The following is a 105,172-nucleotide window of genomic DNA, read 5'->3' on the forward strand; positions in this document are numbered from 1 at the left end:
TCCGACTCGCATCGATTTGAAATAGGGTTCCTTGCACTATTTTTGGCGATTTCATGTGCGACTTGCATTGACATCTGTGCATGAAACAGATGTTGGCAAGCTGCACATGAAGTCGCACTGACCAGCATTTTTGAAATCGCAATGAAGTAGTGTGATTTCAAAACTGCATTCGAACTGGGACTACATGTTTAAACTGAGAAAATTTAACATTTTAACCACTTCCTGACTGCTCTATAGCTGAATGACAGCTACAGTGCGGCCATCCAGTTTTGAGAGGGTGTCATATGATGTCCTTCCAGAACCGCACACACTGTGATTGGGGGGAGAAGGGCCAATCACAGTGGCCCTTTACTAGTGTTGAGCGGAATACGCCATATTCGATTTCGCGATATATCATGAATATATAGCCGAATTTTCGTGAAATATTCGCTAAAATCGAATATTCGTGATATTTAAAAAAAAAATAATTTGCGAAATTTCGCTAATGCGAATTTATTGCGAACATTTCGCGAAAAAAATTTTTTTTCTGATTGGCTCTGATGCAAAAGAAGGGCGGAGAAAGTATTCTCGAATATTTGGAAATCGAATATTCGGAATATTTTATCAAAAAAAAAAATGTTGTGAAATATTTTGACAACTGTGGTAGGAGAACTCTGGCTCTGATGCAAAAGAAGGGTGGAGAAAGTATTTGCGAATATTCGCGAATACTTTCTCCGCCCTTCTTTTGCATCAGAGCCAATCAGAGTTCTCCTACCACAGTTGTCAAAATATTTCACAACATTTTTTTTTTTGATAAAATATTCCGAATATTCGATTTCCGAATATTCGAGAATACTTTCTCCGCCCTTCTTTTGCATCAGAGCCAATCAAAAAAAAAAAATCGCAAACTGTTCGCAATAAATTCGCATTAGCGAAATTTCCCAATTTTTTTTTTATATTCGGAATAGCGAATATTGGCCGCGAAATTCGAGATATTCGCGAATACTCGAATATGCCATATTCGAGCCGAATATTCGCAATACGAATATTCGTGAGCAACACTACCCTTTACCACATGATCAGCTGTGTCCAATCACAGCTGATCACAATGTAAATACAAGCTGGTTATCGGCATTCCTTTCCTCACGCTTACAGTGTGGTAGGAGGAGAGCCAATAACTGGCTTGTGTGAAAGGGACATCTACACTGGTAATCAGTGTCGTGATTATCGGTGCAGCCCCAATAGTGTCCATCAGTGCTGCCAATCAGTGCCCATCGATGTCACCTCATCAGTGCACATCAGTGACGGAGAAAAAAATTAGCTCTTTTCTCATTTAGCAAAAAATAAAAAACCCAGCATTGATTAAATACCACTAAAAGAAAGCTCTTTGTGTGAAAAAAAATTATAACAAATTCCATATAGGTACAGTGTAGCATGACAGCTGAACATTGGCCTGGGCATGAAGGGGGTAAAATTGCCCAGTAGGCAAGTGGTTAAGAAAACAATACGTTAGTTTTGAAACTGATGGCAGCAACACGTTTTAAAGTTGGGACAGGGCAACAAAAAGGAGTGGTACTAAGAAGGAAGACCTGGAAGAACATTTTTCAACTAATTAGGTTAATTGGTTACATGATTGGGTTTAAAGGGGTTGTAAAGGAAAAAAATGTTTTCCCTAAATAGCTTCCTTTACCTTAGTGCAGTCCTCCTTCACTTACCTCATCCTTCAGTTTTGCTTTTAAATGTCCTTATTTCTTCTGAGAAATCCTCACTTCCTGTTCTTCTGTCTGTAACTTACCACCGTAATGCAAGGCTTTCTCCCTGGTGTGGAGAAAGCCTATTGAGGGGGGAGGGGGCGAGCAGGAGGGTCAGGACACTCTCTACTTTGCAGATAGAGAAAGGATCTGTTTGTTAGTGGGTGTCCTGACACTCCTGCTTGCCCCCTCCCCCCTCAAGAGGCTTTCTCCACACCAGGGAGAAAGCCTTGCATTACAGTGTGTAGTTACAGACAGAAGAACAGGAAGTGAGGATTTCTTAGAAGAAATAAGGACATTTAAATGAAAAATGGAAGGATGAGGTAAGTGAAGGAGGACACTTCAGTTCGCATGTGCAGCGCTATATAAGTTTTTCACTCACTCACTCAGGACTGCACCAAGGTAAAGGAAGCTATTTAGGGAAAAAAATGTTTTACCTTTACAACCCCTTTAAAAGAGCATCTTAGAGAGTCAAGATGTCTCAGAAATAAAGATGGGCAGAGGTTCACCAATCTGTAAAAAGCTGTGTCTAAAAGTTGTCAAACTATTTCAGAAAAATGTCTGTCAATGTAAAATTGCAAAGACTTTAAATATATAATTTACAGTAAATATTTTTAAAAGATTCTGAGAATCTAGAGAAATCTCTGTGAGCAAGTGACAAAGACGAAATACAATGTTAAATGCCTCTGATCTTCTGGTCATCAAACAGCACTGCATTAAAAACAGGCATGACTCTGTGATGACCATCAATGCACGGCTCATGAATACGTCCAAAAATCACTGTCTGTGAATACAGTTCACTGTACCATCCAAAAATGCAAGGTCTGTCATGCAAAGAATCCAAATCTGAACATGATCCAGAAATGCCGCCATCTTCTCCAAAGCTCATTTAAAATGGTCTGTTGCAAAGTGGAAAACTGTTAAGTGGTTAGACAAATAGAAATTTGACACTATTTTAGGCAACCTTAGATACTGCATCCTCCTGACTAAAGAGTAGAGGAATTTTTCAGCTTGTTATCAGTGCTTAGATCAAAAGCCTGCATCTCTGATAGTATGGGGGTGCATTAATAAGTATGGAATGGGCAGCTTGCACATTTGGAAAGGAATGATCAACACTAAAAGATATATCCAGGTTTTGGAGCAGCATATGCTCCCATCCAGAGGAGTCTTCTGCAAGCAGGATTAGGCATTTTCTAAGTCACCTCTTCCCCAAGTATTTGACTGATCCCCTGCTGAGCAAAACAGGATCCAGTCGATGTGAAAGGTTCGATTGGACCGCTAAGCGGCCCGGGCCTTAGTGAACTCTGTGAACAAAAATTACCAATTTTTGACCCTGTGTTACATGTCAAGGAAGGGGTCAGCTTGGACGTTAAAGTCTACAGAAAACCTACCTACATGGACGAGTATCTGCTTTTTAACTTGCACCACCAACTGGAAGACAAACTAGGTTATTAAAAGTTTGCAACACAGGGCTGAGATGGTAACAAGAAACACAGAAAGTAAATTCAAAGAATGTAGACACTGCACACGAAAGAGAAGCAGACCACACTGAGTTAATATAGTGATTGCATATGTAGCTGGAGTGTCAAAAGAATTTAAAAAGATTTTTAACAAAAATCACATCACTGCGTTTTTCAAGCCCAGCAATACGCTGAGACAAAAATGTTTACATCCAAATGACCCAACACCCAAATACAAGCAGGGTAACCTGGTATATGCAGTGAAGTCTAGTGAGGATTTCAAAGACCTGTACATGTGTGGAGACAAGACAAACAAACAGGTGGCCCAGTATAGGAGGACAAATTCAACAGGTCAAGACCCAGCGGTTTTCCTCCATTTTAAAAAAAAAGGACATTCTTTTGCGGACAGCGAGATTTACAATTTGACAAAAGGTGTTAAAGAGGTCATTTACGCCATTACTGATATCCCCAGGGTATGATTTAAAAAAAAAATCTGATTTTTTTTTATTTAAATCTGATTTTTATTTTTATCAGCAGCATCATCAGCAGCTGTCCCATTAAAGTGAATGGGACTGTCAGTGAGTCAACAGTGGGTCAGAGGAGGAGCCACTGCAAGACAGATGACAGTTTCTCTTTAAACATTATGATTTAAATCAAGTCTTTGTACAAGTGATTTAAATCGTGATTTAAATCGACCTGATTTAAATCAAATACACCCTGGATATCCCCAAGCCTGCCACACAAATTTCCACCAAAGTGATCACCCATATCCTGCCCAAGAGCCATTATGCCCCAAATGTTAGATGCCCATTCCCAGCATCACAATAACTAGTTCCAAACAGTCAATTGTACAATGCACTCTTCTCTACGTTTGGTACATGCGGGTCTGGTACATTGAACAAGATCACAAGCAGGGGCGGACTGTTCATTAGGTCACTCGGGCATTGCCTAAAGAGCACGGGACCAGTAGGGGGCCTCATGAGAGTACCTTCGTCCCAAGGAATCTGTGCTTATCCCGGAGCCCAGTGCCAGAACAAGTTCCAGCACTGAGCTCCGGTAACTGGCCTGACAGGAGCTCGCTAGTATCGGACACTCAGGACACTCACGCAGCGATCGCCCCTTAGCAGCAGCCAACACTGGTATATCTCCCTCCTGAGCATGTACACAACAGATAGAGCTCACTGATGATCCTCCTCCTTGTGTCACATACCACAGCTAATGATTCTCTGGAGGTACTGGTGGATCTTGACAGAGGGACAAGCAGAGACAATGTCAGAAGGCCTGGGGTTAAACATAGGAAGGCAGTCAGAAGCAGAGGCAGGTAGCGTAGTTGAGATCAAGCCAGGGTCAAACACAGGAAGTCAATCTGGAACAGGCAAGAGCAGGTCCGTGAAATAAGCCGGGTTCAGAGCCAGGAGAGGAGCCAAAGCAGGTCAGGGTAAGTCGGTAACGGGTAATCAAACAGGAGCAAGGAACACAGGATACAGAGCTGACGATAATCCAGCGATTTGTGAGGGCCACTGGAGTCCTTATATAGGCCAGCAAACACTGGAAATTAGGATGTTTTTCTTACGTACGTTCGCCACTGCGTGCTGGTCGCTAATGCACATGCACAGACTGGCACGGCTATATTGTATACTGGCATATCTGCCAAGTTCTTCTCTGAATTCTTCTCTGACAGTGCCCCCTGCACCCAGGGGCAGCCTACGGATGCCCAGGCCTGCTCGTTTTCCTGGGAATCTAGTGAAGAACTCCTGAAGAAGTTTAGGAGTGTGCACGTTATTTGCTGGTTCCCATGAGTTTTCTGGATAAACTTTCCATTTAATGAGATATTGCACTTGTCTCCCCCTCTTTCGACCATCCACAATGGCCTCTACCTCAAACTCTGTGTCTTCCCCTACAGTAATTAGTGGTGGAGGTTGCTCTTCTCTTTCAGGAAATGAAGCGGGTCCGAAATGCTGTCTTCCATTCATCACCTTCGTGGATGCAAACTAAGGCCCCTTTCTCACTGGTGCAGTGGGTGCGTCGGCGGTAACACAGATATTTTTAGCGGCGCTTTACCGTCAATTTTGCAGCACTATTCGGCCGCTAGCGGGGCGCTTTTACCCCCGATAATGGCCGAGAAAGAGTTAAAACCACCCGCAAAACACCGCTGCAGCAGCTTTTTCCCGGCGGTATAGCCACAGTGCCCATTCATTTCAAAGGGCAGGAGCAGTGGAGGAACGGTATACACACTGCTCCAAAGATGCTGCTAGCAGGACTTTTTTTTACCGTCCTGCTAGTGCACCGCTCCAGTGTGAAAGCCTTTAGGGCTTTCCCTTTGGAGATACAGAAGTGTCTCTTTCAGGACGCTTTGCAGATGTTATTTTTACAAAGAAAATACCAGCACCCGCGGGAAGAAGAGGATAGCTGAATGAATTTCTGCTAAAGGGGCTCTCATCAATGTAGAGTCGTAAGGCTTTAAGTTTATTTTTGAATAGCAGAAAAATCTGCCCAAAGGGACCTCTGCACCTGGAAGTAATTTGTTAGGACAGTCATATGGCCGATGAGATCGTAGCACATCAGCATTTTTCTTGTCAAATACGTCCAAGTACTCATGGCAGGCTGATAGCACTATTTGACCAGTACTGGTTACAGGCTTGACTTTCCAGGACAACTTGAAGGGGTTACTGGATTCTGGGGCAAAACTGTGCTGCAGGCAATATTCAGATTGGAAGGATATCCTCCCCAAGAGCCAATCAATCTGAGGGTTATGTGCCCGAAGCCACGGAATCCCAAGAATAATGGGGAACATGGGAGAACATAGTATGTCAAAACAGAGGAATTCTTGGTGACCAGAGTTGGTTAGAGTAATAATGGGGATAGTCTCTTGTGTCACAGGTCCAGATCTGGGAATGGTCCCATCAGCCAGATGGACTTCAAGTCTCTGTTTCTTATCTTTAAGCAGAATTTGTAGTTTTTTTGCCAAGGTAATGTCCAGGAAGCAACTGCATTCCCCCGGAGTCAACAATTGCTTGGAACTGGACTATTCCTTCCACCTACTGCAATGAGATGGGTAAAACATGGGGAGCTGGAGAAGATCCGGAAACTTGGAAGTAGACAGGACATGGAGGGAGGAACTTACTGGGTCTCACTGGACAGTTACGTGGAAGTGTCCAGTGCCTCCACAGTAGAGGCAGAGGTTAGCCTGACGCCTTTGCATCTTTTCATCTGGAGATAAAGTGTTGCGTACCAGTCCAATCTGCATTGGGTAGTCTCTGCCATGGCCACGCGTTGGGGATCATGGTAGAGCTGTGCCATGGCCTCGAGGAATGTGGCAACAGTATTGGTCACAGGATTTGCTCCAGTAGGTGGTTTGCCCATGACTGGGGTTTTTCTGAGAGGAGGGAGATGATAAACCCGACTTTTACGGATTCCAGAGAAAAAGTCCTTGGCTGAAGTGAAAAATATAGAAGGCACACATTCTGGAATGCCCTGAACTTTCATTGGGCCCCCGAAAAGCATTCAGAGACTGGTACCCTGGGTTCTGGAGGTGGCATCACCACAGCGGGATCAGAAGCAGAATGTTCTTGGGAAGGAGCAGAGGGATTCTGGCTAACAGGTGCAGATTTGCAGAAGACACCGTAAGGTTCTGGCAACCTTCCAGCTGAAAGTAACCATCTTGCAGGTTCTTCACTGCTTGGGTAAGGGCGGTAACTTGCTGACATTGAGTCTCTGATGGGGAAGCACCTCTTTCAGCCTCAGACATTCTGGCTGGATTATAGTGTCACGTAACAGTTTGGAGGCTAAGGTGACGAGAGGGCTCCCCTTTGCAGCTGAGTGCAGAGTACCTCTGGAGTTGAAGGCAGAGTTTACTATGCCCAGAGATGCATGGGTGGCCTGCTGGTGAGGCTGTCTGATGGTTCCAGAAACGGGACACCCAGGAGCAGAGAAGGTGGTCACAGCTAATGATTCTCTGCAGGTACTGGTGGATCTTGACAGATGAATAAGCAGTGACAATGTCAGAAGCCAGGCCGGGGGTCAAACACAGGAAGACAGTCAGAAGCAGAGGCAGGAAGCGTAGTTGAGATCAAGCCGGGGTCAAATACAAGAAGTCAATCTGAAACAGGCAAGAGCGGGTCTGTGAAACAAGCCGGGTTCAGAGCCAGGAGAGGATCCAGAGCAGGTCAGGGTAAGGTGGGTCGGTAACGGTTAATCAAACTGGAGCAAGGAACACAGAGCTGACAATAATCCAGTGATTTGTGAGGGCCACTGGAGTCCTTATATAGGCCAATTAGCAAATTTTGCATACGTTCATCGCTGCGTATCGCTCCGGATTCTTCCCAGGCACCTCGGCTCCGATGTATACAGACAGGAGGAGGAGGACCCAGGGAGGAGGGACATGCAGTGCAAGAGCCACACTGATTATCTGAGGTCTGTGCATACTTTATGGATAGAGGAGGAGGACACAGTAACCAGGAAGGAGGGGGTGGCAGGTAACAAGGATGTATACATGGGTAGCGCCATCTACCATAGGTAAGTGTTAGAGGTGAGGTTTTTTTGTGTGATAGCTGCCAGGCAGGTAAATTTAGGCAGACCTATGCTTCATGCTAGGCCTGCTAGTTTTGATCTGGGGGCAGGGAGTGGCTAGTGTAGCAGTTGGTGTTCTGGAAGAGGGGGCAGGGCTGGGAATTGGAGTGACAGGGATCTCATGTGAGAAGCCCTGACCAATCCCCAATTGGAATTGACAGGGGGCAGGCCTCCTACATAAACTCAGGTCCAGCCCACTGGAGAGGAGTTCTCGGCTGGGTGAAGTGAAGAATGGAGTGTTAGGCCCCATACACACGATAGAATCCATCCGCTGAAAAATCCCAGCGAATGGGTTTCAGCGGATAGATCCTATGGTGTGTACACTCCAGCGGATCTGTTTCCGCGGATATTTATCCCCTGGGATGGATTCCAGCAGATCGAATATTTGCTGACATGCTAAACAAATCTATCTGCTGGAATCCATCCCAACGGATGGATCCGCTGGTCTGTATAGACTCACCAGATCCATCCGTCCGAAGGGATCCCCCGCATGCGTCGTAATGATTCGACGCATGCGTGGAATTCCTTATATGACAGCGTCGCGCACGTCGCCGCGTCATAATCGCGGCGACGGCGCGACACGTCATCGCCAGAGGATTTCGGCGCGGATTTCAATGCGATGGTGTGTACACTCCATCGCATAGAAATCCGCTGAAATCCTCGAGAGGATTTATCCGCGGAAACGGTCCGCTGGACCGTATTCGCGGATAAATCCTCTCGTGTGTATGGGGCCTTAGACTGCAGTAGGAGGCCCATCCCCATCTGGGGAGGTGCAGGCCTCGGCGGAGGAGCTTGGGAGCTGGGAGGAATCCTACACGGTCATGGAGGAGGTGTTCTGGAACAGAGAAGCAGTCAGTACACATTTCCAGTGAGTGATGAACAGTGGATATCTGGAGGAGGCATGCCAGGGGAGCTGGGTGCAAGGCCAGAAGGGTTTTGTATCAAATCGATGTGGCCTGCGGGCAGAGGATTTGCAAGTCGGGCTAGCTGAGATCAGTAGTCCACCAAAGCTGGTAAGCAGCATTGATATAAAAGGTGGAGGATCTTTTATCTATCTCATCGCTTCACTTTTTCTTTGGTGTTTTTGGTTTGAAGTCACCGTGGATCATTCCATTGAAGAATTGTCTCTTTGAACTGTGTTCCGTAATCACCCTGTGGGGAACCCACATTTCACCTTGTACTGTTCTCAGCATTGACAGTGACATGAACACTGGGAAGGAAATCCATTCTGGTTATTGGTGATTTTTATCTACCCCAGGACCTATTTGTCATATTCCTCTTTTGATTTAGGAGAAAGCTTTTATAGCCTTTTTTTGGATCACCCTTGTTATATGAATCACATATCACTTTATTCATGATTCATATGTAATTTTTGTATTTAATTTGCAGCGCAGCTCAGTTTGTTTAAATATGTTCCAGTGTGTGTATCTCACATTAGAGTTGCAGCAGCACATCTATCAGTCACATCACTTAATACACCCATAGGGTGTCACTTTAGACAGCGCAGTAATTCACCTTGATTTAAGTAGCATGAACCTAATGACGTTTTTGCTCACTATACTACTGTATATAGAGTTTCACAGAAACATCCGTATGCATGGTGCCAACCAATAGGGTTTGTTGAGGTATATAATTGTGTGAAGCCATTGTTCTGGTGCTTTCTCTGTGATTTATAAATGGTTACAGTCACTAGCTTTAATCCACACACCAGCCCAACGATGATCTCTGCAATATTCCTGCTCTGTTTCTTATATGCTGGAGGTGAAGCAGGTAAAAATAGAGAATATTGGTTTGCCATTAATGAAATAACATGGAATTATGCTCCCAGTGGCTTCAATGTCATTTCTGGAAAACCTGTTAATGTGGATGAGTAAGTATTAAGCAATTATATTCTTAAATTCATTTTTAAATATAGGAAACTTTAATGAATTGGGTTGTCACAGTATAATAAAATGTAACGCATGACGATCCAAATATTTTAAAACATTTTCCCTATGGCATTTTCAGGTCTGTTCCTCAGTGTTAACAAGTTAATAACTAATAATTATTTTCTTTTATGTTTATTGATTATTAAGTTTTAAAACATCAACCTAACCAAAACCTAATTTTCAGGCTGACACACCAAGCATCATCTCATATGAGGCCCCCAGTGATGACATTTCTGGCCCTCTCTGGTGTATATATCATATTTTTTATTCAATTTTAACTCTCGTTACAATTTCATATTTAATATTAAATCCTTATCATCCAATTATACAATATTTGCAAATTAATTTCATTGTTACCCTCAAGTTTTCTTAAAATCGCTCTATAGATAAGGCCTCTCTGGTCTGTCCGCATTCTAACATCTTACCAAAGGGGTTCAGCAAGCATTTTGATTTATTTTACATATAAAGGGAAATATGAGGCTCTTTTTTTTTAAAGCAGAAGGAGTAGACTCCACTTTGAAATGTGAACATATCCATTTTCTTGTTGCAATAGCTGCTTCTATGATAACAACATAAAGTGATGCTATTGTAGTTTTGGGTCAATTGTATCCTCAGAGCAGAGCAAAGGGTGGGAGATTTAGTAGGTCTTGATGAAGGGTGTCAATCGCTAGATCAACTTCTGTTCAACCACAGTGAACATGCACAGATTGAAATATGTGTAAAGTGAAATTCCGCGCCTGACTAGTATATATAAAGAAAAATTAAAATTATATATAAATATTTGTAAAAATATACAAATATTGAAAATGTATATAAATAAATAATAAGCTGCTCCTCAATAACACAAGTAATATGTGGACATGATAAAATATAAATAGAGGGCGCTAGGCCCATATACAATAAGTATAGTGCCGTGTTCCAGTGTCTAGTTACCAATAAAATTGCAACATAAAAACACAAGAAATTTATATAAATGAGTCCCAACAATTGCAGCCAAAGACTGCACCTGAAACCACGCGAGTGAATTCAAATATGATCAAAAAAAATATATAAATCAAATAAAACAGTGAACAAAGTCCAAATGTAATGATGATTCTGTGAAAGAAGAAATGCCACCACCGCTTCAATATAATTAACAATTCCACCCAAGGTGCTTTGGATAAGGTTTGCTCTTACCAGAGCTCGTTGACCCCTTTAACGAAAAAGATGGTCAACTGAGCTTATGCAGGATTGTGCCTGCAACACATGGAGATATGGACAGACCACTTTGCAAATCCAGGAACCTCACACGGGATTGTATGTAAAAGAAGAGAGGCCAGATAGCCAAATAGCGTGATACCGTTTTAATTAAAATATTAAAATATACATAAAAATCAGCCAAATGGCTCCTTACATTGGGGGGTGCCCACCCGGCACTGAGGCTGCGGACCTGTCACCGCTCAAAGCGGCTTTTAAGTGGGATTCGCTGGAGAATGGAAGCCGCCGCTCACATGTATATCCAAACGATCTCTCCAACAGTCCAAAGCACGGGGGGTACGTCACGTGACCAGGCAGCCTGGTCACGTGACGTACCCCCCGTGCTTTGGACTGTTGGAGAGATCGTTTGGATATACATGTGAGCGGCGGCTTCCATTCTCCAGCGAATCCCACTTAAAAGCCGCTTTGAGCGGTGACAGGTCCGCAGCCTCAGTGCCGGGTGGGCACCCCCCAATGTAAGGAGCCATTTGGCTGATTTTTATGTATATTTTAATATTTTAATTAAAACGGTATCACGCTATTTGGCTATCTGGCCTCTCTTCTTTTACATACAATCCCGTGTGAGGTTCCTGGATTTGCAAAGTGGTCTGTCCATATCTCCATGTGTTGCAGGCACAATCCTGCATAAGCTCAGTTGACCATCTTTTTCGTTAAAGGGGTCAACGAGCTCTGGTAAGAGCAAACCTTATCCAAAGCACCTTGGGTGGAATTGTTAATTATATTGAAGCGGTGGTGGCATTTCTTCTTTCACAGAATCATCATTACATTTGGACTTTGTTCACTGTTTTATTTGATTTATATATTTTTTTTGATCATATTTGAATTCACTCGCGTGGTTTCAGGTGCAGTCTTTGGCTGCAATTGTTGGGACTCATTTATATAAATTTCTTGTGTTTTTATGTTGCAATTTTATTGGTAACTAGACACTGGAACACGGCACTATACTTATTGTATATGGGCCTAGCGCCCTCTATTTATATTTTAACAGATTGAAATATGGCCAGTCCCTACTGAACCGGCCAAATTATGTTCCGTGTCTGGCCAGCTTGAGTTAGGACTCTGTGAACAATGGGTAAAAAATGCGCAACCAAAACAAAAAAAAAAACAATAAAATATCCTAATGTAAAAAGGAAGAAATGTTTACAAATGAATGCAACATTAGAACATTTGATACATCCCACAGGTGAGCAGTGCAAGTGATTTATACAAAAAAGCAAGTGTCCACTCCAAGTGTTGTTGATTGGATGTAATCACACAATAGACGATTGACCCGACAATGATATTCAAAGGAATTTTCAACCGTTGATATACATTCAGACAGATTAGCCGCTTACCAGATCAGGTGGACCTCTATTACGGAGGTCTTACGGGCTCATAGAAACCACGGGTCACTCAAGGGGATCCTAGTAGTTTGAGCAATGGTCTGCTGGCGTGTCCGTCTTCCTTCGAATTCCCCAGAGCTATGATGGATCCTGTTCTGAACAATCTCAGGCAATCTCAGCTTACAGAGGGGTGGCGTGGTGTGCAGGTATATTTAGAGGAAGAGCAAAAAAAAGCTTCATAGTGCAGTATGATTCGGGTAATAAAAAAAAAAAACTTTATTGCAACATTCACTGACATCAAAATGTGAAAGCTTAATTCAGGCAGAACAGTTTTTTAAAAACGGAGTAAAAACCTTCCAGCAGCGGCTTCAGCCGATCAGCTGGGGCGTGATGACGTCTGGTAGTAGTTGCTCCGCCCGACGCTGCGTTTCTCCTCAACAGGCATCGACAGGGATAGGACTCTGAAGGAAGGGTACAGTGATGTGAGTAAATTGCAACACTGGGCAGAACTGACAACTTTGAAAGGGGTCCTCTGCCCGCTGAGCAGGTGGTTAGTAGGTTTGATGTGGAGGGGTCAGGATTATCAGGCAGGAAGAAAAGAAAAGAAAGGTCAGCCTGGGTGTGAGCACCCTAACAAATTTGTCAAGTTGGGGGAGGATGTGGAGGTGGCAAGCCCAGGGGTGGCAGCCCTAGATGTCACTACTACCCTTGGTTTTCTGTCTCTCTGGTGCCAGTGTTTGGCATGTGGTGATAAATTACTGGGAGGGGCTGGGCATGACCCAGCTGTCTTGGCCCATGTTGGAAAGGTGGAGGCTCCTTAAGAATCAATTTAAAGAGGAAGTAAACCAGGGGTCAAGTCCTGGGGAAAAAAGTGTGGGAACTCCCACCCAAGATCCACTCCCCCACCAAAAAAAAAAAAAATGATATGCTCATATGCATAATTATTAAACCGCATGTTTTTTTTTTTTTTTTTTTAAATAAGCAAGTTCTTTCTAAATCCCGCGATAACTCACGGAAGACCTCCGCAATGTCTCCTGGGAACAATGACAAAAGCTCCCAGGAGACATTGCGGCATCGAGGAAGTGACGGAATACCCGCACACTACCCGATGAATCCATATACAGGAAGCAGCCAGTAACATAAAGGATTACTAAGGTTCGCCTGCCCCTAACAGTGACTTGAGCTGGGCATCGCCGCTTAGTAAAGGATTGGCTCGGGCGGCTCGGCTGCTCTCGGCTGCTCTAGTCCTGCAAAGGGAACTGAGTTCCTGCTGTGAAAAAAAGTGCAGGAACTCCGTTCCCACGCGTTCCCGCAGGACTTGAGCCCTGAAGTAAACCCATGATGGGTTTTACTTCCTCTTTTGCTCACTGCAAACCCTGCAAATTAAAAGCATAATGGGCTAGTATGCATTGCATACTGGCCCATTATGTGACACTTACCTGCAAACGAATCCAGCGCTGTCCCCTGTGCAGGCTGCGCCCAACTTCTCACCCCTCTTCCTTCCGGGGCCGCGGACTCCGGCTCTGTGATTGGCCGGAGCCGCATGACATTATGCACGCAGCAGCTGTCGGTAATGGCACAGTCAAACTGAAGCAACGACACAACGTGCCATGGCTTCAGTGTGCATGTGCCGATGACTTTGGCACATGCAGATACAGGGGGATATCTCCTAAACCGTGCAGGTTTAGGAGATATCCAGGGTAGCTACAGGTATGCTTTTATTATAGGCTTACCTGTAGCAAAAAGTGGTTTATAAGGGTTTACAACCACTTTAAGAACTAGGCTTCAAGTTAAAGGGAAGGACCTCCAAGGTGATACTCTCTGAAATATTGCCCGTGCCATGCGTAACACAGGATAAGTAGGGAGCGCTGGATGCATGGCTAAAGACCTGGTGTAAGAAGGAGGAATTTGGTTTTCTAGAACACCGGGCTGACTTTATATTGGGGTACAACCTATATGTCAAAGATGGTTTGCACCTAAATGGAAGGGGGTCTGCTGTGCTAATGGAGATGTACTCACATGCAATGTAAAAGTTACGGACAGTTTTTTAAAAACAGGTGCCGAGATGATATAACATCCACGACCCTGACCGGAAGTGACGCAAATACGTTTCAGTAACTCCGCCTTGGGCAACTGTCTGTAACTTTTACATTGCATGTGAGTACATCTCCACCGTTTTATGGCTAAATACATTTTTTAAAACGGGATTATGCTATGGGCATCATTATCTCCTATGTATGTTTATAAACGGAGGACTGTAGAGAGTCAAGCAGACCTTGAGATCGCAGAGTGCACGGTGGCATATACAGTGGAGGCGCAGCACCCTTGTATGGGGTAAGGAAATCTGGGGAGTGCATTGGATATAGGAGCACGGGTTAAGATCACCAGCACTAAGATCACCACTAAGAAGAGGGCAGGAAAAGCTATTCCCTTTGAAGAGCACAAGTCACCTCTGAAAAGCACTAGTCACTTTGTTTATTTTTGTGCACAAGTGTTACAAGGACTGTTTCTTACATTTATGATTTTCTTAGCTTTGCGAATATTTATACATGTGTATTTAGTTTTATATATTATTTCACATGTTTGAAGTGTATCATGGTATATCGGTTCAATTACTAAATTGCATCATCAATTTAATTTCACCATTAAATCATTAATAGGAAACACCACATTAATAGCACTTATCACGCTATTAAGTTAAATTTAGCAGCACTTTTTTTCAGACCCATGCACCAGGGGGTCTAACCCACATATAGCAATAGCATGTGGCAGCACGCACTTTTAAAGTTTTGTGTACTGGGGGGTTCAACCCTCATTTACTAGCAGGACACCATAGTACGTGCTTGCACACTGGGGGGTCTAACTCACATACCTTAACAGCATTTTATAATTTCATATTATTTTACTTTGGAACACACCACAAAGGGTGCAACACACACACAATTAATTCATTGGTTTACACACCACTACCTCATATTACAGGGGCACTCTCATACCCCTAGAGCAACAGCGCCATACCCACATTTCGTTTTATTCAAAGTTGATCCAGGGAATATCTGATTGCCTCTTTAGGGATCAGGAAATATTTTTTTCCCCCTGCTGGAGCAAATTGGATCACGCTTTGCTGGTGTTTTTCTGCCTTCCCCTGGATCAACTGTGCATATGGGATTGTGTAAATAGGATTGCAAAAAAATAATTGTTTGTTTTTCCCTTTTATTGGTTGAACTAGATGGACTTGTGTCTTGAAAAAGTATTCATACCCTTTGAAATTTTCCAAATTTTGTCATCTTACAACCAAAAACGTAAATGTATTTTATTGGGATTTTATGTGATAGACCAACACAAAGTGGCACATAATTGTGAAGTGGAAGGAAAATTATAAATGGTTTCCAACATTTTTTTACAAATAAATATGTAAAAAATGTGGTGTGCATTTGTATTCAGCCCCCTTTACTTTGTAGAACCACCTTTTGCTGCAATAACAGCTGTAAGTCTTTTTGGGTATGTCTCCGCCATCTAGAGAGTGACATTTTTGCACATTCTTCTTTGCAAAATAGCTCAAGCTCTGTTAGATTTGATGGGGAGAGTCTGTGAACAGCAATTTTCAAATCTTGCCACAGATTCTCAATTGGATTTAGGTCTGAACTTTGACTGGGCCATTCTAACACATGGATATGCTTTGATCTAAACCATCCAAATGTATCTCTGGCTGTATGTTTAGGGTCGTTGTCCTGCTGGAAGGTGAACCTCCGTCCCAGTCTCAAGTCTTTTGTCGACTCTAACAGGTTTTCTTTATGGTTGCCCTGTATTTGGCTCCATCCATCTTCCTATCAACGCTGACCAGCTTCCCTGTCCCTGCTAAAGAAAAGCAACCCCCACAGCATGACGCTGCCACCTCTATGTTTCACGGTGGGGTGGCGTGTTCAGGATTATATGCAGTGTTAATTTTCTGCCACACATAGCGTTTTGCTTTTAGGCCAAAAAGTTCAATTTTGGTCTTATCTGACCAAAGCACCTTCTTCCACATATTTGCTGTGTCCTCCACATGGCTTCTCATAAACTACAAACTGGACTTTTTATGGTTTTGTTTCTTTCAACAATTGCTTTCTTCTTGCCACTCTTCCACAAAGGCCAGTTTTGTGGAGTGCATGACAAATAGTTGTCCTGTGGACAGATTCTCCACCTGAGCTGTGGATCTCTGCAGCTCCTCCAGGGTTACCATGGGTTTCTTGGCTGCTTCTCTGATTAATGCTCTCCTTGCCCGGCCTGTCAGTTTAGGTGGACGGCCATGTCTTGGTAGGTTTGCAGTTGTCCTGCACTCTTTCCATTTTCAAGTGATGGATTGAACAGTGCTCTGTGAGATGTTCAAAGCTTGGGATATGTTTTTTTAAATCTAACCCTGCTTTAAACTTTTCCACAACTTTTTAACCCTGACCCGTCTGTTGTGTTACTTTACCTTCATGATGCTGTTTGTTTACTATGGTTCTCTAACAAACATCTGAGGGCTTCACAGAATAGCTGTATTATACTGCGATTAACTTACACACAGGTGGACTCTATTTACTAATTAGGTGACTTCTGAAGGCAATTGGTTCCACTAGATTTTAGTTAGGGGTATCAGAGTAAAGGAGGCTGAATACAAATGCACACCACACTTTTCAGATATGTATTTGTAAACAATTTTGAAAACCATTTATAATTTTCCTTTCACTTCACACTTATGTGCTACTTTGTGTTGGTCTAGCTCTAGCACATAAAATCCCAATAAAATACATTTACTGGTAAGTTTTATTGTTGTAACGAATATTTTTTCAAGGCATTGAAGTAAAGGGTGAACTGTGATGAAAAGATATGGATGATGTGATGTGATGGGGGGTATTGTTATGTGAAAGGGTGCTGTGATGTAAAGGGGGACTGTTAGGTGAAGGGGACTGTGATGTAAAGGGGGTTTTGTGATGTGCAGGGGACCTGTTATGTGAGTGATTGTAAAAGGGGAAGGCTGTGATGTAAAAGGGGCTGTGATTTAAAAGGGGACTGTTATGTGAAGGGAGACTATGATGTAAGGAGAGAGGGGGTTACATATGAAATCATTTTAAAGCGGTATTAAAGCCAAAAACAGAAATTTATTAAACTGCAGCTGCATTGTTGTTATTGTAGCGCCTGTGTACTTTCAGTACAGGTGCTATTCTAAATTAGAGTTAGTTAGCTCTCATCCAAGTGATTTGTGCAAATTGGGCCTCTATTCTAGCTGGGCTGTGCTTTTCCACCCCGGGGCGGCAGGTGGCGGCAGTGGAGTTCAGGCTGGAGTGCCTCTTGCCAGCAGCCAATCGGGAGGGGTTTTCCCTCGCGGAGCATGCTGGGGGAGGGTACTTCTGGAGCAGACGCCATTAGGCGGGGTTCTTGTTCCGGGTGTGGCGCCCACCTTCAGGGTGACCACACATCGCGGCTCCCTGGCGATATGGCCTACCAGGCCAGGGCGCACGTGCTACGCAGTGTTTTTGGTTCCGGGACCATGTTGGCCCGGAGCAACTGAAGCTATGGCTGGCCCCCAGTGATTTACTGGGTCCCCAAGTTCTGAGGAGATCCCAAGCGAGATAGCTGTTCGGTGAGGAGTCAGCCTGAGGAGAGCCAAGAGAGGCAGGCAATCCAACAGGGCCTCGACAATTCATCGGGGTGACCGGACACTGGGAGGTTGGATGTCAGCAACCTGTCAGTCGGTGACCCAAAACAAGAAAACTACCTGAGGTTGATTTGGGCATTAATATTACTGAGCAAGATTTACTTCACTATCTACATTCCAGAGAAGGGGGCCTGTGGCAGAGGTTCCACTCTGATTCTCATTTCTACCAAGTCTGTGGCAGAGGCTTGTTTCTTTCAAGGTTCCGAGTGATACCATGGCTGCCAGGTCGGTGTGAGAGGCCTGTCCAGGTAAACTATACCCACTCCAGCTGGAGTGGAGACAAAATTAAAGTATCGTTGGAAGCAGAATTGTTTCCGTTGCTGTTAGGCCTAAGGCTGCATTCACACCTAGGCGTAGGCAATAGCGGCGTTTTCCGGAGTTTTTTTCCGGCGGTTTGTCGCGCGTATTCATGCTAATATGCGCGTTTGCATACAGCGTTGTCCGACGTTTTTGTACTTTGACGTTTTTTTTTTAGCCAATAGGAAAAACTATCATCTTTTCATCACTTGTTGCTATGTTGGTAGATTTTTTTAATCTTCTGCATGGGCGACAAGTTCTATTGACGAAACGCCCGTAGCAAACGCCCGTTGTCGCGCAAGTCGCTTGAATCGAGCGTTTCCATTACTTTCTATGGGAAATGGAAACACTCAAATACGCGCATATCGCGCGATATGCGCGACAAAAAAGGGTCCGGAACTTTTATTGACTACATGCGATGCGCGTCAGGCGCATCGGCGTTCAGATGTGAACCATGCCCATAGCCTTACATGTATTTTGGTCCCTCTGGCGTTTCTGTGCGTCGCACTACAGGCGACAAAACGCCAAGGTGTGAATGGGCTCTGAATCTGCAATTCTCCTCCTCACCCATCTTTCATCTATATACCTCAAGTTTACTGTTTGCCGTGTTGGGCAAGAATAAAAGCACAAGAATAACACCTGCTGTTTGGACATTCCATCATTGCTTCTCTCATCTATCTACCCCTAGACGCTCACACAGGTAACATGCCATCCCAATCTATAACCAGCGGCTCCTTCGGGGGTGAGCGCTACACGATTTTAGGATTTTTTTTCTATTTTTTTTCACCTTGTGATATATGATTCCTTTAACATACTAAACTGTCCAGCAAAGTGACAGTAAGAAACCATTTAACAATGGTAGGGGTGCTAACAGCAGGTAAGGCAGCAGTGCCGGGGGGGGGGGGGTGTGGCAGCACAGTGACAGGGGGAACACACAGAGGGGGGGATCAGAATCAGGAAGGTAATTCTGTAATTGCTCCCTCCATCCGACCGAAAATGATTCCCTCTGCTGTCCGGGCCCCCCTGTTTGCCCGGGCCCCCTACAGGAGGGCTGGTGGTCCCCCCCCCTATCAGTGGCCCTGCACCCAGTACTGAGTAGTGTGAATCAATCCACAGTGAATTCTCTACAATGAATAGCTGGATCAAGTACTCACTCAGTTCCAGAAAATGGAGCTTCTTCACTCCTGATCTCCTGGTTTTGTCCACATGCTGACCCTACTCTGTACTACCACTTTTACCTACAGGTAAGCCTATAATAAGGCTTACCTGTAGGTATAAAGAATATCTCCTAAACCTGAACGGTTTAGGAGATATTCCCCTTGCAATGCGCCGCTGACTGCAGCGGCGCATGCGCAGCGGGGATCCTCGGCTAAAGGCCGGCAAGAAGTCTCCCGCGCGTGATGACATCAACGCTCCAGCCACTCACAGCGCTGGAGCGGCGATACCCGGAAGACACGCCGAGGCAAGATGACATCTCCCTCGGCGTGGACCAGGTAAGTTCCCTACGACTCGTTCCAAGGTAAGTATTTCATAATGAGCTAGTATGCGGTGCATACTAGCTCGTTATGGCTTTTGCCTTTCAGGTAGGTTAAAAAAAAAAACAAGAACAGGGTTTACTACCACTTTAAATAAAAAAAAATTGAGAATCGTGAGAGATTCGTGATCTTCACTATATGCAAAAGAATCACGATTCTCATTTTTCCCAGAATCGTGCAGCTCTAATAGCAGGGTACAAAAAGGGCTTTTTTTTACAGCTCACTGCACACACAGTGATGTGTGATGTCACACGCAACCAGCCACGTACTGAAGAACAGCTGGCAGGCAAGGTCAGAGCCTGGAGGAGGAGCTCCGAGTCTGCTTGGCTCAGTTCGCCTGCCCCTGACAGTGACTTGAATCGACTTCACTATGCGGCGATGCTGGGCCAATATTAAGGCTTACCTGTAGCTACACAGGATATCTCCTAAACCTGCACATTTTAGGAGATATCTCCTGTCCCCTGCATGTCCGGATATCATCGGCATATGCGCACTGGGGGCAAACTGAAGCAATGGCACGTATGTGCCTTTGCTTTAGTCCGTGTGCCGTTACCGGTGCAGTGCCTTCGATCTAAGGTAAGTAATTCATAGTGAGCTAGTATGCTATGCATACTAGCTCATTATGCCTTTCTCTTGCAGGGTTTTTTTTTTATTTTAAATTTTTTTAGATCGGGTTTACAACCACTTGGGATTTAGTCACTGTTCCCATGCCAGTGACCACCTGGCGTTATGTTGTCATTAGTTCTTAGTCGGTTTATAACCAAGAACAATGATAAATACATTTACTCGGTCATCATAACCTGAAATGTGGTATGACCTAGATTTGCTTTTTCCATTGTTTGCATTAACACATGATATATACAGCATCTCACAAAAGTGAGTACACCCCTCACATTTTTGTAAATATTTTATTATATCTTTTCATGTGACAACACTGAAGAAATTACACTTTGCTACAATATAAAGTAGTGGGTGTACAGCTTGTATAATAGTGTAAATTTGTGGTCCCCTCAAAATAACTCAACACACAGCCATTAATGTCTAAATGGCTGGCAGCAAAAGTGAGTACACCCCTAAGTGAAAATGTCCAAATTGGACCCAATTAGACATTTTCCCTCTCCGGTGTCACGTGACTCGTTAGTGTTACAAGGTCTTAGGTATGAATGGGGAGCAGTTGTGTTAAATTTGGTGTTATCGCTCTCACTCTCTCATACTGGTCACTGGAAATTCAACATGGCACCTCATGGCAAAGAACTCTCTGAGGATCTGAAAAAAATAATTACAAACAACAAAAAAAACGCGCTAATATCCCCCCCGCCCTCCAGACCCCGGCAGCAGCTGGCGTGCGAAAACACAATAGAAAATAAACAAAAGAAAAAGCCGCGCGGCTTTTTCTTTTGTTTGAAAAAAATAATTGTTGTGCTACATAAAGATGGCCTAGGCTATAAGAAGATTGCCAAGACCCTGAAACTGAGCTGCAGCACGGTGGCCAAGACCATACAGCAGTTTAACAGGGCAGGTTCCACTCAGAACAGGCCATGGTCGACCAAAAAAGTTGAGTGCATGTGCTCAGCGTAGACGTATGAGTGCTGTCAGCATTTCTGCAGAGGTTGAAGGGGTGGGGGGTCGGCCTGTCAGTGCTCAGACCATACGCCGCACACTGCATCAAATTGGTTGGCATGGCTGTCATCCCAGAAGATTCTAAAGATGATGCCCAAGAAAGCCTGCAGTTTGCTGAAGACAAGCAGACTAAGGATATAGATTACTGGAACCATGTCTTGTGGTCTGATGAGACCAAGATAAACTTATTTAGTTCAGATAGTGTCAAGTATGTGTGGTGGCAACCAGGTGAGGAGTACAAAGACAAGTGTGTCTTGCCTACAGTCAAGCATGGTGGTGGAAGAGTCATGGTCTGGGGCTGCATGAGTGCGTCCGGCACTGGGAAGCTACAGTTTATTGAGGGAACCATGAATGCCAACTTGTATTGTGACATACTGAAGCAGAGCATGATCCCCCCCCTTCGGAGACTGGGCAGCAGGGCAGTATTCCAACATGATAACGACCCCAAACACACCTCCAAGATGACTGCTGCCTAGTACGCTAGGAAAATAGTAGGGCTGTTACTGATTAAAAATGTTGTATTCGATTAATCGTTTTTTTATTTTTAATCGATTAATCGACTAATTTCGATTAATTATAACGCACATACAGATCCAGCTACTTTTAGCTGATCTCCTTGCAACTCTGCATTAGTCAGTGGTAAATGTGGTATACACTATATACAATCATCCGACACTAGTTAGTTTCCACAATCCATGACTTAACTTCACAGTTCACACAAATATGTTTTAAATTTAAACTGTAGCACTGACGTAAGTCATTTTTACTAATTAAACTTAAATAAAAATGTAGAAAGTTAGTTTAACTTTAATTATAAAACCTATCTAGTATATTGACTGTCAGTCACTTTATAGTAGGCAAGTAGGCATAACTTTAGCCAGACACGATCGCATTTTATTGACAATATACCCTGAAGAACTAAACAGTCTTTCGCACGGAACATATGTTGCCGATACACAAAGAATTGTCTGCACAAAACTGCTTAGGACAGGAAAACAATGTTTTTTTTGCCCCTTCCCCTGATGGAGCCTGATGCATCCTCCTGCTTCACAGATGCAAAGGTACCTCAATCCAATAGGTGCAGTTTGCTCACATCCAGCAGGGTAAGTCTCACTGTCCAGGCTGTCCGGTGACATCAAGAATTTTGATCGATCAAAAAAATTAAAGATTAATCAAGGAATTAATCTTTAATTTCCCCAGCCCTAGAAAATAGCAATGAGATTTAAGGTAGATATTAAGGTAAAAAAAACATATTTTTATTATTTTCAATATAATAAGGGCAAATTATTTAGTTACATCACCCCCTGCCTCCATCCCCCTCTGCCACCAACACCCCAAGCCTTCACCCCCCTCTGCGGTGCCTCCAATCTCCCTCTGCCTCCAATCTCCCTGCGCCTCCACCACCCTCTGGGGTGCCACTAACAACCCCTGTCTCCATCCCCACCCTCTGCGATGCCACCATCCCCCTCTGCGGTGCCACCAACACCCCCTGCCTCCAATCACCCCCTGCCACTAACACCCCCTGCCTCCAATCTCCCCCTGCCTCCATCGCCCTTTGCGGTGCCACCGCAGCCACCATCACCCCCTGCCTCCAATCTCCATGCGCAGTTCCAAGCCGAACCGATCTCGGCTATTTTTACTGGCACATTTCCGCAACCACAGACATTTACGAACGGGGGAAAAGGGTGCCTGTTTTTACGAACTGTCCGTAAAAATACGGACGGTTGGCAACACTGCTATATATGAATGCAGTATATACAAGTGGTGTATAGCAGTAAACTGAGTGAAGTCATATCTTATTTTCTGAGTTGAAAGATAAATCTCATGCTGGAAGAAATGTGTTCAAGATAAGCAGTGAGGTTATGTGTTTGTTCAGAGGATTTTCTGTGCAACCTTTATGGTTGAGGTAGAGAGAGAAAATAACCGCTCAGTAGTCTTCAAAGAACCTCCTCACTGGAACCAAACCATGGGTGCCGGCAATGCAATAGTGATGCAAAAATACGAAGGAAACTTGGACAACCGCACTCCAAAAATGTTCTTTTAATCAAAATCGATCACAAAGTAAACATGCCACAGCAAAAAAATTGGAAAAAAAGCTAACATTTCGCACTGTAGATTGAGTGCTTAGTCATAGCTAGTACGTGTTTGTTCAGAGGATTTTCTGTGCAACCTTCATGGTTGAGGTGTGTGTAACAAATATGCAAAAGCAAAAACCGCCAGTTGTGGGAAGGGAGTGAAACATAGTCAAGATGTGATATAATACCTGTGGAGAAAAGTGTATATTCAATATTATTTTCTCACAATGCTTGAAGCCCATTGGCTGGGTGACGAGAGTTGGACTGGAACATCGGTTGTAGTGCAGGCGAGCATGCACCTTCTGCCAGTATCTAAAATGGGTGATAATGTTGCAGGCTTTTGGCCTCAAAAAATGATGTCCCCCTAGATGTGTGCTCAACTAGAGAAGTGTTATTGAACTGTGAGCACCAGTGCTTGTTGTGTGCAGAGTTGATTGGTCTTCAGCCAGGTAAGAGTAAACGCCTGTGTTGAAGCAAGACAGCTCACATGTACGGTGCATGAAGAATAGGGCCACTTTAAAGTCTTGTAATTAGTTTTGGTGCCCTTAGGGAGCAATGTGCGTGGTGCTGCTCCCCACCCATTAACAAGGCTTAAAGCCCAATTCCAAAAACATTTTAAAACATCCAGCTGGCAGGTGCCAAGCCCCCCCCCCCCCCGCTCTGCAAGGGTTAATAGCTCATTATGGCTAGGGGGTTTTACAAGAGGGTTTTTCTCCTACCTGATTCCTTGGTCCAGTTAGTCATTCTTCATCCCCCAAAGCTCTGATTGGTGGGTAGAGCGTAAGCATTATCACGCAGAATAAAAGGAGAATGCTGGAGTGCGACCTTAGCTTCTTGTGGGTTACAGAACAGCTGCGGGGGGGTACTGGTTGAAGCACTGGAGGGAGCAAGGAGTAAGGTAAGTATGCCTTTATCAGCTACCCCTAGGCTAAGTGAGCATTTAATTCTCATGATTTGCTATATACCCTAGCCATGATCTGTATTGACCAGTATGGAAATGGTCGTTGCAGATAGTGTGTGAATGAGTCTATTCCTTTCACACTATACTGCACATAAAAACGTGCTACAACGCATAAAAAAAAACATGTATTTTCATGCATATTGTGTTGCGTTACATTGCGTTTTTATGTGCGTGGCATACGTTTTCATATCATCTGTTGTGAAGTGACAGGTCCCTGGGGAAGGTTAAAAATACTAACATTTTTTTTTTTTTTATATTTTTTGTATTTTTACTATTAGTTGCATTGCAATGCATTTACATGCATTCAAGTACATTACATTAAAATGTAGACAGGTTGCATTTTAATGCAACACACATGTACACAACACTGTGTTTGAACAAGACAGAGAACCATCATTTTCTATGTGCTCTTGCATAAAGTCATTACACATGGTGTGAACAAGTCGTCAAGAGTACAAATTGTGATAACTACTACAACCCAGGGGCGGACTGACCATTCCACTAGGGGGCCCCATCAGGGTTGCCAGCCTCAGTAAAACCAGGGATAATGTATAAAAATCTGTGTTTTTTTACATCTGTCCCTGAAATAATATGTATGTGTACTGTGTGTATATTTATGTGTAGCATTACCCCCGGAGGAGCTGCTGGTTGTTTTGGGTGGCACATTTACCTCATGGCTCCCCCGAATTCCTAGGGGTGGATGATGCATATTGAATTTGGTAGAAGTAAAGGAATGTCCACAATAGGTGCTCTTTGCTGTGCTCTTTATTACCCAGCCGGGTAAAAACAATAAACTTGTGGTGAGGAAAGTAAAGTTGAAGAAGAAAGGAGAACTGCAGATTCAGGCGTGATAATAGGGAAACAGTCCTGCTCCCAATCGTAATACTTTTTCCTGCGCCACTCTTATGTGAGTGGTTTTAGCGTACCCGGACAGGCCTCTCTCACAGACCTGGCAGCCGAAGTATCATTTGAACATTTATAGGATAAAGTCCCTGCAACAGACCCTCCTTGGTGAACTTGAGCTTGAGGAAAAGTCTCTGCCACAGACCCTCCTTGGTGAACTTCAGAGAGACACCTCTGCCACAGGCCCTCTCTGATTTGTAGTTACGGAGGCAATCCTCCTTAGATGAATTACGCCTTGATCTCCTTCAACTTGTCGCCCAGGTACCGACTGACAGGTGATCAATCCTTCGGTGTCCGGCTATCTTGGTCCCTGGTGGTTTGTCGAGGCCATTTTGGACCACCAGCCTCTCAATGGCGCTCCTCAGACGGACTCCCCACGAACAGCAATACAATTTGGGATCCTCAAAGGTGGGAACCCAGTCGCTCACTGGGTCCCCGTCGCTGTTCAGATTCTCCGGGCCAACATGGTCCCGGAACCAGGAACACCGCATGGCACGCACGCCCCGGCCAGGTAGGCCATAACGCCGGGGCGCCGTGATGTGGCTACCCTAAAGGTGGGTGCCACACTGGACGAAGGAGAGCCAGAACCAATAGCGTCTGCCCCATAAATACCCCTCCCAAGCATGCACAGCGAGGCCAAACCCTCCTGATTGGCTGCTGGGAAAGAGCGCCCAAACCTTGGCTCCACTGCTGCCACCTGCAGCACTGGGGTTGGAAGAACACCCCAGTGCAACAGAATAAGCCCACAGCACAGCCAAGCTGAGACAGAGACCCTGTTTTACACATAACAATTTGGATCAGAGTTTACCTACACTCTGATCTTCCTCTAAATTTAACTAGCGACGGTACCATAAAGTACCTAGGCCCTACATATGTGTATACTGTGTGTGTGTACTGTTTGTCTGTATGTGTATTCTGTGTGTATGTATACTGTGTGTATACTGTATGTATGTGTGTGTGTGTGTGTGTGTATACTGTGTGGCCCCATAATCTCCTATTGCCTGGGGGCCCCATAATCTCCTATTGCCTGGCGGCTCCATAATCTCCTATTGCCCGGGGGCCGCAATGAGTTGTCAGTCCGCCCCTGCTACAACCAATCATTTCTGTAGGCAAATGATTAATAAAATAAACCATGATAAACTGCCATGGATTACCACACTTTGTACAGCTTTTGCATCAGCTAGAGCGCTAATTACAGTATGTGAGTTTAACTTCAATATGAAAGCTTCAATGTACAGGTAAGCCCATTGTAATGCAATGTACTGTTCTTTCTAGGGATGCCAGCATCTATTTAAAACAGGACACCAACAGAATAGGCAGCACCTATAAAAAGGCCACCTATAATGAATACACAGATGGCTCATACACCGAAGAAAAAAAAAAGCCAGACTGGCTGGGATTTGTGGGTCCCATCGTAAAAGCAGAAATTGGTGATATTATTACTATTCATCTTTTCAACAATGCTTCCAGACCATATGGCATACATTCACATGGAATGCGATACACAAAAGGAAATGAAGGTAAAAAAAGCTATATTGCAAATATTTAGATAAGCTAGAACAATTGTACCAATCCATGTATTTACACTCAGACCATTTAAAAATATGCAAATGAACATATAATTGTAGGACTGTCACACACTGCTATTTTTATTTTACTCTAGTGTGTGAACCCCAATGGCCTCTTGCCTGTTAAATTTAGAGGATCTAAAGGAATTATGGATTAAGGCTGGGTTCACACTATTGCAGGAGATTGTGACCGCCTCTCTATGGAGCGGGTTCACACATCTCCGGTGTGAATTGCACAGGAGTCCTGTTCATCCTTTGATCCATTTCAGGTCTGAATTCAACCCAAAATTCAGGCTAAAATCGGACCTAAAATGGTGAATGGAGACGCTGTGAGCGGCTGCGTTCTCTAGTGTGAACCTAGCCTAAATCTCTGAGTAAAAGTAAATAAGACTGCTGAATTCTTTTGAGTTTCCTTCAAAGATCACAGAACATTTGCAGTTCCAAAGAGCAAAGAGAGGAATGCCTTCAACGAGTAGCAGCACCACACCCAAACATTTTACAGTGCCAATACACAGTTCTTAACATTCGATTAAACGGTGCGCTAAACCAGTGGTTCTTGTAGTGTCCCTTCCAAATGTTACTTTATTTCAAAAGGCAATGTCCATAAAACAGCACCCACTGACATGTTTCAGTCTATAGTCATTTCAGGTGGTGTTTCATAGCCTTTGCACTTAATATTTATTGCTGTTCTTGAGGCTGTTCACCATGAAAGTGGTTTAGTGCACAATTAAATAGTGTAAGCTGTGTATTCCCAGATTGGTTTATTGCCAGGAAAACCAGGAGTGGTGTGCTAGCCAAAAACCCAAAAGCCCAAGTCTTTTCCTGGTCCTAGTAAGCAGAAAAACAGATTTGCTAGAACATCATTCTCCCACTGGAATCTTTACTGAAACGCCATCACCTGGCAGCAATGTATACTGTATTTGCTGGCGTATAAGACTACCTTTTACACTTAAAAAAAAATTCCAAAAAGCAGGGGTCGTCTTATACACCGGGTCAGCTGCTCGGATGCCTGCTGGATGTGCGCAATATTGTATGTAGCTTTGGCTTGTAACAACCTCTGCCAATCCGAGCAGGCTACATACAATAGCCTGCTCGTATTGGCTTTGAGAGTCAGAGCGGCGCAGGCTGATGATGTTATATCCTCTGCCTGTAAAAGCAGGCTTTGTATTCATTAATAGAATACATCGCTCGTCGTGATTGGCTCCAGCTCCAGCAAAAATGAAGAAGAATATGGCTCCAGCTCCAGAAAGAATGAAGAAGAATATGGCTCCAGCTCCAGCAAGAATGAAGAAGAATATGGCTCCAGCTGCAGCAAGAATGAAGAAGAATATGGCTCCAGCAAGAATGAAAAAAGATATGACTCCAGCTTCAGCAAGAATGAAGAAGAATATGGCTCCAGCTCCAGCAAGAATGAAGAAGGATATGACTCCAGCTTCAGCAAGAATGAAGAAGGATATGGCTCCAGAAGGAAAAAATATGAAGTGCTGGAAGCCTCGAAAAGGGGGTCGTCTTATACGGTGAGTACAGGCAAAAAAATCTTAAACTGTAAAATTAGGGGGTCTTGTACGGCCGGTCGCCTTATACACCGGCAAATATGGTACGCATCACAGAATATTTCCTTGGGGAAAATTGTCACAACTAAAAAAACAATGTGGGAGTTAAATGTATCTCTAAAATGACAGTAAAGTGCAGCTAAAACTAGCAGCGCTTTACCGCTAATGCCCCAGCACTGTCAGTGGGAAAGGGCTCTTGGTACATCTCATACATCACATCTGTAGATGGACTAGGCGCAGGAATGGGCAGGGGCTGTGTATCCTATGCAATATATCATGCCATAAAACATCTAGAGCAGGGGCAGCCCAGAGCACGTGTAAAGGAATGCTGGGGATGCCATGCCTCAGCACACAGCACACTGAACACTGTGATTCACCTTGGTTTTCGCTCTGTGCAGCCCGAGATAGGGATGGGAGGGGGAGGCATTCCAACTGGAGTTGCAGGATCCATGACTCCCAGTGTGAGGAATTCATTCCTGCACATCAGCACTCAGCAGCCACTGAAAACTAGAACTCTCGTGTTGGGAAGAGGAGCGGTCCCTCCTCCGGGCACTGCCAGGCTGGACGGGCTGCCTATGCTTACACATCAGTTCTGGTTGGACACACACCTATGCTCAGAACATTATTTCTGGATGGGCACAAACAAGGAGAGAGGGGAGAACTCTGGAACTTCGGCACCCCCACCTCTGCAGGCTCCTGGGTGCAATGCACCCTGTGCACCCTACCTAGCATCGGCCCTGGGCACACTGAATACCCAGCATATAGCACCATGGCAGCAAAGATGTCCAGTGTATCCCCTCACCAATATTTGAACAGTACAAACAGATGGTCACTGCCCTCACCTACATGTAAAAGAAACCAAAGAAACTCCCAGCTCAACTTACTGACCAGCCTGCAGCCATCCAGATTATCCTTTCTAACAGTATGCATTAAAAACAGGGGTTTTAGTTTACACACATTTCAAAATACATGTTTTGAACGCGTTGCCCTTCCATGTGCTCTTTGCTGCAAAGGCCACTTATATGCGAGTAGGGGAGCTCTCAGTGGGCCTCCATGCTTACCCACCAGCTGGCATGTGTCACAGGTCCGGCAATACTGTCAGACATCCCCTGTAATCCCTGGTCAAAAAAACAACTGAGTCAGACAGTGGAGGATCATCCCCAGGTGTCCAGCTAAGGGTATGTCATGCCCGATGCGCAGCAGGTCATGCCGATATTTCTGTGGCACAGTCAGCTGCCACTTTGGCTGATGGGGGGCTATCTTTCCCTCAGTTACTCAATAGAGTAATCCCTGAACCTACTCTACCCGCTCCCCCTCCAACCTCCCGGGGTTCAATCCTGCTCTTTCCCTATAGCTAGCTAGGAAAGGGTCACTGAGAGTTGCTTGTGCAAAGTCTTGGGGAGAAGCCCAAGTCGGGGTAGGAATAGCTGGGGTAGTACAGTCTAGGTCTGGGGTGACAGGTCTTACCTGGGTCCCATCCTTGAGGGAGCGCACCTCCATCTGGGCCAGCTGGCGGGTGGTAACAGGGCAGGCTTCTGGGGATACATCCAGAAAGAAGGCTGAATTTAAACATCCCAAATCGTTCCCCAAAAAAACGCATAACATTTCCCCCTTCCTCCCGCACAGCGACAGACTGTCCCGTCTGCTCTGCCAGGGTTATCATCCGGGACTGTATCAGGGTGTATCAGCTCCCGTGTCCCGTAGTCCCTGGGCAGCCTGACCATTTATCCACACAGATTGTCGATGGTGCAAACAGTTATCCAATATATTTGGCTACAGCCGGTGCTGTCATGACGTTAACCCCACGCATGCATATGGGAGTCACTTCATCATGATATAGAGTGAGCGCCATAAATGTACTCTGAGCTGCGCTTGTGCAGCTTAGTGTACATTACCACTGACAGGCAGAGGGAAGCATTTATGACAGAAGAGACCTGTAGAGTTTCTTCTGTTATAAAAACCCTGCCTGTCAGCGTTTTTATTTATTTTTTATTTTAAGACAGACATTTTTATTTGTAACAGTGCCATCCAATTATGGGTAACCACATAGTGCATCAATGTTTGCCATTTCTAGAAGGTTTATGAACACTTTTATCCAGTTTCAAACAAAGTTAATTTGAAGAGGAAAAATACTAAACAGGACATTAAATGATTTATAAAGGAAAAGAGAACAGCTTTTAAATCTTAATTTCTTAATATTCCAAACTCAGTGAATTTTAACCTCTTAGGTACAATCTACTGTACACTAGTCGCTCCTAAATTTGAGTTTAGGAGCTTTAGGCGTTTTTTTCGGCCAAATCTCCTAAACTCAACTCTGTAAAAGCCCATATGTTCATGTAAACATAGGCTTTTGGCAGAGCTTAGGAGCTGCTGAGGTTAGAAGAGGTTCAACCTCCCCAAACCTCCCTCTCCTGAACACAGAAGAATCACATTCAGGATAGGAAAGTTTTGACCGTCTGCCGGAAAACGTTCAAAATTGTGGCGTGAGTTTGCTGTGTTTTGCATTTTCCCGCGGCCGGGGTCAAAGTAGTTCAAGTGTACATGAAGCCTTATACCAAACCAACATTATGGTATTAAAGAACATGGCTGTGAGGATACTTGGTTATAAAGATGAAGTTGGATTTCATTTTAATACTGCATATGCATCTGCAGGAGCATTTTATCCAGACAATACCTCAGGAAATGATAAAATTGATGATCATGTCCCGCCTGGTAAGTTACGAAATTACACGTGGCAAGTTGTGGAAGATCAAGGCCCAACTGAATGGGATGATGATTGCATTACCAGGATATATCATTCACACTATGATTCTGTACGAGACACTTACTCTGGACTTGTGGGAACCATGATTATCTGTAAACCGGGTGAGTCATTCATTTAAAATCTTAAATCCAATTCTAAGAACTATTGATGTGCTCCTGTACCACTACGCTCTTAAATTTGGTCGGATTTAAAAGATAACTTCCGTCTCACCTCCCCTTCCCTTCCTTCCCTCGTTACCCTTGTATGTTTGTTCTTGTTCTATAATATATTATATTGAGTCATTATCCCTTGTTTACAGTATGATTCCGTTGGGGTAAACAGGGTTTGTAGTTACTTGATTAAGCAATCGAATATAGTCTAATCGGACAAGTGTCCTATAACATTGTCGTTAAGTATGTTGATAGTCTGTTGCCTACCCAGGCATATATGTGATAATGGTGTATGACTGAGAAACTTAATTTTTTTTTCGTTTCCTTTGAAAGATACAATAAAAAATATTATGAAAGAAAAAAAAAACTTAAATCCATAATATTTAATATAACAACAAAGAGTTAACTATTGCCTTTTCATATAATAATATTTCTGAATCCTACATGATGAAGATCTGGTGAAAAAAAAGTCCCCTTCCTCCAGGTTGTATCCTGGGTGACCCTACAATTACATATTCACAGCCATCATAACTTTATTTACATGTTTGTTTGTTTTTCCTTGCAAGGATGTCTCTGCGCATCTCAAGCAAACATTGCCAGAGACGATAGCGTAAACTGGGTAAAAATATTGGCAGCGTGAATAGGTCTCTTACACAGACCTAGCAACTGGAATGGTTTCTGGATAAACCTCTCTCAATGGACTTAACAGCCAGTAGAACTCCTGTACAAGCCTCTCTCACAGACTTAGCAGCCAGTAGCACTAAGTGATAAGTCCCTCTCACAGACTTAGCAGCCAGGAGCTAGTTACCTTGATTAGATTTGTAGAACAACTTTGCAGTACCAGAACCTTTAAGCCATCCGGCAGTACTGTGAGGGTAGTTTAGCTTAGGTGCGTCCTCCAAATGAGTCACAAGGCCCTCCTGAGAGACCAACCTTCATCCTGGTTCTCTCCAGCAAGGGTCCTCCCCTGGATCTCCTCAGCTTGGCTCAGCTTCTTCCACACAGGCAAGACAGCCTAGGACCACCTTAGGATTAGTAGGCCCCGACAGGCTTCTGGGCCTACTTGGAGAGCTTGCAGTAATGTGGCCTCAGGCCTGGAAGGCCATGAGGTATGGACTGACTGGAGCACATGGCATCGGTCCCATAAATATCCTCTCCCATAATGCACAGCGACCAGGAACCTCCTACTGGGCTGTTTCTGGAAAAATAATATTCATTACAGCTCAGCTTCGCTGTAATTCTCATGCTGGCCTGTGGTATCAGTGAGGCCTCGTACACACGACAGAGATTCTCGGCAGAATTCGCCGAGAAACTCGGTCAAAACCCGGATTCTGCCGAGAATCTCTGTCGTCTGTACAGTTTTGGCTCGATTGAGCCGCCGAGGAACTCGACGAGAAAATAGAGAACATGTTCTCTATTTTCTCGTTGTCCTCGTTCTTCTATGGGAGAAGCCGGCCCGCCGAGCTCCTCGGCGGCTTCATCCCAAAACTCGACGAGGAACTCGACGTGCCAAGCACGTCGAGTTCCTCTGTCGTGTGTACGGGGCCTGACACCTACTGGCAACAGTGAGAAATCCACAACTAGCCAAGTTCAAGACAGAAACCAAATAAACTATATACAATCAATCTGAGCTGTTTACAGCTCAGCCAAAAACTAAATTTACATTATGGCCCCATTTCTTTAGGAACAGGGGGCTACATAGGCATATTTGACTTTTAAACCAAAAAGTCTATAAGAAAAAAAATCATTTGCAGCCTGTAATCACTGTAATGCATGAGGACAGGTCCAGGCTGTAAAAAGGCTGCAGGACAAAGGCAGCATTCAGCTGTTCAAAAGGATGAAAAAAGTAATCCCCCAATTCTCACTACACAGCAGGACATTCAGTAGGGTTTACATCTACTTTACCAGAACTGCAAGTGCCTACAGCCCACACAAAACTGTTCCAGTGTTAGTATAGCACCCTCTAGTGCTAGAAGTGTAGATAAGTTTGTGAGTTTAAGTGTAGGTAAACGTATGCAGGCTTGGCTGTTTTCCTAGATCCAGAGAGAGCTGAATGAGTCACAGGCAGGATCACTGAGATTTCCTTCTATTTCTAGAATGTACTGGAAAAATGGGAGGGGAAATAAGGTGTAGCTGCCTGGAGTATCATGAGGGCCCTGACCAATCCCCAACTTGGGTTGGCAGGGGGCAGGCCCCCTCAAAAACTCAGGATCAGCCCAGCTGGGGAGTTAGAGTGGAAGCTCGAAATGTGATGTTAGGCTGTTGTGGCCTGGGCTCGGGTGCAGGCAGGACCTTCTCAAAACCCACGAAGGTATCCTGGCCAGGAGGCACTGGGAGGAAGGAGAGGACAATGGGAGAACACTGCCAGGCAAATCTCTGAGAGGAACAGGAACAGCCAATAGGGCTGACACACAGTCAAGAGGACTAGGAGGCATGCCTGAGAGGACAGAGATGGAGCAGTCTGGGATGGGTGTAGAGCCAGTCAGGAGGACTGTGGTAGCATGGGAAGTGGAAAGGGGCAGCTGCAGCCAGGAGGGCTGGCAGTGCCTAAAGAGGTGATATTGGGAGCAGTAACCACAGATAGGACAGCTAGCAACAAAGACGCCCATTTTGCTACACCATCAGGGCCCGCAGTCCCTGTCTGCAAAGGGCATTCTGCTAAGATCCAGCTTAGTCTGTGCTGGATCTAAAACCTGCACTAGCTGGTCCTGAGAGTGATAGTCTGCAAGCAAGTGTGTGCTGGAAGTAGAAGAGAGAATATATATACTGGAGTGTATATAGCTCAAGTCCCTACAGAATTTCATTGATAAAAGGAAACATCCTGGACTGCCGCACTCTGTTTAAGCAAGTTTTATTCAAAAATAGCAAAGAATGAAATCCCAAAAATGCAAAATAATCCAAAAAACATACAAACATTATTTTGAATTTTTGGGATTTTATCCTTTGCTATTTTTTAATAAAACTCGCTTAAACAGAGTGCGGCAGTCCAGGATGTTTCCTTTTCTCCATGGGTTAGTACAGAGCCAGCACCTGTTGGTGTAACAGGGCGGGAGCAATCTACAGGTGTTCGGGGGCTTGGAGCGGTACTTTTTCCAGAATTTCATTGATCAAATTGGCAACCCATTGTACCCTTCACCATACAAGTTCAATTCTCCTAAAAAATAATATCTGCTACTTTTTGTCTCTGAGTGACTGGAAATTCTTGTACTTGGTTATCATGCATAAAGCACACTGGTAATATGGCTGTTGTGACCCTACACTTTTATAGTAAGCGGGGTGGCTTATCCACAAAAAAAAAATACTCATTGACCAGGCAGTACATTACGATTATAATGATTTTGCACAGAGCAGCCCTGATCCTCCTCTGTTTGGGTACCCCGCTGGTGCTCCTTGTTCCTCCCTCCTGCCGCTTGCCATTAGGGAATGCGTGCAGGCTCGCTTCTAAACCGCTTTGTGCGCCTATTGTCCTTTGATTCCCTCCCCTCCTCTCTAAGCCTACGAGGAGAGAGAGTGGAGTGAGTTGCTGGTCTCGTGTGCAGTGTTGGGGAACGGGGGGGGGGGGGTGCGTTTTTTAAAATGAATGCAGAGAATGCAGAATGCAGAATGCATTAGGGTAAAAACCTGCAGCCTTTAATACCACTTTGATGTGTGTAAAAAATTATACCATGACTGTAAATTTTATTGCAATTATGTTATTCATTTAAGGAGTTTGTTATTACAGTGTACTGGTTTATTTTACAACAGGGATCCTGGGGAAAAAAAAGAAGAAAAGGGATGAGGAATATGTCTTAATGTTCACAGTGATGAATGAAAATATGAGCTGGTATCTTGATGAAAACATCAATAATTACTGCACTAATCCTGCTTCAGTGGATACACAAGATGTGGACTTTCAGAAAAGCAATTTAAAGCACTGTAAGAGTCTCGTCCTTCCTTAAGCCTTAATAAAGACAGGTGGTACATAGTGATCTGTGTGGGCTGCCCTGCATCCCCTTTCCATCACCACCCACCTCTTATACAGCTCCCTTTCCTTCCCTCACCATCCACTGCCCCTGCAGCCCTGTGCCTCCCCTCCTTTACCACCCACTATACCTGAGCCCTCCTTCCATTAACACCCACCATCCCTGAGCTCCCCTTCCTTCACAATGCACCGTGCTTGCACCCCCCCCCCTTCCCTCACTACCCACCATGCCTACAGCCCCCCTTTTCCTCACTACCCACCATGCCTACAGCCCCCCTTTTCCTCACTACCCACCATGCCTACAGCCCCCCTTTCCTCACTATCCACTGTGTTTGCAGCCCAATCCCTCACCTTCCACTACCCATGCTCCCCCCTTTCTCATGCCCTACTGAGTCTGCACTCCTCTCCCCTCACCATCCACTGTGTCTTTACCTGTCCTCACCCCACACAGTGCCTGCAACTCCCCTTCCTTCATCATCCCACATTACTTGCAGCGCCTTTCACTACTCTTCTTGCCTTCACCCCCCTTTCTGTACCACTCTCCACCTTAACTCATCATCCACATCACATGCAGTCCTCTTTCCCTCAGTACCCACTGCCCGGCACCCCCTTTCCCTACCATCCACTCTGCCTGCAACCCCTCTTCTCTCACCATCCACCGCACCTGCAGCCCACCTTTTTTGCATCCACCCTACTCTCATCAACTTTCGTGCCTGCACACCCTTTCCTCACCACCCACTGCTCCTGCAGTGCCCTTCCTTCACCACCTATAGCACCTGCAGACACTCTTCTCTCACCATCCACGACCCCTGCAGCCTCTCTTCCTCACCACCCACCCTGCCTACACCCCACTTCTCTCACCGTCCACTGTCTACAGCCCCACTTTTCTCACTAACCACCAAGTTTGCAGCCACCTGTTTCCTCCCTTTCCTCATCACCCTTAATGCCTGCACCCCCCTACCCTCTTCACTCACTGCACCTACATCCTCCCACCACCGCTCACAGAATTTGCAGCCATCCTTTCCTTATCACAAACTGTGCCTGCTGCCAACACTGCATGACTGATGCTTTCACCACCCCAACCTTGGGCACAATTTTGCTAGTAGTACATAAATATGAAAATAGTTGGCATGACCTATACAGTATATGCCCAGGCTTGGAGTGAAATAGAGCCCATACACTCAGGCATAGAATGACAAGATCATCGAGAGTTTGCTGTACATATGTAGGGCAGCATTGTCATGAGTGGAGTTCCTTTGTCTGCAATTCATGGCCTAAAGATGAAAATTCCAATTCCCTAGCAGTAATGCTAATCCTTTGGCTTTAGTGCTTTTGAGTTACTAATCTGGAACATATATGCATATCAGGAGTTCACTCGCTCCAAGCTTGCTTTGGATCAGTCACTTAGAAAGTGGTAAAGGAACTGAATCAGCATTACAACCAAAGAACTAGCTAATTGAGAAGGAGATTAGTATTGGAAGTTTTCATATTTTGCCAAAGACAGAATTTAGTTTATGGTGTATTTTAGGGGCAAAATATAAAATAACGTATTTAGGCCCAGATTCTCAAAGGGCTTACGACGGCGCAACGCCATTTGTGCCATCGTAAGTCCTAATCTGGGCCATTGTATCTATGCGACTGATTCTTAGGCCCCGTACACACGACCGGATCTGTCCGTTGGGATTTATCCGCGGATCAATTCCAGCAGACAAATTCGGTCGTGTGTACGGCCTAGCGGACATTTTCCGGCAGACATTTCTCCAGCCGACGGTTTTCAAGCGGATAAAAATTTCTTAGCATGCTAAGAAATCTATCCGCTGGAAACCTGTCCGTCGGACTGATCCGGTCGTCTGTACAGACTCACCGGATAAGTCCAAGCGACCCCCATCCCTCGCATGCGTCGAAGTGATTCGACGCATGCGTGGAAGTATTTACCTTCCAGGGTCGCGCACGTCGCCGCGTCATCGTCGCGGCCACGTCACCGCGTATGTTTTCCGCGGGGATTTTGATCTGATGGTGTGTACAGCCCATCAGATCAAAATCGGGAGCAGAAATGTCCGCTGGAAACGGTCCGGCGGACCGTTTCCAATGGATATCCTCTCGTGTGTACAGGGCCTTAGAATCAGTTACGCACAGATATCCATTAGATCTGACAGGCGTAAGGCTTTTACGCTGTCAGATCTTAAATGCAATTTTTTTTTTCCGCCGCTAGGTGTCGCCTCTGTCGTTTTCCCCGTCATCTATGCAAATTAGCTATTTACGCGAAATTCCCAAACGTACGCGCGGTCGACGCAGTGAAGTTACGACGTTTCCGTATCTTTTGCTACGCGTAAAGTTGCCCCTGCTATATGAGGGGCAACCAATGTTAAGTATGGCCGTCGTTCCCGTGTCGAAATTTAAAAATGTACGTCGTTTGCGTAAGTCGTCAGTGAATGGCACGTTGGGAAATTTTAGGGACGGCGCATGCGCAGTACGATCGGCGCGGGAACGCGCCTAATTTAAATGATCCACGCCCCCTACCCGGATCATTTGAATTAGGCGGGCTTGCGCCAGAGGATTTACGCTACGCCACCGCAACTTTACAGGCAAGTGCTTTGTGAATCAAGCACTTGCCCGTAAAACTTGCGGCGGCGTAACGTAAATGAGATATGTTACGCCGCCGCTTTATTACGCCCATCTACGAAAATCTGGGCCTTAGTGTATATATATACTATAGGCCAGTGATGGCAAACCTTGGCACCCCAGATGTTTTGGAACTACATTTTCCATGATGTTCAGCTACACTGCAGTGTGCAGGAGCATCATGGGAAATGTAGGACACTTACGCCCGTCGGATCTTAGGGATATCTATGCGTAACTGATTCTATGAATCAGTCGCATTGTTACGACCCCGCACACTCAGAGATACAACGGCGTATCCGGAGATACGCCGTCGTATCTCCTTTCTGAATCTGGCCCACAGTATTTACAGAGCATGGGGAAGTAACAAAGTATTGCAGAGAACATGTTATTTTATGATTTTACGTTATGTCATTTGGTTTTGCAAACTTTTAAAAAGTTTGTAAGCATGTTCCTAAATGTTTTAAATATTTGTTACTATGTACATAAACTTTTTATTTTTGGTCTGTGTAAATGAGGTGATCCTAGCTAAGGGTTGTTGCTTTGAGCGCCAAAGAATTTATACCTGTGTAGGCTTGAGAAAATCCGACTTTTGCTGCTGTGCCAGCGTCTCCACTTCTCTTTATGATAGCGTTGATCTCTGTTACACATTTCATTCACATTATCACTATTTTAGTTTGGCAATCACAGATCTGTGTTAGGAAAGTTTTTTTTTTAAGTTTTGCTTATTAAGCGAGTTTTATTCAAAAATAGCAAAGGATAAAATCCCAAAAATTCAAAATAATGTTTGTCTGATTTTTGGATTATTTAGCATTTTTGGGATTTTATCCTTTGCTATTTTTGAATAAAACTTGCTTAAAGCGGGAGTTCACCCATTTCTAAAAAAAAAATTTTTCTTCCCCTAGATTCCTGCTCGTTCGGTCTAGGGGAATCGGCTATTTGTATTAAAATATGAGCCGTACTTACCCGTTTTCGAGCTGCATCTTCTTCCGTCGCTTCCGGGTATGGGTCTTCGGGAGCCGGCGTTCCTTCTTGATTGACATTCTTCCGAGAGGAAGGTCGCATCCATCGCGTCACTCGTAGCCGAAAGAAGCCGAACGTCGGTGCGGCTCTATACTGCGCCTGCGCACCGACGTTCGGCTTCTTTCGGAAAATCGTGACGCGATGGATGCGACCGTCGGAAGCCTCTCGGAAGACTGTCAATCAAGAAGGAACGCCCATTCCCGAAGCCCATACCCGGAAGCGACGGAAGAAGATGCAGCTCGAAAACGGGTAAGTACTGCACATATTTTAATACAAATAGCCGATTCCCCTAGAGAAAACGAGCAGGAAGCTAAGGGGAAAAAGTGCCCTCTAAGGGTGAACCCCCGCTTTAAGGGCCTATGGCTGAACGAGAAAAAAAGTTTAGATGTTCTACATTTTGATCAAGTTGGTAAATATATGACACTATTTGAAATGAGGAGATAAATCAGTAATTCCTAACATACTTTTGAATTTGTGTTACAGCCATCAATGGATACATGTTTGGCAATCTCCCTGGCCTGTCTGTATGTGATAAGATAGATGTAAATTGGTACATATTTAGTGTGGGAAATGAATTGGATGTGCACTCTGTTTATTTCTATGGTAATGTACTGACATACCAACACAGGCGTGTGGACACTATCAGTCTTTTCCCTGCATCAATGGCCCAGGCTGCAATGAATACAGAAAATCCCGGAAAGTGGCCTGTCAGCTCTCAGGTTACTGAACATCTTCAAGGTAAGTCATTTTCAGAAGCTTTGTAGCTTTATATGGTTTTGAAAGCAGCATATTTGTGCCATTATTCCCTTTTTAAAGTACTTCTCATATCTTTCCTCCTAAAATTCTGAGTCTGAATATACTTTTACTTCCTATGATCCCAGGAGTTGCACATTATTACTTGGAAAAATGCATTATTGCGAATACATGTAATTTTCATCTTGCTTCACAGCTGGAATGCAGGCAATGTATGAAGTCAGGAACTGCTCCAAAGTGAGCTCTTGTCCAAATCGTTCCACTGTTAGACGTTATTATATTGCTGCAATAGAGACCATCTGGGATTATGGTCCAACCTCAATCAACCAATTCACTGGGCAAAACTTGACTGAACCTGGAAGGTACGTTTTATAACTATATGTTTTTTTTTTTTTAATTAATAATGTAAGCAAATAGGGAACAGTTCCATTGTATATCCATTTAACTCTCCAGTTTGTTGGTAACAAAAAGAAAATAGGGTCAGGGTATTGCTGGACCAATGACATTTTTGTCATATAAACATTTGGGCCTGAACACTTAAAGTGACACTAAAGGTTCCCGATTTTATTTTTTAAATAACAAACATATCATACTTACCTCCACTGTGCAGTTTATTTTGCACAGAGTGCAAACCTGTTCTGGGGTCCCACGGCAGCTCTCGCAGCTCCTCCCCGCATTGGATAACCCCCTCTTGGAAGCACGCCTTGTGGGCGTGCTCCTGTGTCATACACTCGGCGTCCATAGACACCGAGGGGTAAATTCAGATAGATTACGCAGATCTAAAGATCGCTAATCTATCGGATTTACGATCCGCCGGCGCAAGTTTGAGAGGCTAGTGCTGCATTCAGAAAGCACTTACCTCAAAACTTGCGGCGGCGTATCGTAAATCCCCCGGCGGAATTCAAATTCCGCGGCTAGGGGGAGTGTAGTATTTAAATCAGGTGCGTACCGGCGCCGATTGAACTGCGCATGCGCAGTCCCCGATTTTTACCAGTGCGCATGCTCGAATTTCCGCCGCAACGACATCATTGGTTTCGGCGTGAGCGTAACTTGCGTCCAGCGCTTTTCTGAATCGACATACGCAAACGACGTAAAAATTCAAAACTCGGCGCGGGAACGACGGCCATACTTAACATAAGATACCCTTCACATAGCAGGGGTAACTATACGCCGGAAAAAGCCGAACGCAAGCGACGTAAAAAAAAAGCGGCGGGCGTTCGTTTCTGAATCGGCGGTTCTCCTCATTTGCATATTCGTCGCGTATACAAAGCGAAGCGCCACCTAGCGGCCAGCGGGAGAATGCAGCCTAAGATCCGACGGTGTAAGTCACTTACACTTGTCGGATCTTAGGGAGATCTATGCGGAAGCAGATTCCATGAATCAGCCGCATAGATCCGGCCGTCGTATCTCTATCTGAATCTGCCCCCGAGTGTCCATGTATAAAAAAAACATAACTAAGGGGGGATTATGGTGTGAGGTTGTTTTTCAGAGATTGGGTTTGGCCCCTTAGTTCCACTGGCGTCAGCATACCAAGACATTTTGGACAATTTCATGCTCCCAACTTTGTGGGAACAGTTTGGGGATAGCCCCTTTCTGTTCCATCATGGCTATGCATCAGTGCACAAAGCAAGGTCCATTAAAACAAATTTAAATATAAATATATTTTATATATATATATATATATATATATATATATATATATATATATATATATATATACAGTATATATATATATATATATATATATATATATATATATATACAGTATCTCACAAAACTGAGTATACCTTTCACATTTTTGTAAATATTTTATTCTATCGTTTCATGTGACAACACTGAAGAAATTACACTTTGCTGCAATGTAAAGTAGTGAGTGTACAGCTTGTATAACAGTGTAAATTTTCTGTCCTCTCGAAATAACTTGACACACAGCCATTAATGTCTAAACCACTAGCAACAAAAGTGAGTACACCCCAAGTGAAAATGTCTCAGGTGTGAATGGAGAGAAGTTGTGTTAAATTTAGTGTTATTGCTCTCACTCTCTCCTACCGGTCACTGGAAGTTCACCATGGCACCTCATGGCAAAGAACTCTCTGAGGATCTGGAAAAAAGAAAATTGTTGCTCTACATAAAGATGGCCTAGGCTATAAAAAAGATTAAAAAAAATTGTTGCTCTACATAAAGATGGCCCAGGCTAGTGGTCATCAACCCTGTCCTCAGGGCCCACTAACAGGCCAGGTTTGCAAGATAACTGAAATACATCACAGGTGATATCATTTGCTGCTCAGTAAATTGCAGTATTCTAGTCTGCATCTCCCCAAGGTAATACATAAAACCTGGCCTGTTAGTGGGCCCTGAGGACAGGGTTGATGACCACTGGCCTAGGCTATAAAAAGATTGCTAAGACCCTAAAACTGAGCTGCAGCACGGTCCATACAGCAGTTTAACAGTACAGGTTGCACTCAGAACAGGCCTCGCCATGGTCAACCAAAGAAACATGCTCAGCATCATATCCAGAGGTTGTCTTTGGGAAATAGAGGTTTGAGTGCTGTCAGTGCCAGCATTGCTGCAGAGGTTGAAGGTGGTGGAGGGTCAGCCTGTCAAGTCTCTGACCATACACTGCACACTGCATCAAATTGGTGTGGCATATTTTTTATTCCACTCTCCAGCAGGCTTCCACCACATTTAGTGAAGGGTGTCTGGAAGCCTCTTTCCTAAGGCTCTCCAGCCGATGAGAAGAAGAAAAAGAAAAAAATTGCGCATACCTTGCAAAGAAAAAAACGAAAATAGAGCAGCAACTCAAAAATGTTATACAACATAAAATTATACAAGACAGAAAATGGAGTCGCGCTATGTGAATGAATATGTGTCTAGTCACAAAACATATGCATAAAAATGGAAACAAGCAAGTGCAAATGACCAAAAAATTTCAAATAAATAAAAATATATAGTCCCAGTGATAGAATAACAATCTTTCACAAAATTGTCTGTCAATAAGTGAAGTGAAAAAAAAGTCCAAAACATGCAACATGAACGTGTTCAATCCTCAGAAGTGTTGATTAACAAACGGCTGTGACAGATGGACAGGATAAAGAACCAACACCAATGCAAAACACTGACCCTTACCAGAGTCTGCGATCCCAATGGGGATCAAATAATGCAGGAAACAAGACAATCCAGCAGCAGTAGCCCGGGCGTCCTTGCTAGCGTGGAGGGTCCTCAGTAATCACCAGTAAGTATTCAGGGCATCCGAAAACAGGAAAAACTCATAGTGTAAAAACGTAACACAGAGTCTGCGATCCCAATAAGGATCAGATAGTGCAGGGAACAAGACAATCCAGCAGCAGTAACTCGAGCATCCTCAATAACGTGGGGGATCCTCAGTATTCACCAGTAAGCATTCAGGGCATCCAAAAACAAAAGAGACTCACATAGTGTAAAACGTAACACTACTTTATTTGTGAGAGATAGAAATACACTTACATTTAAGTAGAAAATCTATAGCATAAAAAAGCCGGCCGGCTCAACAGAACGTGTGTTCGTCCTAAACAGATGATGCAGTGACGTCAGAACGTCGCCTCCCGACGTTTCGTCTCAACAGGACTTGATAACGGGATCCAGCTGATGGTTGCACTATGCCGTCATTAAATACAATGCAGGACTAGTAGTCCTGTGTTGTACATGAGGATGACAAGGGCCCACCCTTAACTCGTTGGAGAGAAGAGAAGAGTGCTGGCTAGTACCCAGGAAGCAAGGAATAAGGTACATATTGCAGGTTATTCCTCTATCCCTAGACTCATTCAGTGCAAGTTTATTGTTTTTACAAAAATCCCTAATTTCAGCTTTAATTTATATATGTATTTATAGGTAAATATGCTTAAATTATTTCCAATCCTTAACGTATAAACCTATTGTTAAATCAAGATATGTAAATAACCAAATGATAACCATAGCATAACGTATTACATCTATTATCAATAACTTTCAGTGAGTCAGCAAAATATTTTGTCCAAAATGACAACAGAATTGGAGGACGGTATACGAAAGCCTTGTATAGGGAATTCACAGACTCAACCTTCACCAAGGAAAAAACGAGATCTCAAAAGGAAATGCATCTCGGAATTTTGGGTAATTGGTGATTTAACTACACTTTTCTTACAGAAATACAAAGAGGTACAAAATAGATGCTTGTGTATAAATATATTGTTATTGTTAAGATTGTGTCCCATGATAGCCTCTAGGCTTCATGCACACTTGGCTTAAAAAAAAGGTCTGTCTGGCAGGAAAAATGCACATATAGAGCATGTTTTCTACAAAGTTTAGGAGAGCTTTACATTTTTTCTGCCAGTAAACTCCAATCAGAAACGCAAACCAGAAGGATTTTTTTTTCTTCCTCTACATGTTGAGCACAAAATATGTCTGTAAACGTCCTAATGTGCATGAACACATAGGATAACATTGAGCTGCTTCTACAGGCAGAACACAAAACTCCTGTAGAGGCAACGTTTGTTAACCACTTGCTTACTGGGCACTTAAATCCCCCTCCTGCCCAGACCAATTTTGAGCTTTCAGCGCTCTCACTCTTTGAATGACAATTGCGCAGTCAATACAACACTGTACCCAAATGAAATTTTTTATAATTATTTTCCCACAAATAGAGCTTTCTTTTGGTGGTATTGGATTACCTCATACCTTATTTAACCATATGCTTACTGGCAGGGCCGGCCCTATGATGGGACCGGGTGGTACCATGGGTACCAGGCAGCACTTTTAGGGGGGCAGCATATTTTTTGTGCTATAAATATATATATTTTTTAACTTTTTGCTATAATAAATATCCCCAAAATTTAGAAAAATAAACAATTTTCTTCAGTTTAGGCCAATATGTATTCTTCTACATATTTTTGGTACAAAAAAAAAACAAAAAAACACAATTAGCGTACATTGATTAGTTTGCGCAAAATACATTGTGGCCGCCGGCAATTCACAGGTCCCTTTATACTCCTGGATACATGTATAGAGCCATGGCAGGTCCTTTTATACGCCTATATGCATGTATAGAGCCATGACAGGCCCTCTTTATACTTCTTTATACATGTATAGAGCCATAACAGGTTCTCTTTATACATCTATAGAGCCAAGACAGGCCCTCGTTATACTCCTTTATACATGTATAGAGCCATGTCAAGTACTCTTTATAGTCCTATATACATTTATAGAGCCATGACAGGTCCTCTTGATATTCCTTTACATGTAAAGAGTAATGACAGGTCCTCTTTATACTCCTTTATACATGTATAGGGCCATGACGGGTCCCCTTTAGTTATCATGATATAAAATAATGAATGTGGGGGCCTTTTGGTTGGCGTGATTTTTTCTCTAGGGGGGGGAAGCATTTCATTCTTGGTCCCAGGCAGCACAATGTCTTGGGCCAGCACTGCTTACTGCGCACATATCCCCCCCCCCCCCCCCCTCCTGCCCAGGTGAAATTTCAGCTTCCGGCACTGCGTCGCTTTAACTGACAATTGCGCAACGTTGCAACCCAAACAAAATTGACGTCCTTTTTTCCCCACAAGTAGAGCTTTCTTTTGGTGGTATTTGATCACCTCTGCGGTTTTTATTTTTTGCGATATAAACAAAAAAGAGCGACAATTTTGAAAAAAAATACAATATTTTTTACTTGTTGCTATAATAAATAGCCCAATTAAGTCTAGGCCGATACGTATTCTTCTACATATTTTTGGTAAAAAAAAAAAAATCGCAATAAGCGACTGGTTTGCGCAAAAGTTATAGTGCCTACAAAATAGGGGACATAATTATTATTTTTTTATTATTTTTTTTTTACTAGTAATGGCGGCAATCTGTGATTTTTATTGGGACTGCGACATTATGGTGGGAAATCGGACACTTTTGACACATTTTTGGCACCATTCACATTTATACTGCGATCAGTGCTATAAATATGCACTAATTACTGTACTGTATAAATGTGACTGGCATTGAATGGGTTAACACTAGGGGGTGAGGAAGGGGTTAAATGTGTACCCTGAATAGTGTTCTGACTGTGGGGGAAGGGGACTGACTGGAGGAGGTGACCGATCTGTGTCCCTATGTACAAGGGACACAGATCGGTCTCCTCTCTCCCTGACAGGACGCTGTCTCTGTGTGAGCCGGCAATGAGAGATGATCTCATATGTTTACATCTGAGATCATCTCTCATTGGCCGCACAGATCGCATACCAAACGGCCACTGCGATTGGCCGTTCACGGCGATCTGTGATTGGCACAGAATTTCCCCGCTGTGCGCTGGGGAACGCGCGCGGGGAACGAGGAAAGGGGCGGAGGTCAAATGACGTCCTCCTGGATTTTCAGGCCCGCGCTGAAGCCGTCATTCGGCTATAGCGCGGGCCTCAAGTAGTTAAAAAATTAAAAAGACAGATTTAAAAAAAAATCAAAATACAAAACCGTTTTATATTTTGTTATACAATTTTGCAATAAGGCGGCACTTGCGGGCACTGCCAGCTATCAGTGCCACCTATTAGTGCCAATTCTCAGTGCACACCAGTGCCACCTATCACTGCCTTTCAGTGTCACCTCTCAGTGCCCACTAATGCCGCCTCTCAGTGCCACCTATCAGTGCCCACCGATGTCCTTTACACAAAAGCCTGATGGTGGGCACTGTTAGGTGGCACTGGTGGGCACTAAGAGGGGGCATTGTTGGGCATTGAGAGGTGACACTGAGAGGTGGCACTGATAGCTGGCAGTGATAGCTGGCAGTGATGGGCACTGATAGGTGGCAGTGATGGGCACTGATGAGTGGTAATGATGGGTGCTGATCAGCACTGGTAGGTGAGACTGATAGGCAGCACTGCTAGGTGGCACTGATGAGGCACTGATTGGTACCACTGGTGGGCATTGATAGGTGGCACTTTATGTCACTGGATGGGCACTGTGGGCACTGGCAGGCGGTACTGGTGAGCACTGATGAGGCAGATGTGCCTCCTTCCTCTTCGGGACCGATGTCTTTTACACAAAAGCCGGTGATCGGCCGTTTTTTCTCCTCACGCTGTCAGCATGAGGAGAAAAAAACCCATTACCGAGCTTTGTTTATTTATTTTTTTATTTATTTAATTTTAGGCAATTGGAGACAGTACCCTCCTTTTGCAGGTAACTACAATTATATATCAGACAGGAGGCTCATATCTTGCATTAATCTTTCCACTTTAATGCTCATAGCAGAAACATTTTTACATTAAACAAACTTGAAAAACTACGTTTCCCATCAGTCCCAGCGTCTGTATAACCCCCGCCCTCTAAGGGTCTGAGCCTATAACTAGGACTGTCCTACTGTAAATCCTCCTCTTTCTTTCTGCTCATGGCAGAGATAAGTATTACTCATATTTCTTTGATATTATTTTTTGTCCTTTATTAGCATTTGTAGATAGGACACAATCTTCACTGTGTTCCTATCTGTTTTTCCTCTATTAATATTCTTTTTATTGTATATATCTATCAGTAATTTAATTTAAATTTATTTAATTTAATCTAATGTACTCTTATTTTATTTAAAATTACTTGTCTTTCTAATTTTGCGCTATTTATTGCGTTTTCTATATTTGCCTTGGTTCCTCATAGGCTGTTTTACCCTCGTCACCGCTGCGGTGTTTGTTTTTTCCCCAGAGACAAGGCTGTCTCTTCCTCCATTGTCCCCCTCGCTCCCCCTCCTCCCTGTCACTAGCCGGAGTTTCCCGGGCTGTGGGCAGAGGAAGGGGGGCGATACCTCACGCGCGCTCTCTCCTCAGCGCCGTCCAGCCAATCACAACCGCGCACCCGAGATCTCGCGAGATCTCGGGCTGCGCGCCAGCCTGAATTCATCGTTCTCCTCACCGCACGCCAGTCTGCGGCTGGGCGGTGAGGAGAGCGGTATTGCTGTACAGTTTACTGTACAAGCTTTATTATTCTACTATTATTATTACTGCTTTATTAACTGAGCGGAGCACTCGATAGGAGTGGTCTGCTTCCCATTCTGCAACTAGGTATCTTTAAAGTATTTATTAACCCTTATTTGACTCTTGCTGCCATAGTCTAGAATAATACTAAATTAGTTACCAACTGTTATTCACTTACTGAGGCTTTATATATTCTACTATTCATCATGGCAGATGAACCTAATGTGCCCATGAATGCTGCTGCAGGTTTAACCCCTGAGGGCCCACAGCTCTTAACAGCTGCCCAAATACAGGAGCTCATTAGCAGCTCCATCCAAGCAGCCCTAGCCTCCCATTCTAACATTATTGCTACTAATTCTGAGACAATAAAGAAGGGCAAGTCCCTCTCCAAGCGTAAGCACCTGATCGCTTGTCCTGACTCCCCGGCAGGGGAAGTACAATTTATGCCTGACGCAGGACCCCACACGGCCTGCCTCCCCAGTCACCCTGAGAGTGCACGACCCTTGACTATCAAGGAGTCTTCCAAGAAAAAGTTTAAATCTTCTCACAGATCTAAACCGGACTCCTTTAATGAGGACTCAGAAGATAACGCTTCTGAAAGCTCTCTGATCGCAGAATCAGAGGATTATGACTCCGACTTGGAAGAGTCTGGTCAGGAGTTCACAGAACTTGGGGCTAATTCAGCTTTACCTGCTGAGACAATTTTGGACTCGCTAGGCGAGCCCTTTTTCAACCCGGAGGGCATCTCTCACCCTAGATCCGGAGACTGGACACCTCTCCCACAGGTATCCCAGTACATAGAACATTGGACACGTAAAAGTCTGGATAGGGTCAATAGAAACAAGCTAAGGGCAGAATGCCCACGACCCGTTATCCCAAGGAAAGTAGCAGTCACACCTGAAATCGACCCGGTGCTGCTAAAATATTTGACCAAATCTGGCAAACAAGCCAAGAAAGGCATTGAACGGTCATTTAAATCAATACAGGATCGCATCCTAGATCTTTTAGGCCCCTTAACTAAGATCCTAAACCTTTCGGAGCAGGCAGCTTCCACTGAGGGCCCAGTAGACTTAGGCCAACTAAGAGGTTGGGCACAAAGGGCTATTTGCCTACTAGGCTCAGCCAATACGGCCTGCGCCGTAGAACGTCGCAGGTCGATTCTTATGAAATTGGATCCACAACTTTCTCATTTGGCAGAATCGGAACCGGGTCCTTCTGCAGAGGGTCTCCTCTTTGGAGAAGACCTGATGAAAAATATTAACAGGTTTGTGGGCCTGTTTAACAGTCTTGACAAGGCTCAGACTTCTTTGAAAAAATCAGGCTCAGGGTCCAAGGTTTTTGGCAGGGCCGGCAGAGGAAGAGGCCGATCTGCCGGTCGAAACAATTATTTCAGGGCCTACCCTAGAGCAGCAGCTCAACCTTATTCGCCCATGCAGCAGCAATACGCTCTACCACTGGCACAACCAGCGCCATTTTTTCCTCCCAGAGGACGCCCATGGAGAGGACGCGGGGGCAGAGGTTTCCCCAGATCACGCCCACCCACTGGTAAGTGTTCCACAGAATTTTTCCTCCCATATACCGATAGGGGGCAGACTGAGGCATTTTATCCACGTCTGGCACACGATTACGGCAGACGCCTGGATATTATCGACGGTAATAGGTTTCAACATAGATTTCATCTCTCACCCAACCATGTCGGCGCTTCCACACCCCATTCAGTTTTCGGAACAAGATACTCGTCTCATAGACGAGGAGATCCAGGATCTGGTGGCAAAACAAGCCGTGATGGAAGTAGACCCCTTAACCCCCGGGTTTGTCAGCAGCCTATTCTTAGTAAAGAAAAAAGGCGGAGGGTATCGGCCGATTATAAATTTAAAAGGGTTGAACCAATTCGTGACGTACCGTCACTTCAAGATGGAAGGCATTCATTTACTAAGAGACCTTCTCTCTCAAGGAGATTGGCTGGTCAAAATAGACCTGAAAGACGCTTACCTGACGATTCCCATGCATCAGACTTCCCAGATGTTTCTAAGGTTCCTATGGTGGGGCCGTATGTGGCAGTTCACCTGTTTGCCCTTCGGCCTTTCCTCGGCCCCATGGTGCTTCACCAAAATAATGAAGCCCGTGGTGGCGGCTCTTCGATGCAGAGGGGTGCGCCTGATAATATATCTAGACGACCTCTTAATCATGGCCCACTCGAAATCGCAGGCCGAGCTACACAAACAGTGGGCAGTGTCACTGTTAGAGAATCTAGGTTTCCTTATCAACCTCAAAAAGTCCGTACTAGCTCCAGCTCAGGAGATGGAGTTCTTAGGTTTCACAATAGACACCAGACAGGCAGTCTTACGATTACCACAATCGAAACTGTCCCTGATTCGGAAAGAAATCAGGACAGTTTTGCGCAAGGGACAGATTTCATTGAGAACCCTTGCACGCATAGTCGGACTATTATCAGCCTCTATCCAGGCTATTTTTCCGGCTCCCCTACACTACCGGGCTCTTCAACGCCTCAAAACACTTCATTTAAGACAGGGTCTGGGTTATTCGGACAAAGTCTCTCTTTGTGCGGAATCAGAAAAGGAGTTACGATGGTGGCTCCATCACGCCATAGAATGGAATGGCAAAACCATTTTCAGTTCTCGTCCGGATGTCATACTGGAATCCGATGCGAGCCGACAGGGCTGGGGTGCCCGTTGCGGACAGGCCTCCACAGGAGGGACTTGGTCCGAAGACGAGTCATCTCTTCACATCAATGCACTGGAACTCTTGGCGGCATTCTTTGCCGTCAGGAGTTTTCTCTCCCGGAGGTCCAGATGTTGCGTTCTCTTACGCATGGACAACGTGGCGGCGGTGCAATACATCAACCACCTGGGAGGCGCAAAATCCAAGATACTAGCGGACATTGCATCCGACTTCTGGAATTTCTGTCTCTCCAAGGACATTCTGCCAGTGGCGGAATACATCCCAGGGGTATCCAATTATGTGGCGGATTGGAATTCCCGTTATCTGTCAGACGCCAGCGATTGGACGTTAGACAGATCAGTTTTCCTGACAATTCAGGAACTCTGGGGTCCGTTTCACACAGACCTTTTCGCTTCCAGGCTCAACCGACAACTGATTCACTTTTTCAGTTGGAGGCCGGATCCGGAGGCAACAGCGGTGGACGCTTTCCTCCAGATATGGCCGACAGGGGTACACTACGCGTTTCCCCCCTTCTCGCTGATTACCAGACTTCTCCTACACATCATGAATCAATCCGCAACGGTGGCGTTGATCACCCCCTGGTGGCCGACGCAACCGTGGTTCCCATTGATCCTGGGCATGTCGATCGACTACCCCAGACTCCTCCCGCACTCAATTCATCTTTTGACGAACCCGTCCAAGGGTCCACACCCCTTGCTGTCAGAGAACAGACTACCACTTCTTGCCTGGTTGGTCTCGGGTTGCCAGAAGCAAATACAGACCTTTCTCAATCGGCTAGAGATCTTCTCGCCTTGGCCTGGGCCCCAGGGACTAGATCGGCATATCGATCTGCCTGGGGGTTATGGGTCCGTTGGTGTGATCAACGACAGGTTGATCCCATTCATGCCCCTGTGTCCTCGGTCGTAAATTTCCTCGCGGAATTTTACGAGCTGGGGAGGTCTTACAGTTCCTTGAACGTCTATAGATCAGCTATATCGGCTTACCATTGTCCGGTAGATGCGGTCCCTATAGGCAAACATCCTCTTGTATGTCGTTTACTGCGCGGCGTTAAATACAAACGCCCTCCTCGTCCACGATACCATTCTACTTGGGATGTATCCAAAGTATTTCAATTGTTTTCTTCGTGGGACGACAATGATCTGTTAACCTTGAAGAACCTATCCCTAAAGCTCACCACCCTATTATGTTTGATTTCTATTAAACGTATTTCCGATGTCAGGGCTTTAGACATTTCTAGACGACAATTCTCGCCAGAAGGGGTCAGGTTCTCAGTGGTCCGCAGGACAAAAACCAATCTACAAACAGTTTTTTATCCTTTCTTTCCTACGTATCCACGGCTTTGTGTGGTCCGTTGTCTTCAGACATACGAGTCTTTCACTTCAGCGCTTCGTTCTCCAGACTCCTCTCAGTTGTTAATATCCTTTGTGCATCCACATAGACCGGTATCTTCAGCAACCCTAGCCAGGTGGGTAAGGTCAGTTATGGAAGTAGCAGGTATAGATACATCTCTTTTTGGCGCTCACTCCACCAGGGGTGCTATGGCCACTAAGGTGGTTACGTCAGGGGGATCATTGTCAGATCTCTTATTGGCGGCCGATTGGTCTTCCGAGGCGACCTTTCGTCAATTCTATTTCAGACCAGAAGATCATGTCTCCTTATCTGTTCTCACTGCTTAACTTGTGGGGCTCCTCTCACCATGTTTGGGAGACTCGGGAGAATTTTAGCATGTATGATATTTATGTTGATATTGCAGGAGGTTCGTATATGTATAGCTTTGAACTTGCAAGATATGAGCCTCCTGTCTGATATATAATTCTAGATTTTCCTAGTAGGTGACGGAAAATATTGATTATATGAAGACAGGAGGCGAGTATCTTCCCTCCCTACCCACCCTATTACGGTTTCTTTTATCTTCTCTTTTCAGGATACTGAATATCACCCCAGATTTTGTGGGCGCTTGATGAAGCGACTCCGGAGTTTCCCCGTTGGGACGAAATCGTGGTTATGTTTTCCCTGGATGGAGTCCTGTTGACTACATGAGTACCTCCAGTTTGCCTACGCTGACGCCGACGCAGGTTTGACCGGCTGGTCGAAGAGTCGTGGTGAAATTCTTCCTTGAAGTTGTCCGGTGTTGGGCATTCGCGTTCAGAAAGAGGAGGATTTACAGTAGGACAGTCCTAGTTATAGGCTCAGACCCTTAGAGGGCGGGGGTTATACAGACGCTGGGACTGATGGGAAACGTAGTTTTTCAAGTTTGTTTAATGTAAAAATGTTTCTGCTATGAGCATTAAAGTGGAAAGATTAATGCAAGATACTCGCCTCCTGTCTTCATATAATCAATATTTTCCGTCACCTACTAGGAAAATCTAGAACTATAGGTTACATTTTTCAGCAGCATAAGAATAGGAACAGTTTTTGTAGTTTTGCCCGTTAACTGTCCACACTATACAAAAGAACCTTTTTCAAGACTTTCAAATATAACCAGGTAGTTTAGGAGGCTCTGAGATACTAATACCATACTTTAAAAAAAAATGTGTGACAATCTTAAAAATTTGCAGGTAAAAAGAAAATCAAATATTTTAAATGCTTACTTGCAATGCTTTTCCATCCACACATTTTTTTTGCTCACTTGCAATGTGTTTTTGAACCTGCGAGAATTTTTTTTTTCTTTGAAGGAAGTGATAAAAAAGATCTACTGACAGGATCATCATTTGAAATCATTATTTTATGGGAAAACAACGCTGCTGTGTTAATAAACAGAATGCCTCATACATATAATTTTTTACTTTTGCCATATTTCTACTTTAACCACTTGCCGACCGCGCACCGTCGAAATACGTCCACAAGGTGGCTCTCCTGGGCGAGATCACGTAATATGACGTCCGACGCGTGAACGGAAATTGGGCGCGCGCGCGCGCCCCCCCGACGTTCCCGATGATCAGATTCGATGCAGAACTGATCAACCACCAGGTCCAGGCCAATAAAATCTGGCCTGGACCTGGTGATCGCTCTAACCAATGGTTGTCTTCCCCTGGCAATGTTTTGTAAACATTGGCAGGGGAAGTACTGCTCTCTCCCTCGTGTCGGTCTTTCCGTTCCAGACCGAGAGGGAGAGAGCATCTAACCGTGAGTTGCACAACACTACACTGACACCAGGTCACGTAGGCACACAATTCACCCCCCGATCACCCCCCAAATTAACCCATTCACTGCCTGTCACTGTGTCACCCAGTACAGCAATCAGATTTTTTTTTGATCGCTGTACTTGTGTCATTAGTGACAAAAATAAGTGTTAGGGTAATCAGTCTTAGGCCCTAAAAAGTCTAGGGACCCCCCCTAACCCCCCCCCAATAAAGGTTTAACCCCTTCATTACCCCCTGTCACCAGTGATCACAGTATAAGTGTCACGGGTGACGCAGTTTAGCTAGTTAATTTTTTATAGCATCAAGGCACCCGCCATATTTTTTGCTATAAAGTTTTAACCCCCTGATCGCCCGGCGGGTGATCAAAGTTTGGTTTTAGCGCCAGATAGGGTCTGCGTCGCCCCAGGCAGCGGCCAATAGCGCTAACACCCACGCACGCACCATACGCCTCCCTTTAGTGGTATAGTATCTGATCGGATCGATACTTGATCTGATCAGATCTATACTAGCGTCCCCTGCAGTTTAGGGTTCCCAAAAACGCATGGTTAGCGGGATCAGCCCAGATACCTGCTAGCACCTGCGTTTAGCCCCTTCGCCCAGTCCAGCCCACCAAAGTGCAGTATCGATCGATCGATCACTGACACAAAACACAAAAACACATAACTGCAGCGTTCGCAGAGTCAGGCCTGATCTCTGCGATCGCTAACAGTTTTTTTGGTAGCGCTTGACTCGGTCACTAACAGGTCAGGTGCTTTTTTGCCTGTGAATCTCACCACTGTACCCCTAAATTTAGAGCCCAAAATGGCAAATCGATGGTACAGTGATGAAGAGGCCTACTTGTTTATGAGCCTGACAGATAGTGATGAGGAGGTCACGCATCTGTCAAATTCTTGCTCAGAATACGATCCTGTAGACGACAGTGGCTCCCTGACAGATAGCTCTGACGACGGAGTGGTCCCTGCTAGGGTCAGGCGTACCAGACCCCGATCTTCTGCTGTCGCTGAGGTGCAAGAACCGCAGGGCTCTCGTATGGAGGAGAGAAGTACTAGCGCCGCTATTCCTTCTGGTGAACTGGCAAGCACCAGCGGCCTAGTACATCCTGGTCATATATCCAGCACTGCAGTAACACTTGGTGACGTTGCGAGTCCCATAAGTGCAGTTCAAGCTGGAGAGGTGGCAAGCACGAGTAGTGTCCCGCTGCCACCAAGAAGAAGACGACAAAGACAGGCCCGTCCCCATAGTGCCCTTCCTGCTGCATTCGCCAATCCTGATTGGGTACCCACCACTTCTGCAGCACCCGTACTTCCCCCATTCACTGGCCAACCCGGAATTCAGGTGAATACAGTTGATTTTACGTCACTGGATTTTTATTCGCTGTTTTTCACCGAAGATCTCTATAGATCTATTGTGGACCAAAGCAATTTGTACGCTGGTCAATTCTTCGCCGCTAATCCCCAGCTGTCCCTTGCCAGAGATTGGAAGCCAATTACGGTTTCCGAATTTAAGATCTTTCTGGGCCTTTCCCTCATCATGGGCATTACTAAAAAGAGTGAGCTGCGGATGTATTGGTCCACGCACCCAGTTCACCATATGCCCATTTTCTCTGCCTCCATGGCCAGGACACGATACGAGCAGATCTTGCGGTTCATGCATTTTAGTGACAATGAACTCTGTCGTCCTCGGGGAGACCCTGAATTCGATCGGCTCTACAAAATTCGGCCCCTCGTAAACCACTTCAACGAACGGTTTGCAGCCTTGTATAATCCCCATCAAGTTGTCTGCGTTGATGAGTCCCTGGTTAAGTTTTCTGGCCGCTTGTCATTCAAACAATTCCTTCCCAGCAAGCGTGCCAGATACGGGGTCAAGTTGTATAAGCTCTGTGACAGGGCAACAGGCTATACATCTAGCTTTATGGTTTACGAGGGAAAAGACAGTCACGTAGAGCCGGAGAATTGCCCTGATTACATAGGGAGCGCTGGTAAGATAGTGTGGGAATTGGTGTCACCCTTATTCGGAAAGGGGTACCACTTGTACGTGGACAATTATTACACAAGCGTGCCACTTTTTAGTCACCTTTTTGATTATGGAATTGGCGCATGTGGCACCGTGCGACCTAATCGCCGGGGCATCCCCCAACGGCTTGTAGAATCCCGTCTTAGTCGGGGGGAGAGAGCCTGCTTACAGTGTAATAATTTGTTAGCAGTGAAGTGGAGGGATTCACGGAATGTTTTCGTTCTGTCCACGCTTCACGCAGACACGGCAGTCCAAATTCCTACGGCGGCTGGTGTTGTGGAGAAACCCCTCTGTATCCACGAGTACAACCTTAACATGGGAGGGGTGGACCTCAATGACCAGTTGTTGGCGCCGTACCTAATTGCCCGGAGGTCCAAACGCTGGTACAAAAAAGTGTCAGTGTATTTGTTTCAATTGGCTTTGCTGAACGCTCATGTGCTATACAGAGCTTCAGGACGGACTGGATCCTTCCTAAAATTCCAGGAAGAGATCGTCGAAGCCCTTCTGTTTCCAGATGGTGCTGTGCCCCACCTTCCCAACGCAAATGCAGTGAGCCGGCTGTATGAGAGGCATTTTCCTTTTGTCCTCCCTGGTACCCCTACCCAAAAAACCCGCCAAAAAAGATGTCGTGTCTGCAGCAAACTCGGATTTAGGCGTGACACCCGCTTTTATTGTCCCGACTGTCCTGACCAACCTGGTCTCTGCATTGGTGTATGTTTCAAACGCTACCACACACTAATTGAGTTTTAGCGTAGGGTACAGCACCACATAGTCCTAGGCACACCAACACAGGGTCTCGGAATATGTGATGGCCATCACATTTTGAGAGACCATAATCTGCAAGGTTCAGTTTACAGTTTTCTTACAGTTTTTATAAAAGTGAAAAAAAGTGGAAAAAAAATTAAAAAAACTCACACAAAAACACAAAAAATATATAAAATAAAAAATCCAAAAATAGTTGTGGTTGTATTTTTCTCCTCTCTTTATTGTTCTCTTATGTTCACTCTCTACTGTCCACTCACTATTGTTCTATATCTATTCTCTCTATTTTTACAATGTTTTATTGTATTTGCTTTGCAGGTATGGTATGTTATACTGTAATGTTTGTTTTATTGTTAACCATCATTTGTTTAGCAGGTACGCCATTCAGTTGCATCGCGGATTTATTTAGCGTGACAGCAACAGCGTTTGCTCCCACGATTTATAAAGCTGTGACTCCAACGCTGTAGGAGGTGATTTCACCACCACGGTTAAAAAAAAAGCATATATGCCGAAGCATGGGGGCAGCAGGGGCGGAGGAGCGATTTTGCTCCTAATGCCGCGTACATACGGTCGAAATTCCGACGGAGGCTTGCCCATGGAAAAGTTCGACCGTGTGTATGCGGCATAACTTTTTATGCGGGAGGATGCCCCCATGCTTCGGCATGTATATTTTTTAGGCACAGGTTGCGTTAAAAAATTTTTTATTTTTTACTGTATTTATTTTTTTGGTATTTGCTTTGCAGGTATGGTATGGTAAGATCTTAATGTTAAAATGTAATGTTACTTTGTTATAATGTTTAACCATCATTTGCTTAGCAGGTACGCCATTCAGTTGCAGCACGGATTTATTTAGCGTGACAGCAACAGCGTTTGCTCCCACGATACATAAAGCCGTGACTCCAACACTGTGGGAGGTGATTTCACCACCACAGTTAAAAAAAGAGCATATATGCCGAAGCATGGGGGCATTAGGGGCGGAGGAGCGATTTTGCTCCTAATGCCACGTACATACGGTCGAAATTCCGTCGGAAGCTTGCCCGTGGAAAAGTCAGACCGTGTGTATGCGCCATAACTTTTTATGCGGCGTACATACGTGTGTGAGCGGCATAACTTTTTTGCGGGAGGATGCCCCCATGCTTCGGCATATATAAATGGTGCGTGTATGCCCATCATTAGAAGTGGGTGGATGAAGGGAGGTATTCTAATGGTGGGCATACCCACCGATCAATCTTTTTTTCGTTCAGCCAACAGGCTGCATGAAAAAAAAAAAAGATTACAATACATGTCCAACAAGAACCATCAACGTATGGTATGTTGCTGGACTTTGAATGGTTATACCAGAATGATGCCTGCGGGTTTAGGTATCATCTTGGTATCATTCTTTTCAGCCAGCGGTCGGCTTTCATGTAAAAGCAGTCCTAGCGGCTAATTAGCCTCTAAACTGCTTTTACAAGCAGTGGGAGGGTATGTCCCCTCCCCGGATATAAACTGCGCCATTGGGAAAGTGGGAAAACATTTTATCACACCGATCTTGGTGTGGTCAGATGCTTTAAGGGCAGAGGAAAGATCTAGGGTCTAATAGACCCCAATTTTTTCAAAAAAGAGTACCTGTCACTAACTATTGCTATCATAGGGGATATTTACATGCCCTAAGATGGCAATAAAAATTATAAAAATAATAAAAAAAAGTAAGGAACAGTTTAAAATAAAATTAAAAAAGCAAATTAAATAATAATGAAAAAAAAAAAAAAAAAAAAAAAGCACCCCTGTCCCCCCCTGCTCTTGCGCAAAGGCGAACGCAAGCGTCGGTTTGGCGTCATATGTAAACAGCAATTGTACCATGCATGTGAGGTATCACCGCGAAGGTCAGATCGAGGGCAGTAATTTTAGCAGTAGACCTCCTCTGTAAATCTAATGTGGTAACCCGTAGAGGCTTTAAAGGCTTTTAAAAATGTATGTAGTTTGTCGCCACTGCGCATTTGTGCGCAATTTTAAAGCATGTCGTGTTTGGTATCTATGTACTCGGCCTAAGATCATCTTTTTTATTTCATCAAACATTTGGGCAATATAGTGTGTTTTAGTGCATTAAAATAAAAAAATATGTATTTTTGCCCAAAAAAATGCATTTGAAAAATCGCTGCGCAAATACTGCGACGTAAAAAAAAATGCAACACCCACCATTTTAATCTGTAGGGCCTTTGCTTTAAAATAATATATAATGTTTGGGGGTTCAACTTAACTTTCTTGCAAAAAATAATATGTTTTTATGTAAACAAACAGTGTCAGAAAGGGCTTTTTCTTCAAGTGGTTAGAAGAGTGGGTAATGTGTGACATAAGCTTCTAAATGTTGTTCATAAAATGCCAGGACAGTTCAAAACCCCCCCAAATGACCCCATTTTGGAAAGTAGACACCCCAAGCTATTTGCTGAGAGGCATCTCGAGTCCATGGAATATTTTATATTTTGACACAAGTTGTAGGAAAGAGAATTATTATTATTTTATTTTATTTTTTTTGCACAAAGTTGTCACTAAATGATATATTGCTCAAACATGCCATGGGCATATGTGGAATTACACCCCAAAATACATTCTGCTGCTTCTCCTGAGTACGGGGATACCACATGTGTGAGACTTTTTGGGAGCCTAGCCGCGTACGGGACCCCAAAAACCAATCACCACCTTCAGGCTTTCTAAGGGTGTAAATTTTTGATTTCACTCCTCACTACCTATCACAGTTTCGGAGGCCATGGAATGCCCAGATGGCACAAAACCCCCCCAAATGACCCCATTTTGGAAAGTAGACACCCCAAGCTATTTGCTGAGAGGTATGTTGAGTATTTTGCAGATCTTGCTTTTTGTCACAAAGATTTGAAAATTGAAAAAAGAAAAAAAAAATATATATATATATCTTTCTTCATTTTCAAAAATAAATGAGCGCTGTAAAATACTCACCATGCCTCTCAGCAAATAGCTTGGGGTGTCTACTTTCCAAAATGGGGTCATTTGGGGGGGTTGTGTGCCATCTGGGAATTCCATGGCCTCCGAAACTGTGATAGGCAGCGAGGAGTGAAATCAAAAATTTGCGCCCTTAGAAATCCTGAAGGCGGTGCTTGGTTTTCGGGGCCCCGTACGCGGCTAGGCTCCCGAAAAGTCCCACACATGTGGTATCCCCGTACTCAGGAGAAGCAGCAGAATGTATTTTGGGGTGCAATTCCACATATAACCATGGCATGTGTGAGCAATATATCATTTAGTGACAACTTTGTGCAAAAAAAAAAAAAAAAAAAAAAAGTTTGTCATATTCCAGCAACTGGTGGCAAGATATAAAATATTCCATGAACTCAAAATGCCTCTCAGAAAATAGCTTGGGGTGTCTACTTTCCAAAATGGGGTCATTTGGGGGGGTTGTGTGCCATCTTGGCCTTTTATGGCCTTCAATACTGTGATAGGTAGTGATCGGTAGTGAGGAGTGAAATCAAAAATGTATGCCCTTAGAAATCCTGAAGGCCGTGCTTGGTTTTCGGGGTCCCGTACGCGGCTAGGCTCCCAAAAAGTCCCACACATGTGGTATCCCCGTACTCAGGAGAAGCTGCAGAATGTATTTTGGGGTGTAATTCCACATATGCCCATGGCATGTGTGAGCAATATATCATTTAGTGACAACTTTGTGCAAAAAAAAAAAAAAATTGTCATATTCCCGCAACTTGTGGCAAAATATTAAATATTCCATGGACTCAACATGCCTCTCAGCAAATAGCCTGGGGTGTCTACTTTCCAAAATGGGGTCATTTGGGGGGGTTTTGTGCTGTTTTGGCATTTTATGGCCTTCAAAACTGTGATAGGTAGTGAGGAGTGAAATAAAAAATTTGCGCCCTTAGAAATCCTGAAGGCGATGCTTGGTTTTCGGGGTCCCGTACGCGGCTAGACTCGCAAAAAGTCCCACACATGTGGTATCCCCGTACTCAGGAGAAGCAGCAGAATGTATTTTGGGGTGCAATTCCACATATAACCATGGCATGTATGAGCAATATATCATTTAGTTACAACTTTTTGTAATTTCTTTTTTCTTTTCTTTTTTTTTGTCATTATTCAATCACTTGGTTCAAAAAAAAAAATATTCAGTGGGCTCAATATGCCCCTCAGCAGATTCCTTGGGGTGTCTACTTTCCAAAATGGGGTCATTTGGGGGGATTTTGTGCTATTTGGGCATTTTATGGCCTTCAAAACTGTCTTAGGTAGTGAGAAGTGAAATCAAAAATTTGCGCCCTTAGAAATCCTGAAGGCGGTGCTTGATTTTCGGGGCCCCGTACGTGGTTGGGCTCCCAAAAAGTCTCACACATGTGGTATCCCCGTACTCAGGAGAAGCAGGAGAATGTATTTTGGGGTGCAATTCCACATATAACTATGGCATGTGTGAGCAATATATCATTTAGTGACAACTTTTTGTAATTTCTTTTTTTTTTTTTTTTTTTGTCATTATTCAATCACTTGTTACAAAAAAAAAAAATATTCAATGGACTCAACATGCCTTTCAGCAGGTTCCTTGGGGTGTCTACTTTCCAAAATGGGGTCATTTGGGGGGGTTTTGTACTTCCCTGCTATTTTAGCACCTCAAGAATTGAGATAGGCAGTCATAAAATAAAAGCTGTGTAAATTCCAGAAAATGTACCCTAGTTTGTAGATGCTATAACTTTTGCGCAAACCAATAAATATACGCTTATTGGCATTTTTTTTACTAAAGACATGTGGCTGAATACATTTTGGCCAAAATGTATGACTAAAATTGAGTTTGTTCGATTTTTCTTATAACAAAAAGTAGAAAATATCATTTTTTCTCAAAATTTTCGCTCTTTTTCCGTTTATATCGCAAACATTAAAAATCGCAGAGGCAATCAAATACCATCAAAAGAAAGCTCTATTTGTGGGAAAAAAAGGACGCAAATTTTGTTTGGGTACAACATTGTATGGCCGCGCAATTGCCAGTTAAAGCAGCGCAGTGGAAAATTGTAAAAACACCTCTGGTCTTAAGGCTGACAAATGGTCCGGTGGGAAAGTGGTTAATATTTTGAGAAAGTCTGTCAAGCTATCAAGCTATTAAGCTATCGTTCTCTTTTTAGAGACTAACGATCAAATGCATATCACAATGTTTCCTTTGGTGGCTGCAACTTTTCTTTCCTTTATTTGTGTAGTCAGGATCAGAAGAAAAAAAAAACAGATATCCACCACACAGTTCTAAAAACTTAAAAGTCTGCTTTATTTGTCAGCTTCAGTTCAAACAATGGGCCAGATTCACATAGAAATTACACTTTGCTACAATGTAAAGTAGTGAGTGTACAGCTTGTATAACAGTGTAAATTTGCTGTCCCCTCAAAGTAACTCAACACACAGCCATTAATGTTTAAACCGCTGGCAACAAAAGTGAGTACACCCCTAAGTGAAAATGTCTAAATTGGGCCCAAAGTGTCAATATTTTGTGTGGCCACCATTATTTTCCAGCACTGCCTTAACCATCTTGGGCATGGAGTTCACCAGAGCTTCACAGGTTGCCACGGGAGTCCTCTTCCACTCCTCCATGACGACATCACAGAGCTGGTGGATGTTAGAGACCTTGTGCTCCTCCACCTCCTGTTTGAGGATGCCCCACAGATCCTCAATAGGGTTTAGGTCTGGAGACATGCTGATCGCCTTTACCCTCAGCTTCTTTAGCAAGGCAGTGGTTGTCTTGGAGGTGTCTTTGGGGTCGTTCTCATGTTGGAATACTGCCCTGCAGACCAGTCTCGAAAGGGAGGGGATCATGCTCTGCTTCAGTATGTCACAGTACATGTTGGCATTCATGGTTCCTTCAATGAACTGTAGCTCCCCAGTGCTGGCAGCACTCATGCAGCCCCAGACCATGACACTCCCACCACCATGCTTGACTGTAGGCAAGACACACTTGTCTTTGTACTCCTCATCTGATTGCTGCCACACACGCTTGACACCATCTGAACCAAATAAGTTTAACTTGGTCTCATCAGACCACAATACATGGTTCCAGTAAGCCTTTTTGCAGGCTTTCTTGTACATCATCTTTAGAAGAGGCTTCCTTCTGGGATGACAGCCATGCAAACCATTTTTTTTTTTAAATCAGTAAAGTTTTTATTTCGAAAAAGAAAAACAGTAGCAGTACAAAATAACAGACATGTACATCGCATATAAATGACCTAAAGAAAGCAATGCCACACCCGGGACAAAGCTAGTCAAGCATAAAGCCAAGGAGCAATACATTAACACAGTAATAGTTCTGATGCGATCTTTCCGTACATCTGGTGTTCCAACTGTAGGCACTTTAGACATAAAAAAAAGGGGGTAAGATAATTAAAAATAATAAAAGAAGGGGGGCAAAAAAGAAACAAAGAACAGGGGAAAAACCAAAAACAATAGGGGGGAAAACCAGCCAGCCTGATGCCATAGGTACAACATTCGTTAGGTCATACAACCCAGTAATTTCTCGCCCAGTAGTTTATAGAGATGACCCCATCACACCATTCTACTTAACCAAGGTTTTAACCAATTAACAGCCTATCAAGTACCAGTTGTGGAGGGGCTACCTCCGGAGACCCCAGCCACCCCTGCCATATGTTGGCAAACTTCTGTGGTGCCTTTCTATGCAAGTATGTGTTCTTCTCCCTTATAAGGATCCTATTGACCTCCTGTACCCACTGTCGGCTCGACGGAACCCGGGCAGACAACCAGTATCTTGCTATAAGTTTCCGTGCCAAATATAGCAGTCTAAGCAAGGCAGTGTAGACAGGAGGCAGGTACAGGTCCTCATCTATACCCCCCAGCAAGCACACCAGTGGGCTTACCGGCAACTGGATGCAAACCAATTTGATGCAGTGTGTGGTGTATGGTCTGAGCACTGACAGGCTGACCCCCCACCCCTTCAACCTCTGCAGCAATGCTGGCAGCATTCATAAATTACTTGAGGGGACAGCATAAAAACGTAACGCTGCGCCTCCGTAAGAAGTGCGCAGCAGTACCTGAATCTACCCCACCGTATACAGTATCTAAGTATATATTAATTAATAGATAAGGGGGCTCATATACAGGCAGTTTGAGGTCACTTCCAAGCATTAATGCTTGGTTCAACCAGTTGTGTATGCGAGTTGTAGTGCATTTCCATTCATTGTTAATAACCCCACAATGTGCATACACAAATAGAACAAACCTAACTTACTCTTCCTTCTGGACATAAATTAAGGCAGGTGTGTTTTTTGATCTGATCTGATCTGCAAAAGCGTTACCCATGATGTACAGTATGCAGCCAGTTTGAGAAAATGATATACGTGTTTTAATTCTTTTTTTGTTGTAAAACCATATTGATTCTTTCAATTATTAGGTCCTCTCATTAAGGCACTAGTAGGAGATGCTATTGAGGTTATATTTAATAACAAAGCAAGCCGTACATACAACATTCATGCCCATGGAGTAAGCGAAGCTGATGATACTGTTAAAGGTGAATACCATTCCTACAGTTATTACTTATCTGTGGTTTGATAAGGCTTCCAATTATTTCCTCTGACCCTAACAATGAAAATAATTTATGCAATTTATAATAATTCATGTATTTTTTCTCCAGTAAAAGGGGGGGGTCTGCGCTCCTACTACTCATTATTTACCCATCTCAGCATATACACAAAGGTTAAGGTGGTTGTAAATTCTCACATTTTACCAAGTGAAGTGACTAGCCCCAGATAATACACAGAGATTAAGCAAATCCTCCTACAAAAATTGTACTTGTTTATTTGCAGCCCACTCTTTTCTAAAGCTCTTCAAAGTACAGAGTTTCTGAGCTCCAGAAGGCAGGGGGCAAGGATCTGACATCATACACTGCACAACACATAGCACACAGCTGAGTGTAATCTGAAACCTGAGTGGAGGTAAAGGACACACATCCCCCTTCTACACAGTCTCATAGGGAAACTTGCACAGCTGAGGCTGTCAATCACCTACTGTGTGCTGCAAGAGGAGCTGGACCATCTCAAAGGATTACTTGTTTCTGACACTGTCAACAGTGACTCATGTAGGACATTAGAGAGGTTGGAAACCTCTCAATTTGAAATGAACACAGCATATTCTTCTATAGTGTGTACCTGCTTCCATCCAAAGTACCTTCTGTGAATCTTGTCTACTCTCTCTTTCAGAAGAAGAAAGAGAGAGTAGACAAGATTCACAGAAGGTACTTTGGATGGAAGCAGGTACACACTATAGAAGAATATGCTGTGTTCATTTCAAATTTAGAGGTTTCCAACCTCTCTAATGCCCTGTCCACATGATCAGACTTTTGCCTGACCAAACTCACATCGGAACTCCGACGGAATTCCATCGGAGGAAAAGAGAACATGTTGAGCTAGATTCATGTAGCTCTTACGTCGGTGTATCTATTGATACGCAGCGTAAGTCAGTAGATGCGCCGTTGATCTATGCGTGCTATTCACGGAGCTAGATATGCCTGAATTTCAGCTTCCTCCGACCGACGTAAGTGTTAGTCGCCGTCGTATCTACTGTAGGGTGCATATTTACGCTGGCCGCTAGGGGCGCTTCTGTAGATTTACGCGTAGAATATGTAAATGACCTAGATACGCCGATTCACGAACGTACTTGCGCCCGCTACGCTGTTTACGTAAGGCTTACGTCCGGCGTAATGTTACCCCTGCTATATGAGGCGCAGCCAATGTTAAAGTATGGACGTCGGAACAGCCGTTGAATTTTACGTTGTTTACGTAAGTGGTACGTGAATGGGGCTGTGCGTAGGTTACGTTCACGTCGAAAGCATTGAGCATTGAGCATTGAGCCAAGGTATCTTAGGGAGTATATGCGACGTGACTCTGAGCATGCGCACGCATGCGCGGATCGTTAGTGGAAAAATTTACATGGGGTCACGACTATTTTGAATACAACACGCCCACTACCTTCCACATTTGAATTAGGCGGGCTTACGCCTGCCTATTTACCCTACGCCAGCGAAACGCACGGCGCCAGACCTTTCGTGAATAATGGTCTGGGCGCTCTATTTTATATGAGATGCGCTACGTCAGCAAAACTATACGCCGAGCTACGTGAATCTAGCTCGTTCTCTATGTAAACTCCAATGGAATTCCTCGGAATGTCCAATGGAAAAACTCAGATGGGCATACACACGGTCGGAATTTCCAATGGAAAAAGTCTGTCTGATCGTGTGTACGAGGCATAACAGGTTGTACTTTCGTAGCAACATCACCAAGTATTTTCTTTTTCTTTTAATCTGTAAATTTAAAAAGATTGAAAACTGCTTTTGAAACAACATTGCCATATTAACGATTATATGAGATTTTAGCAACTGGGTTTATTTACACTTTAAGGCTTCTATTGCCTACCTTTTTTAGTATCGAAGAAAAATGTGGAACATATTTGTTCTGTTTCCTGATGTAAGGGCTTATTCAGACATGCGTTGACACCTGTTCTGCAAGCTGAGCCACTGTTTTCTGTGTTTGCATTCACCTGGAAGCTGCGTGCAGGCTTCTGTTCACCCACTCCTGCATGCATATCAGATTTTGACACAGGACTGTGTCTGTGCAGCCACTGTGTCTGCATCCACATCTATAGGCTGTCTGCATGCAGCTCTGAGGTGAATAAATATGAAGAAGACAGCAGCTCAGCATGCAGGATGGGTCTCAGTGCCTGTCTGAATGAGCCCTAAGGGTTATGCTGTGTTGTAACCCATACAGTGGGGATCGAAAGTTTGGGCACCCCAGGTACAAATGTGTATTAATGTGCATAACGAAGCCAAGGAAAGATGGAAAAATCTCCAAAAGGCATCAAATTACAGATTAGACATTCTTATAATATGTCAAAAAAAGTTAGATTTTATTTCCATCATTTACACTTTCAAAATTACAGAAAAAAAAATGGCGTCTGCAAAAGTTTGAGCACCCTGCAGAGTTAATATCTTGTACTGCCCCCTTTGGCAAGTATCACAGCTTGTAAACGCTTTTTGTAGCCAGCCAAGAGTCTTTCAATTCTTGTTTGAGGTATCTTTGCCCATTCTTCCTTACAAAAGTCTTCCAGTTCTTTGAGATCTCTGGGCTGTCTGTCACACACTGCTCTTTTAAGGTCTATCCATAGATTTTCAATTATATTGGAGGTCAGAAGATTGTCAAGGCAATGGCAAAACCTTCAGTTTACGCCTCTTGATGTAATCCCCCATGGATTTTGAGGTGTGTTTAGGATCATTATCCATTTGTAGAAGCCATCCTCTCTTTAATTTCAGCTTTTTCACAGATGGCATCAAGTTACCATCCAAAATTTGCTGAAATTTTATTGAATCCATTTTTCCTTCTACTCGTGAAATGTTCCCTGTGCCACTGGCTGCAATACAACCCCAAAGCATGATTGATCCACCCCCATGCTTAACAGTTGGACAGAGGTTCTTTTCATTAAATTCTGTGCCCTTTCTTCTCCAAACGTACCTTTGCTCATTCCGGCCAAAAAGTTCTATTTTAACCTCATCGGTCCACAGAACTTGTTTCCAAAATGCATCAGGCTTGTCTATATGTTCATTTGCAAAGTTCAACTGCTGATTTTTGTGGTGAGGACGTAGAAGAGGTTTTCTTCTGATGACTCTTCCATGAAGACCATATTTGTACAAGTATCTCTTTATAGTGGTATAGTGTACCACAACTCCAGTGTCTGCCAGATCTTTCTGGAGGGATCGTGCAGTCAAACGTGGGTTTTGAATTGCTTTTCTCACAATCCTGCGAGCTGTTCTGTCTGATATTTTTCTTGGTCTTCCAGATCTTGCTTTAACTTCCACTGTTCCTGATGACTGCCATTTCTTAATTACATTCCAAACAGAGAATATTGACATCTGAAAACGCTTTGCTATCTTCTTATAGCCTTCTCCAGCTTTGTGAGCGTCAACTATTTTCACTTTCAGTTTTCTAGACAACTGCTTAGAAGAACCCATGGTGCTGATTGTTGGGGCAAGGTCAGATGAATCTGGGCATTTAAAACCTTTGAGATTGACATCACCTGGTCTTCCCAGACGATGATTGAGAACAATCCATGACACTGGCAGGTCTCAGCTTTGCAAAGGGGGCAGTGCATGCTATAAATTCTGCAGGGTGCCCAAACTTTTGCAGGCGCCATTTTTTTGTTTTCTGTCATTTTAAAAGTGTAAATGATGGAAATAAAATCTACATTTTTTTTACATATTATAAGAATGTCTAATCTGTAATTTGATGCCTTTTGGAGATTTTTCCAACTTTCCTTGGCTTCGTTATGCACATTAATACACATTTTTACCTGGGGTGCCCAAACTTTCGATCCCCACTGTAGCTACTATAATTGATCATATTCAGAATGCTAAATGATTGATAACAGAATGATGTGGTATTCAATTTTTTTTGTTTTTGTTTAAAATGACACATTTATAAAGCTAAGACATTCATAAGTGCATATTTGTGTCATTTTTGTGCGGCACAGACCTGGGACTAGTCTGGCTGTTTGGTCCCAGGTTCCATTTCTTAAAAAGGTTGAAAACAAAAAAAGAAACACAAACCCTGCAAGACAAAGGCATAATGAGCTAGTATGTATCATGCTAGCTCATTATTAAATACTTACTTTAGTACGATGCCCTGGATTGGTGTCGGCCCTCCCAGTACAGCCTGGACATCTTACTTCAGGGTTAACGGCTCCAGCGATGTTATTGGCCACAGCTGCAATGACGTCACTCCTGCGCATGTGCACGAGTGAGCCGTTTCTTTAGTGCACATGCGCCGATGATGTTGGCACATGCAGATACAGTGAATATCTCCTAAACGGTGCAGGTTTAGGAGATATTCACAGTACCTACAGGTAAGCCTCATAGGCTTACCTGTAGGTTAAAGTGGCAGTAAACAGGTTTACAAACACTTTAATAGGCACACAGCAGCCAGGCACACGGTCGTTTACAGGCATTCGAGTCAGAGAACAGATCGTACATGTCTTTTTGCTGTTTATTTTGCTGAAAGAACTGCGATTGGTTTGAGGGGGAGCCTTGGGATATTCCAAAACTATTAACAAACTATAGTTGAGGACAATAAAGTTGTTCTGCTCCTTTAGAGTGGAAACCACCCTCTTTAAGGTGGTGGATGAACAGCAACTCGGTACTGTGAACAATCTCTCCCGAATAAAGAAAAGGAAAGTCTTTAAAGTCCAAAAAGGCTGGTACCCTCAATATTGTGTTGCCACCTGCAGTATCAGTCAGCTTTTTTTACTTAATTACCAATGATCTGTATCCTCAGATGAGCTTACTGCAGAGGTCAGCCTGCCCAAGCACGAGCTGGGACGCCAAAAAGTATTTTTGCATATTGCAGCTGATCATGCCTCAGCCCTGAATATGTAGGCCAGGGTCAAAGGTTTTCAGCCCACTGTATCCCACAGCTCAGTGGGATGCAGGGGAAGGTATCGAGCCTGTATCCGCATAAACCAGAACAAAAACCAAACTATACAAAATGGCCAAAATGAAATTTACCTAAAACTAGTAGCCTACTAAGGGCTACACTTGTATCATATAAACAGTTGTAGCCAGCTATATTAAAATTACATTTATAACATTGTGGGAAATGTATTAAAAGATATTAAATTTCAACAGGTTTTGCTACCAATGATCAGAATGGTCAATCTAGTGCTTCCCATGTGGCTCCAGGGGGCAATGTAACATACAGATGGACTGTACCAGAGAGTGTGGCTCCCACCAAGGAGGACCCGGACTGCATAGCATGGCTTTATTATTCATCTGTGGATCCAGTCAAAGACACCTACTCCGGTCTTGTGGGTCCTCTGTTAGTGTGTAAGCCTAACACTGATCAGGTAAATCCTGCTCCTTCTTCCTTTAACGCAGTGGTTCTCAACTATTAAAATATATATATATATATATATATATATATATATATATATATATATATATATATATATATATGACTTCTATATACTGCTGATGAGAAAGGGTATTTAGCAGTTTAGATTTACTAAAATAATTGTATTTCCACGTTCTGTGTATTGTGGGAGACCAGATATAGTGAATGCAGGGTCCTGGATTTAGTAAAACTTTAATTGTCATTTGAAAGATCTGTTTTGCTTTTAATATTTGATTTTGGAACGGATGGACTTTAATGAATGAAAACCACATACACTGTTATAAATTTGAGGAAACTTTTCCATCCTGCTTTCTCTTGTCACTACAGTCAAAAATGAACGTCAATTTGACCCACTTAGAAAAACAAAGGAACTTTCTTAGAACATTCTTTTCTTAAGAGGCATAGCTTGAAGCTGATGTAAAAGTTGAAAAGTTGAACCCCCCACTATAACCCACAACTTCCAGCAGTATGTAGTGAAAGGAAAGTCAATAAGCGGTATGTAGTGACAGGAAAGTGAGTGAGCAGTATGTAGTAATAGGGCAGTCAGTCAGCAGTAGTGGCAGGTTAGGGTAGTATAGGGCATTATAGTGACATGTTAGGGTAGTATAGGGCGGTATAGTGTCAAGTTAGAGTAGTATAGTGGCAGATTAGGGCGGTATAGTGTAAGGTTAGAGTAGTATAGTGGCAGGTTGTGGTGGTATAGTTGCAGGCTGTAGTGGTATAGTGGCAGGATTTGGTGGTATAGTGTCAGGTTAGTGTAGTATAGTGGCAGGTTATGGTAGTATAGTGGCAGGTTGGGGTGTTATAGTTTAGTTTAGGGTGGTATAGGGCAAGTAAGGATGGTGTAGGGAAGAACAGTATATTTGCAAGTTAGGGTAGTATAGTGGCAGGTTGGGGTGGTCTAGGGCAGGTTGGGGTGGTAAGGGGCAAATTAAGGTGGTATAGGGTAGGTTGGGGTGATGTAGTGGCAGGCTAGGGCTGTATGTAGTAACAATCTGCTTGGTAACTTACTGCATGGCTGGTAATGACGATTCCCACAGATGCTGTGTTCTCTCCTCTGTCTCCTCCTTCAGCTGCGGAATCAGCCTATGAACAAGTCTTTGGGAGAAGTGGAGGAGGCAGCCACACCCATGGCTCCGCCCACCAACTCCACCTGCCTCCGGATTGAAGATCCCCAAGGGACAACTGTAAAAGGATGTCAGGGCCCCACACACACACCACCGTTGCCCTCTCCACACACACACCACTGCCCCCCCCCACACACACACTGATAGGCCCCCTGCCGACCTGATGACTAAGCAGTACATATTTGCAACACTGAAAGCATGAGGAAAGTGCAGGGGCTTTGGGCAGTGCCGGCTCATTAAATCGGTCCTGTCCACCCCTCCGGGATGCTCAGTCCTCAATGAGAGTGCCTGATAGGGTGCTGGGGGAGGGGATGGATCTCTGTATGCCGTGATGTCCTTCTCCAAAGATCTCCCAGGGTAAGGGTTGGGAAGGGTTAAGCACAATGCTTTCCTCTTGAAAGGTTTGCTACATGTGGCAGTCTCTCTCCCCTCGTCCCCATGTGTACTCACTTTGTCCTCTTTGCTCCCTGCTGCTCCTTAGCCGGAATTCTGTCAGGAACTTCATAAGCCAGCCTGAGCCCAACCTGAAAGCAGATACCCCCCGAACCAGGGGTCCCCCCCCTAGGCCACCGACAGACTTCTCAGCACCCCATCTTCCGCCAAACTCCCCTGCTGGCATGGATCCACCATAATTAAGGGCTGACTCAGCCACCCTGCCAGGACATTCTGCCTGGGATTGGCCAAGTTTCCTCAAGTATGCAGATCAACCCTCCTGGCCTCTGTGTACTAACTTCTAGAAGTTTTTCCAAACCTCCAGATCCAGAGGGAGGTACCAGAGACCTGCCTCTGTGAGAAATCCAGCTTGACCTGCAGCAAACCCTGACCCAATTTCAGACTCACAAACTAACCATAGGTCATAACATAAATTTGCCTGCACTAACACTAGTAGCACACACTAGTCTCAGCCAACATCTAACAAAATCTGAAATCTCAGTGTTTGTCAATTGCACATATGTATGTTCTGCACTTGGTCGTATCACAGGAGGGTCAATTCTTCAAAAGGATCTCACAGTTAAGGTGCCCAAACAAAATGTTATACTGCTTCCTACTGCATTATAAAGAATACCACTCTTTTCCTGGAGTCCAAGATCAGATATAAGCTGGCTTTCCTTTTCTACCTTTTGCAGACAGGTAAAGATAATGATTTTATAATGATGCCTACTGTATTTGATGAGAACCAAAGCTGGTACATCCAAGATAACATCAATCAATTTACTGGCAACCCAGAGTCAGTGGACGTGGAAGATCCTGATTTCGGGAAGGCTAATACAAAACATTGTAAGTTTAGATCTTATCATATTCTTTCCAAAATGAAAGTAAAATAGTCATACAGTGTATCTGCGCTAAGGTTCACACCAGATGCAGTCCAGTGCATTTTTAATCTGCATCAAAATTGCATGTGCATTCCATTTATTCCAATGGTCCTAGTTAACACAAGTGCAATGCAGTCAAATGCAGTCAACAAAAGTAGAACCTGCTGCGTGTTTTCTGCATGGAACACATGACACCTTCTGGAACAATGGTCAAACATTCCCATAAACCCACTCCTAAACCTTGTGGACAGCCTTCCCAAAAGAGGAGAAACTGTTATAGCTGCAAAGGGTGGATAAACTCAATATTGAACCCTACAGACTAAGACTGGTGTAGCACTGCCCCCGTAGGAGCTGCTGGTTTAGATTTTGGGTTTTGCGCGTTACCTCTAAGTTCGTTGTCCAGGGAAGGAAGTCTGTAGAAATTGCAATGTCCACACAAGATGTAAAACCTTCAACTGTAGGCTGTATTTTTGCTGCATAAAACTTGTGAAGGAAGGAGAGAGTATAGAGAGTAGGGGAAGGTTCAGGTATGCGGTACAGAATGCGCAAAAAAGTATTCAAAGTTCCAGTATTCACCACTCACTCCTGAGTGGGTATTGCTCACCCGGATAGACCCCGCTCACATGGCCTAGCAGCCGGAATGATGCACGGACAGTATAGAAACAGTCTCTACCACAGACCGTCTGAGAACACAGAATAGATAGCCAGGAATCCTCTGCCACAGGATTTCAGTCCCAAACTTCCTGCCTTACAGCAAAAGAGCCTTTAAGCCAATCTGGTGGGCTGTAAGACAAATTGCATAATGGATCCCTTTCCTTAACGAGGTCTCGCCTATCACGAGACATCAGCTTGCCTTGGTCTCCTCCAGGGCAGGTCCTCCCTCGGTTTCCTTCGCTAAGAAGCTTCCCCCACTTGGATGGACAGCTTGAGATCCCTTGTAGAACCATAGGCCCCAGCCAGAATAGCTGGGCCTACCTGATAGGAGCACAGCCTCAGACCAACGTGGTCCCAAGACTGGAATCACGCACACCCACCTCACGCCAGGAGGGCCACAAGGCAAAGGACCCTGGAAAACAGCGTCTGCCCCTTAAGTATGCCCTCCCAGCATGCACAGCAGGGCACCACTCCCACTGGGCTGCTGCCGAGAAGGGTCACTTAACACACCATTGTTCGCCTGAGTTCCAACATGGGCCTGAGGTGGTAACGCCACCCACAGGCAACAGGGGAAAACTTCTACCGAGCACAACCACAGCCAGGACAGAGGCGAATTTACATAGAATTACAGTCTGAGCCCAACTATGGCTTGGACGCCCCCTAAATTTAAAGTAGCACCCTTGTCATTGGGAACCGAGTGCTACACTGGGATGCCATTAAAGTGCACGTGCGTGTAAAGGCAGGTGTCACAATACCTTTGGTACTATAGTATATCCAGGACAAAAGGTTCCAAAGCACAATGGGTTAGATTAAGAGAGAGCACAGCAGTGTTTTTTAGTAGGTCCAAAGGTGGTTGAACCGACCTAATGGACCCATTGGCGCTCGGCTGGCTCTCCGACCATGAGAGGGAAACCATGGTTCAACCATTTACGGCCTCAGAGGTTCAGAAAGCCATCCAGTCCTTTCCGCCTGGCAAAGCGCCTGGGTCGGATGGACTCCCACTGGACTTTTATAGAGCACATGTGGGTCTCCTGGCCCCCCTGCTAGCACAATTATACACCACATGTTTAGCAGATGGCAGTCTGCCTGCCTCTATGTACCATGCCTACTTAACGCTGATATACAAACCTCCCAAGGACCCCACTTCCTGCGCTTCGTACTGACCCATAGCACTTCTTAATACAGACTTTAAAATCCTAACTAAACTTCTGGCCCTCCGGTTGTACCCCATGTTGCCCTCAGTGATAGATCCGGACCAGAAGGGTTTCATGCCCCGGAGGTCCACGGATGTTAACCTCAGGAGGCTCTTCACTAACATTCATACTCAACACATCAATGTGGGAACGCGGGCAGTGGCTTCGTTAGACGTAGAAAAGGCCTTTGACACGGTGGAGTGGCCCTTTTTGTGGGAAACTTTGCGCAGGATGGGCTTTCCCCTACTTTTTATAAAATGGCTCCAGGTGATATACAGGCCCCCTACTTCCCCGGTGCGCCTGGGTGGTGGACTATCCGTCCCCTTCAGGCACTTCAGGGGAACTAGACAGGGTTGCCCTCTTTCTCCAGCCCTATTTGCCCTTGCTATTGAACCGGTGGCGGAAGTTCTCAGCACTTCACTGCATATTAAAGGTCTCCGTGTGGGGTTGCTGGAGGAGAGGGTGGCCCAGACGACATGTTGCTCTTCCTTAATGACGTGGGTCCCTCGCTGCGGGGAGCATTAAATGTTCTGGACACCTTTGCCTCGGTCACAGGACTCAGGGTGAATTGGTCAAAGTCCCTACTTTTTCCGATTGACCGAGTGGCCAGGTCCACCTCCCCGCCCGATAGTCCCCTTTGCTGGGACAACTCTTTTAAGTACTTAGGCGTGCACGTCTCCGCCTCAGCTTCAGATTATATATCGCTGAATTTGGCCTCGGTGCTTCTAGAGGCCCAATCAAAGCTTAAAACATGGAGTAATCTCCCTCTGTCTGTCTGGGGAGAGTGAATCTTATTAAAATGAAGATTGTTCCCAAGCTTACTTACCTCTTCCGCCATTCCCCGCAGTGGGTGCCCAAGTCCTTTTTTTGGAAATTTAACCAGATTTTCACCTCTTTCATATAGGGCCCCTCACCGCCCAGATACCGGCTAACAACATTATTAAGGCCGCGGAAGCAGGGTGGCATGGCATTTCCGGACTGTTATAAGTATTACCTGGCCACGCTGTTGGTGACTGCGGCTTGGTGGTTGCGGCCGGACGGGACGAATTCATCCACTGTGCTGGAAGCTTCAGTGGTTGGCTCGATGGAGGCCCTCCAACTCTTGCTATACCGAGGCCCCCGTGCTCCGTATCCTTTGACCCCATCCATGCTTACCACCCTGCAGGCGTGGCGAACCCGCCTAGCCATCGAAAAATGTAAACCCTCTGAAATTTTCCCAAATGCCCCAATCTGGATCAATCCTAGCTTATCCCACTTCTATAAACTTTTAGATCCCTACGCATGGTCAAAATACGGCATTAAACTCATGTCTCACATAGTGTCACAAAATGCCTTGTTGACCTTCTCTGATCTCTCCTCCACATTTAACCTGCCCCATCATTATCTTTTTAGATACCACCAGCTGTCACATGCTTTGGCGGCTCAGTTAGCGCGTTCCTCCTGCATCGTGGCCCAGTCGGAGTTGGAGAGAACACTTAGGTTTAATTGTGATGCAAAACCCACCTCGCATTTGTACTCGTATTTGCTCTTTGTGTCTCTCCCCCCTCTAAACAGGCTGCGATCCAGCTGGCAAGGTGACATCCCCACACTAGATGCTGACGACTGGGACGATGTCTGGGATCTCCATTTCCGATCTCTTGTCTCTATCCGAGACAGGTTAGTACAGTTTAAAATAGTTCATAGAGCATATTTCACCCCGCACAGGCTTCATAAGATGAACCCCGCGCATTCTCCGAGTGTTGGAGGTGTGGCATCTCCGGTGACTTCTCCCATATCTTCTGGCAGCGCCCCGGGGTGAAACAGTACTGGGAGACAGTGTTAAACGTGATCAATAAAATTGCAGTTGTCCAGATGCCATTGGTGATGGAGGAGTGTCTCTTGGGAATCATTGAAACCATTGTCCCGACTTCTGCAAAACGCATTCTGGTCAGCCTGTTGCTTTTCTATGCACGCAAAAATATTGCTATGCACTGGAAGAAATCCACACCCCCCTCTTTGGTGCAGTGGAAGCACTTGGTGAACACCAGCCTTCCCCTGTACAGGGACACGTATGTTAATCGAGGCTGTCCACTGAAGTACAACAAAGTTTGGCGTGCTTGGATGGCGGAGCCTGAGACTGCTTGCTGAACTAGAGCGTGCTGAGATTCTGTTCTGTGGCTTGGCCCTCGCGGGTGGTTCCGGATGAGCTGCCCTCCGGGTGTACTGGGGCTGTAACTGGGTAAGAATTTGATGCACCCTCACCCTAACTTACTATTTGCTATTATGTACACATTGCAGTAATGTATTGTACCTGCTATTCCTGTGACTGTATTGTAGGCACTTGAGCTACGTATGTGTGTTGTTTTCTTTTGTTTTATGTGAAAAACCTTAATAAAAACAACTTTAAAAAAAATAAAAGGTGGTTGAACGATTACATTGCACTATGTGTAGCCAGCTTAAAAGAATACAAAATATTCATATGCTATGTGATTTTTACCTGACTAAAATGTAATTGTAAATATTTTGACTTCTAAAGCTTTTTTAGGGACCTTAAATTTTACTCATGATGGAACTTTTTCTTTTTAATTTGCAGCTATCAATGGGTACATGTATGGGAATCAACCTGGCTTGAATTTGTGTGTAGGACATTTAGCACGCTGGCATTTTCTGGGACTTGGTGCAGTCATTGATATTCATGGAATTCACCTCACGGGAAATACTTTCCAGTTATATAATACCACAAGGGATGTTGTAAGCATAGCTCCACATGTCTCATTATCTGCTGTGATGATACCAGACAATGAAGGTGAGCATTGATTGTTTATACTGGACATGCACAAGTACAGCCAACATCTAACCAGATACCCCTAGTTAGAATGGTTAGAATCAATGCTAATTTCAGCCCAAATTCACACACAGATAATAGGTTCAGACACAGTATACTAGACAGTATAATCACTATGCCAACTTAGAATAGAGTTGTACCACTCAACTGGAATTACCTCATTCATAAGCAATACATAGTGCATTTAAGCCCTAACTGAAATGTAAATAATAGTACTATAACTAGTTTAGAGTGTGTTCTAAGAGAATGGCTAGGATGCAGTGCAATGTCCCCTGAGAGATACAGCTCAGCGGTATAGAGCAGTATTGTGACTTGTATCAGTGTCTGCTTAAAGCATGTAGGAGGAGTTTTCATTTCCCCCTGACCCTCTGTCTGGACAGTGCTGTCTGGCCCTGTGATGATCACATGCACTCTCCTAAGAAAAAAAAAACCTCTCAAGCAATACACACCAAACTGAGCATGTGCAGCCTGACTCCAGTAACTCTGTCTTATCTGGACCTGTTCTGGAATCAGTGAAAGAAAAGGAGGATCTGTGCATACAAGATCAAACAGCCTTTTTAACACAATGCAGAGGATTAACCCCTTAGGTTCCACAGTGAGTATAACAAGCATACTTTACTTTATATACAGACTGATTTTACTGTTGTGGTTTAGTAACACTTTAACAATAGCCCCAGTTATCATACACGCAGTATAGGTACATTATAGTGTGAACACAGGTGCAAGGTAAATGTGGTTCAGATGCTGTAAATGTTCGGTATAATGCAGTATAGTGTTTGTATGGGTGCAATATAGGTTCGGAATAAGTGCGGTATAGTGTGAGTATGGGGCAAGTATAGATTTGGTGTCCTGCTCTCAGTGGCTCAGTCTATGCCAGCAGTATCAGCAATAGGCAAATAGCCCTTTAACCAGTCCCCAGGGTTCATCAGCGACCTGTTGCTGTAGAAGGGGACCCTCCTTGGTCCCTCTTCAAAAACATCCAGTAATCAGGGGTGGAAAGTAGAGGGTGAGTGGACATTCCAGTCTCCCTGCTGCAGCGGTGCAGGTGCTGTGATGTGGGTGGTGCTACATTGCCCTCGGATGTCCTCATTCCCAGTCTCTGGTGGTGGTATGGTTTCCTGCTGACAGCCAAATATCCAGACAAGAGGTGGTCTCTCTAACTCCCTAGGTGTCAAGAGGAAGAGCTTTCCTGGGCAGTAAAACAAAAAAAATCATCTTCCACTCTTCCTATTGAACAGTACCTATTGAAATTTATATTCCTCCCATTATATGGCTGCCATCTCAAACTACAAGATTCTCAGCCCTCTGCATAGAAGTCTGGCTGGCTTGACTTCAACTCTCCTCCTGCTGACTAGAGGAGAATGGTGCAGCACAACAACAGTATCTCGGTTGAGTGAGAGAAGAATTTAAGGCAATGTCTCCTTTTCCATATTGCTATAATACAGCACCTGGCTACACTCCTTTTGCTGAAATAGCTGTTAACCAGTTCAGGGCAGCATCTAGAGAGTGGCTGCAACCAGTGTTTTTCTCGCTCTCATTCTTAGCCAAGCACCTGGTTACATTTGCTTTCCCTGAATGGACAAAGTGCAAAATTTTTACTTACCTTACTCCGTGGTCCCTAAGTCATCTTGCCCAGCAGTTCCCTTTGTGACAACCAGTCCTTTGAAGCAGAACATTTTGCTGGTATCCAACCAATCTTGTTGCCACCCCTCTAACCAATGTTACCATGTACACTGCAGCATCAGTGGCCACTGCAGTTCCTGCACTCAATGTGATAATGTAGGAGTGCCCACCCATATTATGGCACTGGAGAGTGGAGGAAAGGACAACCGATTGTCATGGGACCATAGAGTAAGGCAAGTAATCTGTTTTAGATCATCCCCTAAACAAACAAGCATAATACTATTCCACAGGTGAGGGAGGGGAGGACAGCTTTGATTTTCTCTTTGCCTGGAGTTCTGCTATAAGGAGAACACTTTATAAATTTAGACTAGACAAGCTAACAAAATTAAATGCTTAAATAATGCAATTGGAAATACATGGCATGTATCAATTAAAAATATTATTATATACATATTTATTAACAGCAGTGCAGAGAAATGGTAAACTGACAGTGCAAAGTACAATTCAATTGTACAATTTGTTTTAGATTTACCAACAAATATGTACTAATGAATTGCGTAGGGTAGTCCTTTCAATACATGGGAGGTTGTATCGAGACTGTACAATCAATTTGTAAGGTATATGGTCACCTGTAGACTGCTGTTACCCTAGCAGAAGACAACATTTTTTTTTTTTTTTTTATAATGAGCTGCAAATATACAGTTGCAAGAAAAAGTATGTGAACCCTTTTGGAATAATATGGATTTCTGCACAAATTGGTCATAAAATGTGATCTGATCTTCATCTAAGTCACAACACTAGACAATCACAGTCTGCTTAAACTAATAACACACAAATAATTAAATGTTACCATGTTTTTATTGAACACACCATGTAAACATTCACAGTGCAGGTGGAAAAAGTATGTGAACCCTTAGACTAATGACATCCCCAAGAGCTAATTGGAGTGAGGTGTCAGCCAACTGGAGTCCAATCAATGAGATGAGATTGGAGGTGTTGGTTACAGCTGCCCTATAAAAAACACACACCAGTTCTGGGTTTTCTTTTCACAAGAAGCATTGCCTGATGTGAATGATGCCTCGCACAAAAGAGCTCTCAGAAGACCTACGATTAAGAATTGTTGATTTGCATAAAGCTGGAAAGGGTTATAAAAGTATCTCCAAAAGCCTTGCTGTTCATCAGTCCATGGTAAGACAAATTGTCTATAAATGGAGAAAGTTCAGCACTGCTGCTACTCTCCCTAGGAGTGGCCGTCCTGTAAAGATGACTGCAAGAGCACAGCACAGACTGCTCAATGAGGTGAAGAAGAATCCTAGAGTGTCAGCTAAAGACTTACACAAGTCTCTGGCATATGCTAACATCCCTGTTAGCTAATCTACGATACGTAAAACACTAAACAAGAATGGATTTCATGGGAGGATACCACAGAGGAAGCCACTGCTGTCCAAAAAAAACATTGCTGCACATTTACAGTTTGCACAAGAGCACCTGGATGTTCCACAGCAGTACTGGCAAAATATTCTGTGGACAGATGAAACCAAAGTTGAGTTGTTTGGAAGAAACACACAACACTATGTGTGGAGAATGAGATTGAGATGCTGTGGCATGACCTCAAGAAAGCGATCCACACCAGACATCCCAAGAATATTGCTAAACTGAAACAGTTCTGTAAAGAGGAATGGTCAAGAATTACTCCTGGCCGTTGTGCACGTCTGATCTGCAACTACAGAAACGTTTGGTTGAAGTTATTGCTGCCAAAGGAGGTTGAACCAGTTATTAAATCCAAGGGTTCATATACTTTTTCCACCTGCACTGTGAATGTTTACATGGCATGTTCAATAAAAGCATGGTAACATTTAATTCTTTGTGTGTTATTAGTTTAAGTAGACTGTGATTGTCTATTGTTGTGACTTAGATGAAGATCAGATCACATTGTATGACCAATTTGTGCAGAAATCCATATCATTCCAAGGGGGGGTTCACATACTTTTTCTTGCAACTGTATATAACCCATCTGGTCCTCACCCTGCCTGAATGTGGTCAGGGCTGTCAGGATTTACTTGATAGCCACAGCTTCTGTTCGCAAGAGTCCCTCTTTATTTTGCTTGGAGGTCCAGTCCAATTGTTTGCCCCTGTCCAGTCACTGGAAGATGGCATGTGTAGACTATGAATACCAGTCATGTGTCCTGTACTCCAAAATAATTTTTTTCTAGGTAAGTCAAAATTCCTATTCTTGACCATTAATATGTGGGCATGTAGATGTAGTAACTAAAATATGTCTGTGCTTCCATCAGGTGTTTTTAATGTTGAATGTATGGTTGCTGACCATTATACAGCCGGCATGAGACAGCACTACATGGTGAATGAATGCGGCAAAATCAGTGTTAAACAATCACCTGCCTCCCGCATTGTCACATATTTTATTGCTGCTGAAGAAATAGATTGGAACTATTCCCCGAGCCGTGCCTGGGAATATGCAATGTATCCTGATAGCAATAACAGGTGAAAACAAAGAACAAAAAAAAAAGCTATATTATACTGTATATTTGTTTATTGTTTTTAATGATTTAATATATGTTGTTATATTAAGTGAAAGTATCTTATCCATGAAGAAGATATAATCCCAAAAAAACCATAGGTTAGCAATGTAGTTATTGTATTCAGTATGGTAATTGCATTTTGTTATTTTACTAGCTTTTCTTTATACTAGAAAAAGTGTGCCCATTACAAAATGAGACAGGTTTGGGGTATAAAGATACAAAGTATATTTTTTTGCATTTTAAGGAGCATAAACATGCACAGAAAAGTGTAAATATTGCTAAAGAGTGACTAAAACAAAGAGCTTAGAAAGAGGCATGCCCAGCCTCTTTTGCCAGCACTCGACTCCCTCCCCAACAGCAGAGCATCGCACTGGGGGGAAGCACTGTGCCCCCACACATTGTAAAAGATAGGAAACGTTAATTGGTTATCTAACTTTGTTGTAGCTGCGATTGTCAGCTCTTGTGATGGGGAAGAGATTGGCTGCAGTTCTTCTAGGGAGGCGGTCCCTGTTTCAAGGAGGAGGAGGACTGTGATTGGCCACTGCCAAAGCCAATCTGTCCTGCTAGCCCCACCCACCATCTGGAGGAAGATGACTCGCATGGTTGCTACTACTAGCCTCAGAAAGAAGGGATTTCACTGTGATTGAGAAAACCACAATCAGGTGACAGTTTGTGGAATTACTGTTGAGCTTCTGGGAACTTTGTTAAAACAAAAAAGCACATAGGCTGGATGGAAGAGGTGGATCTGCGGGGAGGAGTGTGCCAGGACAGGTAGATGTGTCTCCTCTCTGCTTCCTTGCACCACTCTGCATATCGCACATATCATAGAGGAGAAGAGGGTACAACCGTGGAGCAGATGAGTAGGAGGGTATAGCGGTGGGGCAGATGAGCAGGGAAAGTTTAGCGGTGGGACAGAAGAGCAGGTAGGTACGATGGTGGGGCATATGTGCAGGGGGTACAGTGGTGGAAGAGATGAGAAGGGGGTTCAGCGGTGGGGTGGTGGAAGAGATGAGAAGGGGGTTCAGCGGTGGGACAGAAAAGCAGGGGGGTACAGAGGTGGGGCAGTTGTGCCGGGGGTACAGTGGCAGGGCAGAGGAGAAAGGAGGTACATTGGTGGGACAGATGATCAGAGGGTTACAATGGTGGGGCAAAAGAACAGGGGGGATACAGAGGTAGGGCAAAAGAGCAGGGGGGGGTTACAGAGGTGGGGCAGAAGAGCAGGGGGGGTATAGAGCTCTACCAGCAGTGCCCTTCAACCTGTGGTGGTGGTAAATCCCCTATTATAAATACACTGGTTTTTGCAGCCCTTTTCATTCATGAAATCAAGTCTCAGCTAGCTTGTTAACCACTTAAAGGGGTTTTCCACCCATTTTTTAAGTTTATTAAAAGTCAGCAGCTACAAAAAGTGTAGCTGCTGGCTTTTAATAAACTGACACTTACCTTTTCCAGCGTTCCAGCGACGTGCCGGCCGGGGGTCCGCTCCTCTCCCCCCCCTCCCCGGCCGGCGTCTTCATTGTCACTGTGGGCACCCGGCCGTGACAGCTTTCGGCTTCACGGCCGGGCACCCATTGCACATGCGCGAGCGGCACTGCACTACATGTGAATGGGCCCTAAGGAACTCGTGTACATGGAGGCTTAGTGAGCCCCCCAGGCATAAGAAAACAGGAGCTACTAAACCCATAGATGGATGGAAATGTAACGGCTCCAGCAAGGACCGGACAAGTTTCAATCCTTCTGTAGTCATTCTTGTTAAAGAGACATCAATTTAATGATCAGCTTCTCTCCAACCAGCAGGAATGTTCCCTTAGATTTGCAGCACCGACATCGATGTCTCAGCGGAAGAGATTGCCTCATCCACCTTAGTTGTGTGAATTGGGGGGATTCATTATTTTTTTTCGATCACATGAAAATAAAAACGATCTATGGCCAGCCTCCAGCTTACCATACGTTATACCAGTGTTTCTCAACTCCAGTCCTCGGGGCGCACCAACAGGTCATGTTTTCAGGATTTCCCTCAGATCAAACTGCTGTGGTAATTACTAAGGCAGTGAAACTGATCAAATCACCTGTGCACAATAATGGAAAGCCTGAAAACAAGACCTGTTGGTGCGCCCCGAGGACTGGAGTTGAGAAACACTGCGTTATACAATCTGATTGTACAATATCTTTTGGATCTACCACCAACACTATGTAGTACAAAGGCCTGCCTGATTGGATACTACTTAAATTGTTTAGGTTGTCCATATATTACAAAGTTTTCATAAATCTAAAAGAGATTGTACAATCAGATTGTAGTGTATGCTATACCTACAGTATAGTGTTCTTGTTCATGAGTACTAACAGTGACAAATGTTTTCCCTGTTATCTTTATTCTCACCTATGCAGATTTGTTTGCCCAGGAGCTTTGTCTTTGATTCCATTAAACAACCTGACACATTGTCTAAAGCTGGGTACACACTAGGGTTGCACCAATACCTGTTTTGTACCAACAATACTTGTGCTCAAGTACTCGCTGATACCAGTTGCCAATACCTTTGCGGTGCGATTTGAGCCCATACAAAATTAATGGGCTCAAATCGCACTTTAAAGAACTACAGGATTGTGGTGCGATTCCTGTGTGAATCACATGTGGTTTCCCTGCACCACTCCTGTGTGAACCCAGGCTGAAGTCATTATGACAAGCCTAGGTTCACACAGGAGCGGTGTGAGAAACAGCACGTGATTCAGACAAGAATCGCACCACAATCCTGTTCAAATAACATGTGGATCTTTACAGTGCGATTTGAGCCCATTAATTTTGTATGAGCTCAAATCGCATAGAAAGTGTTAGTTCTAGATATTGTAGCATTTGCAAGTACTCTTGCAAATGCTTAGTATCAGTAACAATGACAATGGTGATGAACGGTAACGATAATTGGGGGGGGGGGCGCAGTTTGCCATCTTCGCCCTGGGCACCAAATGACCTTGTCCCAGCACTGCAGCCAGCTCTCTATTCTAAAGGGTAATTGATCTATTGTGTGTGTGAAGAAGACCTGTGTTTACCCTTAAGAGATGTGTATTGTATTGTCAGCAGCTACCTCTGACAGCAGGGCAGAGTACTGCTAACCTCCGGCCAGCACCGATAGCATCTTCTGGGTTCCACGGACAGGAGATGGTGAACCCCTATCCCCAGACACCAGTTGCAGAGACAGTGGATTTGATAGACTTTTCTGCTAAGGAAGAACAACTTGATGAGCCTCCAACAGAAGAGCTGGTATCAGGGCCACACTTCACTATGCTCTGCCCATCACCAACAGCAGTATCTGTGGAGTTGCAAGGAACTTCCCCAGCTAAAGTGCTGGTCACCGGACAGAGGGTTCAAGACCTCTGCCCCACCCCTGTGGCAGTTCCGGAGGCTCAGGGTGAGAAGGTGGTGATCACTTCCCAGCAGCCGATACAGGGGGAAAAGGGAGAGGGGGTGTTCATCGTCCCTCCCCAACAGTTGGTCAGGGTGGAGAATGTGGTCTTTCCTCCCCAGCAAAGATCCGTGCATCTGGGAGACAGTACCACAGACATGTTGTCCCAGAAGCCAGATGAGGGAACGGAAAAGAAAGCAGCCAGCTCACCTCCCCAATGGCAGCTACACAGTTTGGGTGTGGAGGAATCCAGCCTCCTTCCCCAACGGTTAGCCGGGCAGGATGATGGGGAGGCCCCAGCAGAAGTGCTGGCAAAAGGGCAGAGCGCCGCTGGCCCCTGCCTAGCACATACAGTGTCTCTACAGCTTCAGGAAGCTGGGGCGGTCGGCCCCTCTGCACAGCAGCAGACCAAGCACCGGAATGTTAAAAACCACCCAGCTGAAGCGCTGGCAGCCAGACAGAGAGTCAATGACCACTGCCCCACACCTACTGGTGTCAACTACTCCTTCCAGCCAAGATTGGAGGTCATGCGGACAGACTATGTGAGTTCACTTTGTCCGACTAACGCATGTCCAGACCAGGTGGTGGTCGGGACCTTGTTAGTCGACTTTTGATGGGGGAGAAATGTGACAGACTCACATGGGACATCCCCGGACCCTCTTATGTCTAAAATCATCCTATGTCCACTAGGGGCATAGGATGACTGAGAAATTATATCTTGGACTACCTGAGATGGGATTATTATGTAATTATTATCCACAATATATTCCAGGATATCTGTAAAGAACTATTTACTGTTTGTTGATTCTGAACTCAACTGGTTATTGTAAGAGTGACTCATTCATACTGTTGCTTTTGGGTTTAATACTGCTTTAAAGTGGTTGTATACCCTTACAGTACATATACCCAGAACTGAGAGCTGAAATTATACTCTGTAGAGCTAAGTGGGGGAGGACGACCCCCCCCCCCCACCCTTTCACAGCACACAGGATTAGAGGCTGTCAATCAGCTGGAGGTCCCTCCCCTGTCACCTTGTTTCTCTTTGGGTCAGGCAAACTTCTCAGATGTGATTCATGCTGATAGCAGGGGAATGAAGCAGCAGAAATGGAACTTGGTGCTCTTAATTAAGACAAGTACACACTATAGAGGGATATGCTTTGTTCATATTTCATGTCTGAGGTTTACAACTACTTTAAAACTAGCTTAACTACATGTCTGATAGATATTAGTGTCAATTTCATGTAGGGCATCAATTAAACTACAAACTTCTCTGACTTTCCCCTAAAGACCTGGAGATATATTTTTAAACAGAACAAACACAACTATTGGTCCTATATATAAGAAAGTTGTATACCGGGGCTACACAGATGAAACCTTTAAAAGACGCAAAAGAAGAACAAAACAAGAAGTTCATTTAGAAATTCAAGGTAAGAACTCCTTATATGACTGTGAACCTTACATATCTTCATGGATTGTTTGGTTTACCACTAACTCCACTGTTAGCTAAGTACGTTTGCGGTCTGTCACTAAAATAGAAAAAAAAAAACGTCTTTGTTACAGGTCCAATGTTATATGCCAATATTGGTGATAAAATCAAAGTAATATTTAGGAACAAAGCTACCAGAACATATTCAATGTATGCACATGGCTTGAAGCCAGAAAGCAATACAAAAAAGCCAACTAAACCTGGTAAGTACATTTTAAGGAAAACCTCAATTCTAGTGATTAAACTGGGAAAGAGACCCGATAGAAAAAGAAAATATGAAAACTTATCACGGGGCCTCACAGAGGCCCTCTCGTCCTGTGTTTAGTGTCCGCCTATCACGGAGGAGAGGGCCTCCGTGATAGGCGAACACTGAACACAGTGCCTCCTAGGAAGCTGAGTGTTTCTGCCTATCACGGAACAGAAGACGTAGAAGGCGCGGCTTTTGAAAAATCGTACGGCCGCGATTCTGCATGTCTTGGGATAAGGTAAGGGCACAGTCTGGCATGTACTGGGGCACAGTCTGGCATGTACTGGGGCACAGTCCGGCATATACTGGGGCACAGTCTGGCATGTATAGGGGGCACAGTCTGGCATGTATAGGGGGCACAGTCTGGCATGTATAGGGGGCACAGTCTGGCATGTATAGGGGGCACAGTCTGGCATGTATAGGGGGCACAGTCTGGCATGTAATGGTGGCACCGTGAGGCGAGGCATGACTAGTAGGAAGGGGGTAGTCTTATACGGCGAGTATATCCCAAAACCAACATTTTGGCTGGAAAATTAGGGGGTCGTCTTATATGCCCAATCGTCTTATACGCCGGCAAATACGGTATGTTATATTCTCAGGTCATACAGAAACATATGTTTGGGATGTTCCTGAACGAGCCGGCCCTAACAAGGATGAAACAGATTGCTTGACATGGGCATACTACTCTGATGTTGATCCAGTAAAGGTAACATTTGTTCTTATTGAGTTTGATACAGTTAAGGTAGCATGTACTGTGAAAATACAAATCACTTCCAAACTCTACGTGGAAAATCCTTAAAATAACTGGTTGTTATGCTATTTCTAGGATTTTCATAAATTTTCAGTCACTGGCCTAAAATATGTATGTATAGTTGGAGCTCTGACATTATATATATTTGCTAGCAGCATTCTTGTTCCAGAGTGATTCAGAAGGTATTGAGGCCAAAAAACAAAGTAACTGGACTTTGCAAAAGGCAATGACACCCTACATACTGTATTTTCACAACAGAGCTTTCCTTTAAACATTAAAGTGGAGGTAAACCCACAGATTTGACAGTTTAAAAAAAAATTACATTCCCAGCACATGCCAGAAATGTCAGGCCTCGTACACACGGCCGAGGAACTCGACGTGCCAAACACATCGAGTTCCTCGGCGAGTTCAGGGATGAAGCCGCCGAGGAGCTCGGCGGGCCGCCTTCTCCCATAGAACAACGAGAAAATAGAGAACATGTTCTCTATTTTCTCGACGAGTTCCTCGGCGGCTCCATCGGGCCAAAAGTGTACAGACGACAGAGTTTCTCGGCAGAATCCGGCTCTGACCGAGTTTCTCGCTGAATTCTGCCGAGAAACTCTGTTGTGTGTACGAGGCCTAACAGTCACTCACATTGGCTGTGCTCTCAACCAAACTGTCAAACCATTGAATGACTGGTGTCATAGTTGATCACATGTGCAGCATCATGGCAGTTGAAGAGTAAACAGAGGCCAAGATGGCAGCTACACTTTTATTTGCTGATCTTTTTTGTCCCACATATATTACCAAACACATGTAGACAAGGAGGTCTTTTTTTTTATAAACAGAAATAGGTTCTTCCTTACATGCATTTCGGATGAATTTCAGATTGTATCCAATTTACTGTCATACATCTACACATATAAATGATTGCTTCAATAACTTGTACCAGTATACTATGTAAAAGATGAAAAGTTATCTATAAAAATACCTCCTGAAATTCAGGAGTTCAATGTTGCTCCCTTAGCCAGTCCCACACAGGCTGATTGTCAGAGGTCATGCCCAAGTCAGGCTTGGATAATGCCATGTATGGCCAACCTTAGTCATTGGTAGAAGCCAGAGTAGAGTCAACTTCTGTTTACCATCTGTAGAGATACATACAAAAACATCCAAAGAATATCCAGGCTCAAACTTACCGACCAATCAGCAACCAAATAAATTCACCTGTCTAACTGTGTGCGTTAAAAACAGAGGTTTAGTTGCACACATTTGCAAATGCATGTGTAAGATGCAGGCCCCGTCAAGGCGCTCTGTATACTTCAGTCCTAACTATAACATTGCATTTTAAGTCTCCTCAGTAGGAGCACATAACTGCTGATGGATAGCAAAGGGGGAGGTGACTGGAGGTAGCCCAGCCCTCATTAAAGGGGCAGGAGCACACTGCACACTCAGCACATGGAAGCAAAGGTGCCAGTGTGCTGCCTGACCACAATAACATAAATACAACAAACAAAACTCACTGCTCCTACATATGACTGGTCTATACAATAAGGAGCGCTGAAAAGGGCGCATATACATACAAAAACATAGAATATCCAGGCTCAAACTTACCGACCAATCGGCAACCAACCAAATTCACCTGTCTAACTGTGTGCGTTAAAAACAGAGGTTTAGTTACACGCATTTGCAAATGCATGTGTAAGCTGCAGGCCCCATAAAGGGGCTTTGTATACTGCAGTCCTAACTATAACATTGCATTTTAAGTCTCCTCAGTAGGAGCACATGACTGTTGATGGATAGATAAGGGGCAGGTGACTGGAGGTACCATATGTAGAGATAACCCTTTATTTCTGGTCTTAGTAACAAAAACAGGAATGAGTGTTGCTTATCCTTACAGGGACAACAATGCAAACACTATTTTCATTTAAAGATTAAATCAGACATCACTAATTAATTTCCTGCAATTGGAACTTTAGCCCAAACTTTTTAGATAGAGTGGAGAAGGTATTATCTTTTCACCTAGTGAATAAAATACACAAAGCATGCTCTCTGATGACAACTGAACACCATTTGTCAGACATTTCTCTTCCGACTGACCCAAGCAACAGGGCATGTTCTTCCTCGTATTGACACAATGGTGCATAGTGTTTTTTGAAGAGACACATGATTTTTCTTTCCATCGACTTTTATGATGGGATAAATGTATCTATCTAAGGACACCAATGAGAACCAATTCAATATCTACATGGGCTGACTGGAGAAGCAGTATTGGACAATTGCATGTGCTTAGGTGCATTTATTTTAGGATTGCAAGGGACAAATGTTCCCCCGTAATTTTTTATATTACTATATGCACATACATTCACCTATGTTCCTGTTAGGAAGATTTCTATTAACTTCCTGTTCTCATTTGATTGTAGGGACACAAATCTCTATAGCAGGGAAACAAAAAGCAATTTAAACTCAACAGAGGTGCTAACATTTCACAATTATGTTTAAAACTTGCATGGTTCTATCTTAACCCCCTCACCCTTGGAAGGCTTAACCCCCTTCATGACCAGGCCATTTATTGCGATACAGCACAGTGGTATTTTAACCGACAATTGCGTGGTTGTGCAACGCTGCACCCAAATCAAATTTTATATCCTTTTTGCCCACAAATACAGCTTTCTTTTGATGGTATTTCATCCCATCCTGCAGTTTTTATTTTTTAAGCTATAAACAAAAAAAAGTATTTTCTGCTATAAAACATATCCAATAAAAAAAATTATTTATCAATTTAGACCAATATGTATTCTGCTACATATTTTTGGTAAAAAAGAAAATCCCAATAAGCATATATTTTGATACAAAAAAATCACTGGCGCTCTATGGGAGAAAATTTGTCCAATAGCATGTTTAAAAAACCCTCGTATGGGCTGTGAACAGTCCGTGCTGCAGGAGTCCGGGTACCCTGAAGTATCACTAATACACAATTACACAAAAAAGGAAATCTGCGCTCATGAAGGTTCACCAATCTAAATCCACTCAATATCAATGAAAAAGAAACATTCAATAAATCTCTAATTTTTAGAAGAACCAGTCCTTTATAAAAAAGAAGAAATTTCCAAAGAATACAATGTACACAGCACAATACAAAATATGTAAAAGTCGTTCCCAGTGGCTGAATGAAGCAAGCAATCTCTCAGGGCTTCAAAGAGTTAAAGTTTGCGGTTTCAGTTTTGGGCTGTCTTGCATGACAGAATCAGTGTAAGTTGTGAAGATGGTACATTACCCAGCCAATGCGGACATCAATCGAATGTCCCTCTCATAGCTGGTGCCAGTTGATCCGGGGTCCTGGACACTCTCCTATGTGGGGCTGGAAACACCACCGACCCGACGATAGCAGCTGCCGGGGACACAGCGCGGGGAGGCCAATGGCAGAGGACGCTCTCCTTGGGTGAACACGCTGGGGTCTCACGTCTGAGACGCCTTCTCGGTCAGCAGGATGTAGCACAGGGAGATGCTGGGCGCCCTCTGGTGGACAAGATGCAAATGGCAATGTGCAAAGTCAAAAACTGTGAATGGCGTTTTTGAAGGAAATCGAATTTTAAAGTTCTTTTTAGTAGATAGGGTCTTCCATAATAAAGGGAGGGTGTATAAAAAGGTCCTAGACGACGCTCTTGTTAGGGCGAAACGCGTCGTCTAGGACCTTTTTATACACCCTCCCTTTATTATGAAAGACCCCATCTACTAAAAAGAACTTTAAAATTCGATTTCCTTCAAAAACGCCATTCACAGTTTTTGACTTTGCACATTGCCATTTGCATCTTGTCCACCAGAGGGCGCCCAGCATCTCCCTGTGCTACATCCTGCTGACTGAGAAGGCGTCTCAGACGTGAGACGCCAGCGTGTTCACCCAAGGAGAGCGTCCTCTGCCATTGGCCTCCCCGCGCTGTGTCCCCGGCAGCTGCTATCGTCGGGTCGGTGGTGTTTCCAGCCCCACATAGGAGAGTGTCCAGGACCCCGGATCAACTGGCACCAGCTATGAGAGGGACATTCGATTGATGTCCGCATTGGCTGGGTAATGTACCATCTTCACAACTTACACTGATTCTGTCATGCAAGACAGCCCAAAACTGAAACCGCAAACTTTAACTCTTTGAAGCCCTGAGAGATTGCTTGCTTCATTCAGCCACTGGGAACGACTTTTACATATTTTGTATTGTGCTGTGTACATTGTATTCTTTGGAAATTTCTTCTTTTTTATAAAGGACTGGTTCTTCTAAAAATTAGAGATTTATTGAATGTTTCTTTTTCATTGATATTGAGTGGATTTAGATTGGTGAACCTTCATGAGCGCAGATTTCCTTTTTTGTGTAATAAGCATATATTGATTGGTTTGCGCCAAAGTTATAGCGTCTACAAACTATGGGATATTTTTCTGGATTTTTTTTTTTTACTAGTAATGGCAGCGATCAGTGATCTGGGAGGATCCTCCAATTGCCTGCTAAAGATCCACCTGGAGCGGTGACTCCCTTCCCTGATCAGTGACTTATAGTGGGACTATGACATTGCAGTGAACAAATCGGACACTGAGTGACACTTTTGAAACTTTTTTTGGGGACCAGTAACACTAATAAAGTGATCACTGCTAAAAAAAAATGCACTGTCACTTTACCAATGACACTGGCAGGGAAGGGGTTAGGATCAGGGGCAATCAAAGGGTTAAATGTGTCCCCAGGTGGTGCTTTATAACGGTGTGGGGGGTGCTTGTACTGTAAGAAGACAGAGATCCGTGTTCCTGCTTAGCAGAAACACAAGATCTGTCTTCTCCTGTCACAGAAGGGGACGATCTGCCTTGTTTACATTGGCAGATCCCCATTTCTGTCTGCCTCAGGAACGATCGACGGGTCCTGCTGATTGGGGCTGTACTTAAGCGGTTAAAGCAAAATATGTGAAAAATATAAAAAGACCCAGAGATTGAGTTAAATTGAATTTGACAAAGTACGTTGCACTTTGAAGGATAAGCTTATAGGAAACTTATATTTATATATTAAATATTATTTGAAAGGAGCTTCTCTAACCCTCAGAAGCCACTACACCCTTAAAAATACCCAACACATTTAAATGTATCTATCCCCATTGATTCTAATGCATTTCATTGAAATGTCCCAAGTTTTGCTGATATTTTGGCAAAGGGAAAACTCCCACTTTTGCTAAGGAATAAAGCTAGAAAGTACTAAGAATACCTCATTTGGGTTATCAAAATGATGGATCAGCAACTCAGCCACCTGTAAGTGAAAAATAATGGCCATATGTGGCATAAGAAAAGAATTGTTCTGTGGTTGATGCTTAGGAGTACAAGCACTGGAAAGAGGAGCTGAAAATGTGTATCTTTTTTTTTCTTCTTAGGATACCTACAGTGGATTGATTGGAACTATTGTGATTTGTAAAAGATCATTTAATCCAATAAAGGCACAAATGATCCCGATCTTAAGATTTGCTTTACTTTTTATGATATTTAATGAAAATATGTCCTGGTATCTAGATGAAAATATCCAAAGATTTTGCTTAAGTCCAAATGAAGTGGATAAAGGGAGTAAGGAATTTATTGAAAGCAATAAGAAACACAGTATGTATTTTTTTTTTTTTTTTTGCAGTATATGACTATATTTATTATTCCTGATGGATTACTACGTTTCCTAGCTAACATAAGTCTTCAGTCACACTGAATCCGACTTTGAAATCGTGCAGCTTCATTTTAACCCGCACCATTTCAAAGTCGCGTGTCAGCGCAACTTCAGGTGCAGCTTGGAAGACATCTGTGGGACTTCATGCACAGATGTTTATGCAAGTCACACCACAACTTGCAAAAAGTAGTGCAGGAACTACTTCCAAAATCGGTGCCACTCTGATGTAGTCGGAGTCACATCGATTTGACTGCTTCCATTGTGGACAATAGGGTTCGACTTGTCATGAGATTTGAAACTATCAAATTGCATGACAAGTTGCACCATGTGACCTGTTATTAAAGGCAAGTCAAATGTTTAGCTTGCTAGTAAATTTACAGAGACTCTTCTAAGCACTTGTGTTGATTTGGGATGTGCAATTGCTTGCTCGACAAGCTATCCTTAAAGGGGTTGTAAAGGTTTGTTTTTTATTTTCTAAATAGGTTCCTTTAAGCTAGTGGTTCACTTACCCTTTCCTTTCATTTCCCTTCTAAATGTTTATTTTCTTTGTCTGAATTTCTCACTTCCTGTCTCTCCTCAGTAAACTTCACACCATCATCCGAGCGGTGTTTAGTCAGCCAGAACAGCTTACTGAACAGAAACAGGAAGTGAGAAATTCAGACAAAGAAAACAAACATTTAGAAGGGAAGGAAAAGGTAAGTGAACCAACAATGCACTAGCTTAAAAGGAATCTATTTAGAAAATTAAAAATTAACCTTTACAACCCCTTTAAGCCAGCCAGATCAAAATTCAGGCAATCGATTTTTGTGGGCAGCACTGATTCTGATGATAGGGAAGTCTCAGGGCTGTCAGAATAGGGGCACAGCTAGAGGACCCCCCCCCATTCACCTCAAATGTGTGGATGGGGGAACTTACACCAGTGGCCAAATTTTGGGAAATTGCTCCCAACATAGCCAACGTTCTCAGTAGAGTCCTTCAAGGCCCGAGCCTGGTCTATAAGAATGGTCAGAGCTTTGTTAAGGTGACAGACAGGGGGGGGGGATCAACTACTGAAGGAGTGGCCTCTCTCTCTCTTTAACATTGGGCAGGTCAGGGTGTGCTGCAGATGGAGCTGTATGTGGAAATTTTTTCACAGCTCATCGGATGATATACAGTGGGCCAGATTCAGAAAGAGATACGACGGCGTATCTCCTGATACGCCGTCGTATCTCTGAGTGCGCTCTGTCGTATCTATGCGCCTGACTCATAGAATCAGTTACGCATAGATATCCCTAAGATCCGACAGGTTTAAGTGTCTTACACCGTCGTATCTTAGGCTGCAATTTCACGCTGGCCGCTAGGTGGTGCTCACGTTTGTTTACGCAAGGAATATGCAAATTAGTAATTCCGTCGATTCAGAAACGAACGACCGCCCAGCGCTTTTTTTTACGTCGTTTGCGTTAGGCTTTCTCCGGCGTAAAGTTACCCCTGCTATATGAGGGGTATGTGCGGTGTATCCTATGTTAAGTATGGCCGTCGTTCCCGCGCCGAGTTTTGAAATTTTTACATCATTTGCGTAAGTCGTTCGCGAATACGGCTGGACGTAATTTACGTTCACGTCGAAAGCAATGCCGTTTTGCGGCGGATTTTCGAGCATGCGCACTGGGATGTTTTCACGAACGGCATGCGCCATTAAAAAAAAAACGTCAAATACGCGGGGTCAAGCCAAATTTAAATCAAACACGCCCCCTACATCCCCATTTGAATTACGCGGCCTTACGCCGCAACACATACGTTACACCGCCGTAACTAAGGGCGCAAGTTCTTTCTGAATAAAGAACTCGCGCCCAAAGTTAGATCGGCGTAACCTATCAGAGATACGTTACGCCGGCCGGACAGATACGCTCACTGTTTTTAAACAGGAAAAAAAAATACAATGCACAAAAAATCGCATCACAAACGCAACACTTACGTTTCTGGTGTGACTCCATTGAAGTCTATTACACGTGAAATTCTGGAAAAAAAGGCCCAGACCCTTTTAAAAAATACACTGGCTGCAAAATGCTTAGATGTTAAAATGGACTGTAACGTGTGCCTGCAAACTGAAAAACACACTAAAAAACACATAGGTATGAACGTAGTGTAAAAGAAGACCATGTTTCCCCCATAAAGAAAAAGATATGCATATCACTCTAGTATCACAAATAGCAGCAAAGTTAAAGGCTACACAACCACTTGTCCTGAGTTGGTTACAAGTACATCATTTTAAAACTGAACAGGATTTTGACTAAGCAGAACAGATCACTGCCAGTGGCAAAGTCATTTCCAGCAGGAAAAAGCACGTTGGAAATGGCTGACTATACGTGAAATAGTGCTAAATAGCTGTACTTAATTTCACAAAAACGGTGATGCCAACACTTTGATTAGATTATTGCACAGCAATTTGATTGACAATGACTTTCTTACAGGTATCAATGGAAGAATGTATGCCAATGCTGTTGAACTGACCATGAGGGTTGGGAGCCATGTAGTCTGGCACATCATGGGTATGGGGAATGAAGTGGATATACATACAGCACATTGGCATGGCCACAGCCTGATATATACGGTAACTACATATACTGTATTTTGGAAAACACTACTATTATTTAACTTAGTTTTAAAAATGTTATTACTGACCACAGACGAACACAAGCTGATAATGGCGACCATTCTTTAGTTGACCTGAAAAATAAGATATTATTCTTCCAACATACACAAGCACCGGACTTTAGATTTGCTGTACAGGGTGGGCCATTTATATGGATCCACCCTGGTGGGCCATTTATATGGATACACCTTAATAAAATGGTTGGTGATATTAACTTCCTGTTTGTGGCACATTAGTATATGTAAGGGGGGGAAACTTTTCAAGATGGGTGGTGACCATGGCGGCCATTTTGAAGTCAGCCATTTTGAATACAACTTTTGTTTTTGGTGTATCCATATAAATGGCCCACCCTGAAGAAAGAATTGTGAGATGTAATGTTCAGCTCTAGTTTCAAAATCAGCCAAAAGGATTTTTAAAGAAGCTCAAGAATGATACAAAAAAAAAAGAAGAAAACTGTACAAACTGTATCACAAGCTCAAATAATGCAGTAAACAGCATCATTTTATTATCAGGAGAAAAGATCACAGGCACTGCCAACACTGCAATCTAATATTCTAGTTTTCCAGTATAGGTATGAAGATTTAAATATTTAAAGAATAAATTGCTTCACCTGAATTGGAGCTTTCACGCCTATTTGTGGCCTTTGGGCTGCCTTCAATGGGAGCCAAAGCCCATAAAGTCCAAGATATAAGAATAAGGGTTCTGGGAAGGGTTGAAACTCACCCAAAGCTCCAAAGCTTTTGATTGGGCAAGGTGACACAAAGGTTTAAAAATCCAAACCTGTGAGCACTTTGCTTAAACACAGATTTCAGTTGCTAAAGTGCCGCTAAAGTGGGATTGTCAATAAACGATTTTGGATGGAAAGTATACAAGTGTTTATGGAAACTTATGCTGCAGTTGCAGAAGAGGCCCAAGGCACAATAAAAACTGTAATATCACTCTGGGCGACATTGCTGGGGGAGCCAGAGAACAGCACTTTGCAGCCAAGGTCAGCCTTTCTACTTGGAACTGCAGAGAAAGGGTTGTGTTGGGGGATCAGGGCCGCTGATAGGGGGGGACCACCAGTCCTCTTGTAGGGGGCCCGAGCACACAGGGGGGCCCACACAGGGAGGCCCACACAGGGAGGATTAGTGATGGACGACAATTGCAAAACTCTTCCTCCAGCGGCTGAAAGCTGGTCTCTCCCCATCTCCCTGCTGTCAGCTTTTATCTGCTGAGAAAGACGGTCGCCCCCCACTAATCCCCCTCCTTGTGACTCTTTGATCCAAGATCTCCAACTTTTTTTTTATTAACTCAGTTTTATCTTTTAGATTTAGCAGGAATTGTGTGAGTTATGTTGTATTTGTAAAGGAGGTTTTAGGCGCAGAGCCTAAAGTCTTACTGCACTTAGAGGCACTTCCAGGGGCGGATTGACCATTCGGGCACTCGGGCACTGCCGAGGGCCCTATGCCACTAGGGGGCCCCATTAGGGTTGCCAGCCTCAGTAAAACCAGGGACAGTATGTAAAAATCTGTGTTTTAAAAAAAATCCCAGTACCTTTTCAGTGTGTGAGTATATGTGTATTCTGTATGTGTGTATACTCTGTGTGTATATTCTGTGTATACTGTATAGCCCCATAATCTCCAATTGCCTGGGGGCCCCATAGTCTCATATTGCCCGGGGGCCTCGTGAGTTGTCAGTCCGCCCCTGGGCACTTCTCTGCTTTTTGTTTTTGTCTATGTTGTATTTGTGTCTGCTAATAATTTTGTTGTGCTGTCGGGAAATCTGTACAGGGCCCCACGATTTCTATCAGCGGCCCTGTTGGGGATAGGTAGCTTCATCTTACATAGGCAGCACCAAGGGGAGAGGAGGGTTGAAATGAGGGTTTGGAGTTCTTCTACTATCACACTCTAGCTGCCAGCAAAGCTAACCCAGGATCTCTCAGAGGTCTAAGTAACTGGAAAATAAATAAAAGTAGGATGTTATTTTCTGTTCTGCATTTTAGTGGACAAAAAAACACAGAAAGCTCGCCCTGGGACTTTAAATGAGAAAATTATGAATGAGAAACTAAATTGAGCTTCGGTTAATCCTGAGTCTTGCTGCCACATCCCAAACTAATTTTATAAAACAGAAAGAACCCCAAGGGATAGTGCGGGCAGGAAGCCAAAACAGGATACCGTGAAAAAGTATACATTGTATTTGATTATAAAACAGATAAATATTTAAAAGCAATTGTGGAACAGCATAATTCAAAATAGGGTGAATACGGTGAGCCAATGAACATAACAAGAGTAAATACAGTCTTAAGATTTATTCAAAAAATTTCATACATAACAGCATGAATGAATGCCAAGCTGATAAGATGGTACATACAGTATAAAAATTGTCATTGCACGTACAATTATATATAAAATGCAGTCTACACAAACATCTATAATAACCCTACGTGTTTCGGGAGACAAGGCACGCTTCTTCATGGGTGGATGTGTGTGTGATAGATCTAAAGTAAAAAAAGAAAAAAGAAAACCAATAGAATATGCACAATGATGATAATTATGGCAGATAGTTAGAGGGGTCTAGCACGCAAGACCAATCGTCTAGGTCAGGTTGCCAAATGCTGGATTCCCAAATGGCGGCAGCAACAGACGTCCAGCTCGGGAGCTGAGGGGGCAGGACTAAAACTGACCCCAACAGGGGGCAACCGGAAATTCCGGAAGGCAGACATGGCATGGGTGGAAGTGTGTCACCCTAAAAGGTCTCACAATGTCCATTATAAATGTCAACTAGAATATATATTATAATTATATATATATATATATATATATATATATATATATATATATATATATATATATATATATATATATATATATATATATATATATATATATATATATATATATATATATATATATATATATATACAATGTGCACAAAGGGAGGTTCTCATATCTCCTGCTGTCCATTGGACTTGGAAACTAGGGGACAGTGAAAGAAGTGCTAATATTATAAAGTGATATCTGAGTGAGCAATTCCTCAAGTGTAGATAAATAAATAAGTGTTTGTGAAAGAGGCCATACAGAAAGTATGTGCTCAGGTGTGGGAAATAATAAAATACCTAAATAACTCAATGATAAAATTAATCTGTGCTCACCCTCAACAAAAATTAGCCACCGCATGTGGGTGGGAGAGAAGTGCAAGAGAAATTCCAGCCATGTCAGACCTCCAAATTAAACCCCCCAAAGGGCCCCTAACGCCATGTGAGAGTGGCAAGGCACTCGAACGCTGCAAACGCTTGCTGCCAAATAGGGGTGTGCATGAGCAATCACCCCCAGCCAGACCGTGATGACACACCACGCCCAGACGTGATGACGCCACAAACACGGACGTCACATGGTGGGCGTGATAACATGGCACCAATAAGCAGGTGGTCCTGTTCGTCCAACTGACAGCAGGAGATATGAGAACCTCCCTTTGTGCACATTGCATATATATATACTATATTCTAGTTGACCTTTATAATGGACATTGTGAGACCTTGAGGGTGACACACTTCCACCCATGCCATGTCTGCCTTCGGGTTGCCCCCTGTTGGTCAGTTTTAGTCCGCCCAGTCAGGTCCTGAGTTGGACATCTGTTGCTGCCACTGTTTGGGAATACAGCATTTGACAACCTGACCTAGCCGATTGGTGAGTATGGGGTCTTGTGTGCTAGACCCCTCAAACCATCTGCCATAATTATCATCATTGTGCATATATCTATTTGTTTAATTTTTAATTTAGATCCATCACACATGCATCCACCATTGAAGAAGCGAGCCTTGTCTCGTGAAAAGTGAAGGATTATTATAGTTGCTTGTGTATACTGCATTTTATATAGTACATTGTACATGCAATGACAATGTTTATACTGTATGTACCATCTTATCGGCTTGGCATTCATTCTTGCTGTTATGTATGTATGACATTTTTTGAATAAATCTCAAGACTGTATTTACCGGTATGTTCATTGGCCAACTGTATTCACTTCATTTAAAGTCCCAGGGCGACCTTTCTGTGCTTTGGTGTACATTATTGGAATAGAGGTGTCTTACAAGTAATACCAGACCAATTATTTTTCTGCATTTTAGTGGAAGACAAAAAACAAAATGATGCACCATAGGAACCATTAGTGATTTTACAGATATCACATGTTGGCTATACTGTGTGGATATACATTAGAAAAAATAACAAATTTGTATCAAAAGAAATTATGATAATTTGAAGATAGATAACTTTGTAGCTTTTTTATGGATTATTGGATAAAGATTTTTTTTTTTTACTTTGTTAACAAAACTATCTGAATTTTAATGGTTATTTTTGTGAGTTTTGCCTCAAAAATCCACCTACAAAATTATTTTTGATACAGTTTTGTCATGTAAGGGGTAAAGCACAGTATAATGGGATTTCTATCAAATAATTTAGGTGGGAGACACCTTTAAAAATAATTGGCTGGAATTTTTTTGGCGCTTGCACCAAGTGATTTTACAGAGAAGGAAATCATTCCAGTTTTCCATTGGGTCCCGGCTGCTAGGGATGTGCAAATTTTAGAGCTGGCTGGATGGACAAAATTACAAATATTTTTGGGATAGAACAATATGCTAACTAATAATATAGCGGTCTGTGAAGGTTCTCATTTATCCAGATTATGGTATAGTTAGCAGAAGTTAGGCAGGCAATACACAGCTCGAATCTCGGCTGGTTCAACAGAAACCGGCCAAGGTTGGAACAGTGTATGGGCAGGCCGATTATACCAAGTTGATTGATCGATCAGCTTGGGTACAACCAGCATAATGGATTTTACCAGCGAATATCGTTGGCGGCTGCTATAGCTGTTAATAATCCATGTCTTCTCCCGGCGGGGATGGCTTTCCCCCACCAGGAGATGACAGTGACCCAGCAGGAGGGATTCCTGTATCAACACTGTCTCTCTTGATGGGGGAATCAAGCTAATTTCTTCCCTGCAACCCACTCCTCTCATTGTCCTGTGAGAGTATGGAGTGAAGAAAAAAGAGCTACAGCCAGGAGTCAGGTAAATGTTCAGGGGGGGGGGGGGATGGAAATGGTGATTTTTTTTTTACCCTAATGCACCTTAGTTCCTTTAAGGAGAAGGAATAGTCTTTCAAAAGGCATGAAAGATCATCCACTTCAAAATGAAAAAAAAAAACATTCCTAAACTGTATCTGTCACCCATACTTTATATATAATGCTGTTTCAACAGCTCTACCCTGGCAATTTGTTCAGAACTTCAGCTATGTACACAAAAAGACACACAAACTCCTGCGCATGGGTGGATTGTCCAACTGTTAGTCAATATTCCACATGGGAATTTCCACAAAAATCAAAACTGGTAACAGAAGCCTTGCAGCCCTTCAGGGACGGGGAACATCCTAGCAGAGAACAAAGAAAAAAGAAAGAAAGGCGTACCAGCCTCATGTATTACCGTTTGACAGTAGCCTTGAAACGCGTCAGCGACACACCTCTTTCCCCCCCATCCGGGATTGTGGCTCGAGGGGTATTCATTAGTTACCATACCGTTGTTGACAAGCCTTTTACACTATCTCGTTTGTGAGTAGTTTTATGTTTTCTCATTTATTTATTAAACTGTCAAACGGTAATACACAAGGCTGGTGCGCCTTTCTTTCTTTTTTCTTTGACTTCAGCTATGTAACTTGGTTGATTAACAGGTGTCCCAGACTTTGACACAGTGGGATTGCATTATATAATTAGCACATAATGGTTTCACATCTTCCACCTTCCTCTTGGACAATTAACACGTACAGTACCTTGACACAGTCCATTGTGATTGAATTAGGGTGACGGACATTATCATGGGTAAAAACACTAGTGTACAGTATATTCAGAAACTCAATAAAATCAGCTGCTTGGATTAGCAGCAAAACATCTTCAACATTACAAGACAAGGTCCAGTTCAATGTAAACGACGCCTTTTAGGCAAGTATTTGGTGGTTATCCTGGTGTTCCACTTTAAACTACGGCCATTATTATTATTATACAGAATTTATATAGCGCCAACAGTTTGCGCAGCGCTTTACAACATGGGGGCAGACAGTACAGTTACAATACAATTCAATACAGCAGGGATCAGAGGGCCCTGCTCGTTAAGAGTTTACAATCTAGAAATGAAATGCATCACTGATTATGGGAAAACAGCTGAGCTTCTTTTCTGTGATTTCACTCAATCAGCTTCACCATGTCTAAGCAAGTTTCTGTAACTTTAGCAGGGATATGTCTTACATGCTATATAAACAGTATGATGTGTTTTCATATGTATAGACAACCTCCAATTGGCATTATATATGTTGTTTAGTTAAGGCTTTAGTGCCGAACATGCAAACTATTCATTAAACTGTCACTCATTTTGTGTAATTTAGAGAGGTCGAAAACTCCATGCGGATGTATTTGAATTTCTTCCTGGCACTTTTCAAACTGCTTCAATGATTGCCAGAAACCCAGGAACATGGCTTTTGCACTGCCATGTGGATGACCATCTATATGGTGGAATGGTGACTGTGTACACTGTGCTGGAGAGTAAGTAGAATATACTCAGAAAAGTCAGGCAAAAAAAAGGTCTTTGTTTTCTTGTGTGTGATAAAAAAAACAAGAATTTAGACCTGTGCAACTTAAAATGCATCACGTAGGTCATTATCATGCATTGTTAATTATAAGATTAACCAGTAGTGGTCAACTTACTTAATATAGAAGGCCTTATAGTATAACTACTGCAAAACTTTTTTTAGTTTTGGATAGAGTGGATAAGGGTTAGAACACCTGTCAGGTTTTATTGCTGTCTGTGCCCAGTTACCTCTCTATTAGTCCTGTTTACCATTATCATTGAAAATTAAAGAAAATCCCAAATTTGGGCTGTTCCCAGAAAAGTAATAGAGGGGAAATCTTCCAATGGGGACACTAGTTCTGGTGACCCTGGGGTCCCCAAGGAATTCCTTAATTTTCAAGGACTTCCATTTGGCTATGGGATAGGAAGTGAAGGGAAATCTCTGCAATAGGACAGATGTGGCAAAATAAATCTGACGGGTTAAACACTCCCATGCTCTATCCAAAAAAAAAAAAGAAACTGAAAATTGTGCCATACTTACTGTATTTTTTTTTCCTGGTATCCATGGCAGCATACATATGCAAAGCTCTGCTTTGAGTTCCTCCCTCAGGACCAGTGGTAATTCTAAAAAAGGAAGGATTAGGGAACCCCAGCATTATTTATAATATAGCTCAGCCGAGGACGGGATCGTATGCTGCCATGAATAGGCACCAGGAAAAGAGACAATTATCGTAAGTATGGCACAATTTTCAGTTTTCCTGGTGCCTCCATGGCAGAATATATGTGATAAATAACTGGGTGGGATCATGCTTGGAAAAAAAAATATTTAATTGAAATAAAGGTTATTCAGAACAAGCAAAAGCCAACCTAATAGCCTGTCTGCCAAGCTCCACAGTGTCTCATAAACTGGGATGACCACGTTGATGCTCTGCAGATGGTCTCAATGGATACATTTGCTCTGGTTGCCCATGAAGCAGAAACAAACCTGATGTTCTGGGGGTACCCAAATCATTTCTTTGTATAATATTCACTGGCCCTGAGGTAGAAGCTCAAGGTGGAGCTCATCACAGGTATGCTGCGCCATGGAGGCACCAGGAAAAAAGTTTTGTCTATAGTTCTACTTTAAGTGCCACCATTGAACTTAAAGAAGCACTGCTGAGAATACTGCGTATATGTAGTTACAATACACTGTCACATACTACCAGCATACTTCATGAGACAGCTAGAAACTATGGTAGGACTACTTGGACAATTGGAAACTGGGAAAATTCTGTGTTCAGTGTCCCCCCCGCAGGGATGTAGCGCACACTGACTAACCCCCAGCCAGAGTGGTTCAGATGATGGGGGCAAGTTTACTGAGGAGAAACAGGAAGTGAGAAATTCAGACAAAGAAAAAAATCATTTAGAAGGGAAATCGAAGGAAAAAGGTAAGTGAACCAACAATGCACTAAATTAAAGGAACCTATTTAGAAAAAAAAAAACAAAAAAAAAAAACATTATAACCCCTTTAAGAATGTGTACAAGAGATAACATCAGAACATTTAACCAACAGAAACCAGTTTAATCAATTTTCTTTCGTTGGCCTAATTTTTGGTTAATACAGTGGAACCTCAGATTGTGAGTAACATGGTTTACGAGCGTTTCTCAATACAAACCATTTTATTTTTCAAATTCTGACTCGATTTGCGAGCATCTTCTCGCAAGACTAGCAGGATTCAAGCTGCCAGTGTGTGCATTTCCGTATTTGACCAGAGGTCCAGGGGAGCTGGTGGCTCCCAGAGCTTTGTGGAGAACTCTGAAACACCTTGGGCCAGATTCAGGTAGAATCACCTATCTTTAGGCGGGCGTAGCATATCTCAGATACACTACGCCCCCGTAAGTTTGAGCAGCAAGTTGTGTATTCACATAGAACTTGCGCTTAAACTTACGGTGGCGCAGTGTAACTGGGCCGGCGTAAGCCTGCCTAATTCAAAATAGGCTGGTTGGGGGCGTGTACTATGTAAAATAGTAAGTGACCCCACGTTTTTGACGAACGGCGCATGCGCCGTCCGTGGACATATACCAGTGCGCATGCTCCAAATGACGTCGACAAATCGTCATGCTTTCAACGTGAGCGTAAATTACGTCCAGCCCTATTCGCGAATGACTTACGCAAACAACGTAAAAAATTTTAATTTTGTCGCGGGAACGACGGCCATACTTAACATTTGCTGCGCCTCATAGACCCAGGGGTAACTTTATGCCGGAAAAACCCCAACGTAAAAAAATGCGCCGGGCGGACGTACGTTTGTGAATCGGCGTATCTAACCAATTTGCATCTTCCTCGCTGAAAGACGGAAGCGCCACCCAGCGGCCAGAGTAAATATGCAGCCTAAGATACGACGGTGTAAGAGACTTATCTGAGTTTCTATTATTTCCAAAGGGGAATCTGAATTACAAGCATGCTTCTGGAACAAATTATGCACGTAATCCAAGGTATTACTGTAGTGCTTATACTATGGTACATTGTAGCAATTCTGGCAGTGGGAATACTTGACCCAACACACAGTGAGGGGAGGTGTCCATGCCTTTAAGTTCAGGTCAAAAGCTGATCAAGCATAAGTAAGAACATATGCAGAGAAAACTAACTGCTGGCTGCTCAAGCCCAGAGGTTACACAATAAATACCGAAGAGTTGCATGCAGCTCCAAGGCAGTAGAACAAGGTACCGTATTTATCGGCGTATACCGCGCACTTTTTTGCCCTGAAAATCAGGGCAAAATCGTGGGTGCGCGGTATACGCCGATACCCGCTTTCCCGCGCGAGTTTGGATACTGTCGGGCAGTCTCGGCTCCTCCCGCGCTGACGTCCTGGGCGTACAGGACGTCAGCGCGGGTAGCCGAGCATTGCCGACAATACACGAGTGTACTGCGCTCTGTATATGTCGGCGCAGTATTCAAACTCGGCGCGGGAAACGAGCGGGGAGGACGCGAGGAGGCCGCACCCGACGAAGAGGACACCCGAAGCCGCAGACGGACACCGGACCTGACGAAGAGGACACCCGAAGCCGCAGGAGGCCGGACCCGACGAAGAAGACACCCGAAGCCGCAGACGGACGCCGGACCCGACGGACGCCGCGCAAGACACCAAAACTGTAAGTACAAAAAAAAATTTCCACAGGATTCGGGGCAACTTTAGGGGTGCGCGGTATACGCGGGAGCGCGTTATACCGCGATAAATATGGTAGTTGGTCTTTCCTTATGATTTTTTTCCCAGCTTTTGTTTTCAGCCTTTCTTGTTATTTGACTTCTTTTAGACAAGGTCATAAGAAGCATAAAATAACCATACCCATTTGTTTTGTTTTACAATTTCAGTATATTTTACGGTTATACATTACATTAACCACTTCTGCCCCGGACCATATTGCTGGTCAAAGACCAGGCCACTTTTTGCGATTCGGCACTGCGTCGCTTTAACTGACAATTGCGCGGTCGTGCGACGTGGCTCCCAAACAAAATTGGCGTCCTTTTTTTCCTCAGTTTAGGCCGATACGTATTTGTCTACATATTTTTCGTAAAAAAAAAAAAATAATAAAAAAAAAAAAAATCGCAATAAACGTTTATTAATTGGTTTGCGCAAAAGGTTTAGCATTTACAAAATAGGGGATAGTTTTACGGCATTTTAATTAATATTTTTTTTTTTTTACTAGTTATGGCAGCGATCAGCGATTTTTATCGGTACTGCGACATTATGGCAGACACTTTTTACACATTTTTGGGACCATTGCCATTTTTATAGCGATCAGTGCTATAAAAATGCATTAATTACTATAAAAATGCCACTGGCAGGGAAGGGGTTAACACTAGGGGGCGAGAAAGGGGTTAAGTATGTTCCCTGGGTGTGTTCTAACTTAAAGGGGGGGGGGTGGGACTGACTTGGGGAAATGACTG

The 105,172-nt window shown here is 43.8% G+C and overlaps 1 protein-coding gene across 1 annotated transcript; it reads left to right on the forward strand.

Annotated features, from left to right (window-relative positions):
• Positions 1–9,361: 9,361 nt before the first annotated feature.
• Positions 9,362–101,276, forward strand: LOC120935649 (ceruloplasmin-like). Its single transcript, XM_040347703.1, has 19 exons — positions 9,362–9,629; positions 26,613–26,857; positions 31,111–31,323; positions 35,116–35,286; positions 39,458–39,712; positions 39,924–40,089; positions 43,716–43,855; positions 63,679–63,795; positions 68,953–69,170; positions 71,472–71,622; positions 76,077–76,289; positions 80,246–80,454; positions 82,877–82,941; positions 85,174–85,313; positions 85,447–85,575; positions 86,219–86,325; positions 91,744–91,963; positions 94,469–94,608; positions 101,063–101,276. Exons 1-19 carry the CDS (start codon positions 9,436–9,438, stop codon positions 101,225–101,227), a joined length of 3,258 nt encoding a protein of 1,085 aa, XP_040203637.1. The 5' UTR covers positions 9,362–9,435; the 3' UTR covers positions 101,228–101,276.
• Positions 101,277–105,172: the final 3,896 nt, after the last annotated feature.

This window comes from Rana temporaria, chromosome 4 (assembly GCF_905171775.1).
Source record: "Rana temporaria chromosome 4, aRanTem1.1, whole genome shotgun sequence".
Taxonomy (NCBI): Eukaryota; Metazoa; Chordata; class Amphibia; order Anura; family Ranidae; genus Rana; species Rana temporaria.

Excerpts from the sequence above, each read along its gene's own strand:
- LOC120935649 (XM_040347703.1), top strand. The coding sequence starts at position 9,436 with ATGGTTACAGTCACTAGCTTTAATCCACACACCAGCCCAACGATGATC. Across the intron at positions 43,856-63,678 it reads AATGCATCTCGGAATTTTGG|GTCCTCTCATTAAGGCACTA; the intron begins GTAATTGGTGAT and ends TTCAATTATTAG. Across the intron at positions 82,942-85,173 it reads GACACATTGTCTAAAGCTGG|ACCTGGAGATATATTTTTAA; the intron begins GTACACACTAGG and ends TTTCCCCTAAAG.